Genomic DNA, 144,179 nt, shown 5'->3' with positions numbered 1-144,179 from the left:
GCAGACTAAGGACATAGATTACTGGAACCATGTCCTGTGGTCTTATGAGACCAAGATAAACTTATTTGGTTCAGCTGGTGTTAAGCATGTGTGGCAGTAACCAGGTGAGGTGTACAAGTGTTTCTTGCCTACAGTCAAGCATGGTGGTGGAAGTGTCATGGTCTGGGGCTGTATATGTGCTGCCAGCACTGGGGAGCTACAGTTCGAGGGATCATTGAATGCCAACATATACTGTGACATACTGAAGCAGAGCATGATTCCTGCCCTTCAGACACTGGGTCACAGGGCAGTATTCCAGCATGAGAACGACTCCAAACACATCTCCAAGACGACCACTGCCTTGCTAAAGAAGCTGAGGGTAAAGGTGATGGAATGGCCAAGCATGTCTCCAGACCTTAACCCTATTTAGCATCTGTGGGGCATCCTAAAATGGAAGGTGGAGGAGCTCAAGGTCTCTAACATCCACCAGCTCTGTGATGTCACCATGGAGGAATGGAAGAGGACTGTAGTGGCAACCTGTGAAGCTCTGGTGAACTCCATGCCAAAGAGGGTTAGGGCAGTGCTGGAAAATAATGATGGCCACACAAAATATTGACACTTTGGGCCCAATTTGGACATTTTCACTTAAGGGTATACTCACTTTTGTTGCCAGCAGTTTAGACATTAATGGCGATGTGTTGAGTTATTTTGAGGGGACAGAAAATGTACACTGTTATACAAGCTGTACACTCACTACTTTACATTGTAGGAAAGTATAATTTCTTCAAGGTTATCACATGAAAATATATAATAAAATATTTACAAAATTGTGAAGGGTGTACTCACTTTTATGAGATACTGTATTTATACATGTTGATAGGGATGGCCGAACGGTTGGCCCGGCGGCCGTTTCGTGGCGAATTTCGGCTGTTCGCGGTCCGCCCGATCGGTGGACTATTGGCGCCATTCGCCCGGCGGACTTCCGTGTTTTATGTGTAAAAGAACTTTGACCTATGATGACACATCCATCGTGGGCTACAGGACAGCCAATTGAGACATTACAGCACATGGACACTTGGACATTCCCCCTAACTTATAAATAGACCCGATCCGGCGGCCATTTTACATTCTTTCTTCTGTCACTATAGGGAGAGGTTGCTGTGTGGAGCAGGGAGAGATTGCAGTGACCCAAATCGCTAGCTATTTGGTACACAAAAGTTCTTTTCAGGACTGGTATAGGTGTTAGGTGTAGTTCGGGATATTGGTTTGCTGTGCTACTGATTGTTACAGCAGCCTAAGTGTCTTTTGTCAGTTTAGAGAAAGGGACAGGACGGTGTGTCTGCTGTAGGGACAGTCAGTTTAGTCATTAGCTGTTACTATCAGGTCCACAAAAGTACTATTCCAGTTATTGTTCCAGTAGCCTCTGTTTTGTCAGTTTATATAGGGGCAGGCAGGAAGCAGTGTGTGAGGCAGTGAGGGTCAGTTTAATCAGTAGCTGTTACTATATTAGGTCCACAAAGGTTCTTTTCAGGACTGGTATCAGTGGTATGGTAATAGGCTTGTACACGTATAATATTCTTTCTTCCAAATATAGAAAGAATATTATACTTGACTGCTGCCCTTCTGCTGCAGTCTGCTAATCATTCACAACCTACTTGTTCCACAAAGGTCCTTATAAGGACTGGTAAGGTATAGGGTACTACAGTACATAGGGTTGAGTGAGGTAAAGTCTGCTATTCTATAAGGACTGGTATAGGTCCACAATACATAGGGTTGAGGTGCACTACTGCTGACCGCTGCCCTATACCGCAGTAGTCCTTCATCAGTATAGGGACTGACGTACAGTCTGCTAATCAGTCACACACAACCTACTTGTTCCACAAAGGTCCTTATAAGGACTGGTAAGGTATAGGGTACTACAGTACATAGGGTTGAGTGAGGTACAGTCTGCTATTCTATAAGGACTGGTATAGGTCCACAATACATAGGGTTGAGGTGCACTACTGCTGACCGCTGCCCTATACTGCAGCAGTCCTTCATCGGTATAGGGACTGACGTACAGTCTGCTAATCAGTCACACACAACCTACTTGTTCCACAAAGGTCCTTATAAGGACTGGTAACTTGGTCTGTCTAGGGTGCTACAGTACATAGGGTTGAGTGAGGTACAGTCTGCCATTCTATAAGGACTGGTATAGGTCCACAATACATAGGGTTGAGGTGCACTACTGCTGACCGCTGCCCTATACTGCAGCAGTCCTTCATCGGTATAGGGACTGAGAGTTTTGTCACAGGGTCATTTAAAAAAATGACAGGCAGAGGAAGAGGCAGGCCCTTCCGCAGGGGTGGTAGGGGTAGGGCAGGAGCAACAGGCTTGAGCCAAAGTGGGAAGTTGCAGAAGGTGCGTTCAATTACTTTAAAGGACGCACCAGACTTGGTTGAGTGGCTCACTCAGCCTTACTCTTCTGCACCCTCCTCATCCTCTCGATCTGCACCCTCTTCTTCACTCTCTGCTATGTGCACCCCCAAAGACACTACCACCAACAACACCATCACCACCACATACCTTCCGCTTGAGTCACAGGAATTATTTTCCGATCCATATCAAGACATTTCTGATGCGCAGCCACTCTTGGTATTGGATCAGGAAGAGGAGGCAGCAACAACCGCTACTCAGCAGTCTGACGACAGTACCCAGATCAGCCCAAGGAGGAGGTTGGTCCCTGGTGTTGCTGCCTACTCCGAGATCTCTACTTATAGCGGTGGGGAAGGTGACATCGATGATGACGTGTCTAGTGATGTCACGTGGGTGCCCACAAGAGAGGAAGAGGAGGGGAGTTCAGAGGGAGATATGGACCAGCAGATAGGGAGGAGAAGCAGGAATAACTTACATTGCACAGGAGGGACAAAGCAGACTGCAAATGTATCAGGAGCGAGTCATCGACCATGTACGGTCACATCTGGCGCTCCCAGGACACCGGCACATGGCTCCGCAGTGTGGGCTTTTTTTAACGTGTCCGCTGTTGACAATAGTGTTGCCATCTGCAATTTTTGCAGTCAACGCATTAGTCGCGGTAATTCTCAGAGAAGGGCCCAACACTCACCTAGGGATGACTGCCTTAAGAATGCACATGAGCAGCCATCACCGATCCCAGTGGGAGCGACGGAACACACAAAGCCACACTCCAGGCTCTCACCGTCCAGCCTCGTCTTCTACTTCTCCTTCTCCTCTCTCCTCACAATTGTACTCCACTCCACCTTCCATCACGCCAAGCTCACGTTTTTCTGCAAAAAGGCAGGCTTCCATGGGCCTAATGTTCGAGCGTAAAAAAATGATGACGCCGGATAACCCTCTTGCCCAATGGTTGACAGCTGGCTTGTCAGAACTCATAGCCCGCCAACTACTGCCATATAAACTGGTGGACTCGGAGGCCTTTCGCAAATTTGTGGCCATTGGAACACCACAATGGAAGGTCCCAGGAAGGAAGTATTTCTCAGAGAAGGGCATCCCAGAGCTATATGGCCATGTTCAGCGGCAAGTGAATGTATCTCTGGCACACAGTGTCGGTGCCAAGATATATCTGACCACAGACACGTGGTCTGGCAAACACGGGCAGGGAAGGTATATCACTTTTACTGAAAGAAGATGAGCCTTCGCGCTACTACGTGAAAAATGCAACTAAAGTAGATATATATCTGAACAACTAGTAATAAATAAATATATAGAAATATAAAAAATATATATATAAAAATATATAATCACAAAGTGCACGTGCAAATATATAGTGCAAAAAAATGCAGCAAGACGAAATAGTGAACACAAAACTATCATAAAGGGTGATAAAGGAGAAAAAAGTCCTGCGCAAAATATGCCAAAACTATATATATATATAAATAGTCCAAAAATTGCTAAGTGCAAACCAACGTGTAAAAAAATCAATATAAGTATAAATAAAAAGTCCATATAATAATAAGCACCAATGATAAAATATGATGAAAAAACGCTGATGTAGATTCAAACAGTAAGGGCTCCCAGAACTCTCACCTTAAGACAGAATCCCCATGAAGAAGTCACGTGGTCTGATGTAACGCGTAGGGAGTGGCCGTAGGACGCACCGGAAGTAGAGTAGGACTGGCGGAAGACGCCACGCCACCATTTTTATCTTTCTTGCTGTGCTTTTTCATTTATAATGTGAGAGTCTCATGTTTTATTAATAAATTGATTCTAATACTTTTAAATACTACACTATTGGAGCCTCCTCTCTCTCTCCCTTCTCCCCCCCCCCTCTTGTTTTGAGCCATACACTACGGAATATATCCTCTGGATTAACAGTATAAGCATTCATGCTATTAATGGCCCTCTAGTGGCCGAATATAGAAATTTACATCTTTCATCTGGATTCTTTTTTTGTTTTCAAACGTTTTATTGAAAAGAAATCAACAGAATTACAATGTATAGGTATTGGGAATTTCCCATGCAGAACCATACAAAAGAAAAGCAGTATTACATATCCATAGTCCAATACAGCATATTAGAATAGTGATAAACTACCATAGTAAATGTAAGTATAGATAACCGATGGTGGAAGAGATATTCCAGCCATAATGCTCTGCATGGGACAGGGACATTCTCAAGGGCCTTAACTGTTGTGTTCGCCAAAATCAAATGTATAACCACGGCCAATGAGCATGAGGTACAGTAAAAGAAAGTATATATATATAGAAAGAAAGAAAAAAGAATTCAACTACAGGAAAGGCAGAAAACATAAAAAAAGAAGAGGGGGAAGGAGAGACTAGCGTGGTCAATGCGAAAGTCTAAATATGAACCATGGATTCCATTTGGCCTCGTACAGAGGCATCGTGTCATGAAGAGTGTGGTATATTTTCTCAGAATGCATTATAAGATCAACTCGAGACAAAACCTGTGTAAGTGGGAGTGAGGGGGACTTCCAGTTGAAAGCAATTGACCATAGCATGGCCAGGCAGAATCGAATGAATCAGGCCTCTTAATGGTCTGGGGACATCTGGTGGGGATTGGAACAACAGGGCATGACTCGCTTTTAAAGTGATATGGAAGCCTGCTACCTTATCAATAATATCAAAGAGAAGTCGCCATATAGGTAGTATCCGGACACAGTCCCAGAAGATGTGTTTATACGAGCCTGGAAGGGGGCAGCCCCTAAAGCAACTGTCTGGTGCCTGTGGGAAGATTTTATGTATCCTAAGGGGAGTATAATACCACCTGGTGATCACTTTTATAGCTGTTTCCCTAACTGATAGGGATTTTGTACATTGGCACATATTGCGCCAGTTCTTCACCCAGTCAATTGAATCATTCAGATCCCCAAGTTCCTGCTCCCAATTGAACCTATATTTCAAATCACTCCTATCAGTCACCTCTTCAAGGCCCCGGTAAAGCAAAGAGATCAACCCTTTCTGTCTAGGAGCTGTATAACAGATCTCTTCAAATGCAGTCGGGGGAGTTGAATAGGGGCCTGGGTAATGATGAAGAAAGAAATGTCTGAGTTGCAAAAAGTGAAGGAACTCAGTGTGGGGAATCTGAAATCTAGCTTGTAGGTCTTGAAATGTGGTGAAGTTTGAATCCACTATAAAGTCCTTAAGGGAGATAAGACCCAACTCTATCCAAATACAGAAAGCATTTAAGTGGTTGTGTGATGTCAGGAACCTGGAGTCCCCCAAAAAAGAGGCGCCACCAGGAGCCCGAGACACTAAACCATATACGTGCTTATATCTATGCCAAAGGAGCATACCGTCCGAGACAATCATATTCCCATAAGACTTAGTGTGGTTGGCCAAGGGAGGGATCCACATCATGCCAGGTAGAAACAAAGGCTTTACAGACTCTTGTTCGAATTGCACCCATGGGACCTTGGAATTCCTGATATTCCATTGAGCCTGTTGCGAGAATCTGCTGGCCACATAGTACAACCATATCTGCGGGACCCCCAATCCCCCTCTTTTAGAGGAGCGATATAGTATAGCTTTGGAAAATCGAGGGGGTTTATCTTGCCAAACGAATCTAAGGAGGGAGGCTTAAACGTCGTCAAGATAAGACTTTGATATTCTAATAGGGAGGGAACAGAAAACATATAAAAGCCTAGGGAGCACAACCATCTTTAGAGCCGTTATCCTACCCATGAAAGATATATGAAGCTTGGACTACATCTTCAGGGTCAATTTAAGTTTTTTGATAAGGGGCGGGTAATTGGACGTGAATAATTTCTTATAATGATCAGGGAGCGCTATACCCAAGTAGGATAGATGAGAGTCTGGCCAATGGAAGGGAAAGGACTGTTTAAGATGCGATAGATCCATCGGGGGGATACCTATAGGAAGGGCAGATGATTTAGCTAAATTAATGGTTAATCCCGAGATCTCAGCAAACTTTGAAAGGGAGGCAAATAAATTAGGAAGGGAGAGCAGGGGGTTCGTTAGGAACATGAGAACATCATCCGCGTACATACAAAATTTGTAAGACAAGGGGCCTTTGGTGTAACCAGAGATATCCGGGTTATTCAGGATAGCGATTGCTAGGGGTTCTAGGGCTAGGGCAAAAATTAATGGAGAAAGGGGGCAACCCTGTCTCGCCCCCCTACCTATACTGAAGAAATCCGAGCAACAGCCAGGGATTTTAATCCGGGTCATGGGATTCTTGTAAAGAGTGTGGAAGGAATGCAAAAATTCCCCACCAAAACCCATTTTTTGCAAAACTGTGGTAAGGTAGGGCCAGGCAACACTATCAAAAGCCTTTTGAATGTCAAGACTAAGTAAAAGTAGGCTACGGGAGTTAGAGTTGGCATCCTGGATGATATCCGTGGCCAGACGAATGTTGTCTGTTATCAGTTTATGGGGAATAAAACCGAAATGGAACGGGGAGATAAGGGAGGGAATAAAATTAGCCAATCTGTCTGCCAGGATCCTACTGAAAATTTTGAGGTCATTATTCATAACCGATATGGGCCTGTAATTTTGCAGGAGGGTATGATTTTTGTCGGGTTTAGGTATTAAAGACATGTTCGCCAGCAACATCTCTTCTGGAAAACTACCGCCCTACATCACCCAATTAAACAGGCAGGCAAGTCTGGGTGCTAAATGGGGTGCAAATTTTTTATAATAAACCGCTGCAAACCCATCTGGGCCAGGAGCCGAGCCTAATTTAAGAGATTTAATGACGTTCAGAACTTCGGTTGTGGAAATTGGCGAATTTAGTTGTTCAGACTGTGACTGAGTTAGGGTGGGAAGGGGTACCGTATCTAACCAAGAATCTCATCTGGATTCTTTTGATGGCTGGATATGAGGAATGAAATGGGAGACCCCCTGTGTTTTGTGATGAGCCTGTTTTCTCTGTCTTAAGGTGAGAGTTCTGGGAGCCCTTACTATTTGAATCTACATCACCGTTTCTTCATCATATTTTATCATTGGTGCTTATTATTATATGGACTTTTTATTTATACTTATATTGATTTTTTTACACGTTGGTTTGCACTTAGCAATTTTTGGACTATTTATATATATATATATATAGTTTTGGCATATTTTGCACAGGACTTTTTTCTCCTATATCACTTTTACTGCCCACTGGGAGAACCTTCTGACGGCCGTCAAGCATGTAACCCATGGCACCCGTGTAGATTTGGTTTTACCGCCACGGATTGCATGCAGGCCTGACTCTTCTTCTCCTCCTCCTCCTACTCCATCCTCCTCCCTCTCCTCCTCGGCTGACTCCTCCTTTTCCGCTGCTAGCGTCTCTTCCGCTGCGCCGCCCAAGCTCCCCAGAACCTATTCAACATGCCAGGTGAGACGTTGCCATGCCGTGCTGCGTCTGTTGTGCCTGGAAGCCAAGAGCCACACTGGCCCAGCACTCCTTTCAACTTTGCGTTCACAGGCAGATCAGTGGCTAACACCGCTCAATTTGACAGTTGGTAAAGTGGTGTGTGACAACGGTGCCAATCTGCTTAGCGCATTGAAACAGGGCAAAATCATGCACGTGCCATGCATGGCACACGTCTTAAACTTGGTCGTGCAGCGATTTGTTGTCAAATACCCTGGGGTCCAGGACATCTTGCGGCAGGCAAGGAAAATCTCGGCCCAATTCAGAAGATCTTACACGGCCATGGCTCGCCTTGCTGACATTCAGCGGCGACACAATCTGCTGGTCTTATTTGCGATTGCCCGACACGATGGAACTCAACCTTCTATATGCTTGATAGGCTGCTCCAGCAGAAACATGCAGTTAACGTCTACCTGTATGAACTCTGCGGCAAAACAGGTTCTGGGGAGCTGGTTTTTTTTTCACCGCGCCAGTGGCTGCTCATGCGCGACGCATGCAGACTTCTGCACCCATTTGAGGAGATCACCAAACTGGTCAGTCGCAGCCATGGCGCCATCAGTGACATGGTACCTTATGCCTTCTTTATGGAGCATGCATTGCGTCGTGTCATTGATCAAGCTGTGGAGGAGCAGGAGCGGGAAGACGAGGAAGTCGCAATGCTGGATGAATTCCCAGGGGGGGCTACTCTATCTGAGACAAGTCAACAACAGGAGTCTGAAGAGGAGTCAGAGGAGGATGGTGCCGGGGCGGATGAGGAGGAGCAAGAAGAGCATGCTTTAAACCTTTCTGGGACCCCTGTTGTTGTGCGTGGATGGGGAGAGGAGAATGAAGAGGACCACATTATCCTGGATGATGAGCAGGAGCCAGACCACCACACCACTTCCAGTTTAGTGCAAATGGGGGCCTTCATGCTCCAGTGTTTTAATAGGGACCCCCGTATAAAAAGCATAAGGGTCAAGGACCAGTACTGGGTGGCAACATACTTAGACCCCCGGTACAAACACAAAATGGCGGAAATGTTACCGCCGTCACAGAGGGCTGGCAGAATGGAGCACTTCCAGGCCTTGTTTCGAGAAATGCTGCATTCTGCCTTTGCGTGCGCTGGCAGAGAAGCAATTCCCACTCCCAGAGAAGGAGTTGCGGGTACCAATCCAACAGCGCCTGCAAGAAGAGGCTGGTTTGAAGATGTGTTGGTGACTTCAGATATGAGGTCATTCTTTCAGCCGACCCATCGACAGGTGTCATCCGGATCCAGCATCAAGGAACGCCTAGACCGTCAGGTGTCCGACTACATCGGGTTAACGGCCGATGTGGACGCTCTGAGGAGTGATGAACCCCTGGACTACTGGGTGGGCAGGCTTGACCTCTGGCCAGAGCTTGCCCAATTTGCAATCGAACTGTTGGCTTGCCCCTCATCCAGTGTCCTGTCCGAAAGGACGTTCAGCGCAGCAGGGGGGATCGTGACCGATAAGCGTACTCGCCTAGCTCACGGCAGTGTTAACTACCTCACATTTCTAAAAATGAATGAGGCATGGATCTCGGAGGAATTCAACACATGTGACCAGTAGACCATGTATATGTCTATAAACAATTTTTTTAATCGAGCACAGAGACCTTCTTTCTTCATTTGGCTCACTTCCTTGTCCAAAAAAAGCACACCGTACTATATGCCCGTACCCTCCTCTTTGAAGAGGTTGAGTGGTGTCATATTTCTACTGGGGCTCTTTATTATGAGGGGCTCCCACCATCCCTGTGCTGTGCTGACATCCTCCTGGGGCTGTACCTCTGCTGTGCATATTATGAGGGGCTCCCACCATCCCTGTGCTGTGCTGACTTCCTCCTGGGGCTGTACCTCTGCTGTGCTTAATTTGAGGTGCTCCCACCATCCCTGTGCTATGCTCATTATGAGGGGCTCCCACCATCCCTGTGCTGTGCTGACTTCCTCCTGGGGCTGCTTATTATGAGGGGCTCCCACCATCCCTGTGCTATGCTGACATCCTCCTGGGGCTGCTTATTATGAGGGGCTCCCACCATCCCTGTGCTATGCTCATTATGAGGGGTTCCCACCATCCCTGTGCTATGCTCATTATGAGGGGCTCCCACTATCCCTGTGCTATGCTGACTTCCTCCTGGGTCTGCTTACGGTGCAGGTTTCAGTGCTGTATATCACGGTGCTGATGTCAGTACTCTCTATCACGGTGCTGCTGTCAGTGCTGTATATAACGGTGCTGGTGTTAGTGCTTTATGTCACGCTGCTGATGTCAGTGCTCTCTATCACGGTGCTGTTGTCAGATGACTCTATCACGGTGCAGATGTCATTGCTGTATGTCACGCTGCTGATGTCAGTGTTCTCTATCACGGTGCTGCTGTCAGTGCTGTATATCACGGTGCTGGTGTTAGTGCTTTATGTCACGCTGCTGATGTCAGTGCTCTCTATCACGGTGCTGCTGTCAGTGCTGTATATCACGGTGCTGGTGTTAGTGCTTTATGTCACGCTGCTGATGTCAGTGCTCTCTATCACGGTGCTGCTGTCAGTGCTGTATATCACGGTGCTGGTGTTAGTGCTTTATGTCACGCTGCTGATGTCAGTGCTCTCTATCAAGGTGCTGTTGTCAGATGACTCTATCACGGTGCAGGTGTCATTGCTGTATGTCACGCTGCTGGTGATCATCTCCTGCACCCTCTTCTTTGCCTACCCCGGTCCTTGACCTTCCCTCTCCTCCATTGCCTTCATGCGCTCCACAGTCCTGAATTGTCACAACAATTTCCCATATAAAAAAAGAATGCTTGTAGTTGTCGATCCCAGATTCACCTCATACATGTGTTATGTCATTGGCCATGTGGTGGGATTATGTTTGCACAGCTATTAATTATTTTGTGGCTGCAAATTTGACCTGTAGGTTTGCAAAGTTCGCCCCCTATTGAAGTCACTGGGGCCCCCCCGCGAACGTTCCGGTTCACAAACTATCGGCCGTGTTCGCGGTCGGCGTTCGCAAAATGTCCCGTCGGAAGTTCATCCATCACTACATGTTAATATCACGTACCTTGAATCAGAGCCCAATGGTAGAAGGAGACCTCTCTTACAGCCCTGGCTCGGGGACTACTGGGGTTGCAACAGTGGTTGTGAGAGCTTAGAGAGGTAGGAGTGCCTGTAAGATCCGTAGTAGCTGGCACAGATGAGTAGAGATGATCCACCAGAAAGACTGGACTGTAGAAGCAGCTGGAGGCGGTGGTTACAGGTGTGGGTAAGTGACCCCTAGGTACTGGCAGGTACAGGATTAGCAGCAGCCTGGAGCAGAGTGAGATAAGCCAGATCAGCATTGGTAACAGATATGTAATACAGCAGGCAGATAGTAGTCAGCAGGCAGGCATAGGTTGGCAATGGGAGATTAACAGGCAAAGGTATAGCAGGGTCAAGGTAAGCCGGGTCAGGATAGGAAAAGGCAGCAGTAGTCAAAGGGAGCTGGGTCAGTATAATCACAGGCAGGTACAGGATCGGGGCTCAGGTAAAGCTGAAGATCAGACAGCACTTCACTAGAGCAGCTACTGTCCTTGTAAAGGGTGATTGGCGCCAAGAGTTAGTGTGTGCACGCGTGCCTGCAGCATGTTCCTGCATGCACGCACCGCTGCCTGGCCTGGCGGGCATTCATAGGAACATGTGTTGCGCATGTGCGAATACCTGAGATCTGCCTTGCTACAAGGTATCCCTAACATTGCCCCCTCGAAGGGGCAATGCTCAGCTGGCCCTTCTTTTCAGGATGAGCAAGAAAAAAGGCACAAACTAACCTCCCTGCATGGATATTGCATGCGGATTTCCAGGAATTATCTTCCAAGTCATACCACTTCCACTTAATCAAAAATTGTACCTGATTTCGCCTTCTCCTGCAATCTAGCATGGCCTCTACTTCTTATTCTTTGTTTCCATCAATCAAAATAGGTTCCAGTGGTCTAGGCCCTCTGTTAGGGAAAGGATCTGGTACCGCAGGTTTTAGTAGTGAAACATGGAACACAGGATGGATTTTAAATGAGTCAGGTATGGAAAATTCATACGATACCTTATTCAACTTTTCACCGGGAATAATACAATAAATTTGTGTTTTAACTTTTTGATGGACATTTTAACCTAAGATTGTTTGTAGAGAGCCACACCTGATCACCCGGTTGTAGATTCAGCTCCCCTCTTCTTTCCTTATCAAAGGCCATCTTGTTGTCAGCTTGTGCCTTGGCCATTGCCTCCTGCAAGATCTTATTGTTGAGTTGAAAAAATCCATGGTATCCTGGACTGCTGGAACTGTAGACTCTGAAATAAAATCAGGCAGAAATGACGAATGCAAACCATAATTGGCAAAGAAAGGGGAGTACCTTGTAGCTGAGTGATTGGCATTGTTGTAGGCAAATTCTGCTAACGGCAGTAATGATACCCAATCATCCTGAGCAAATGATGTGAAACATCGGATGTACTATTCAAGCATTTGATTGGTCCTTTCTGTTTGCCCATTATTTTGGGGATGGTATGCTGAGGACAAAGCCAACTCATTCTTCAAAACTTCACATAAAGCTTTGCAGAAACGTTAAGTGAATTTTACACCGCGATCAGATGTGATGTTTGCAGGGACTCCATGCAGCCTAACAATCTCTTTAATAAATACTCGGGCAGTCTCCATAGCAGAAGGGGTACTCTTTAAAGGCAAAAATGGGCCATCTTGGTTAACTGGTCTACTACTACAAAGATTTCCGTGCATCCCTCAGCAGGTGGAAGTTCCACTATAAAATCCATGGAGATCATCCTCCATGATTTATCAGGAATGGGTAAAGGCTTCAGCAGACCCCAGGACCTACTTCTTGCTGTCTTGTTCTGAATGCAAACAGAGCATAAGTTCACATATTTCTTGCAAAATACTTCCAAATCAGGCCACCAGAATGTACGCTGTACCAGCTCAAGAGTCTTATGGATGCCAAAATGACCTACCAGCGGATGAACATGCAGCATCTTCAAGACCCCCACTTGCACATTTTCTCGGAAACAAAATTGGCTCCCCCTCCAAAGCAAGCCATCTCTAGGTGTTAAGGTAATTCCAGGGGGGCTAAGAATGTTCATGGAAGCCTGTTTTATATGTGAAAGAAGATCCGTTTGTAATAGTAGAAAGTTCAGGCAGGATGGTATCTGGAACTGACAAATCCTTGGGGTCATCGTACATACGGGACATACGGATTTTATGATTTTTGATCCAGGACGGTATGTAATGTGAAAAGAAAAATGAGAGCCGTTTAGCAGATCTTAAATACTCCAGATTTTTGTGGTCAGTATATATTAGTATAGGATGGTTTGCACCTTCCAACAAGTATCTCCACTCCTCTGCTGCTGCATTGATGGCCATTAGTTCACGATCTCCTACGTCATAATTTTTCTCTGCTGAGGAAAGTTTCCCTGAAAAGAAAGCTACAGGGTGCATTAGGGCCTTGACCCCCTGACACTGAGAAACAACTGCCTCTACTGCCGTTTCAGATGCATCCACTTCAATAATGTAGGGTAAGGATGGGTCAGGATGACTGAGGATTGGACCTGAGTGAAAAGTCTCTTTACTGCTTCGAAAAGCATACTGTGCCTCAGGGTTTCAGTAGAATTGTAGGTTTTGTTTAGTCAGTTGCATTATGGGGGTGATTATGGCAGAGAACCCTTTAATCGCTTAAGCCCCAGACTATTTGGCTGGCCAAAGACCAGAGCGCTTTTTACGATTCGGCACTGCATTGCTTTAATTGACAATTGGGCGGTCGTGCGACGTGGCGCCCAAACAAAATTGACGTCCTTTTTTTCCCATAAATAGAGCTTTCTTTTGGTGGTATTTGATCACCTCTGTTACCTCCCTATTTTTTGTGCTATAAACAAAAATAGAGCAACAATTTCGAAAAAAACGCATTCTTTTTAACATTTTGCTATAATAAATATCCCCAAAAAATATATAAAAAATATTTTTTTCCTCAGTTTAGGCCGATCCATATTCTTCTACATATTTTTGGTAAAAAAAAATTGCGTATATTGATTGGTTTGTGGAAAAGTTATAGCGTCTACAAAATAGAGGATAGTTTTATGGCATTTTTATTAATAATTTTTTTTTATACTAGTAAGGGCGGTGATCATTGATTTTTATCATGACTGCAACATTATAATGGACACATCAGACAATTTTGACACATTTTTGGGACCATTGGCATTAATACAACGATCAGTGTGATTAAAATTGCATTGATTACTGTAAAAATGTCACTGGCAATGACATCATTTCAGAACCAGTTTTTACCAGACCTTATCTATACTGTGGTCATTGTGAAAAACAAGACCCTAAAATAAGGATATTCCTCTGTCAGTTATATTCAAGTTTCAGTCATGTTAACTCTTGCTCCTCCTTCACTTACCTCTCAGTTTTTCCCTCTCCAGTGGTGACCAGGGCAGGTTCCAGTTGCCACTTTTTCCAAGGCTACCAACTGCTGCTTTTGGGTCCCTTAATGCTCCATTCAGGCCATTGAATGTCCTATGTATGTGCACAGCAGCTACATCACCCTCGAGAACCTAGTCTCTGCAAGTCAAGACTGAGCCAGGATATACACTGCACAGAACATGTGCCTTTCAGTGTATATTGGAAAATAAGAACTGCAAGCTGCGTGGGGCAAAAGAGAACTCACTTGCCTCTTTTGGAAAAAAAAATCGCTTTTAGCAGTATTTCACAGCACGTCTTTAGCACAACTTTTAGTTTGCTTCTATGTAAATCTGACAACACAGGGTTTCTGTTATCAGCAGTTAGCAGGGGGTAGAAAATAATACAGCCTGGGAGCTCCTAGCATGACACCGGGCCACCATATTTCCCTGCAAAAGAGGGAATATATGCAAAATAAAAAAAACTGGCAAATAACCAAGTCTAATATCCAGGGCTGCAATAATATGATGATTTAAGACTGGACATTTGGAAGGTGACAAATAACTGTTCTTGAATTATTTATTGTACCTAAGCTTATACAGTACAGTAGGTATGTGTTACTTTTTTTATTTGTTTTTATAGAATTTGAATCTAAACTGTAACTGTACGTAACTAGTAACAGGGATACTTTGAAAAGTTCAGAGGGTTATTCTACTGTCTAAAAGAAATTCATTATGAAAGTGTAGCATGTTAGAAACATCATACATAAAATTGATGCAGTTAAGTAATTTGCAGTTTAAGAAACATAATGTATTGTACTGAAAACATTTATATGCAATTATTGGTTACCGGTAGCAAATATTTCCTCCCCAAGGGCTAAGTGAGATAAAGTGAGCTAAGACAGGGTGTAACGTGCACATTGGCCTTCATAAACTTCATATAGTTGAAAAAATGGCTCCAAACTTCTCTATTGTTACTAATGATGGAGCAGTTAATCTTAACAATTAAACCATTAAGTTTGTTTCTGTATTAGACTTGAGAGAGTGGCTAGTATGAAATTATTTTAAACTGTTAAGCCAGACAGTTAGGATATTTTTTTTTTCTGATTCTATTCGGCTGTTATATTACAGGACTATTGTTTCCAGTTATGTGTTTTTGTAACACACAGTAAAGTGCATGTTACTACAACACATGTTAAGGCACTGGCCTATTTGCATTGCACAGCATCTATGTATTTTGCCCTCCCGCAGAGTACAGATGTGAACAATCACTTCACTGTAAAACAAGGTATAGATGCGTTATAACACAGACTGCTCTTCATTGACAGCAATCTTAATGCAATTCATGTTATTGCATGCTAATACATGTACATTAATGCACCTCAGTTGTTTTATTCCAGCCTAAATATTTTAATAAGATCAGTACATGTTCAGCACATTTACATCTTCATGACTGATCAAACTATAACTGCACTTTGTCACAAAAACACAAAAACAAAAAATCCAAAAATGCTTCTTTTAAGTTCCTGGCTCACAGAGCCTGGCAAAAAAGGATTCATTCAGGAAGCCTATCACATTGACTACAACTACAGAAGTACCATGCAAAGCATAAATTACGGCCAAACAAAGACTAAATAATAATAATAATAAAAAAAAGTTGACATGTACAGTAAATTGCCTGTAGGGACATGGGGACCCCCAAAAACAGCATACACAATTTTATTTTATTTTTCTTAGGGTGAGTTTCCATAAAAAATTGCACTGGGGCTTCCTTTGTTATATTGCCATTGCTTTTGGACATCAACATAGTGAAATTGTAACTAGAGGATAGTCAACTTTGGTTAGGGAATATTCAAAAAGCACTTCCAGCTTAGTAAAACTTTCATCTTAGTGGAAGTAGTGATCAGCTTAGATCCACAACGATTCATTAAAAATTACAAACTCTACAGTTTGCTTATCCTATAATAGATTTTACTGCCACCTTTGGTCAACTTCTGTCTTGTTGTCGGATCTTTTGCATTGGTTCTGACAAAAGTCCTATGGTTTTCTGTACACACGATCTGACTTTGCTCCATCGGACTTTTGTTGCCAGAAAGTTTGTCCATTCGCACAGCCAACAAAAGTCTGATGAAAACTGAAAAAGTTTGTCCGATGGAGCGTACACACAGTCGGATGTTGCTCCAAAACAGCTAATTTGCATGTTTGTTGTCAAAAAGTCTGATCGTGTGTATGGGCCTTTAGTATGCCTATGCTGTGTGTAATAAGAGAAATAACTTGGTAAAAAAAAACACAACAAACAAAAAGTGTGACAAAAAAATTACAACTTCACCATGAATATTTATTTGCAACATTTTATAACAGAAAATGTAAAGTTTTTTTCAAACTGCTTACTTTTTTTTTTCATTTATATGGAAAATAACCCCAGTGGTTAAATAGCAACAAAAAACTGTCTCAAAAAACAGTATTGTATGACTGAATAATTGTCAAGTGTGTCAGGATTAAAATATCTGAAAATGGTCTGGGCAGGAAGGGAATGAAGGTGCCTAGTCTTGAGATGCTTAATAAGATAAGTGGCACAGGGGGGCGTGGCCTGAAGATGGCAGCATAGCTCGATAGCTCCCGCCGACGAGAGGAAAACTAACCCGTTAACAGAGGCTTAATTATCCTACGAGTCCCTCACAACATGGGCACCTCGTCCCGCAACTCGTCCACCTCAAGATCAAGGTCTCCAAGAGACGAGGCGAGCAGGATCTCGCAGAATATACCGGAGATGTTCCGCACTCAGCACGGCAATATGGCGGCTTCACAAGGTCAGTCACAGAGGACCGGCTCTATCTCAGACCCTTCCCCACAAGGCCCGCCATCTGAGGGCATAACACTCACCCCTCATCTACAGCCTAGCTTACATGACCTCCGCTCCGTAGCAGCGGACATTAAGGAAACGCTTACCTCAGCCCTAACAACTGCCATTTCAGACTTGCGGATAGATCTACAAGCAATGGCGGAAGAGTTCAAGACGTAGAGAAGATCACCGCTACGCATACAACTGTTATCAGAAAAGCCTGTCAGGTGATTGACATCCATACACTACAGCTCCGGGATCAAAACCGCCATCTGGAAGACCTCGACAATAGGGGGAGAAGGCACAACCTTCGCCTCCGAGGTCTTCCAGAATCCATAGAAGCTGAGCAACTTAACAAGGAAGTAACGAGCCTGTTTAACGCCATCTTAGAACAACCCCCGGAATCCCCTATCGGGATGGAGCGCATTCATCGTGCCCTACGCCCAAGACACAGAGAATCAGACCCACCTCGAGATGTGATCTGTTGTCTGATTGACTATAGGCAGAAAGAAGAAATTCTTCGCAGGGTGAGAGCATTAACCACCCCAGTGACCTACAAAGATGCAGTGATTAACATTTTCCCAGATCTATCAACCATTACTCTTCAAAGGAGGAGGGAACTCCGGCCCATTTTGGAAGTTTTACATGCGAAGGGGATTCCGTACCGTTGGAAGTTCCCCTTCGCTTTATCAGCCACAGCGGGAGGTAGAACTGCTATCCTACGGGTCCCTGAGGATATCAGATTTTTTTGCGAAACGATCGATATCCCCCTCACTGATGCACCAGATTGGTATGCAGAATACCGTCCGCAAGCAGCCAAAAGCGGATACGTCCATACCGAACGGATGGAGTTCCAGGAACAAAGATCAAGAAGACGACGCTCACCTTCGGATCCTAGGAACACAGACGTGAGAAACGACGCGACCTTACGAGAGAGCCCATCGAAGGCTCCACACTCCAGAAGAGCCCGAAGGGATCGCTGAATAGGAATCACTTCACCTTATTCCACATGCTGTTTTTGATCGCTTCTGTTCTAGCAACTTTACCTTACAAAGGTTTCCCTGTTTGTTGCCAAAAAGGAGAGTGCACACTACTACCCTGACCAGGACCTGAAACAATGGTTTAGTTTTGTGACATTTGATCTCACTGCCCCCTACTGTCCTCCCTCTTTCTATAGGCCAGCGTGACTAAAGCGAAGAGTCCAGAGGCTGACCTGCACCCCTTACACGCTTTTCTCACCCCACCAGGGAAGAGGGGGTGAAAGTTTTTGTGTGTTCAACATTCCCCCCCCCTTTTTTTTTTTTTTTTACTGGTCCGGTTGTGTAAGATAATATTATGCAGTCTTTTATCAAGACGTGGCGGAGAACGGGAGGTATTTGCGGTATCTCATTGCTACTAATATAATTGGCATTACGGTTGTATATTTTGTTGACTAACAGCTATCTGCTTCGTGCCATCCTTCACATTTAATTATCTCTTCTTCACCTTCCTACCCATATTTCTCCCGTCTCCTAAACGTCTTTCGAACTGAAAGGAAAATAGAGGTAAGGGAAGAGGGTTTGTTTTTTTTGGAGCATCGCATTTTTAAGCAGTATACGCATCCTAGAAGGCCTACTCTGTTATATATGCAGGTAAATGACAAACGGGGTGGTCTCCAATTAGGTCTCACTTCACAGACCTACTGGACATATTGGTCCTTAAAAGCAGTGTATATTCTCCTGCAAAGTTTATATGCAGTATATTTGTTTAGGTTTTGGTTTTAAACTTTATGTTCTGATCTAGTTAAATGGTTAACATGGCATGTGGTCTAGGACACGTACCATTCCTGTACACGTCACCCTCTGCTGCACATAGCGATCTAATAGTTGGTGCAAATCTTATTTGTAAGCTATAATTTACTTTCAGTCGCCTTATTCCTTGGGTATTTTACTTGCTTTCCTGACTACCCACATTTAAGGTTTTCAGATGTAAACCCTCCTCTTTTCCAAATGACCCTTCACACCCACACAGGGGCCTTTACTTATTTTCGTATTAACTGATACGCCTCTCAACAGTTGTCTTATTTGAAGACACTTGGTTTTCTCTCGCTCGGCGGGTTGAACCTGGATAAACACCTTCACCTCTCCAGCCGACTCGAGCTAGTCCCCCACACACAGTGGTTAAAAGTCAGCACACTCTACGGGATAACACCTTAATTGAGACCCATTGTTGGTTCCGGATACTAGTGCTTTAAACCAACCACCACCGGTGGACAGGATCAGCAAGCTGGTTCTTGCTTTTCTCCGGAGTTTTGATTAGCGTACGACCAATACGCTTTCTACTGAGTAAGTTATTCTTACGACCTTCTACCTTTCATCCAACCCAGTATTCAACTGTGTTTGGCAGAAAATCTTTTTTACGTTCAGTCCCGAGCGTATCTAAGATATATAGTGTAGTAAAGATCTACATTTATCAATTGACTGACCAAAACAGATAGTGTTTATTTCAATAAGGATTGTAACATTCCAATAAATTCATGATGACACGAACACACAAGACCAATACCCAAGACCTGACTAAAATTATCTCCTTAAATATTCAAGGGTTGAATATTCCCGAAAAAAGGTCCCAATTATTATTTTCTCTTCAACAGAATAAGGCCAAAATAGTATTTTTACAAGAAACGCACTTCAAGTCCTCCTCCACTCCAAAATTAACGAACAGATATTTTCACACTGCAATACACGCCACTAATTCGACCAGCAAATCGAAAGGGGTCTCTATCTTGTTCGTGAAGCACTGCTCCTTCCACATTGAGGACACCCTCCGCGATCCAGAGGCACGTTTCCTTTTTGTCAAAGGTACACTGTTGGGCAAGCGTGTTACACTGGCAAACATATACGCCCCTAATACTGGTCAAGCACCTTTTTTCGCATCGACCATGAATAAGCTATCAGATTTTCAGGAGGGGGTCCTCGTTGTGGGAGGGGATTTCAATGTGCCGCTTAACCCGATACAAGACTCTTCGAACAAAACCTCCTCCGTTCCACACAAAACCCTGCGCAATATTAAACTACGATTACAGGAACTAAATTTACATGACTCATGGCGGACCCTCAACCCACAAGAATTAGACTACACGTTTTTTTCTTTCCCACAAAAAAGACACTCCAGAATAGATTATTTATTCCTGTCGCAGAGAGATCTTCCTTGTCTGGTTGAAGCTTCCATTGACCCTAAATTCATTTCTGATCATCACCCAATATCCATGACTTTGATACTTTCAGATAATCCTCCTAACACCCCAATTTGGCGATTAGACCCTTCCCTTCTCACTGATCCCATTATCGCTGCTACAACAAAGGAACGTCTAGCGACTTATTTTGAAGAGAATGCCTCCCCTGACATCTCCCCCATGATGTTATGGGAGGCACATAAATGCACTATTCGGGGGGATTTCATAGCTGCTGCGGCTAAACGGAAAAAAGACAGATCTGCTCATCTTTTGTACCTCACAAACAAAATTAAAACCCTGGAAAAAGCGCATAAATTGTCCCAGGTAGAGAACTCTATTCCCGAACTTATTGAGGCCAGACAAGAGTTATTAAACTACATAACCACCCGAACTAAGAGAAACTACATACTCTCACGTAAAACCTTTTACGAATTCAGTAATAAATCTGGTAAGCTTTTAGCCAGAGCGCTCCGCAAACAAAGAGCTACCAACTCAATCCACCAATTGAAAGACAAAAAGGGGAACACAATCTCTTCTAATCACCAAATTGCTGAACAATTTGTTCACTTCTATAAGAACCTATACAACCTGAATGATACTCACCAATTACCAATGAACGCACAACGGACACAATTAATTAGAGAATTCTTACACCAATATGGCCCCACTCCTATAACTCCTGAAACAGCCAATGATCTTGAGGCCCCGATATCCTCACTTGAACTGAATATAGCCCTCAAACACCTAAAACCAGGCAAAAGCCCTGGCCCAGATGGGTTAACATCTGGGTACTATAAATCGTTTATTGACATCTTGAAACCACGCTTCCTAGCGGCATTTAATTCTTTTTCTACCGAAAATCCTCCACCACGAGATCTACTGACAGCGCACATCACGGTCATTCCCAAACCAAACAAAGACGAATCACTAGTTTTGAACTATAGACCCATTTCCCTACTGAATGTAGACCTCAAAATTTATGCTAAAATTTTAGCTAATCGTCTCTTGCCTCTCTTGCCGGGGCTGGTCTCACTGGACCAGGTGGGCTTTGTCCCGGGGAGGGAGGCAAGAGACAACACAATTAAAGCAATTAATATACATAATTGGCTATCCTCCTCCAAAACTCAAGGATTCCTCCTCTCCTTGGATGTGGAGAAGGCATTTGACAGAGTGGCTTGGGATTATATGCAAGAAACCTTACAGATTATAGGTCTACCTAACAAATTCATTTCCCATGTTATGGCACTATACACTTCGCTGAAAGCCCATGTTAGGGTGAATGGCCACCTGTCGGATGCCTTCTCCGTATCCAACGGGACTCGACAGGGTTGCCCGCTCTCGCCCATTCTATTTGTTCTCACGTTAGAGCCCTTACTCAATTGTATTAAGGCAAATATTGATATAAGAGGTGTGTCAATGGCAGGTACAGTCCAAAAGATAGCAGCCTTTGCTGATGACATCCTATTGTTCCTTACAGAACCACATATTACATTACCCAACCTCCTCAAAGATCTAGACTCATTTAAATGTCTCTCCAACTTGCAAATAAACTTTAATAAATCAGAAGCGCTTAATGTATCCCTTAGCGAAACAGCGGTGGAGCATTGCCAAAGAAATTTCCCATTTAAATGGAACAACTCAGCCATTACGTACCTAGGCATTAAGCTACCTTCCAACCTTAAGAACCTATACTCACACAACTACCTTCCCCTACTCCAGACCATTCAAAATGATCTTAAAAAATGGTCCACGGGCATCTTTTCATGGTTTGGCAGAGCCTCGATCGTCAAGATGAATATCTTACCCAGAATGCTTTACTTACTACAAACGATCCCCATTAGGCTCCCCGTGGCCTTTTTTAATTCATACAAATCGATCTGCATGCAATTCCTATGGAACGGAAAAAGGCCCAGACTAAGCCACGACAGACTAGCAATACCTAAAGCAAAAGGCGGTATAGGCTTCCCAGATATAAGGAAATATTATTGGGCTTGTCATCTATCCAGAATTGTAGATTGGAAAGTACATTTCGCTACGAAAGCTTGGGTACATCTGGAGAACACACTTGCACCTATTCCGACGAGACATCTACCCTGGTTGGACCAGAAACACATCCCCATGATCTCTAAACAGCACCCGTTAGTAGCACCTACCTTACATGTGTTTCGATCAGTGTGCCAAACACAACATATCTCGTCTCACCGCAGCCCACTAACACCTATCAGACATAATCCAGACTTCCCAATTGGTCAATCTGAGTCATTTCTCCGTTCCATATGGCCACACCCAGAGATACTAACCCGACACTTTTTCACCAATGGAAATCTTTTAACGCGCTCAAACATACCGTGTACAGACCCCAGACGACCTATCCCTCAATGGGTATATTTCCAAATTAGACATTTCCTAGTCTCCCACCAGCATCAACCAGACTTTGCTAGATCACTCACTCCTTTTGAATCTCTCTGCGACACGATAGAACCACAAAGACACCTCATATCCAAAATTTACACCCTCTTCTTCGCGGAATGTAATCCCAGATCTCTTAAATCCTCCAGCAGTTGGGAATCAGATCTGGACTTGCATTGGTCGGAAGAGGAGTGGGAAACCATATTCTCACATATACACAAGGGATCTGTCAATGTATCAGTTCAAGAAAACGGTTTCAAAATAGCTGCAAAATGGTATAAAACTCCATCTCAGTTACATACATTTTTCCCCCAAGTACCCTCTACATGCTGGAGATGTTCTCAGGAAGAGGGAACTCTCCTCCACATTTGGTGGTCATGTCCCCGTATTCAACCCTTCTGGACAGAGGTCCACCGTCTCACCTGTAAGATCACCACCCTCCCCATTGATTTTACGCCAGCACAACTACTTCTTCACCATACCTCGATTTCGAGATCGAAATATCAAAGATCACTGGCGCAACACCTCATTAATGCCGCGAGAATGTGCATCCCGGTCCTATGGAAATCCAGTACCCCACCCTCCATCTCAGATTTGGGCTTGTTGGCATCATTTCCGAAACTCATCGGAATACTCATCATTACTTTCCTAAGTCCTGGCATTTATATATTACCTTTTACCATTTTCTTAGGGCATGTACCTAAATCATTCACCCCTGTCTAGTAACATGTTTATTGATGTCCTTTCGTTGGAAAAATACTCAAGAATGTGAACATCTATTATCCTTGATATTGGGTTAATCTATTTTTCTCCTTTGGGTTTATATTCCTGTAGAGTCTTTTAAGGCTCTAAAGTTAGTCAAGTTGTTTCAAAGTATTGTACCATTATAGGGTAATTTTACACCTCATAGAACTGTCACGTTTAAATGACTTGTCGTGTACCCGATGTACTTTATTTCTGTTCATCATTTTGTAAACTAATCATACCTTTTTCAATAAACCTTTTTTGGGAAAAAAAAAAAAGATAAGTGGCACATATTTAGGTTGACATACATTTCTGATTAAACATACACAGAACAACTATAATAATATAATCTATTACAAATTAGCAATTACAATGTATTTTATCAAGTATGTTAGTATGGATTGGAAGCACTACTAACCCTTTGATTAAAAAAATTTCCTGAATGTGGATAAAACCCTCAACAAAATAATAATAAAATATGTCAGGAAAATAGAGAAGCAAGTAAAGGAAAGAGAGGGGAGGGGGAAATATAATAAAAAGGGATTGTAAAGGATAGTTTTTTTTTTTTTTATATAACAAACATGTCATACTTACCTCAACTGTGCAGCTCATTTTGCATAAAGTGACCCCGAAAATCCTCTCCTAAAAATAGCAGCGCTTTACCATCGACACCTCGGTGTGAAAGCAGCCTTATGGTTGAGAAAGAGGTACAAGCATTACAGAGTGATTGCCTATGAAGACTGATGCTAATAATGTATTGGTCAAGATTTATCTGTGTCTGAATATTTAAAAAGGATCCAAATGTCCAGGTGATGTTGAATTGTGTTGCATTATCTGTTGCAATGGATCTAGCCTCTTCCATACTGAAAATGTTATCCAGTCTTGAATAGAGGATATAGAGGTTGCCTTCCAGTTTATACAAACCATGGCTTTTGTTGCATTCAGTAAGTGAATGGTTAAAAGGTAACTCCACTTTCGTGGGGGGGGGGGGGGGGGGGAATAAAGAAAAAATAATATAGCACATATAATTGCGACACTAATCATATTGTATTTAAATGTTATTAAAAATGACCTTTCTTTTTCAGTCTGCAGCCACCTGGATTTTCTGAGAATGCATCGCAACATGGCTACCTGGAGTTGCTCTGTACACAGAATGTGTACTGACCACTCCCCAGAAACAAAATTTCCTGCTTGTGTGATTGGCTCACCAATTTTCCCAGAAGTCTGCCTAGGATACAAGTCAGATTTCAGGCATCCCCTGCAACAAAAATTTCATTTTTAGAGAGATACTTTCAATAGTTGCACATATAAAGGGACACAGGCCCAGCAGATTTCCTCATTAGGGCCCTGCAGCTGCACACTTGACAGTTATTTATGAAAACATTCCCATTAGACCCACTCGGTAAAGAGGCACAGACAAATACACATGGATTTCCTCAGAATAACAAAAGGTAAAAGGAGTTTGTAGAATTTTTAATGTATGTGAGTTCTGATGAAGCTATGATATGCCAAAGAACACTTGACTTTCCATAGAAACGTTTTGGAATAGTGTGTGTATTAAATTGAAGTCCAAAATAAAAATAGGTTTGTCTGACATTAGTCCAGATAGAGATGAACCCTCCTTTCATTTTCCATTGAAAATTAAATGAGAGAAAATCAGGTGAAAATTCTGGGCTTATTACTTTTTTTTTTTTTTTTTTGAAAAATGTTTTTTTGGTTTTACAAACAAAAATCACAAAACATAGCCGTATAGTTTTACAGATACATATTTCTGCACAATTAACAGCAAACAATAGAGTACTAGTAGACCTCTTGTATTGTGTTACTCAGACCTGAAAGGGTCCTAAAAATTCAAACGGCCTAAGTATACCAGCTAAACAATTCTACTTCGTAGCCCTTGGGTGATTACCTTCTATAGTGGGTGAGACGAATGGAGAGAAAAAATAGCACAGTTAAAGGTCCATGTTGTCAAGGAAGCTTAAAGTTAGCCGGATCCCCACGGGAAAGTAGTTTAAGTCTACCCAGAGATCCAGTTAGGTTGTGGTGAAGATACCATTCCGTGAAGCGAAACGGTTGCATGGCCATCTGAATGTCAGAGTGTGTCAGTGTGGCCTCCATATATTTACGCCACCTCGCAAAAAAGTGGTGGGTAGGTTTAGGATTCCTGGTAATGGTATCCAATCTCTCCAGGTAGAAGAGCGATTCGATAGCCTTTTGTAACATGGGTAGTGTAGGTGGTGTCTTGGAAATCCAGGATTGCATAATGGTCCTGCAAGCAACAAGAAGGGCCAGCTGAGCCCATTGAGAAACTGGGGTCCAGCTTTGACCTCCCGACGGTGGGGTTTGAGGAACATAGCCAAAAAGGCAAAGCACAATATCCTTCAGAATCTGTTGGTGAGATATCGAGCCAACGTATGTAGTTACTGCGTCCCAGTAGCTTTCAATGGCAGGACAGTCCCATAGTCGATGGAGTAGCGTGGGGTGAGGCACAGAGCACCATGGACATATTTTCAAGTTACCATTATTTTTATCTACGTACGCGGGGTAGTAGGCTCTGTGAAGTATCCTAAATTGCGCTTCGCGCCATGTTTCAGAAAGCGTGAGTTTCCTTATTCGCCTGTATCCATCCAATATTTTGTCAGGAATAGCTTCATCTCGTAGAAGGGTTGTCCATTTCTGGAATGGGGTGAGATGGTATTTGTCAGTTTGGTGTTGGATAAGATAAGAATAGAGGTTGGTTATCGAATATTCCCCCGAGTTCAATACGGTGTCTATGAAAGACTGCTGGAAAGGGTCCGTCTGTGGACCGCATTGGGAGCTCAAGTAGGCGATCAGCTGACCATAGTAAAAGAGATGGGTCGGTGAGAGTGAAAATTCTTGAGATAAGACTTCAAACGATTTAAATTTGCGAGAGTCAGATTGATAGAAAGCTTTTGTGCACGTAAGACCTTTTACTTTCCATTGCTCATAGATTGCGTGTAGAGTGGACGGTATAAACATGGGATTCCCTTGTATAGGAAGATGACTCGAGATGGTGACCGGTAAACCCAGTAGTTTGCGGGTTTCTCTCCAGGCAATGACAGTGTCTCTGACCAGCAAATTAGATTTAAGATGAGGTGGCAATGCGTGTAAATGGGAATGAAGAATTGCTGCCAGCGTGTATGGAGAAGCCATAGCTCCTTCTAGTCGTACATTGCAATATCTAGAGTTGCCTGAGATCCAGTCCAGACCCTGACGTAGTAGGCATGCAAGGTTATAAAAGCGAATGTTGGGCACCCCAGCACCGCCCTCGGTCTTGGGGAGGCATAATTTATGGAGAGCTATACGTGCTCTCTTACGAGACCACAGAAAGGCTGATAGTGCCTTGTATATTTCCTGGACATCTGCGTGAAGGGGTATGGTCTGCATGGGGTATAGTAGTCTAGCAAAGGATATCATTTTAAACAAATGGCATCTCCCGAAGAGCGATATAGGCAGGGCTGTCCATAGATCTAATTCCTGTACAATCTTCGAAATAAGGAGGGGGGTAATTCAACCCATACAATGAGGTCGGTTCTCGCCCTATGCGTATGCCTAGGTACGTGATGTGGTGTTTGGCTATGGTGAATGGGGACTGATGCGTCCATTTGTGGGACAGTCTGGGATTCAGGGATAATATCTCACTCTTGTCAAAATTAATTCGAAAACCTGAGCAGCTTTGAAAAGTGGCAAAGATGCCCTGTAACTTAGCAAAGTCGGAGATGGGGTCAGTGGTGAACAACAGGATATCGTCCGCAAATAGAGCGGATCGCAGCGTGTGTTGACCTATTGGTAGACCACTGATCCCACCCCGCAAATTAAGCAATCTAGATAGAGGTTCAATCGCTAGGTTAAATAATAGCGGCGACAGTGGGCACCCCTGCCTGGTACCCTTGGACAAAGGTATTGGATCAGATATGAAGTCAGGGGTGACCAGTCGAGATGTGGGGGACAAGTACATCTGTTGGATGAATTGCATAAACGGGCCTTGAAAACCAAACTGCTTCAGTACTCTGAACAGCCAAGGTAGACTAACGTTATCAAAAGCTTTTTCCGCATCTAGTGATATTAATGCTACGTCTTGGGTGGGATGGTTTTTGGCATAGTGTAGGGCCAGTAGGACTTTACCAATATTAAGGGTAGCTGAGCGCCCAGTCACAAAACCTGATTGGGCCGGGTGGAGTAGCGAGGGGAGAAATTTGGCTAGCCTAGCGGCAATTATTTTGGATAAAATTTTAGAGTCCATATTAATGAGAGAAATTGGGCGATACGATCCAGGCATAGTGGGATCTTTACCGTTTTTAGAAATAAGTTTTATGAAGGCATGTGAACCTGTGGGCAAATAAGGCCCACCCTGCCACATGCCTGCATAAACAAGTTGAAGGGTATCCGGTATGTACTCCACAGTAGATTTATAGAATTCCGCCGAGTAGCCATCCGGCCCTGGCACTTTGGCCGTGGACATGAACGAGATAGTTTGTTTAATCTCCTCCAGAGTAATGGGGGCATTAAGTAAAGTGAGGTGTTCGTCTTGCAGTGTCGGTAAATTGACAGTGGACAAAAAGGCGTCCGCCGAGCTCATGTCAGTTGGGTCAGCTTTGTACAGGTTCGTGTAATAATTGGTGATAATGTCATTGATCCTCTCTTTGGCTAAGGTCACCGAGCCGTCGACATCCCTCATGGAATGTATGCGAGTGGGTCTTCTGGGCCCTGCGCATAGTTTCGCCAGGAGTTTGCCCGATTTGTTTCCGTATCTGTGAAAATATAGTTTAGAGTAGGCCAGTTGGGCCAGCTCCTGCTGCTCAGCCCAGAGGTCAAACGCCCTTTTAGCTCGAGTCCAGCTTTGTATATTTTCTGGCGTATGGTTCAGAAGCAAACGCTCGTGGGCCGCACTAAGCGTTTTACTAGTAGCGTTATACTGATTCCTATTATGTTTTTTCAATTGTGTGGTGTATGATATTATCCTGCCTCTCATAAAGGCTTTTCCCGTTTCCCAAAACAAGTTAGGATCCGAGATATGTTCGCTATTGGTGGTAGTATAGTCAGTCCATGCAGTCCGAAGCATGTTCTGGAAGTCTGGGCTGTCAGCTAGGTAGGAGGGGTACCGCCATGTTTTCGGCGCATAAGGGGCTGCCGACAGCGATAAATGCACTACTACCAGACTATGGTCGGATATCCTGGCATCTATTATGTCCGAATCTATTATGGAGGGCGTTAGGGCGGGGGAGGCAAAAAAATAATCTATGCGCGAAAAGGATTGGTGCGGTGGAGAGAAAAAGGTGTATTCTTGGCTAGTCGGGTGTTGCAGTCGCCATATATCAGTGACATGTATGGAGGTTAGGGCTTGGGCTAATGGAGTGGGTTTGGGTGCAGTGGTGGTCAGAGGAGTTACACTACGAGTATCAGTCTTTGAACGGTCAGTTATGGTGGACATGACCGAGTTAAAGTCTCCCCCAACTAGATGTTTTGATTCAGGGAAGGCTAAAATCCACTGGATTACTTCCTGAAAGAAGGGCGTGCTCGGCGAGTTAGGGGCGTAAACATTGGTGATGGCCATGGGGGTTGAGTCTAGTAGTATCTGCACTGTCACCTTACGTCCCTCTGTGTCAGCTCTAATAGACACCATTTCATGCGGTAGGTTTTTATGTACTAATATGGCAACACAAGCCTTGCGTCCAGCTGCTGGCGAGCCATAAACCTTGCCAACCCATAGTTTACGTAGTCGTTGCAGGTCATCCGTCGTAAGGTGAGTCTCCTGCAGTAAAAATATGTCTGTTCGGAGGCGCTTTAAGTGTCTCAGTACAGCCATACGTTTACATGGAGATCGAAGCCCCTTGACATTCCATGAGACAACATTCACGTCGTGTCCACTAATTGGTAATGCCACAATAAAGTTAGCTGGGCAAGAATACTAGTGGTCAGTGCAGGGACAGCCTTGCTGTGCTCAAGTGTCCCCACGGGTATATGTCTCCACAAATAGGCCTCAGTCCCCAAGGGTACTACAGCTATATTAGGTACCTGTATCTGGTATACAATTACATAAACTACATAACTGAGCATATATATAAAACACAATGTGTGTAATAACATAACAGCATATATGGACTTTCCTTTTTTCCACATGAGTCACAACTTTCAGACTCGGCTACCAGCCCCGTCCCGCCCCTCCTCTGATGGCAGTGAAGGGGCCATAAGGGGAGACGTATCAAATTGGAGAAAAGAGATGAGAATAAAGAAGATAAAAAACTAAAACAAAAATAGTTATACTGGGCAGCGGGCAAAACCTAGTAACCCTGCAGGGGTACATGGGTGGATTCGACGGGGGATAAAAACAAAGGACCCCGACTCCAGTGAGGTTCTATAGGCCGGTGACTAAGACCCACCTGCATGGGGGAAATGGATAGGGTGGGTGAGCCGAGTTGAAAGCTGCAAACCCCAAGTAGGTAATACTCGAAACCATTTAGCAGAAAACCTCGTAGAAAAAATAAAATAAAAATAAAAAGGCAACCTGTAAAGAACATTGCAATTGCTTATAGAAGCAAAAGGAGGGCCGGTGTCATAGTGCTACGTTTAGGAGGCCGGGCCTCCTGCCATCAATTCTTCGGGCCCATATTTTGGGCCAGTGGTATCCAGAAGGACCGGAGAGAGAGAGAGGGAGATCTCAAACTAAAGAATATCCTCACCCCCTGGTCGTCCATAAGGCTTTGGAAAGGTAAATTTGTCAGCGGTGTCCTGAACAATCGTCCTTGGGCGTCACTCTGATGCGCTTGTGCGGAGGGTTAGTGGGACTGTGGTGAGGCTTAGAAGGCATAGCCGATTTGCCCGCGGAGTGTGAAGACGACACGTCGGTCACGGACGAATGTTCCATAGCAGAGCCCATGGATTCGACGTATCGTTCTGCTTCTCCCGGCGTGGTGAAGGTGAGCTGGTCCCCTTCGTTCGTTTGGAGGCGTAGCGTGGCCGGATAAGACAAGGAGAATTTGATACGGTTGTTGTATAGGGCGGTGCACACCGGGGAGAAGGCCTTGCGTCTGTTCATAACCTCCATTGAGTAGTCAGCGAAACGGAGCAATTTAGCCCCATCAATCATCAAAGAACGTGAGCTGCGAAACTTTTGCATGATTGCCGTCTTATCAGCATAGTTTAGATACTTGACAATGACATGCCGGGGCTTGGAGCGCGATTCGGACGGCTGTCCGATACGATGAGCCCGTTCGATCGTGCACGGCGTGCGGAGGCCCAGTTGTTCCGGGATCATTATGGCGCATAGCGCTGATAGCTGGGCTGAGGTAACCGATTCCGGGAGACCTATAATACGGAGATTGTTCCTCCTTGATCTATTCTCCAAATGGTCCAGTTTCTCCCAGATCTCTTTATGGGTGTTAAGGACCCTAGCTATCGTGGCAGACGTACCTGCAGATTCGTCTTCGAGAGCCAAAATACGGTCCTCTGTCTGTTGCAGTCTCTGTGCCTGGGCCCGTACTTCCAGGTGTAGTTGCTCCAGCCCTCTGTTGACTGCTGCGTCTACTGTAGCAGCGAGTGTGGGACCCAGCAAGAGCACAACCGCGTGTGCTATGCCCTCGGGCGACGCAGGGTCTGCCTGTATAGGCGCCGCTGGATTCGGTGGTTCCGGAGGTGGCGGGGCCTGGTCCTGAAGGTGTGGCATGGCCGCCATGTTGGCTGCGTGTGTCTCTCCCGCTGGAGGGAGGCCCGCCGAGGCCGCTTTAGCGTACGATCGCTCTATGAAGCGATCCATGATGGTTCACCCGTCTGCCGAGGTAATAAAGGTTCTCCCCGAGGCCTGTGCCGGTTATTTAGGCAAGATTTGCGAGGAGGGATGCGGGAGCTGAGGGCGATCACCTCCTCCTCATGTGGCGCCGGAACCGGAAGTCCCTGCTTATTACTTTTTACTCTCATGTTCATGTATCAGCAGTATATCAAAAGTCACATTATTTTCTTTTTGAATATGTGTTCTCCCCAGTACCTATACCAGACCCTTATTGCAAAAAAACAAGAATAAAAAGCACTGAGTCCCAAGCAAAATCCATGACATAGGCTTTTCTGAGCATGCAGCCTGACTGGACAGAAAAATTTGGTAATAAGTGTGTGTTCCCCCCCCAAACTATATCAGGTCTCAAACTTTAACATGAGGAGGATAACTCCCCGGGGGGGTCCCCTCTCTCAAAGCACCTTGTCTTCAAGTTGATAGACTTATCAGAATCTGGAAGCCCCCTTAAAAATAAGGGGCCTGTAACGTACCTGGTGCTGGAGACTAACAGGTAGGCTTCTCTTATACCTATGGCCCTGATAAACTCACTGAAGCACCAGAGCACAGAGTGTACACAAGTGCTTGACTGGTCTTCGACTATAGGATGCTGATGTAGGCTGTGCGTTGCTGAAGAGCAGGCTGTGCATCCCGGTATGGAAGTAAAACAGGCTGGAAACTGTACTGACAGGTAGACCAGAGCATGAGATTGGCACAGATCAGCAAACTCAGCAGGAAAGAAATCTGTAAGAAGGGTCAGGCAATCTGGGTCAGCAACTGATAGGCAGATCAAGTACAATGCACAAGCCAGAAGAATAGTCAGAGGTCAGGCCAGGTTCGGTAACATCAGGCAGATGTATAAGCAGAAGGAGCTGTCAGAGAAGAAATCCAAAGACAAGCCAGGGGTCAGTACAGGCAGCGTTCAGGCAGATTCAGGAACAGATCAAGTCGGTAACAGGAAGTCAACACAGGAACAAGTAGCAGATACTCAGGAAATGTAATAGACCATACTGCAAAGACCCAAGGCCACATGCACACCTGCAAATTGGCTATGGACCAAGTTTCTGCCATCCAGCGCCTGTGCACAGGAATGTTCAGTTTCTGACAGGGCCCATAATTATCTTCCCCATTGGGGAAATGAGTAAGGGGTACAGAGTAAGTAGTAAATAAACATGTAAATAATAAGTAAGCATGCCAAAATATTTGACAAAGCCATTTATTTTAAAAAAAAGAAAGAAAAAACATGTACCTTGGTGTAAATCTCTCATCAACATAACACACATGCAACAGTCATAATGCACAGTTGATGGACTCTTGATTACATTTCTTGATTGGCATTTTGTTGCCCTCATATTGAAAGGATTGCCTGCATATTTTCTGCTGATTTTCATGATTGCCCATGTGGCTATATATTGTCACAATCGCCTGTTTATTTCTACAAATTATAATGAATTCCTGTTTGTCTCCCACATATTGTATCAATTGCCTGTTTGTTGCATGTGTATTGTGACATTTGTCTTTTTGTTGTCCATATATTATTGGCCACATATTATCACCATTGCCTGTTTTTTTCTGTGTATTGTAACAATTGCCCATTTGTTTCCTGTGTCATAACAACTGCCTGTTCGATGCCTGTGTATTGTCACCATCGGTCATTCCTTGTTCATTTACTATCACTGTTGCCCATTTTGTGCTAAAATTGCTTGTTTGTTATCCATGTATTCTAAATGTTTGATTATTGCACTCCTTTGTTACCAATACTTGTTTGTTTGTGGCATATTTTAAAGACTGCCCATTTGTTGTCTGCATAATGTAATGATTTCCCATTTGTTCTCCGTATATTTTTAATGTTTGTTTATTGCTCAGGCCTTGTAATGACTGCCCTTTTGTAACAAGAATATTCTAACTTTAAAGTGTTAGTTGTCTATGCCTATATGTAATAGACACAAAGAGTGCTCCTACATCTTCCTTTAATTATATAATAAATAAATGCCCTGCTGGTCATAAAATAAACCAACAGTTCAACAAAGGGGATCCCAGGACAGGTACTCTGCTGTGTAGTAAACTCTCTGGCACCTGCTCTCACTCTGTTAGCAAATCCCTCTCCCTATGAAGTGTACACTTACCAGACCGCGGCAAGTGAAAAGCCTGGATGGATGGTCTCACCAATCCTCCTCATGGGCTGTTAGTAATGCTGCAGGATGATTGTGGGTTAGGTGCATCAGGACATCAGGGAATGATTGGCTCATCCCGCTGATCGTTCCGTCTGTATCATCCACTGCCTGATCATCCTCACACAGAGATCCCAAAGATGCAACTGTAAAGCAAAGAGTACTTAAAGTTTCTCCAGTGATGGACACTGAGGCCCAGTCATACAGTATCTCGCAAAAGTGAGTACATCCCTCAAATTTTTTATAAATATTTTATTATATCTTCTGATGTGACAGCACTGTAGAAATGACACTTTGCTACAATGTAAAGTAGTGAGTGTACAGCTTGTATAACAGTGTAAATTTGCTGTCCCCTCAAAATAACTCAACACACAGCCATAAATGTCTAAGCCGCTGGCAACAAATGTAAGTACACCCTTTAGTGAAAATTTCCAAATTGGGCCCAAAGTGTCAACATTTTGTGTGGCCACCATTATTTTCTAGCATTCCCTTTAACCTCTTGGGCATGGAATTCACCAGAGCTTCACAGGTTGGAGTCCTCTTCCACCGCTCATCCACGGAGATGAGGACATTACAGAGCTGGTAGATGTTAGAGATCTTGTGCTCCTCCAACTTTCATTTGAGGATGCCCCACAGATGCTCAATAGGGTTTAGGTCTGGAGACATGCTTGGTTAGTCCATCAGCTTTATCCTCAGCTTCTTTAGCAAGGCAGTGGTTGTCTTGGAGGTGTGTTTGGGATCGTTATCATGTTGGAATACTGCCCTGCAGGCCAGTCTCTGAAGGGATGAGATCATGCTCTGCTTCAGTATGTCACAGTATATGTTGGCATTTATGGTTCCCTTAATGAACTGTAGCTCCCCTGTGCGAGCAGCACTCATGCAGTGAGCACTTCCACTACCAAGCTTGACTGTAAGACACACTTGTCCATGTACTTCTCACCTGGCAGCTGCCACACACACTTGACAGACACCATCTGAACCAAATATGTTTATTTTGGTCTTATCAGACCACAGGACATGGTTCCAGTAATCCATGTCCTTCGTTTGCTTGTGTTCAGCAAACTGTTTGTGGGCTTTCTTGTGCATCATCAAAAGGTTTCCTTCTGGGACAACAGCCATGCAGACCAATTTGATGCAGTGTGTGGTGTATGATCTGAGCACTGACATGCTGACCCCTTCAACCTCTGCAGCAATGCTGGCAGCACTCGTATGTCTATTTCCCAAAGACAACCTCTGTATATGACACTGAGCACGTGCACTCAACTTCTTTTGTCAACCTTGGTGAGGCCTGTTCTGAGTGAAACTTGTCCTGTTAAACCGTTGTATGGTCTTGGCCATCGCGCTGCAGCTCAGTTTCATGGTCTTGGCAATCTTCATATAGCTTAGACCATCTTTAGCTAAAGCAACAATTCTTTTTTTTAGATTCTTTAGAGAGTTCTTTGCATGTTGAACTTCCAGTGACCAGTATGAGAGTGTGAGAGCGATAAACCCAAACTTAACACACCTACTCTCCATTCACACCTGAGACCTTGTAACACTAATGGGACATATGACATCGGGGAGGGAAAATGGATAATTGGGCACAATTTGGACATTTTCTCTTAGGGGTGTACTCACTTTTGTTGCCAGCAGTTTAGACATTAATTAGCGTGTGTTGAGTTATTTTGAGGGGACAGCTAATTTACACTGTTATAAAAGATGTACACTCACTACTTTACATTGTGGCAAAGTATAATTTCTTCAGTGTTGTCACATGAAAAGATATAGTTAAATATTTACAAAAAATGTGAGGGGTGTACTACCTTTTGTGAGATACTGTAACTGCAGGATCTCAGTAGAATGAAACTAGAAGAAGCAATTTAAAACTGCTGGGGCATATATTTCTTTAGATCCCCATTGGCAGTGTCCTACTATTTGGACACTGGATCCGCTGATGCTTTTAGTTCTGTTACGACTTGGTGATGCTGTCTTAACACTAGGGCTTGTATTGTTACCCTGACATGAACTGTGATAGTTGTTGTTGTCTGATTACTATGTGGCACCCCCAGATTTCTATTTTGTGAATTGTTTGAATTAAATTCCATGCTTTTTTAATTTGTCCCTTCCATTCTGGCCCCTCCTTCTGCCTCATTTTTTACCGAAAACCCATTTGCACATTGGGTCCTGTGTGTTTAGTCTTAACATGATTTCTCTGTGCTCCTAGCTTTCCACAGGAACACAGGGCTTGCAAAGCAATATGGGAAAGGTTTTTTAAAGATAGATTTTTTTTCAAGCTAATTTTGTATAAATATTGTAGCATGGTGCAATTAGAGGATCATTTTGGTGAAAGTTTGGCAAAGACAAAATCTGTACTTTTGCTGTTAGATAAATGTTTCTGAAATCATTCCGCTCATCAAGTTATGACATTGAAAGTCACTATTGTTAGTCTTATCTAACTATTTCTTTAACCACTTAACAACCGCCCATTGCCGATTAACGGCTTCAGGGCGGTTGTTTAACTCTGAGAGGCCGTTAATTACCGGCCTCCCAGAATTCTGCTCTCGCGCGCCCCCTGGGGCGCGCACACGAGATCATCCGTGACCGGATCACGGTAAACGGCCGCTCATCGAGGGGCGTGGCTTAGCGGCTGATGTAGGAGGACGTGCTTGCCTTGAGCTCCGCCGGCCATCCGTGCTTACATCCTTACAGTCTGATCTGAAAAGCTATCTTTGGAGCCCTTACCTCCTACCACGCTAGGAGAAGCATCCCGGACCACCGCGACATATCTCGGGACCCCCGCTGTGATGTCCAGACGCCATACCGGAGGGAAGGGGCTGACGGACCCCCAGGCCAAGATGGCACCGGCGCTCGGCGTGCAGCCAGAGACCAGTACAAGGAAGCGGCACAAAAGCTCCTCTATGGTGGTAAATCGTACAAAGATGCCCTGGCTGGCCAGCCCTCACCTCAAGCTACTCCTGGAAGTTATCCTGAGGCAGATGACACAGTCCCCTTGGAGGGTGATGATGGATTGTCTGCAGCATGGCGCACAGTGAGTACACCTAGAGACAGTGGTAGGCCTGATACACAGACCATCCCCTCTCCAGTACCAGAGGGAGAGCCTACGCTAAGGGACATATTTGCTGCTGTTACCTCCTGTAATCACTCTATTGCAGCCCTCTCAGAAGACATCAAAGGGGTTAAGGCTGAAATAACTTTTGTCCGCCATGACATGCAAAAGCTAAGGGAGAGGACAGCTGCCCTTGAAGGCAGGCTGAGCACAGTAGAAGATGATCTGGCCCCCATGCAAAGGGATCTGAAATATAATTGCCATCTTACCGAACAGCACGCTATGCGACTTGATGAGATGGAAAATCGCATGAGACGCAATAATATTCGCGCTCTGGGGATTCCGGAACGTGTTGAGTGTAAAAACCCGGTTGACTTTATTGAAAACTGGTTAATTGCCACCTTTGGTAAGGACTAGGGATGAGCTTCGTGTTCGAGTCGAACATTGGCTGTTCGTCCGTTCGGCGAAATCCGAACTCTTGGTCCGTTCGCGTCAAAATTCGTGTGGCGCGCACGGCCCACAATGCACTGCGATGGCGCAGTGCATTGCTGGCTCGTGATTGGCCAAGCATGCACTGTGACCCCGCATGCTTGGCCAATCGCATCGCCAGCAGCGAGGAGAGCCATGATTGGCCACAGGCATCCTGCCTGTGGCCAATCATAGCTCAGGCTGTGTAGTGCACGCCCCACACTATATAAGGCCGCCTTTGAGGCGGCCTCGTGTAGTGTGTTGGCGTCTGAAGCAGTGGGTGTTCTGTGTACCTTCAACACAGTTACACACCAATCGTTTTTGGCTGATTTCCTATCTTGCTCTTGTGTAGTGGTTATTGTCTGTGCCCTGACCGCAGTATACACCACTATATTCACCTCACCTATATAGCTAGTGGTCCATCTTTAATAATAGAGCTTGCAGTCAGTAGTGTCAGGAGATAGTGCGTGCTGTCTGCGTGCTCTGTACCCAGTACATACCGCTATAATCCACCTACATAGCTGTTCTCTATTTGGGCCCAATTGTCATCTGCAGGAGTTATTGGAAGTTGTGTGTGCTTCCAGCACAGCACAGTATACATCTGTATATACCCCTTTAACTCTGCTGTTTTCTGGTTATTGTCTGCGTGCCCTGACCGCAGTATACACCGTGATATTCACCTCACCTATATAGCTAGTGATCCATCTTTAATAATAGAGCTTGCAGTCAGTAGTGTCAGGAGATAGTGCGTGCTGTCTGCGTGCTCTGTACCCAGTACATACCGCTATAATCCACCTACATAGCTGTTCTCTATTTGGGCCCAATTGTCATCTGCAGGAGTTATTGGAAGTTGTGTGTGCTTCCAGCACAGCACAGTATACATCTGTATATACCCCTTTAACTCTGCTGTTTTCTGGTTATTGTCTGCGTGCCCTGACCGCAGTATACACCGTGATATTCACCTCATCTATATAGCTAGTGATCCATCTTTAATAATAGAGCTTGCAGTCAGTAGTGTCAGGAGATAGTGCGTGCTGTCTGCGTGCTCTGTACCCAGTACATACCGCTATAATCCACCTACATAGCTGTTCTCTATTTGGGCCCAATTGTCATCTGCAGGAGTTATTGGAAGTTGTGTGTGCTTCCAGCACAGCACAGTATACATCTGTATATACCCCTTTAACTCTGCTGTTTTCTGGTTATTGTCTGCGTGCCCTGACCGCAGTATACACCGTGATATTCACCTCACCTATATAGCTAGTGGTCCATCTTTAATAATAGAGCTTGCAGTCAGTAGTGTCAGGAGATAGTGCGTGCTGTCTGCGTGCTCTGTACCCAGTACATACCGTTATAATCCACCTACATAGCTGTTCTCTATTTGAGCCCAATTGCCATCTGCAGGAGTTATTGGAAGTTGTGTGTGCTTCCAGCACAGCACAGTATACATCTGTATATACCCGTTTATCTCTGCTGTTCTATAAAAAAGGCATCTGCAGGAGTTAGTGGGTGTTGTGTGCCTCCAGCACAATATAAACTACCCAACTACTGTTTTACCCAACTCCCTTCAGGCCATTACCATGTCTGGAAGGCCAGCAAGGAGAGGCAGACAGGCGCAAGCCGATAAAAGAGGGCAAGCAGGCTCTGTGTCTAGAGACAACAGTGCTGGTCGTGGACGCGGTGCATTGTCATCAGCACGTGGCCATGGGACATGCTTGTCCTTCTTTTCTGCAGCTGGACATGTTGAACCGCAACATGCCAACGACTTGGTAGAGTGGATGACCAAGCCCTCTTCATCCTCCTCATCCTCTCTCACCCAGTCTCAGGGTAGTAGCAAAGCAGCTGCCAACGCATCGTCTTCCCTCCTCTCAATGTCATCATCAGTGACTCCTTCCCTAGACCCACCACGTCCTCCTGAGGAGTCTCCTGAACTCTTTGAGCACAGTGTTGGGTACATGCTCCAGGAGGATGCCCAGTGTTTGGTGGGCTCTGATGATGACACTCAGCTAGAGGAAGGCAGCAGCGTGAGCGCAGAGAGAGGGGATGCTCAAGAAGGACAGCAATCTGGCAGTCATGTTCCACAAGCTGCAGCATACTGCCAGGTTTGCTACAGCGATGAAGAGGGAGGGGATGATGAGGGCACTGACTCCACGTGGGTGCCTGGAAGGAGGGAGGAGGAGGAGGAGGAGGAGGAGGCACATGTCCAACGAGGCAGGATGCCCTCCGGGGGCCAGCTTAGGGGCAGCACACCGACTGAATCACACCGCAGAGCTCCGCCTGCGCAGAGCGCTTCCTCTGCGCGTTATTCTAAAAGTTCTTTGGTGTGGGCCTTTTTTGAGACGAGTGCATCAGATCGCACCGCTGCTATTTGCAACATATGTCTCAAGCGTATCTCACGTGGCCAAAACATCAGCCGCTTGGGCACCACATGCTTGACCAGACATATGTTGACCTGCCATGCAGCTCGTTGGCAAGCATACCTCAAAGACCCACACCAAAGAACAAAGCGGACCTCTCCTTGCTCCTCATCAGCTGGCATCTCCAACCCCACTAGACCTTCAGTCCTCTCTGAAACCTGCTCTGAGAGGAATGAAGGTGTAGAATTAGGTGTGTCACAGCCAAGTGCTTCCGGGAACTCTGCTAGTGGTACATCCACATCCGATTATAGCAGGCAAATGTCCCTGCCCCAGCTGCTGGACCGGCGGAAGAAGTTTACTCCCAGCCATCCACATGCCCAGCGGTTGAATGCTAGCTTGGCTAAATTGCTAGCACTTCAACTGCTGCCTTTTCAGTTGGTAGACTCGGCCCCCTTCCATGAGTTTGTACAATGTGCGGTTCCTCAGTGGCAGGTCCCCAAACGCCACTTTTTCTCACGGAAGGCGATTCCGGCTCTCTACCGGCATGTGGAAGGCAATGTCCTTGCCTCGCTGGACAGGGCGGTCAGCGGTAAGGTGCATATTACAGCTGACTCATGGTCCAGCAGGCATGGACAGGGACGTTACCTGTCTTTCACGGCCCATTGGGTCACTCTTCTGGCTGCTGGGAAGGATGCAGGACAAGGTGCAGTAGTGTTGGAGGTTGTTCCGCCACCACGCCTCCAAAATGCTACTATTGGTTGTGACACACCTCTCTCCTCCACCCCCTCCTCTTCTTCTTCCTCCATGGCCTCTTCCAGCGCTCTGTCTTCAGAACCAGCGGTGCTCCGTAGGCGTTCCAGGGGCTACGCAAGTACACAGGCAAAACGATGCCATGCCGTGCTTGCGCTGGTTTGTTTGGGGGACAGGAGCCACACTGGGGCGGATGTTTTGTCAGCTCTGCATGGGCAGGCCGAGAGGTGGTTGATGCCACGCCAGCTTAAGCCAGGAATGGTGGTTTGCGACAATGGCACCAACCTCCTCTCCGCCCTCCGACAGGGACAATTGACCCATGTGCCCTGTGTAGCTCACGTCCTTAACCTGGTGGTGCAGCGGTTCTTGGGCAGGTACCCCGGCTTACATGATGTCCTGAAGCAGGCCAGGAAAGTCTGTGTGCATTTCCGCCAATCATTTAATGCCTGTGCTCGGCTGGCTGAGCTCCAAAAGGAGTTGAACCTGCCCAAGAACCGCCTTATATGTGACATGCCCACCAGATGGAACTCAACATTGGCCATGCTGCAGCGGCTGCACACGCAGCAGAGGGTCATCAATGAGTACCTGTGCGACTACGGCACCAGGACAGGGTCAGGGGAGCTTGGTTTTTTCTCACCACGCCAGTGGGGCATGATCAGGGATGCATGCACTGTCCTGTCACCATTTGAGGAGGCCACAAGGATGGTGAGCAGTGACAGTGCATGCATCAGTGACACTGTACCTCTTGTCCACCTCTTGGAGCATACGCTGCATGGAATAATGGACAGGGCACTTGAGGCAGAACAGAGGCAGGAAGAGGAGGACTTCCTTGCCTCTCAAGGCCCCCTTTATCCAGAGAGTGTTCCTGCTGTGCCACCCATCACACAGGAAGAGGGTGAGGAGGAGGAAGAGGAGGAGGAGGATGATTGTGTCAGCATGGTGGAGGCTGGCACTCAGCATCAGCAGCAGCAGTCTTATAGGGATGATTTACAGTCCCAAGAAACACGTGGACTTGTACGTGGCTGGGAGGAGGTAGCTGCGGATCATGTTGTCCTTAGTGACCCAGAGGACTCCGGACCGAATGCCTCAGCTAACCTACGCTGCATGGCCTCCCTGATCCTGCAAAGCCTGCGGAAGGATCCTCGTATTCTTCGGATCAAGGAGAGGGACCATTACTGGCTGGCCACTCTCCTTGATCCACGGTACAAGGGTAAGGTTGCCGACCTTATCTTGCCATCGCAGAGGGAGCAGAGGATGAGACATCTCCGGGAGGCCTTGCAGAAAGCTCTGTGCAACGCGTTCCCAGAGACTGGGAGGTCACAAACTCCTGGTCCTGGACAACGTGTTGCTGAGGCATCAGTCAGAAGGAGCGGTGGAGAAGGTGGCCGTCTGACTGATGCTTTCAGACAATTTTTTAGTCCGCAGCCCCAAGGTATGATTGGTTCCAGCACCCATCGCCAGCATCTAATTTACATGGTGCAGGAATACCTAGGGGCAAGGTCAGACTTGGACACCTTTCCCACTGAAAATCCTCTGGCTTACTGGGTCTTGAGGATGGATCACTGGCCAGAGCTTGCACAGTATGCAATTGAGCTACTGGCCTGTCCTGCATCCAGCGTTCTTTCGGAACGCACCTTCAGTGCTGCTGGTGGCTTTGTTACCGATCACAGGGTGCGCCTGTCCACCGAATCAGTTGATCGACCGACCTTCATCAAGATGAATCAGTCTTGGATCACCCACAGCTACCAAGCACCTGAAGCTGATGTAACCGAATAATTTTTTTTGAAATACCACATCCCTTCAAGACTGCCTATGCTGATGCTGAGTGACTGTCCTGTTATGTTGATTGTCTATCCTCTTCCTCCTCCGCTGATATGTTGGAAGAACATTTTTGGTTCTGGGTGATGCCAGCAGCCCAATTTTTCTGCCCCTGTTTAACAGGGTGCGTTTAATTACAATTTTTGATGCAATGCTTTGCAGCAGGGCTAATTCCTGCAATAAAACTAGAGTATATGGCAGAGGTTGGAGTGTGGTGGCACCAGCACCAGTGCCTAAGGCCCAATTTTTCTGCCCCTGTTTAACAGGGGCGTTTAAGTACAATTTTTGATGCAATGCTTTGCAGCAGGGCTAATTCCTGCAATAAAACTAGAGTATATGGCAGAGGTTGGAGTGTGGTGGCACCAGCACCAGTGCCTAAGGCCCAATTTTTCTGCCCCTGTTTAACAGGGGCGTTTAAGTACAATTTTTGATGCAATGCTTTGCAGCAGGGCTAATTCCTGCAATAAAACTAGAGTATATGGCAGAGGTTGGAGTGTGGTGGCACCAGCACCAGTGCCTAAGGCCCAATTTTTCTGCCCCTGTTTAACAGGGGCGTTTAAGTACAATTTTTGATGCAATGCTTTGCAGCAGGGCTAATTCCTGCAATAAAACTAGAGTATATGGCAGAGGTTGGAGTGTGGTGGCACCAGCACCAGTGCCTAAGGCCCAATTTTTCTGCCCCTGTTAAACAGGGGCGTTTAAGTACAATTTTTGATGCAATGCTTTGCAGCAGGGCTAATTCCTGCAATAAAACTAGAGTATATGGCAGAGGTTGCAGTGTGATGGCACCAGTGCCTAAGGCCCAATTTTTCTGCCCCTGTTTAACAGGGACATGTACAGTAATTACAATTCTTGATATAATATTTCACAGGAGGGCCCCTTCCTGTGCCCACCCAGAGTAACGGTGAGGACTTATAGTGTTGTGGCACCAGCACCACAACCACCAAAGGTCAATTTTTCTACCACTGTTCAACAATGGCATGTAATTACAATTCTTGATATAATCGTTCACAGCAGGGCGCTCCAGCGCCCACCAAGAGTCACTTTGAGGGCTTACAATGTTGTGGCAAAACCAACACCTTGTTCCGCCATTTCTGCAGAGCATATAGGGCAGGCCCCTACTTTCAAACATCCAATTTACAAACATCTCCTACTTGCAAACGGAAGGAGACAACAGCAAGTGAGATGAAAAAAGATGGACGACAAAACAAATTATATAGGGGTGATAACCCTATGTTTTCCAAAAAGCTTAAAAATAGTTTTTTTGACTGGAGCTACACTTTAAAAATTTACCAGTTGAAAATTACAAACAGATTCAACTTAACACAACAAACCTACACAGTCCCTGTCTTGTTTGCACCGCCTGTATACTGCTGTTCTGAGTATATAGGGCCTGGGGGCCACACGCATTTCCTTTTTTTAATATGGGTACGGGGTTCCCCTTAATATGCGTACAAGACCCAAATAGGCTGGTAATGGGCAGGGAGGGCTACCCATGCCATTTTTCTCAATGATTTTCAACCATATTGCAGGAACCAGATATAACATTAAAACCGCAAGCAGTTTTAAATGGTGTTATTTCCGTTTAATGTCATTTTGTGCAGGGACTGTTCTAAACACGGGAAACACGTGGCACTTCACAGGCATACTACAGACACCCCCCAGGCACCATATTTAAAGGAATATTTCACTTTTTTTTTCACTTTAATCGTCATTAAAATCAGTGCTCCCGCCAAAATGGCCATTTTTAAAAACATTTTAGGCATTGACCCATGTCCCCTGGGGCAGGAGCCAGGTCCCCAAACCCTTTTTAGGACAGTATCTTGCATATTAGCCGTTAAAATTAGCACTTTCCATTTCGAACGTTCGAGTCCCATAGACTTCAATGGGGTTCTAACGTTCGTAACGAACGTGGGGTCCGTTCGAAAGTTCTGGTGCGAACCGAACCGGGGGGTGTTCGGCTCATCCCTAGTAAGGACTCCTTATCACCGCTTTTTGCTGTGGAACGCGTCCACTTTTCCTCAGTACTGCTGCTCATGAAGGACTTTTTTCTCCCCCTTTTTGGGACATCTCAGGTGATGCGACTTATCAGTCGCTTGTTGTTGTTATATATGTGTTAAATGCATCTTTCCACCCTAGTTGCTTACGAATGTTATATGGTCACTCCTATCTACACTTATGTTTTGTATTCCTGATGGCAAAGGTTACATTTCTCTCTTGGAATGTCAGAGGGCTGGGCAGCCCGGTAAAAAGGCTGGCGGTGTTAAAACACCTCAAAGATATGAAGGCTGGAATTGTGTGTCTGCAGGAGACACATTTTGCTCCTGATGGTACGCATAGCCTTGGGCCTAGACTGTATACCCAGAAATTCCACTCTACATACTCTGCTTATGCAAGGGGAGTGAGTATCCTAATTAGACAACATACCCAATTCTCTTGCTCCCAACAGGTTATTGACCCAGGGGGAGGTACATCTTTTTGCTGTGTAAGATTGCTACTGTATATTGCATTATTGCCAACGTATATATCCCCCCTCCGTATTCAGCTGAGATCCTCAGGCGCCTCGCTGGGTTTATGGCACAGTTCCCTAGCATACCCCTACTGGCGATGGGCGATTTTAATAACTATGTCAATGGCATGTGGGATAAGATTCCAACGCCTCCTTTGGTTCCCTCCCGCCCTAATGGTGATACTCCCTTTGCTGCCCTATTAGCTGAACTTGGGTTGGTGGATGTCTGGCGGAGAGCCCACCCCCACACCCGATTGTACTCCTGTTGCTCTCCAGCGTTTGGGAGCTTGTCTAGAATAGACTTGGGACTGGGGAACTCCGCCCTTCTCCCCCTAATTAGTGACTCTGGGTATGGGGATAGACACATATCCGACCACTCCTCTTTGTGGATTGAGATGTCCCTATCTACTGACCTCGCACCCAGGAGTTGGAAGCTTAACCCCTTTTGGCTTACACTCTTTCCGCAACCTGACCCCATAGCGAGTGCCCTTAAACTCTTCCTGCAGGACAATTTAGACTCGGCCTCTATAGATGTAGTCTGGGATGCAGCTAAGGCCTTCCTTAGAGGGCAATTTATCACTACTATAAATGGTATAAAACAGAATACTAAAGTTTGGGAAATGGAGGTCGGTAGGGCACTCAGAGAGTCAGAGCAGGCCTATATTGCCAACCCCTCAGAGGACACAAAGAGAACTTGGTTGGGGGCGCAGTCTATGTCCAGACAGGTAGCTCTGCAACTGGCAGAAAATAAACGATTTTTCCTACAACAAACACACTTTGAGGAAGGGGAATCGACAGGTCATATGCTGGCTCTGCTGGCAAAGGCTCAGGGTTCTACACCTATGGTTCACTCGCTGTGCGATTCGCAGGGGGTGACCCACTCGGACGCCCCTGGGATCTTACAGATATTTCGGTCCTTTTATGAAGACGTGTACTCATCCAAAGTGCAGCCCGGTGACGGGAAGATTGTGAGCTTTCTGGACGGCTGTGATATCCCATGCTTGTCTGCGTCGGATGGGGAGCTGTTGAATGCCCCCATAACAGTGGATGAATTGGCCTCTGCACTGGAACATTCCCATAATAATAAAGCTCCAGGGGCGGATGGCCTCCCATCCGAGGTATACAAGCGTTACGCTGGTGTTCTACTGCCCACTCTCTTGAAAGTGTTTCACAACGCCCTAGAGACAGGGGTTCTGCCTGCTTCTATGAACGAAGCAATCATAATTGTACTCCTAAAACCGGGTAAGGTAGCGACATCACCGGACGCATACAGGCCCATCTCCTTGCTCACAACGGACGTTAAACTATTGGCTCGGGTCTTGGCAACGAGATTGTCCCTGGTAATACATAAACTGATCCATAGGGATCAATCAGGGTTTATTCCCACACGTTCGACTGCCCTAAATATTCACCGTTTATTTCTAAACCTACAGGTCCCTGTGGATAACCCCGGTAATCAGGCCGTCCTCTCACTGGACGCAGCTAAGGCCTTCAATAGTGTTGAATGGCCTTATCTGTGGAAAGTGATGGAAAGGATGGGGTTGGGCAGTACATTTATTAGCTGGGTCCAATTATTATATGCTAAGCCTACGGCTAGAATTAGAGCTAATGCGGAACTCTCCGAACCATTCTTGCTGTATAGAGGCACGAGACAGGGGTGCCCTTTGTCGCCCCTGCTCTTTGCCATGGCGCTCGAGCCACTGGCAGCAAGACTGAGGTCGGCTCTGGACATTGTTGGATTCTGCAGGCCCACTGGGACGGATGTGGTGTCACTATACGCGGATGACACACTTATTTACCTGGGGGACACACAGGGTTCCCTAACAGCAACTATGCACTTGATTAACCTATTTGGTACATTATCCGGTTTCACGATAAACTGGGACAAGTCTGTATTACTGCCCTTATCCCCTTTAATGGCACCTCTACCCCCATGCGCAAACATGATACAGACGGTTGCGTCCTTTAAATACCTGGGGGTACAGGTATCCCCCGAGGTGACGAACTACGCCAATCTGAACCTTCTACCATTATTACTTAAGTTCAGGGAGAAATGTAAAACTTGGTGTAAACTACCGCTATCGGTAGTGGGTAGGGTGAATCTCATCAAAATGGTATGGGCTCCGCAGTTGCTCTACGTTTGTCATAACTCGCCGACATGGATTCCGAAACGTTGGTTCGATAAAATTGACTCTCAGTTTAGGGAATTAATATGGTGTAGGAAGACGGCCAGGCTTAGTTTACTTACCCTGCAATATAAAAAGGACGAGGGGGGGGGTTGGCACTACCACATGCTAGATTGTATTTCTTGGCTTCGCAGCTTCAACACTTGGGTGGTTGGGGGTCGGATGATCCCCTGGACCCGATACGTAGGATACTTGATGACACTGTCGCCCCGGACACAGCATTGTCCAGGTTGGAAGCAGGCTTCCCTCATATGGACAGGAGTTCCCCAACTATTATATTACTGAATACCCTATGGTCCCATGTTAAACGACTGCTACGAATACGTGGCTTCCTTGGTCTCATCCCTATTTGGCGGAACGCTAACTATGGCGAGCTTTTTAAGCTCAAGGGATTTGGTAACTTGAGAAGGAGTGGCCTCCGGTACCTCTCGCAGCTGTATAGTGGCCGGGTGCTGAAGTCCTTCATGGAAATACAGGCTGAGTTTGGCATACCGCGTAGGGACTTTTTAAAATACTTACCATTACGACATGCGCTACAGGCGCAAGCCCGCAGTATGCAGCTTTGCCTGACGGATCATGCTGTAGTACATGGGATATTCATGCAGACTGACCGAAAGGGTATGATATCTAGGGGGTATGACATGCTTCTTGATGCAATGCAAGACCCGGCACATCTCCCATGTCGGCAGAAGTGGGAGGTGGACTTGGGGCCTATAGACGCGGAGACCTGGAACCTTTGTTTGTCCTCCGCTCCGTTGGTGTCGGTATCGGCCTCCCATAAACTCTCACATCTATATTTACTGCATAGGGTTTATAGGACGCCAGTTAAACTGCACAGCTGGGGTGTTAGGGGATCCCCCCTTTGCCCAAAATGCATGCGGGACCATGGGGATCTCCTGCATATGTTCTGGAGGTGCCCAAAACTAAAAAGGTATTGGGATGAGATCCTTGACACTATCTCTTCTGTATTCTCTGTTGGTATCCCGCGGTGTCCATTGGTCTGCCTGTTGGGGGCCCTAGACGAAGAATCGCTAACGCCTTCGGCTCATACTTATTCGGTTATTATATGTAGCCAGGAAATTAATAGCACGATTGTGGATAACACACAGGGTTCCCACCAGGCGGCAATGGACGGATCAAGTGAACCGGATGCTGATCAGGGAAAAAATAACATACCAACACAGAAACGCACCGCACAAATTTAATGCTATGTGGAAGGGATGGCTCGAGGTTCCGGGGCTAGCCCCCCACCAACTTATACAGGACAGACTTTTACAGGGCTGAATGTGGGTCCTGGGGCATGTGCATGGAGGTACATGGACCATCTTGATCTCTTCATGGGGCTAATTCTATATCTCTCCCTCACCCGGCATTTATGAGGGGTAAGAGGAGGGGCCAGCAGGACTGGGTAGAGGGATGCTGGACGTTGTGCATAACATTGTACTTATATAGCTGTCCCAAAATGCAATATGGTCTCAGAGAGAATGTCACTTTTGTTTATATTCTTGGTTTCTTTTTCTTATTTTTCAGTCTTAATGACATTTCCTATGTCTCAGCGGTCTACAAACCGGGTCAATTTGTACTTTGTATTTTCAGTATTCCTTTAGACGTAAAAACCAATACTGTTGTACGACTGTATTTTCTGTCTATGTTTGGTTTGTACCACATATGTTTTGCAATAAAAACTTATTTGATTAAAAAAAAAAACGGCCGCTCGTCGCAGCCGTTTACCACGTGATCGCTCCGTCATGTTATGACGCTGGTTCCTCCCTCCCCCTCTCTGTACCGATCGGTACAGCGGAGGGGAAAGAGATCGGTGTTAGCAGCGCTGTGGGCTGCATGTGCAGTGCCCACATCGCTGCTCACCGAATTTAACCCCTCAATTCCCTGCCAATACTCTGCAATACCCTGCAATACTCTGCAGTACCCTGCCATTACTCTGCAGTACCCCCCATTACTCTGCAGTACCCTGCCATTTCTCTGCAGTACCCCCCATTACTCTGCAGTACCCTGCCATTACTCTGCAGTACCCCCCAATGCTCTGCAGTACCCGCCATTACTCTGCAGTACCCGCCATTACTCTGCAGTACCCCCCCATTACTCTGCAGTATCCCGCCATTACTCTGCAGTACCCCCTAATACTCTGCAGTACCCTGCCATTACTCTGCAGTACCCCCCAATACTCTGCAGTACCCTGCCATTACTCTGCAGTACCCTGCCATTACTCTGCAGTACCCCCCATTACTCTGCAGTACCCTGCCATTACTCTGCAGTGCCCCCCAATACTCTGCAATACCCCCAATACTCTGCAATACCCCCCAATACTCTGCAATACCCTCCAATACCCCGCCAATACCCCGCCAATACTCTGCAATACCCTGCCATAAATTGCCATACCCAGCCATACTCGGAGATACCCAGCCATACTCGGTGATACCCTGCAATACCCAGCCATAGACGCCCCCCCACCCCTCACCGCCCTCCAGTGCTTCTACCAACTTGCCAGTACGATCAAAGCCAGAATCTTTTTTTTTTTTTTCAGGCTTCCCAGCCTAGAGGTGAGATGTGGGGTCATATTGACCGTCAGATTTCACTGTAAAGAGGACCTGTCACCCCATATTCCTATTACAAGGAATGTTTACATTCCTTGTAATAGGAATAAAAGTGATCAAAAATTTATTTTTGGGGAAAGAAATGTCAAACTAAAATAAATAAAGTAAAATGAACAATAAAAAAATAAAAATAAATTTAAAGCGCCCCTGTCCCCATGTGCTCGCATGCAGAAGCGAACGCATACGTAAGCCCTGCCCACATATGAAAACAGTGTTCAAACCACACATCTGAGGTATCGCCGTGAACGTTAGAGCGAGAGCAATAATTCTAGCCCTAGACCTCCTCTGCAACTCAAAACATGTAACCAGTAAAAAAAATTTAAAGCGTCGCCTATGGGGATTTTTTAAGTAGCGACGTTTGGCGCCATTCCACGGGCATGTGCAATTTTGAAGAGTGACATGTTCGATATCTATTTACTCAGCATAACTTCATCTTTCACTTTATGCAAAAATTGGGCTAACTTTACTTTTTTTTTTTTTCTTTAAGCACAAAACTGTTTTTTTCCCAAAAAAAACGCGTTCGAAAAATTGCTGTGCAAATACAGTGTGAGATAAAAATTTGAAACAACCACCATTGTATTCGCCAGGGTCTTTGCTAAAAAAAATATATAATGTTTTGGGGTTCTCTGTAATTTTCTAGCAAATAAATGATGATTTTTACATGTAGGAGAGAAATGTCAGAATTGTCCTGGGTGCTCCAGAACGCCTGATGGCGCTCCCTGCATTTTGGGCCTCTGTATGTGGCCACACTGTGTAAAAGTCTCACACATGTGGTACCGCCGTACTCGGGAGTAATAGCAGAATGTGTTTTGGGGTGTAATTTGTGGTATGCATATGCTGTGTGTGAGAAATAACCTGATAATATGACAATTTTGTGGAAAAAAAAAAAAGGAAAAAAAATCTTGATTTTGCAAAGAATTGTGGGAAAAAATTACAACTTCAAAAAACTCATCATGCCTCTTACTAAGTACATTGGAATGTCTTCTTTCCAAAAAGGGGTCATTTGGGGGGTATTTGTACTTTTCTGGCATGTTAGGGTCTCAAGAATTGAAATAGGCCGTCAGTCCTTCAGGTGTGATCAATTTTCAGATATTGGCACCATAGCTTGTGGACTCTATAACTTTCACAAAGACCAAATAATATCCACCAATTTGTACTTATTTTTACCAAAGATATGTAGTAGTATAAATTTGGGCGAAAATTTATGAAGAAAAAATTACTAATCTGCTAAATTTTATAACAGAAACGAAGAAAAATCAATTTTTTCGCAGAATTTTCGGTCTTTTTTCTTTTATAGCACAAAAAATAAAAAACTGAGAGGTGATTAAATACCACCAAAAGAAAGCTCTGTTTGTGTGAAAAAAGGACAAAAATTTCATATAGGTCCAGTGTTGCATGACTGAGTAATTGTCATTCAAAATGTGAGAGCACCAAAAGCAGAAAATTGGTCTGGTTATTAAGGGTGTTTAAGTGCCCAGTGGTCAAGAGGTTAAATGTCTGCAAGGGACTTTAAGAAATAAAAAAAATGTTATTTTCAATGTTTTAAAATCTGTATAGAGAAAATGGAATATAAAATACTTATTTAGAATGATATTAGTTACTTTTTGATATAAAAATAAAATGTATTGGGTTAAATAAATTTTAATGTATAGGAATTGGTATTTTACTTTTAGCCTTTTAGTCTAGTCCAACTTTCCAAAAATATCAAGCTATCAAAATCTGATAACAACTGATTATATTCAGTAATTCATTTTTTTAAATTAAGAAGGTTGCGTCTAAGCACATTTTTTCAAGAACCACAGTAGCAAACATTAGAACAGAATAACTATAAAAATAACCAAAATGCTTAAATAATTTAAAAACCTCTTCAGCGTGCACACCCCAAATTCAAACATTTTCTGGGATGATGTGCTTGTATAAAAGTTTGACAGCTCTTATAATTTTAAATTGCTTTGCACTGAGTGTGCCCAGAAACTTGATCACTTTTAAATTCAAGGACTTATAAAAATTTGAAGTACTTCAATAATTTTAAATTGCAAGGCTCACAGTGGAGACTGATTTAAAATTATATGATGGCTTAAATTTTTTTTAAAAGATCTTCAATTTAGAAGTAAATCAAGTGGTTTTATAATTTCAAACACCCTATGCTAATTGCACGTTTTATCTAATATTAAGGAAACAAATGTTTAATAGTGTTGTTAACAAATATATGCAATTAAAAAATATAGCTACAATAGTACAAAAAAACTTTAAGTTGTGGTATTTTTTTAAAGCAGAAATAATTTTGGTTTTATCAAAAAAAAATTTGGTCTGTATATTGGGTGTTTTATTCATAGAAAGGCAAATTGCATGCACATTGTGCTTAATGATGAGTGTGTTCGTGTGTGTATGTGTGCAAAATAAATAAAAAAACAGACAATGTCTCTTTAATAGTTTAAAAAAATATTATTGTCATTTAAAAGCTATAGTTTCAAGTTCTACATTTTAAAAGAGAAGTGTAGGAAACAAAAATAAGACACACACACACAAACACAGCTGTCCTCAACTAGCTGATCACATGACCACTGATTGCTCAGTTCTTTGGTGTTCTCTAAGCAGAGAACAGTGACTATCAGTTGCCGTTATGTACTCTGCCCCTCCAGTACTCACTGGAGCACTGAGCAGGACAGTGGGAGGGAACGGCTGGCTTGGGCTCACACACAGAATCATAAAGAAAATGACAAAGCTGAGGCTGTCAATCACCTGCTGTGTGCAGGGGGAGGGGGGCATCACCTAGCATTCTATTGTATTTACATACACTATAATGAGTGACTCATACAAATAGCAGAGGGTAGAGTGATCAGAGAGAAATTACATTCTGTGTTTAAACACTATAGAAAGAAATGCTTAGTTCACTTTTCAAGTCTGAGGTTTACAACCACTTTAAGATAAAAAAAATATATTTTTTCCAGAGAAAAAAGGATCCCACCAAGAACTTTTCTTACAGCTAATAAGAAGTGTCTGTCAGGAACCATGAAACAGACAGAGACAGAAGTACAATCTAATCACACTTGTTTATTAATAAAAATAAAAAGATAAATAGGAAAAAGCGTAGTCAAGCAAGCCAGAGTCCAGTAGCCAGATTGGGTAGTCAGCCAGTCCAAAGTTCATAAACCAGATTGGGCAATCAGTCAATCCAGACGTCAGGGATCCACGGAGAGCAACTGCAAGCAGGATGGAAGCCAGGGGGGATGTTAGCAAGCCAGTCTTGAAACAACAGCAGGAGATGGTTCCCAGTGATGTGACCAAACGTGAAGGCAAAGGGGAAATGAGCTGGAAGACTTTATATAGGCAGGCTAGACGAGCATCATCGGCAACAGCTGGTAACTGAAGAGAGAGAAGAGAGCTGGCAATTAGCCGACAGCTGAGCAGCCAGCCCAGAGGAGGAAGGGCTAAGCCAGCCCTGACAGTGTCCAGATTACCATGGAGTGATGTGAGCACACAAAGAAGAACCCTCACAAATCAAAGACTGGAATAAAGTAGGCTTGGAATCTGGGCTGAAACATTATCATGGAATTTGGTGAGGCTTTGGGGCATTTTATTTCTCTTTTAAGTAAAAGGGGTGGATTAGTTAAAGAGGGTAGTATGGACTAGATTTTTTTTCTCCCTACATGGAGAAAATGTGAAGCAATCTATAATCCAATGTAGTCATTTGTTCAATCATTATAACTTGGTCAATACTGTAGCTCTGAAGAAGGGGGTGCACCCCGAAAGGTGTTGGCTGTACCCCGTGTTCTGTGCATGTCCATGCACTGTGTCTATGGCCTTTTGTCAGTTGCATTTTGTGAGTGCCCACTTTTATATACAAATATCTTATTATTAAACTATCTTTGGTAATGCACTAGGCGTCCACGCCTTCCACTTCTATTTTTTTTTTGTTTTTGTTTTTTTTTTTACTATAGAAAGACATGCTCAGTTCACTTTTCAAGGCTGAGGTTTACAACCACTTTAAGCTAAAAAAAATTATATTTTTGTCAGAGAAAAAAGTATCATACCAAGAACTTTTCTTACAGCTAATAAGTGTCCAGATTACCATGGAGTGATGTGGGCACTGAAAGAAGAACCCTCCCAAACCAAAAACTGGAATAAAGTAGGCTCGGAATCTGGGCTGCAACATTATCATGGAATTAGATGAGACTTTGGGGCATTGTCATGTACCTGGTTGTATTTCAACTGGAATGTTCCTGGTCCAACAGCTGTAGTCTTACTGGTTGTGCCACAGAGGAACTCTGGAGTCATAGCTATGTTCTCTTAGTTTGATGCATTACCTTGGACTCACTAGCTCCACCTGCTGCCAGTTATGAACAATCTACAATCAAAGCAGCTCATAAATAGCAGCACTTCCTATCTCTCAGTGCCTGTTTGCTTGAACTAGCTTCCTGGATGTTTTGACTGCTTTTTTACTCTGAATACCGTATTTGAACTTCTGCCTGAATTCCTGACTACTCTCTAGCCTGCTGATTTTGTACTTCACCACCAGCTCGTGTATGACCTCTGCCTGCCTGACCAATCTCTGGATTTAAATTGTGTACCACTTTGCCTGATCTGTTGCCGTCCTGATCTGCCTAACTACGTTTTCGCCTGAATCCTCAGCACACAAGCTCCACTTCGGACGCTACCTATCACAGGGATCTTACAGGCAATTTGTTTCTCTTTTAATTAAAATGGGTGGATTAGTTAAAGGGGGTTGTATGGACTAGATTTTTTTCTCCCTACATGGAGAAAAGGTAGAGCAATCTATAATCCAATGTAGTCATTTGTTCAATCATTATAACTTGGTCAATACTGTAGATAATATGTGTAAACTGGAGTGCAATAAAGAGGACATTAAGGACAAAATCATTGTAATATTTGGTGCTGTGAGATATGATTTTTATTTTTATTAAAGAAGGAGAAAGAGTAATGTTAAGCACTGGAATGGGAAATTGTTTACCAAAACCGTTTTAGTGACTTGCATTCTCAAAGGTATGTATTACTTTTGCAGGAGATGGAAATACCCAGAGGAAAAAAAATGGTCAAATTGGGATTCAATTGAGGATTTCATTTGATATTTTAACTAGGGATTAACACCACCCCATAATAAATTCCTAGTCTCTTTAATTACTGACAATTTAGAAATCTTTGCTAATGGTACACACAATATAACCCAAATCTGACTACAAAGAAAACATGCAGGATATTTTTGCAGGAAATAAAATATTAACAAAATGTGTATATATTTTTGGATATAATGTCTTTAGAGGATTGCAAGGACGTACAAAAACATCTTTACAATAGGTGATAGAAAAGGAATAGTGACCTAGCGTCAATGAGGAAAAAAAATGATTTGTAAATATCCATAGAAATAAATGATTTGTAAATATCCATATCATTCTAGCATGCTAAAGCTCTAGTCAATTTTAGAATGTGAAATAGAACACGTGATCGTTCATTCAAAACATATCCATAGTAGAGCAATATACCACACAAAAGGAAGATTGTTTATTTAAAGATGGAGGGAGAGCTGGATTGCAGACATTTCTTTGAAGAGTTGCTTTATAGGAAGAAATTCAATATCTCTTATTATAAAGCATCTTTAAAAGAAGTTGGCAACAACTTTACTGTTATTAAATGCAACATTATATGTTATATTTAACATCACAGAAAAAAATCTTGCTGAAAATACACAAGAAATCCCCTTTAACTTGTATTGAAAATTCCATGGATGGTGTTCAAAATAAGATGTCAATAGCACTTATGCTACGGGGCTTGCATTTTTGCATTCTGCAATTGACCAAGTTAGACTTTTTTTTTTACCTTAGATTTGTACGCACAGATGTCTGAATGATTTATAGGTGAACAAAGCTTTTCATATATCAGTGGCATCACCAGACCTAAGTACTCGGGCAGTTGTGTCCCAGTTTAAAAGGCCACTACAGCTAGAGCATATGTTGAAACATAAGAGGATGCTATTAATAACACTCAAAAATATATGCTGTATGTACAAATTATTTTACCTTGAAGGAAAATTATGCTGTATATTCATCTATGTATAAATATTTGTTCTATAAAAGGAAGCCTATTGTCTTCTAAAATGAAACATTAAGATATGGTTGGAGCCCAAAAAATTCTAGTTACCCAAGACCTGGATAGGGTAAGTGCAGGGCTGATGGACGAACGGACGATTGACTAAGCGACAGGCGTAGTGGGGGTTTGACCACCCGATCGAGCAAAGGAGGGGTTTGACCGACCGATCGACCAACTGTGATAGGGGTCGGGTGGTTTGTTTGCCCCCCCAAAAAAAATTAGAGCACAAGCCGCTACTGAATTTATATACGATAATAATAGAAGCATCACTTCTGCTGCTTCTGATGAAGTTCTATTGCCCATCTGCAATCCTCCTTCTGAAGAACCTTTACTTTCCACATGTGTTCTATGCAAATCTGGGACAACAGCCAGTAAGACTGTAGAGCATTTATTCTTAATATAACCAATTACAGGCCCTTTTTCACTAATAGACGTAATTATGTGCTTATTGTGTCTGCTTTTCCTATCCTAGATCCATTACTGAAGTAATGGAAATACTCAGAAAGAAAATGATTTGGACACTTTGGGTTGAGTAACTGGATTATCAAAATGACTGGATCATTATAATATATAAACTGATATGTTCAAGATATACATGTTCTGTATGTGCTCAATTTTTAAAAAGACTATGATAACAAAACAGTGTGATTATTCATACCTGAATGATTTATTTAGAAATACAAATGCATTTAGTTTGTTTACTAATAGCAAATACATTGTACCAGTGTGCATATATCTATATCTATATATCTTTACATCTCTCTCTCTCTCTCTCTCTCTCTCTATATATATATATATATATATATATATATATATATATATATATATATATATGAGAGAGAGAGAGAGAGATTTAGTTTACATATAGTTACCAGGGAACCCCGGTATAGTTATAACAAAAGTAACAAGATTATGAGACGGAAATTTTTTTTGCCCTATGGCTCATTTATTTAAAGTTCTTTTAAGGTCAAATTTTTGTTCAAGTCAACTTGCTATGATCATCTGGTACAGTAGAAGTATGAAGAGGGGTATACAGTTGATAATTTATGTTCAGTAGTTATGTTGATCGGATTACAGCAGAGACGTGGATTTCCTGTGAAGTAAATTAAGGGGAGGTCGATGTAATGAATAAATAAGAAACAAGCATGACATATTCACTGAACCAGAACTCACAAATTAATAATAAAAAATGAAATTTGCCTTACAATAATACAACATTAAATATTAAAAACAAAAAAATGTGTATCTGTTTTTAAACTAATACTCATGGGGCCCCCTTTTTTAAATGTATAATATTAGCATGAAATTATGCATGACATAGCAGAACAATAAATTTACACAGAAGCATGTCAAAATTTTGCATTAGGATGCTTGATTGGTAAATTGACTTAAGGATGCCTATAAATCAAATCCTGTTTTGGGGGGGGGGGGGGGGGAAGTTACATTAGACATTCAAATCAGTGGCAGTGAAGAAGAAATGTGCTTACTTTGATGTTGTGTTAAATTATGTAAAAATGTTAAAGGTTAATCAAAGGGAAGATGGACGGATTAAAAATAGGGTTGAAGAGGTAAAGAAAAATCAGGCCTAAAAAAAAACAAAAAACCTTTAACATTTTTGCACTAGCTAGTAAGCTAGTATACCAAAATATTAAATATACAGTTAATCTAATCATGACTACTTTTTTACTGTACTATTTCATATCACCAACATGTTCAGCAATGCTTTTTTAGAACCCTCCACCTTAGGTAGGTAAGTGCTAGAGTAGCGGGTTTGTTTTGTACTGTCAGCGCAGTTAAATTTAGGCAGGCTTATGCTGTGAGCTAGGCCTGTTTGTTTTGATTTGGGGGTAGGGGAGTGGTTTAGTTTAGTAACATGTGACTGACATGTGCTCAGCTCTTGGGGCCTCCTCTGGTTTTCAGAAGGTCCTGGAAAAGAGGCAGGGCAGAGTGACATGGGGTGTATGTGGGCATCCTGACCAATCCCCAACTAGGATTGGCAGGGGGCTATATATACCCATGGTCAGCCTGCTGTGGGAGGAGTTATTATGTAAAAGAACTGAATGATGGGGTGTTAGACTGTCATGGTCTGAGGGACCCCCTTTCTGGGGGGGGGGGGATGAACTCAGGCCTGAAGATTGGGAGCTGGGAGGGAGCCTCTCTCTACACAGTCATTGGGAGGTGTCCTGGAACAGGAGCAGGAAAGAAGACAGTTGGGAGCACTGCCAGGCAAGTCATTCAGGAGGGATCCATGCCGGGGGTGGTGAGTGAGAAGCACAGTGTGAAGCTCTGGGAGAGACAGGCCAAGAGTTGGATGTGGAACCAGAGGGAGAGACTGCTGTGGTGTTTTGGAATCAAGTGGTTGCAGCCACGAGGGCTGGCAGGATTTTCATCAGACATGTTGGGATCAGTAGTTCACTAAGTGTCAGCACATTTATTCTTCTCTACTAAAATGGTTGCTACCACATAGGGGGCTGCAAACCACTGTCTGTAAAAGGCTATTTGGAAAACGTTAGGACTTATTCAGAGTGAGGCCTAGCCATCTGCTAATGGTGACAGATACCTAGATATGGACAAGTGAAGTGAAGCAAGTGATCTCAAGTAGTGTGCTGGAGGAGATGTTCAGAGGAAGAGACTGTCAAATCTAGACTTAACCAACATTGATTTCTTTAAGAGGTATTCATTATCTGCGCATCCCATGTCCCTTTTCCCAATCCAAGTTTAATCCCCTAATAAAAACAACAAAAACAAGCAAGAGACTGTTCATTGTCTGGGAAAGTGTTCCAAAATTGGTGTCTGACCAGCAGGGTGAAATGAGTGGATGTAAGTACACGCAGTGACCCCACGAGGGCACCGCTACACTTTTATATACTACATACTGCTTACAACAATCTCTGCTTTAAAGCTGAATTACAGGTGGATAGATAACCATAGAGATAAAGTACACACATGAGAACTGCTTAACTTGCCAATGGATTTGTAGTTATGTCAATCCAGTCTTGTGATTTACATAGCTCTGCTCCACAGCCCAGCCCTGTCTACCAGAAGAGGGCACCTGATCTTTCTTCACCGGAGCTTAATATTAACTTACATGGCCCCCCAACACCTCACAAACTGATTGTCTCATTGTGCTGATCCTCTCTTCCCATTTCTGAGTTCTGCTGTACAGACTATACAGTACATTTAAGAGGCTGATACAAAGTCAGATTCAAATACTTGCACAGCCTGCATTTAAAAGAAAACTGCTGGCAGTTCATAGTGCATTTTAGAGATGACGGTCTTTTCAAGCCCTAATATGGGCCTTCTAATGCATCTATAACGATTTTAATATCATACTGTACACTGCACAAGCCCTGAAAGAGCGATGCCTTTCACCTGAAATGCCTAGGCTGTATTTGATGCAATAAAAATTTTAGAAGGACCATTTAGTGATATGAACTTTTGTACTGGTGACTCCTCAATACCCTCCTCAGGATTGATATATTCTAGGGCATTTCTTCAGCAGGAACATGACACCTCTGGCACTGGCCCTGTGCTTTCTGCTCAATACTGTCACTTCTAAACACAAAAGCTTGGATTCTGTATTTAGAAGTGACAGTGATCAGGCTCAGCTGGTGTACTGTACAGAGGTGGTGCAAAAGGCACCAATAATGCTGGCCATCCAGGCATTACCCCACTGTGATTGTCAGCACTTGCAGCATCTCTCGCCACCACCTGTCCTGTCATGCTACAGCCATCAAGCATCGCTGGATCTGAGGTCTGTGTTTGGAGATGGGAGGGGAGATTTGAGGGACAGAAATAAAAGCATTTATGGGGGCATTTGTACAGGAAGGGGGATGAGGGCTGTGCTGGGAGAGGAAGAGGATTTGTAACAGGAGGGTTGATGAGGAACTTGTGCAAGATGGGGAAGCCAATCCTGTCAAGGATGAGGATTTGGAGGTGGAACCCTGCTCTGTATATAGCACCCTCGGAAACCCTTCACTTTGTACGTAGCACCCTCCTGAACTCTGCACTCTATGTAGCACCCTCCTAAACCCTACATGCTACGTAGCACAATCCTGAACCCTGAACTCTATATGTAGCACCCTACTGAACCCTGCACTCTATATGTAGCACCCTCCTGAACCTTGCACTCTGTATGTAGCACCCTCCTGAGCACTGCACTCTATAATTAGCACCCTCCTGAATCCTGAATACTGTACTTTATATATAGCCCCCTCCTGAACTCTATATGCTGTATGCAGCAAACCCCTGAACTCTGCACACTCTATGAAGAACACTCCTGGTATTTAATGCCCCTTTAAAAACCTCCCACACCTATTTACTGCAGCACACACTGGGGGAAGGAAGATTGTGAGGGAATTGAATGTGAGAGACTGCCAACATCCTTTAACCTCTTTAATACAGGACACCAATACACCTTGCTGCCCAGATCAATTTTCAGCTTTCAGCGCTGTCACACTTTGAATGACAATTGTGCAGTTATGCTACACTATACCCAAACTGAATTTTTATCATTTTGTTCCCACAAATAGAGCTTTCTTTGATCACCTCTGGGATTTTTTTTTTTTTCTAAACAAGTAAGTTTGTTTTGGTTTAAAACTTTGTAAATAAGTACGTTTCCTCTTTCACTGATGGGGCTGCTGCACTGATGGGCACCGATGAAGTGGCACTGATGAGGTGGCATTGATGGGCACTAATGATGATGGGCTGATGATGGGCACTAATATGCGGCACTGATGGGGCACTGATATGCATCACTGATGAGTACACATAGGTGGCACTGATGGGCACTGATAGGTGGTGTGGATGGGCATGGATGGGCACTAATAGGTGGCACTGATGTAGTATAATGTATGGTACTGATGGATGCCGATCAATGCCAAACAATAATGCCTGCCAATCAGTGATGCCCATTTTGGGCACTGATTGGCATCCATTGTGGGCATTGGTTGGCATCCTTGGTAGTCTAGGGTGGCATACCTGGTGGTGGGCATCCCTGGTGGTTTTAGTGGCATCCCTGGTGGTCCAGTGTGGGCATTCTCGGGGGGCCGTGCTGCTAATTGATCCCCCATCAGAGGAGCAGCCGATCTGCTCTCCTCCACTCGCGTCTGACAGGCATGAGTGAGGAAAAGCCAATCAACGGCTCTTACTGTTTACACTGTGATCAGCCATGATTGGACTCTGACGGAGACTCTTTACCTAGAACAATCACCGCGATGAGTGTCCCCGGGGGCGCGCAGCGGCTGAATATCCTGGTGACGTCATATGACATCCGGTAAGGATATTGAAACCACTTTGCTGCCGTCATTTTGCTATATGGCGGGCGGCAAGTGGTTAAATATGAAAAAAGAGAACATGCAACTGGCGCAATAGGAGCCACCCCCCATTGGAATTTTAAGGCAGAAATGGGAGTAATAAAGTATGTAGAAGGCAACCAAGTGCCACTTTTATTAAGTATAAAAGATACGCTTATACCTTCAAAAAACAATCACTTTAAAATATGCAGAATACATCAATTGAATGAAATATAGTACATTGTATATGTGCAATAGTACATGAAGACAAGTCATTTTATATAATAAACTGTACAATATTTTTAGGTTAAAAGGTACTTACATTCAGGGTTCATTGGAATAACATGAAAAGTAAAAAACAATGAAAAATGATCAGCATTGACTGGGAAAGCTCAAAAGGACAGATAGGTGGGCAACCATGCAGTCCAGAGCTGGCCAATGCTTCACACACACAAGAGACACCCTGATGTTTGAACCAGCAGGAAAATAATACTATCTGAAAAGCCATTGGGGGGTGGGGAAGGTAGGGGGCATAGTTGAGTTCCTGTACCTATTGTCCATGAAAGAAAAGCCCTGGGGAAGGGTATATGAATATAGAATTTGTCAAGGCAGATATTAATCTTCCAAGAATGGGAGGTGTAAAATGTGTTTCACCGGAAGAGATAAAGTTGTCCTATAATGTCACATCTCTTTTACAAACTGCACAGAGACTGTAAGAAAATATCTGAAATGAGATGAGACCCTTCACAGTTAAACAGAACTCAAGCCATTCCAAGTATGTTCCTTGTTGTACCTTTGTTTCCAAAGCTGCACCACTTACATAGTTACATAGTAGGCGAGGTTGAAAAAAGTCCAACCTATGTGTGTGATTTTATGTCAGTATTACATTGTATATCTCTGTATGTTGTGGGCGTTCAGGTGCTTATCTAATAGTTTTTTTAAATGATCGATGTTCCCCACTGACACCACTGCTTGTGGAAGAGAATTCCACATCCAAACCACTCTAAGCCCTTGTACACACGGTCGGAAATTCCAACGAAAAATGTCAGATCGGACCTTGTTGTCAGATAATCCGACTGTGTGTGGGCTCCATCTGACTTTTTCCGTCGGAATGTCCGACCAACAAAGTTTGAGAGCTGGATATAAAGTTTTCCGACAACATGATCCGATAGGACTTTGTCCGATTGTTTGTAGAGAATTCCGATCAGACAAAGTGCCACGCATGCTCAGATCAAATTACGAGACCAAAGCTATTGGCTACTAGCCGCAACGTAATCCCTTTGCAACGAACGAATGTCATCACGTTCCGAACGATCGTATTTTCCGACAACTTTGTCCGACCTTGTGTATACAACACCAGTTTCGGACAAAATCCGTCAGAAAAAATCCATCGGATTTAGTTGTCGGAATGTCCGACCGTGTGTACAGGGGTTTACAGTAAAGAACCTTCTATTCAGTTTAAGGTTAAACCTCTTTTCTTCTAATTTTAGTGAATGGCCGTGTGTTTTATAAAATTCCCTTTCACGGAAAAGCTGTATCCCTATTGTGGGGGCACCAGTACAGTATTTGTACATTTGAAATCTTCCCCCTCTCAAGCGTCTCCTCTCCAGAGAGAACAAGTTCAGTGCTTTTAACCTTTCCTCATAACTAAGGTCCTCCAGTCCCTTTATTCGTTTTGTTGCCCTTCTCTGGACTCTCTCCAGTTCCAGCACATCCTTCCTGAGGACTGGTGCCCAGAAATGTACAGCATACTCCAGGTGCAGCCGGACCAGAGTCTTGTATAGTGGGAGAATTATCATTTTATCTCTGGCGTTAATCCCCTTTTAAATGCGTGGCAATTTTCTTATTTCAAGTACAATAATAGCTTTTACAGATGGAAATATGGCCGTGCTATGGGATCTCCTTTATCTTCCATTGTAGCTGAAGTGTACATGCAATAGGTAGAGAAAAGTGCTCTCTCCCAGTGGAACAACACCAAGTCGTTGGCTCAGGTGTGTAGATGATACATGGATCAGGATTTGAACTTCAGAAATGCAACCTTTTAGTGAATACATATACTAAAAAGAAACACTTACACAGGAAAAGCTACAGAATAACAAAACCCCCCTTACTGAACTGCATGCTACATGTCAAGAAAGAGTAACCTGGACAATGAGGTCTACAGGAAACTTACCCACACAAACCATTATCTGCTTTTTGACACTCACACCTAAATGGAACACAAACTGTGATTATTAGAACTCTGGTTCAGTTGGCTGACTTGGTAGCAACAAACACAGACCTAAAGACAAAGAATGCCAACATTCTAGAACTGCTTTGTGGCTACCCATTTTGGACTTTCAATAAAACATCCACAAGGTCAGGAAAAATAGCAGAACCTTTGAACAGAGGGAACAAGCAGACCACACAGAGTAATATAGACATCCCATATGTAGCTGGAGCATCAGAAAAACTCCTTAGCAAACATTGCAATCTGTGATTTTTAAGTCCAGAAATACACTGACAGTAGCTTGCACCTTCAAAAAGACCCAACACCTAAACACAAGTTAAGTTACTTGACATATGTAAAGCAGTGTAGTGAGGAATGCAAAAACCTGTACATTGGGGAGACAAAACAACCTCATGACAAAAAAAAAGGTCCATCATGGGGGGCACATTTTGCAAAGAGAGAGAGGGCAACTGGTTCAAAAAAACGGGAAATGGGCCATCTACATGAACTGGAACACACAGGGAGCATCAATACCATTTGTCATCCACATACTGTATAATGCTATTTTAACATCTCTTCTCCAATGATGTAACAACAATTCATTGTTTCAGCCATGTAAATTGAGAGAATAACTTCCATGTAAACGTCCTGACACCAATGATGAGATTGTGTAACTGGAACAGGGTAATCACACAACCTTTCTATCTGCCATTCTGTTTATGGCCAACCAAAATCAACCTTGACAATTTCCATAGTGATTGAATTAAAGCGGAGTTCCAGCCTCTGACAAAAAAAATACTGTACCTGCTGACTTTTCATAGAAGGATATTGGCTCAGGTGCAGTCACCGCTGTTGCAACTAAGGGAAACCGGCAGTGAAGCCATCAGGCTGCGCAGCCAGTTTCCTACTGTGCATGTGCGAGTCTCGCTGCACCTTCCGAATGGCCCTTTATGTTCTGGGACACACACAGGTCCAAGAAAGGCAGCGGGGGGGGGGGGGACGGACGAGGAGGGGTCGATTATGACAGACCTTGCCGCGGTGGAGTAGGACAGAAGCCCTGAAGGAAAACAGAAAAAGAGGTACAAAAGAGCAAAAAATAAAAAATAAATATCAGAAAACAACGGGGTGGGGGATTGTGTTTAATTGATTAGGACTTAGCTTCAATTTAGCTTAGAACTCCACTTTGAGGTATGAATACAAACACTGGGGTATTTTACTGACACTCTTTAGAACTGAAGAAATGGTGACATAATGTCTTCAACATTACAGAATAGGTCCAGTTGAATGTGATGACCTACTACTAGCTATACTAGGACCTGAAAAATGAGAACCTTCGCAGATCAGTAGTGGTTTTATTCACAAATCTTTACCAACTGGGAATCTGCTTTACTCTAGGTCAGGTCTCAAACTTGGTGGAGCAATTTTCTCATCTCTAACAAACAGTAAAAGTCAGAAAAAAATTGACAGGACCAGAAGGATACAGCAAGGTTAGGAATTATGAAATAAGGCAAAGGAAGGTAATAAATATAATTGAAAAAGGGAAGAATTCACCTAAAATATGTCATAGAGACAGAATGTGAGCATAACTTCTTGTATAGCTGCATGGTTTATATACTGTATCTTTCACAATTAGGACAATGTCCCATTGCTAGCTTTTTAATGTATAGTAACACAAGGGCCTTTTTTTTAAAGGATAAGTTAACCTTTGGGAACATGTTAGAAGTTCCACCTATTTTAAGCTGTTTGTCTGCCTGTGCATCTTCAGCCAGGAGACTTTAGCACCGGCGATGTCTGCACACCACACTTCATCTGCCCCCCCCCCCCTCCTCCAGTAAATTGCTACGTCAAGGAATTCTGCTTCTTCCACATCCCCTAGTCTCAGCCATGTTGCCTGTCCCTGTGCTCTGCTGGTTAAATGTGCCACGAGGCTGGGGGTGAAAAATGTCGCCCAAGACAAGCGCTTTCTTTGCCTTGTGGCAGATACACCGCTGCCAACACGGCTGCATCATTTATTCACAGAATTCTGTGAATTAATGAACTACAAGTACCAACATACTTTGCGGATATCGGCTTGTACTTCTCAATGAACTTCTTGTCACTGTATCTGCTTGCCCATATGGGATGTACGGGCACACAGATACACTGACAGGTTCGCAGAAGACTTGCATGGCACCAGTGATCTTCTGATCGCTAGAGCAGTGCTTTACAGCCCCCCACCCACACACACACACACAAAAAGTGCATTTATTTTTTAAAGTGGAATTATCCTTTAATGCCATAAAAACTGTCTTAGCATAATGTGTTTTTTATACTATTGAGAAAAATTGTATATTAACAAGTGAGAATGCTCAGAAATGTGACATGGCCAGGGTAAATGCTAGTTAATCACTACCGAAAGCATTCAATATAATAAAATCAATAAGTGTTCAATAGAATATAACTCAATTATGAGACGCAGAAAGAAAAGCGTTCATCTGACCTTGTGCTTAGAGGCATTTTTTTCTACTATGTATCTCACTGCAGCTAAAGCAAGTCTGACTGACGATGCATTCTCAAATACTTCAAAATCATTGCAGTGACCACGAGTGTTATTATTTAATTAATCCATTACTGAATTATTCTATCATTGCTATTCTGCTCTACATCAATACTTTGTTTCATAAATGTTATTCATTTTAATTTTCTCCCTGCCCTTTCCTTGGGTTAGCTAGATAGCTACACTGAATCTGTTTGGTTATTAATTAAGGAGACTTTGATGGGATTAACAAAATTGTTTAATTTGTATGGCATTAGTGCTTTTTGAAGTGGTGTTTGAAAGTAGCCTAATCACCAATTTGTCTTCATAAGCTGCTGTTTCTAAGAATACCATAAAAGTTCTGATAGAAGTTAGTTGCGTTGATTATTTTTTCACCTTGACGCCTGATCTTTATTCTACAGTCTGTGTAATAAAGCCTATTTTAATGGATCTAAAGGACCCATGGGTGAGATGTATTTACTTAACAAAAGGTTGAGCTTGGTATCATGGATTAAATTTGACTGATTTCTGGTTGCATACTTCTACCTGCAATAAACATAAAATATAGGTACCAAATATGAGCCTCCAACAGTAAAATATTGTTTTTATTTTTTAACCCTTTAATGACCTTGATATGTTGTATTTAGGGGCTTAAGCTCATTTAAAACGATTTGATTTGTGTTAAATTGTGGCTAAATTATTGTATTTCACATTTGTTATGCTTTACTGCCATTATGGTAATAGATTGTTTATGATAATAGATTGTTTCAATATGTAGCTATAATTTATTGTTAACCCCTTCATGATGAGGGTAAAATAAATCCTGAACACAGTTTTACAGCTTTGCTTTTTTCTTTTTTTTTCAGGACTCACTGGACTTTAATTTGGTGTTGAATGGTATTATATATCTCCCGATTTTTATTTATTTTTTTTAAATCAAAGGAAAACTGTCTCAAAATAGTAAAAAATATCACTTTTTTTTAAATATGTAGCGTATATTTTTTGCTATCATTGTGATCTACCACCAAAGAACAACCCAAAATATGTTTTCTTGCTGCTGACTATCACAGAGATACCACATATAAGTATATTATTTGTTGTTTGTACCCATAGTACAGCCCAGAAACAAAAGCGTACATTTCGCTTTTTTTTATCCTTCCCAAGACTTGCTGACACTGACACTAAACACGTCTGATACTGATTTAAAAAATGTTTTTTAATCCTACCTAAATGACACTGATACCTTTGACAGTGTCCTTGACCTTTGACCCAGACCTTAATCTTAACCCCGACACTGATTTAGATCAAACCCTGATCCACCTATTTTTTTTTTTTTTTGACTCGCATTTGTTTGTGTTTACATTTTTCACCTCTGGCAGGAGAAAAAAATATAACGCACTGTATATTTCTGTACATTCAAAACGAAAAAAAAAACAACACAGGGCACAGTCACTGATCACTCTGATATCTAATCAAAGGCTATCTCAGCAATCAGATAATCTGGAATTGGGCTTTCTGGTTCCTGATTGTTAGTACGGGACTCGGGGCTCTCGGTGAGTCTGCTCCCAGAACACATTTGTGATTTCATCAATACTTTAAAATGCTTTTGTTTTAACTTTAACATGATTATTTTAATAAATGTTTGTTGTCATGTTCATATATAGCAGATATAGCAAATATTTAAAGTGGAGGGCCACTCTAAACATTTGGAAAAAAAAAATTTCACTCACCAGAAACCCCTGTTGCTAGGCAGTCTTCCTAATCTGCCTCTTCCTATTCTATGGCACAGTTTCTTCAATTCCTCCTCCTCGGCGAGTGGCCCTGTTGTCTTCTGGGATATGTCTGTCCTCGGGTTGGCCGACGTCGTGGGCTCGCTGGACAGGTAAGTGTCCTTGCAACACCTAAGCAAGAGGCACCACTAACCACACTGGCATGAATACCAAGGAACTCTCCAAACAAGTAAGGGACACTGTTGTTGAGAAGTACAAGTCAGGGTTAGGTTATAAAAAAAATCCAAATCATTGATGATCCTTAGGAACACCATCAAATCTATCATAACCAAATGGAAAGAACATAGTACAACAGCAAACCTGCCAAGAGACAGCCCCACACCAAAACTCATGGACCGGGCAAGGAAGGCATTATTCAGAGAGGCAGCACAGAGACCTAAGGTAACCCTGGAGGAGCTGCAGAGTTCCACAGCAGAGACTGGAGTATCTGTACATAGGACGACAATAAGCCGTACGCTCCATATAGTTGGGCTTTATGACAGAGTGGCCAGAAGAAAGGCATTATTTTCAGCAAAAAACAAAATGGCACATTTTATGTTTGCAAAAAGGCTTCTGGGAGACTACCAAAATGTGTGGAGGAAGGTGCTCTGGTCTGATGAGACTAAAATTTAACTTTTTGGCCATCAGAGAAAACGCTATGTCTGGCGCAAACCCAACACATCACATCACCCAAAGAACACAGTGAAACATGGTGGTGACAGCATCATGCTGTGGGGATGTTTTTCTGCAGTCGGGACTGGGAAACTGGTCAGAGTTGAGGAAAAGATGGATGGTGCTAAATACAGGGATATTCTTGAGCAAAACCTGTATCACTCTGTGTGTGATTTGAGGCTAGGATGGAGGTTCACCTTCCAGCAGGACAATGACCCCAAACACACCGCTAAAGCAACGCTTGCGTGGTTTAAGAGGAAACATGTAAATGTGTTGGAATGGCCTAGTCAAAGCCCAGACCTCAATTCAATAGAAAATCTGTGGTCAGACTTAAAGATTGCTGTTCACAAGTGCAAACCATCCAACTTGAAGGAGCTGGAGCAGTTTTGCAAGGAGGAATGTGCAAAAATCCTAATGGTAAGATGTGGCAAGCTCATAGAGACTTATCCAAAGTGACTTGGAGCTGTGATAGCTGCAAAAGGTGGCTCTACAAAGTATTGGCTTTAGGGGGTGAATAGTTATGCACATTGACTTTTTCTGTTATTTTGTCCTATTTGTTGCTTGCTTCACAATAAAAAAAATCTTCAAAGTTGTGGGCACATTCTGTAAATTAAATGATGCAAATTCTTAAACAATCCGTGCCAATTCCAGATTGTCCAGATTGTGAGGCAACAAAACACGAAAAATGCCAAGGGGGTGAATACTTTTGCAAGGCACTGTAAATAAATAAATAAATATATATATATATATATATATATATATATATATATATATATATATATATAGTATCTCACAAAAGTGAGTACACCATTCACCATATCATTGTAAATAAATTGCACTTTACTATAGTGTAAACTAGTGAGTGTACAGCTTGTATAACAGTGTAAATTTGCTGTCCCCTTAGAATAACTCAAACAGTCATAAATGTCTAAACTGCTGGCAACAAAAATGAGTACACCCCAAGTGAAAATGTCCAAATTGGGCCCAAAGTGTCAATATTTTGTGTGGCCACCATTATTTTCCAGTACTGCCCTAACCCTCTTGGGCATCACCAAGTTCACCAGAGCTTCACAGGTTGTCACTGGAGTCCTCTTCCACTCCCGCATGAAGACATCACAGAGCTTGTGGATGTTGGAGACATTGCGCTCCTCCACCTTCCATTTGAGGATGCCCCACAGATGCTCAATATGGTTTAGGTCTGGAGGCATGCTTGGCCAGTCCATCACTTTTACCCTCAGCTTCTTTAGCAAGACAGTGGTCGTCTTGGAGGTGTGTTTGGGGTTGTTATCAGGTTGGAATACTGGCCTACAGCCAAGTCTCCAAAGGGAGGGGATCATGCTCTGCTTCAGTATGTCACAGTATATGTAGTAATGTTGGCATTGATGGTTCCCTCAATGAACTGTAACTCTCCAGTTCTGGCAGGATTCATGCAGCCCCAGACCATGACACTCCCACCTCCATGCTTGACTGAAGGCAAGACACACTTGTCTTTGTACTCTTTACCTGGTTACAGACATACGCTTTACACCATCTGAACCAAATAAGTTTATCATGGTCTCATCAGCCCACAGGACATGGTTCCAGTAATCGATGCCCGTAATCTGCTTGTCTTCAGCAAACTGTTTGCAGGCTTTCTTGTGCATCAGCTTTAGAAGAGGCTTTCTTCTAGGATGACAGCCATGCAGACCAATTTGATGCAGTGTGTGGCATCTGTTTTGAGCACTGACAGACTGACCTCCACCCCTTTAACCTCTGCAGCAATGCTGGCAGCACTCATACATCTATTTCCCAAAGACAACCTCTGAATATGATGCTGAGCATGTGCACTCAACTTTGATCAACCATGGTGAGGCTTGTTTTGAGTGGAACCTGGCCTGTTAAACTGCTGTATGGTATTGGTCACTGGGCTGCAGCTCAATTTCAGGGTCTTAGAAATCTTCTTATAGTCTGTGCCAACTTTATGTAGAGCAACAATTCTTTTTTTATGATCCTCAAAGAATTCTTTGCCATGAGGTGCCATGTTGAACTTCCAGTAACCAGTATGAAAGAACGAGAGCAATAACATAAAATTTAACACATTTGCTCCCCAGTCACACCTGAGACTTTGCAACACTAAAGAGTCACATGACATCGGGGAGGGAAAATTGGGCTCAATTTCAACATTTTCACTTAGTGATGTACTCACTTTTGTTGCCAGTGTTTAGACATTAACCACTTCCCAACCACCTCACGCCGATATACGTTGGCAGAAGGGCACATACAGGCAAAACCTATTTTATATTATACCTGTATGTTGCCCTTTAACCACTTCACCCCTGGACCAATTGTCAGCCTAAGGACCAGAGGTCTTTTTACAATTTCGCACTGCACTGCTTTAACTGGTAATTGCGCGGTCATTTAATGTTGTACCCAAACGAAATTTGCGTCCTTTTCTTCCCAAAATAGACCTTTCTTTTGATGGTATTTGATTGCCTCTGCGATTTTTATTTTTTGCGATATAAATGGAAAAAGACCGAAAATTTCGAGAGAAAAAAATATTTTCTACTTTTTGTTATAAGAAAAATCGAATAAACTCAATTTTAGTCATACCTTTAGGACAAAATTTATTCAGCCACATGTCTTTAGTAAAAAAAAAATGTCAATAAGCGTATATTTATTGGTTTGCGCAAAAGTTATAGCGTCTACAAACTAGAGTACATTTTCTGGAATTTACACAGCTTTTAATTTATGACTGCCTATCTCATTTCTTGAGGTGCTAAAATGGCAGGGCAGTACAACCCCCCCCCCAAATGACCCCATTTTGTAAAGTAGACACCCCAAGGAAATTGCTGAGGGGCATGTTGAGCCCATTAAATATTTTTTTTATTGTCCCAAGTGATTGAATAATGAAAAAAAAAAAAAAAGTTTACAAAAAGTTGTCACTCAATGATATATTGCTCACATATGCCATAGTTATATGTGGAATTGCACCCCAAAATATATTCTGCTGCTTCTCCTGAGTATGGGAATACCACATATGTTGGACTTTTTGGGAGTCTAGCCGCGTACGGCACCCCGAAAACCAATCACTGCCTTCAGGATTTCTAAGGGTGCAAATTTTTGATTTCACTCCTCACTACCTATCACAGTTTTGAAGTACATAAAATGCCAAAATAACACAAAATGACCCCATTTTGGAAAGTAGACACCCTAAGCTATTTACTGAGAGGCATGTTGAGTCCATGAAATATTTTATATTTTGCCACAAGTTGCAGGAATATTAACATTTTTGAAATTACACCCCAAAATAAATTCTGCTGCTTCTCTCAAGTACGGGGATACCACATGTGGGGGACTTTTTGGGAGCCTAGCCACGTACGGGACCCCGAAATCCAAGCACTGCCTTCCGGATTTAAATATAAAACGCTACCAAAAAAAACTGATAGCGATCGCAGGGATCAGGCCTGACTCTGTGAACACTGCAGTTATGTGTTTAGTGTTTTGTAAGTGACAGTGATCGATCGATACTGCACTTGGGTGGGCAGGGCGGAGGGGCAAAACGCAGGTGCTAGCAGGTATCTGTGCTGATCCCGCTAACAATGCGTTTTTTTGGAACCCTAAACTGCTGGGGATGCTAGTATAGATCTGATCAGATCAGATATTGATCTGTTCAGATACTATACCACTACGGGAGGTTTATGCTTTGCGCGTGGGTGTTAGCGGTACTGGCACTAACCTAGCGCTGCCTGGGCCGACGCAGACCCTGACCCTAAAACCTAATTGATATCACCGGCCGGGTGATCAGGGGGTTAAACCTTTATTGGATAATAAATGGTGGGTGCCCTGATGCTATAAAAAGCAAACTAACTAACCAGAGTCACCCGTAACACTTATACGGTGATCACTGGTGAAAGGGTTAACTAGGGGCAATCAGGGGGTTCACATTTTTATTAGGTAGTATATGGGGGTCCCTGGCACTATATAAAAACCTGACGGGGAACCTAAATAACTAACTGGCTAACCAGTGTCACCAGTGACACTTATACGGTGATCGCTGGTGAAAGGGTTAACTAGGGGCAATCAGGGGGTTAAAACCATTATTTGGTAGTATATGGGGGTACCTAGCGCTATAAAAACCTGGCGGTGTACCTAAAAAAATAACTAGCTACCTAGTGACACTAGTGACACTAATGCAGCGATCAGAAAAACTATCGCTTAGTGACACTGGCAAAAGGGTATGAAAGGGTTAACTAGGGGAAATCAGTGGGTTAAAACCATTATTGAGTAGTATATCGGGGTACCTAGCGCTATAAAAATCTGGCGGTGAACCTAAAAAAATAACTTGCTACCCAACGGCATCAGTGACACTAATGCAGCGATCAGAAAAACGATCGCTTAGTGATACTGGCAAAAGGGGGTGAAAGGGTTAACTAGGGGCAATCAGGGGGTTAAAACCATTATTGGGTAGTATATCGGGATACCTAGCGCTATAAAAACCTGGCGGTAAACCTAAAAAAATAACTAGCTACTTAGCGGCACCAGTGACACTAATGCAGTGATCAGAAAAACGATCGCTTAGTGACACTGGCAAAAGGGGGTGAAAGGGTTAACTCTAGGGGCAATCAGGGGGTTAAACCTTTATGGGGGGGTAGGGGGCTACCCTGGACCTAACAATAACTGCCCTGACAGTTTTTACTGTCACAACTGACACTAAATGCAGTGATCAGAAAATAACTGATCACTGCAACCAGTGACACTGTGACTGGGAGGGGGAGGGGGGGCAGATGGGGGGGGCAATCAGGGGGGTGATCGGGGGGGGGGTTTGTGTGCCTATGTGTGCCTACATGTCAGTGTAGTGTTGGTGCACACTTACTCTTAGTGTTCTCCTCGTAGTCCGGTCAAAAAGACCGCCCCAAGAAGAATGACATCACTTCCTCCCTGCCTGTGTTTACTATACAGAGGCGGGGGAAGCTTCTCATTCACCAGGAGCAATCGAGAGAGGATGGCCAGAAACCAACGGCCATCCCCTCATCCCGGATCACTCCTGCAGCGAAACGGACCGTCGCACCCGCTGGAAGGCGAGCACGTACATGTACGTGCTTGTGCCTGTTGGTGCCATTAAACCAACGTGCATTGCCATGCAGCAGTCCTTAAGTGGTTAAGAGGCGGCGGGGGGCACGCATGCATGCCACTGATTGTCCACTCTCGTGCCCACGGGAAGCTCCGTGAGTCCGGTCGTGGGTCCCGCGGACTTGATTGCGGTGGGGATTCCCGCGATCGCCTCACAGAGAGGAAGAATGGGGAGATGCTGATGTAAACAGAATCTCCCCGTTCTGCCTAGCAACAAGTGACACTGATCTCTGCTCCCTGTGATTGGAGCAAAGATCAGTGATCTGTAAAACACAGCCATGCCCCCCACAGTTAGCAACACACCCCTAGGACACACTTAACCCCTACACTGCCACCTAGTGGTTAACCCTTTCACTGCCAGTGTCATTTACACAGGAATCAGTGCATTTGTATAGCAATGATTGCTGTATAAATGACAATGGTCCCAAAAATGTGTCAACAATGTCCAATGTGTCCGCCATATTGTCGCAATCATGACAAAAATTGTTGATCGCCACCATTTAGAAAAAGTAATAAAATATTAATAAAAATGCCATAAAACTATCCCCTATTTTGTAAACGCTATAACTTTTGTGCAAACCAATCAATAACCGCTTATTGCGATTTTTTTACCAAAAATATGTAGAAGAATACGTATCGGCCTAAATTGAGGAAAAAATGCTTTTTTATATATTTTTGGGGGATATTTATTATAGGAAAAAGTAAAAAAAGTTTTTTTTTTCAAAATTGTTGCTCTTTTTTTGTTTATAGCGCAAAAAATAAAAACCATAGGGGTGATCAAATACCACCAAAAATGTGTGAGAAAAAAAGGACGTCAATTTTTGTTTGGGAGCCACGTCGCACAACCACGCAATTGTCAGTTAAAGCGATGCAGTGCTGAATCGCAAAAAGTGCTCTGGTCAGGAAGGGGGTAAATTGTTACGGGGCTGAAGTTGTTAATGGCTGTGTGTTGAGTTATTCTAAGGGGACAGAAAATGTACACTGCTATACAAGCTGTACACTCACTACTTTACATTGTAGCAAAGTGTCATTTCTTCAGCGTTGTCACATAAAAAGATATAATAAAATATTTAAATATTTACAAAAATGTAAGGGGTGTACTCACTTTTGTGAGATACAGTTTTATATATATACATATATATATATATATATATATATATATATATATATACATATATATATATATATATATATATATATATATATATATATATATATATATATATATATATATATCTTTCCTCCCTCTCATTGTCAAAAAAATGATATTAGATGGTCTGCATGACACTTGCGTTTACTGTGCATCAAGCAACAAATGATAAGTGAATGAATGCAGTGTTATTTAAATTTTTAGTGATTGCAAACCTAGGAAAAAGTTGGCGTCATGGCGATGTGTGTCCTCGACAACCCAACTTAATCTCATCCTAGTGTTAAACTAACAATTTTATGCAAACTCATTTTTCCCCTGCATTCATCACAATGCAGCATTGAATGGTGAATAACATCCTCCTAGGGTAAAATGCATACGTTTTACTTTGAGCATTATAAGATTTTGCCTATTATATTTTGAGGTAAATATATTGGGATCTGCAAATTATGTAAACATGTTGTGGACAATTACAAAAAAAATAAGATTTCTCTACTTTTTTCTATTTATTCTGAAGAAAACCAAGGAAATATAAATATATGTATTTGAATTTCCACCAAATAAAAGCCCAAGTGTCCCAATGTATAATACGATAGGGAAGGCCACAAATATTAAAAAGTATAAAGTGAAGGGCTGAGGAATTTAAGGAGACAAAGGTCTTGAGGTTCAAGGGGTTACCATTATCAATTATTCTATCTATGATTGAAAAAAACCTTTTGATTTGATTGATTTCATTGTCATTTAGTTTTGACACTGATACATGCACGTTTAATTATCTTAAATCTGACGCTTCCCCCTTCTGCAGCAATGTTGTGCAATGTTGTGCATTACCTAAAATGTTGATAAATCAGACTTTACACTATCTGGCCCTACACACTAAAAAAATGTCTCTGTAATTTGCCTCACAGGGACACGATCATGTATAATACCCATTTGGGTGTCCAGCTTGGCGCTCAGCATTGCTCTGTAAGGTGTCTGCAGCAGTATTGGGAGTGTACGGGATGGGCAGCGTTAAGTATCATTCCACTACCCAAGTCCTTCCTTCTCTACCTGAACTGGTGCAAAAACCCCAAGTGCCAGAAAACCTATTACACATTACGTATTGTGCAAAGCAGTAAACTCTTAACCTACAGTACATACTCATGGATGGTTTGGCCTGTGTGAATCAGATCAAACAGTATTCCTGCTTTCCTTATCAACATCCCTGAACACATATGGCCTTAAACATCAGTATTGCCTTTTGAAGTGTCTAGCCACTGTGTATTTCAGCCTGCCATTTTGACATGCTGCTAGCAGAACGCTGCACCTGTGCCTCCCTGGTGCCCAAAAATGCAAGGATTTGATGCACATAGACCAAATCAACCATGTTCATAAGGCCTTATTTGCCCACAGTAAATATTTTCCCACTCTAATTTGTTTCCCCCTATTGCCTGGGCACCCCACACTATTTTCCTCACTGCTGCTGGATTCCCTCCTCTCCTCTTCCCCTGGGAAATTTCAGAATGGAGAGTAGGGGAATAGGCTAGTAAATACGTCATTTACCATCCCCTTCCTTTTCAAAATGAACACATTGAACACTCATTCACTGTTCATTCATAACTGAATAACACCTATGTATACAAGGCATGATGGGAATTGTAGTTTCTGAACAACTGGAGGGCCGTAATTTGAAGACCCCTGTGCTAGACCATTATTATGCCTCCAGAATTGGGAGTGTGGCATCTACCCAACTTCTCTCTGCTGGTGGACACAAGAACCTACATCTATATAGTATAATATAATCATATATAGGTATATATTTGGGCAGCACAGTGGTGTAGTGGTTAGCACTGTCACCTAGCAGCAAAAAGGGTAGCTGGTTTTAATGGAGTGATGCCTGGAGTTTGCATGTTCTCTCTGTGCCTGCGTGGGTTTCCTCCAGGTACATGCTGGTAGGTAAATCAGATCCTGCCTAAATTGGTCCTAATATGTATGTATGAATGTGTGCTAGGGACCCACACAAACACCACCCCAGGATAAAAAAAAAAAAAAATTCTTAATTTGCAAATAAGAATCATCCCTTCCTCAGAGAACAGTGAGCAGGGCATGGTGGTGGCAAGAAATTATCAGCAGTACAAGCAACTTCCTGTAGGGGCGCAATGTTATTCCTGTGTGCTGACCACTACTTCCGAGAACCAGATATGCACCACGGGTACATACCTCTGCGCACACAGCAGTTGTGCATCTCACATACACAGCGGTGGCGCATCTAGCTGCAGGAACCCAATTTTTGGGGAAATTAATAGTAAAGCAGATGCAGATTTCCAGGACTGGACTAACAAATGTTTCTAGTGAAAGGCAACTTGTGTTTCTATTAACCACTTGAGATCCGCGCTATAGCCAAATGACGGCTACAGCGCGGATCTCCTTTTCCGGGACGACGTCAATAGACATAGTCCCGTGTACGAGCGGCCTGCGCGCCCCCTGAGGGGCGCGCGCGGCGCGCTCTGTGATCGGCGAGTCCATGAGACTCGCCTGATCACCGATCTGTGTAAGGGGTCGATCCTGACCCCTTATCACGTGATCAGCTGTCCCATCAGTCCCGATCATGGCCAGCCCTGCTAGCGCCCACCTGCCCCCTGCCAGTGCCCACCTGCCCCCTGCAGTGCCACACTTATTAAAAGTAAGTGCCCCCCGTCAGTGCCACCCAGCAGTGCCCATAGTGCCACCCAGCAGTGCCCACAGTGCCACCCAGCAGTGCCCACAGTGCCACCCAGCAGTGCCACCCAGCAGTGCCCACAATCTGCCTCAAAGGTGCTGCACCCCAGTGCCACATATCCGTGCCCATCAGTGTCATCTACCAGTGCCCAGCAGTGCCCAGCAGTGCCACCTATCAGAGCCACCTATCAGTGCCACCTATCAGTGCCCATCAGTCCCATCTATCAGTGGTACCTATCAGTGCCCATCCGTGCCACCCATCCGTGCCACCATCCGTGCCACCCATCCGTGCCATCTTATCTGTGCCAATCTTTGCCCATCAGTGCCGCCTTATCTGTGCCCATCGGTACCGCCTTATCTGTGCCTATTAGTGCCGCCTTAACTATGCCTATCAGTGCCCACCAGTGCAGCCTATCAGTGCCCACCAATGCAGCCTATCAGTGCCCACCAATGCAGCCCATAAGTACCCACCAGTGCAGCCTCACAGTGCCGCCTAATCAGCGCACTTCAATGAAGGAGAAAAATGACCCGTTTGCAAAATTTTATAACAAACTATTAAAACATGATTTTATTTTATTTTTTTTGCATCTTTTTTTGTTTGTTTAGCAAAAAATAAAACTCAGAGCTGTAACTAAATACCACCAAAAGAAAGCTCTATTTGTGGGAAAAAAAATGATAAAAATTTCATTTGGGTACTGTATGCCCGCGCAATTGTCATTCAAAGTGCATCAGCGCTGAAAGCTGAAAATTGGTCTGGGACTGAGGGGGGTTTAAGTGCCCAGTAAGCAAGTGGTTAAACAACGTCTAAATGGGCCATTGAAATGCATTACAGTTGTTTGAACTTAGGAATCTGTCTTTGCAAAGTTAAACTAAATGAAATCCTTTCTTATGTTTGCTTGGGGATAGAGTGCAGAGGGATTAGAAGTCTTGCCAGTTTTTGGGGATGTCTGCACCTCTGATAGTGGCACAATTTGGGAGGTGGTTTCACCCTTTCTCCTTCAAATTTATTCACTTCCTGTCACATAGCCAAACAGGAAGTGAGGGTAAAACCCTACCAATGTCTTTCCTTGGGGACCCACAGGTCAATCTAAATAGCTTCCCCATTAGGCAGATTGCTGTCTAGCATTTTGCTCTGTACACCCCAAATTATTAGGTATCTTGGACTTTGGGGTTTATTTACTAAATCCACTGCACTGCACTGCAAGTGCACTTGGAAGTGCAGTTGCTGGAGATCTGAGGGGGACAAGCAAGCCAAATAAAAATACAGCATCTTTGCTTCTACATGATTGGATGAAAAAATCACCAGTGCGTTCCCTCAGATTTAGTGAGTAAACTTGTATTGCAAAGCAGAATTTCCTTTAATAAACCCCAATGTACCTAATAATTCGGGGTGTGCACAACAAAGTGCTAGAGTGCAATTTGCCTAATGGGGAAACTAGCTAGATTGACCTGTGTGTCCCCAAGGAAAGACATTGCTAGGGTTTTACCCTCACTTCCTGTTTGTCTGTGACAGGAAGTGAAGCCAATTTTCAGAAACGGGACACAAAGCCCAACCTAAAAAAAGCAGGGATTCTAACACTCACTTGGTTTCCCTCAAATGCCCACAATTAGAATAGGATTGTCTGGAGCTACATTTGAGCTTAGTGCTTCTCAACCCTGTCCTCAAGTACCCCCAACAGGCAATGTTTGCAGATTTTCCTTCACCTTGCTTTGGACAGCTATTTTAGGTAAAATAAATTCCCAAAACATGTCCTGTCGGGGGTACTTGAGGACTGAGGTGGAAAACCACTGCTCTAAAATGAAAAATTGCATACCTACCTTTCTGTAATTTTCCTTTCCTGGTGACTGCATGAAGGCACCAGGAAAGTAGCTTTTAGACAAATCACACCTTTTTTATTTTGCCATGCCAATCAGCCTAATTAAGCTGCAGATGGGAAATCTGTTGCATGAAAATTGAACAAAACACATAACATAAAAATTTGCTACAAATTTTATTGGTCAACAAAACAGGACTAACAATTTTGCGGTGGAAATTAACAGGAGTTAAAAGGACTGCGCCCATAAACACACACCTATTAAGGATTTAAACAATAATTAGGCCCCTTTCACACTGGGGTGATTTTCAGGCGCTACGGCGCTAAAAATAGCGCCTGTGTAGCGGCTGAAAAAAACGGCCCCTTTCACTTCAGTGTGAAAGTCGGAGGGCTTTCACACTGGAGCGGTCCTGCTAGCCGCATCTTTGCGCATCTTTGCGGAGCGCTGAATACACCGCTCCTAAACCGCTCCTACCCATTGAAATCAATGGGGCAGCGCAGCTATACCAAAGCTTTGCGGGCGATTTTAACCCTTTTTCGGCTGCTAGCGGGGGTTAAAACTGCCCCAATAGCGGCTGCAGACCACCGCTAAAATGACGTAAAGCACCGCTAAAATCACCGACGCCCGCACCGCCCCAGTGTGGAAGGGGCCTTAGTCACAACATCTTGAGGAAGATTTTTCAAAATAATTCAGCACAGACAATTAAATCAAAGTGAAACAACCTACACGACATACATTGACAACATCAAAAAAAATTCAGGAGAAAATTCCCCCCCCCCACCCAAAAAATACAATAAACCAAAGTAAAAAAAACTTGCTCTAAAACATGTCTGTTTTGCAAAGACATAACAAACAAGTAGAAGGGGGTGGGGGTAAGCATGACTCCCATGGAGGCACCATCCCTAGTAGAAACAAAGTTTGAAAAGGCATGGAGTGGAACTTTGCATGTGCCTTGGTGGAGTGTGAATAATGATTTATAACTCAATATTTAAAAAAAAAAGATATATAAATACTTAATATTTATTTAAAACATTACAATCTGAATGGAGATACAATTTATGGTTAGATTGACCCAGGTTGTGCAAATCCTGGTATAGAAACTCGAGGATGTTTCCTACGCGTTTCACGGGAACCTCGCTTCGTCGGGACCTTTTAGAACAGCACAAACAGCATGTAAGTATTAAAGATTAAAGATACAACATTGCGAAATTAATGATATCATAAAATTATATTAGATAAAATGTTAATGATGAAGTCTACATTTCTCTCTCCCCATCTTCACTCACATTCCTTATTTTCACCACCATATTCTACCTTACCATATCATATCATTTTACATATAGAGGGGTCCGCCTTTATATATTTAGGTCCACTTTTGAAGTTCCCCTTTAAAAGCAAAAGCTAGCCCAAGGAAATAATATGCATTAGAGGGGGAAGGTTACATTCTCATTTAGGAGGAGCTAGAGGAGCAAGAGTCATTTTTACATAATTTTAACAAGGCGCATGTCACTTGTTGGCAATGTAACCTGCTAACATGATCTCTGTGCAAATCTCCTTAAAAAAAACATAAAGGTGAACCAGCGTTAAAAAATAAAAATAAATCAAGTTTAGAGGTGCATTTGTATTGCTTGACATTTACTAAGATTTTGGTTGCACAGTGAACAGACGCATTTGAACGAGTGCAAGAGCCACTTGCGCATGCACAGTGCTTACATCTATCTCACGCAGTTCTAAACGTACTTGCAGGCACAGCAGGCTTTCTCTGAAAAAGTTACTTTCTCATTCTATTTTGGGCATATTTGTTACTTGGGCAGTTGCTACTAAACTTCTTCACATCACCCCATGATATTGGCACCTCCATCTTCTGTTAATATTGAGTTGAAGATGCCGTGCTCCATGTCCATATTGGCGCACAGATTACATTCTCCCGTGCGCTGAGAATGCTATAGTAAATGGCGGATTTGCGTTGTGCCTCGCTGTGCGTCTCTACTGATGGCGCACGGCTTTCGTAAATCAGCTCCTATGTGTATACTTAACATATGTTTAGATTATGATTTGGAAGTAGAATGTTATTTCATGTTGGATATGGATCAGACATCATTTATTCATTCATAACATGTTGCCAAGATGCAATTGTGCGAACGTCACAAAAAATAAATAAATATATATATATATATATATATATATATATATATATATATATATATATATATATATATAACATTTAATATTGGTCTGACAATATTACATGCTTATTTTTAAAATATGTTTTCCAAATAGTTGAAAACTGACATAGTTTTGTCCAAAGTTTTATGTGCTATTCTATAATACAGATGCATTTTCATTTTTATTAAGATTTACACAATATAAATTGACAAACAGAATTTACAATGTGTTGTACTCACCAGAGAAAAATTCATACACTCTCTTACATATTTATTTGGCTATGAACAACAATAGACATTCAGTACTGTTTATTGCTTTACCAGGAAACTGCAAATTGTGACTTCTATGAAATGTTCTTCATTTAATGCTATGATAGGACTCACGTTTTTTTATTTTTTTAATGCTGATCATCAATTTTGCATCTTACTGGATTTTATTGAGGAAAAGAAGTACATCGTCAGTGAGTATAGTGCATTCATCACCATTTATATAAGAATATACATAATGATTTGTTTATATAATGAGATAACTAATATTTACATCTGGCAGATTTTTGCAATCACTCTCACAATCCTACTAGTTGTTTTTTCATAATTTTTAAAATTATTAATAATATGCTGATTCTGCTCCATCCTCTAAAGCACATGGACCCTGTTTGATTCTGATGACAATATTTATGTCTTTCCACAATGGTCAGGCACTTTAAATCTGTAAGCTAAACCCATACACCCACTCAGCAGTTTGGTTCTGGCTAGCAGAGTGGCAGTGGGTCTTCCTGAAGCTAGACAGCCTCTATGTGTGACATCACTGTTCTTATAAAGAGTATTATAGTTCCTTCTGACATCACAGGGGGCGTAGATTTTCAACCAAACTTCACATTACAACAATAAAGGCATGATTCCTAATGGATCCTTCTGTGTAATTAGGGGTCGCATGCTCATCTCGTTTTGATCAAAGGCTCCACGTATTAGGGAAAGCCCAGGGCTACTACTTGTTCAATAGTTTTCCAAGTAAGTATTCATTTTGCCAAATAACAGGTGAAACCAAATTTCTACTTTACTACATTCCAAGTATTTCAACTGTTTAACCACTTGCTGCCTAGTATATGTATATAAATGTCCTGGACAGCAAGTGAATAAACCAGGATCATGGCTGCACCTGCCATAATCCTGGTATCATTTTCTACAGTGAGCAATTGGCTTTCCTTTTATAGTGCTGCAGTGTATTCCCCCACACTGCTGTAAGCAGTCAGGTTGGCTGCCTACAGAGGAGGTTGAGGAACATCCATTCCCCAATCTCCTCTGTGATGAATGAAGCTAGAAGCAATAAGACTTTTGCCACTTTCAGTTTTAGTGCTGTTTCCACAGATATTACAGGAAACTTAAACTTAATTGGGAGATTGCACACCCTGAGTTGAGCGGCCATTACCTTGGTGTGGAGAGCACCTGAGTGTAATCACTGCTGTAGATCGCTACGTATATTCACAGTCACCTATCAAGTAACGTTTATTATTGTCGTATTAATGGCACTGAAAACTGATCCTGGGTGGTCAGAGTATCACACACTTATATGCACTTGAGCACTTTATGGATCACCCTTGTATCAATATTTATATTTTATGAAATGTGTGTATATTCATGCTGTATGATGTTGAAAGCTGAATGACAACTTTAGTGGCTTATATAATATTATTATTATATTCTTGGATTTGATTTATAGGCACATCACTTTAATTAACAATTTCGTTTTTTAGGTTTTTGCTGCAGGTTCAGCAGATCATTAAGAGGATAGTGCAGCACATGATTTATTTATTTATCTGTAATTCTCCCACGTTAGTATGGGATGTGATTAGTACTACCAGCTGTCATTATACTATTATAAGATAGGGCAACTTTGATTTGGCAGCTCGCAAGACCTTTACTATATTTTTTTGTCATACAATATTGCTGCACTGATATTTTATGACCTTGAGGAACCATCATTAGTGCACTATAAAATGTTATACTTACGTGAACTATATTAACTTCTTTTGGCTATCCTTGCTGTATGTCTGCGGGCAACTATGCAAGCTACACTGTGGACCTTATGCAGACACAAGAAAGCCAGTGACTGAGATGTTTTATATTTTAATATATATATATATATATATATATATATATATATATAGCCATGTGATGAGGCAATCATTATATGTTTCATGCCATGAAGTTCAAAGTGGTGATTGTTTACCCCTTCCACTGCCACCAAACACCATATATCAGCAGCAGGGAGTTTTACACACTCCTAGCTGTCAGGTGGAAACAATCTGGCAACTATACAACTGCCTGATTCATTCCATGGACCCCCCTTAGTGCGCCCTCCACTCAATCACCTTGTCTTGTTTGCAGGGCTCCACTGTCCAACCTGCAGTCCCTCCCAGGATGTTTGCTGGTCTCTCCCAGCTAGAATGAAAATGGAAGAGATGTGCATTATTTCACTTCCAGGTTCAACTTTCATTTTTTGCGGCTTAGGAAGAAGCTAAAGGGATCTTGATCTACGCTCCTGATGTCATAGTAAAATGCTACCACATAGGGGATATTTGGTTTCAACTGTGAAAAAAATAAAATAAAGTGAAAAAAGGGTAAAAAAATTAAAGTTACGGCCAAGCACTTAACCAAAATATTATGAGCCCCCCTGGTCCTCATGTACGCTCATAAACAAATGTAAACATATGGGTCAAGGATGCCTATGTATAAAAATATTGATTACGCTACAAATGTTAGATATCTCTGTTCACACAGGAGCAATAGTTATAAGACCAATATTCATGGCTAACTTTAAACCGATTACTTGTATGGGCTTCTAAGCATTGCCTGTGGAAATTTTGGGGTACAGAATTTCTTTCATCAGCATGCGCAATTTTAAGGCTTGACATGTTTGGTTTCTATTTACTCAGTGCAACTGCATATTTTAGTTTATCAACAATCAGGTATATTATTGTGTTTGTGTACTCTAAAATTAAAATATCTCTGTTCACACAGGAGCAATAGTTATAAGACCAATATTCATGGCTAACCTTAAACCGATTACCTGTATGGGCTTCTAAGCATTGCCTGTGGAAATTTTGGGGTACAGAATTTCTTTCACCAGCATGCGCAATTTTAAGGCTTGACATGTTTGGTTTCTATTTACTCAGTGCAACTGCATCTTTTATAGTTTATCAACAATCAGGTATATTATTGTGTTTGTGTACTCTAAAATTAACTTACGGTTACTTTTTACAGAAATGTTGCTTTTGATAAACTGTTGCACTAACATTGTGGGGTTTTAACTAAACATAAGGCCTAAAAATGATTTTTTAAACATGTGAATAAAAAAACACAAAGACAGCTCTGGCAGCAAATGAGTAAATTGTGCCCAGTTTACCAGACAGAGATATTTTATGAGGAATTATATGAATCTAGAGAGTGCAAATCCTGTGCAACTCTAAATAGAATCCAATCAGCTTCTGTTTTTTTTTTTGTTTTGTCAAAGTTTATTGAACAAACTGAGGTTAGAAGATGATTGGCTACCATGCACAGCTGCACCAGATTTTGCACTCTCCAGCTTTAGTAAATCAACCCCATAGTGTCTTTCTGTTAGGCTGGGTTCACACTGGTATGCCACAACAGTCGTACGACTATGGATCCAACTTTGCCCTGTGACTTGAATTCCATCATCCATCCGACTCCAATGAACAGGGATCCGACTTTGATCCCGACAATGCCAGCCACTTTGTGTCTGGTATGAATCTTTAGGGGAAACTCCACGCCAAATGAAAAAAAAAGGCATGGGTTCTCTCTCCAAGAGCATACCATGCCCTTTGGTCTGGCATTGAAACCCCATGCCGAAAAAATGGTGTAGGGTCCCCTGAAAATCCAGACCCTTATCCAAGCATGCAGACCAGCAGGTCAGGAAAGGGGGTGGGGATGAGTGAGCACCCCCTCCTGAACCATACCAGGCCACATGCCCTCAACATGGGGGTTGGTGCTTTGGGGCGCCCACCCCAAAGAACCTTCCCCGCCTGTTGATGAGGACAAGGGCCTCTCCCCCCACAACCCTGGACATTGGTTGTCAGTGTCTGCAGGCAGGGGGCTTATCGGAATATGGAAGCCCCCTTTAACAAAGCCCCCCCACCCTATGTGAATGACTATGGGGTACATTGTACCCCTACCCATTCACCTAAAAAAAATATCAAATATAAAACACAGTACACAGCTTTTTAAAGTGATTTATTAAGGCAGCTCTGGCATCTCGCTGATGTCTTCTGCCTCTGCTGGTTCCTTTCCCCTCTCCGGTTCTCCTTCGATCTCCGCTGATGTTTTCTAGCCCTCTCTAGTTCTTCTCCCTTTGTTCGCTGTCTTCTGCATCTGTCCTTCTTCTGATGTTGCCTCAACGCTCTCTCCCGGTTTAATGTCAGATTCGCTATGTGCTATGACTTATAAAGACATGGGGCAGGGTCATATGGTGATGTCAAAGCACCCACCTCCCCACATCAAGGGCATGTGGCCTGGTATGGTTCAGGAGGGGGGGGGGGGCGCACACTCATCCTCTCCCTTTTCCTAACCTGCCAGGCTGCAAGCTCGAATAATGGTCTGGTATGGATTTTTGGGGACAAAAAACAGCGTGGGGGTTTTCCTTAAAATCCATACTGGATCGAGGGCCTGCTATGCTCTTGGAGGGGTAACCCCATGACATTTTTTTTTAATTTAGCGTGGTGTTCCCCTTCAAGATCTTCAGAGCACAAGTGGCATGCCAAAGTTGGATCAGTTAAGGCGACGATCCGACTTTGATCCGACTTCAGTGATATTCAATGAACTGAAGTAGGATCAAAGTTGGAGTGCAGGGAGCATTTTCAAAGTCTGACTAACTTGTTTCGGACCAGTTAAGATGTCTCTCATAGGGAAACATTGATTTGCATACGTCATGCGACATGAGCTCCCAAAGTCGGAGCGTTTCTCATACCAGTGTGAACCCAGCCTAAAATAGGACTCAATCCCTATTGAGTTGATATAGATGCCACATCACCAATAATGAAATTGCTTACACTGCATATAGTGGTTCTACTGATTATTTTTGGGTATTAGTTGGAATGTGAACTTTGGAATGCAGATTCAATTTGTTTTGAGGAAGGGTCTGTTGAAATGTTTTATGATGTTTTTTTTAGATCAATGTTGTATTATTACAGTTAAACATAATTCTTATTGTATTAATAATAAAAGTAGTAGTAGTAGTAGCAGCAGTAGTAGTAATATTTTCCACAAAAGAAGCATAGACCACAAAAGCAATTTTTTTTATTATTCAACATTTACCATATAGTACAGCAGTTTACAAGGATACCATTTTTTTATGTACATTTTTTATTTAAATCAAGTCTAGCATACAAAGGGAGTAACATAGCAAATACAATAAAGAAATCCAATGCTCCTTACATTTATTCTTCTTTGCAATGTGCTTATTTCAATCCAAATCCTTTTTTTATTTTCATCATGCAAATGTAGGCTTTATTATCTCTACTACATAAAATGAAAAAAAAAAATGACGTGAGCCTGTCTGAGCAGATCGCAGACAGAAAGGAATTGGTGCTTAGGGACAGCAGTGACATTAGTAGCACATGCTTTTTCCCTCTATGGCTCACAGTCTCTCAGTGACCGGCTATTCCTCTCATTCTAGCTGTAATGGCCTGCACCTCTCGTCATTTACATAATACTCCTCCGACACCTTTACTTTAGTCATCAATCACTGTACTTTCTCTCAGTCTATCTTTTGTCTGAGCATGTCTCTCCTTTATCAGGCCATGCACAAAAGATTAATTTCACAGTTTTTCTTCTTCCTTTCTTTCTCAGCAAGATACAAAGCTCAAGAAATGACAGAAGCAAGATAATGAAAACAACAATGCAAGCATTTTTTTTTTGCTCTTGCTGGTTGGATCAGTAGATACTTTTTGACCTCATTCTGTGCTGTTCTTCTTTAAAAAAAATAAGCTTGTCTGCATTATTCAGAGTTGAAATTATTTAAGAGTTTAACTGAAGTGAAGCTCTATCATACTAAATACTACTTTTGTGTGGAGAGCGAAACAAAGGCATATTAGGGTACAGGTATTTAGGGTATTAGTTAATAATTCTCATCTGGGGAACATAAGAAGGGGACATACAATAAAATACAAGGGTTGATGTTTTACAGTTTTAATTAAAAGACCCAATGTATAGTCCTTTAAGCAATTAGTTTTACATTACATTGCAGGATAAACTGAAAAATGTACATTTAAAATGATTCAAGGGGCACAAACTACTTGCTTGAAGCAAACCTTTCATTGAAATGCAAGAAAGGTAAAATTATACATTTACCATATACCCTGGCTTCCACCCATCGTTCCAAAGAAACAGTGAGGTGACAAGCATTCTGGCAAGATCCTGGTACAACTGAGGGTGATAAATCTTGTAGGAAAATGCTAAAGCATAGTGCAGGAACATTGTCTTGCAAGATTTGGGATCCTCAGTGTTCCAAGGATCGTGTCAGATGTCCCAAATGTACAGTAAGTATTTTTACATTTTTCTTGTAATGTGTAATGTGTTTTTTTTTTTTTGTACATGGGAGTTGGTGTCCTTTAAAATGATCAGGTCTTTCATTTTTATGCAAAGTCAGCATTGCTCTATATTCCAGTAATTTATGGTATCCTAATTTTTTGAATGGCATAACATTTGTGTTTTCACAGCATTTATTCAGGTAACTGTGTCAAGACGTACAGTACTTACTTGACACTTAAGCATTAGGTTGCACTTTAGAGATTACATAAACACAATTTTTATTAGTCATTTCGAAGGAGTTTGTAGTTCAATGTCCCTACAGCAGTATTCATATTCTGGGAGAATGCTGGAGAATCCAAAGCAAAACTTATACACATACAAATGGCATCCAAAAAGTGTGAAAATGTTTAAGGTTGTGAAAAAATATGGTAAAATGTAGGGGAAAAAAAAACACTTTAACTCAATATTTGGTGTGAGCACCCTTTACCTGTATTACAGCCACAATTCTCTTATGCCGCGTACACATGATGAGACTATCCAGCGGACAATCTGCAGGACTTTGCAGCGGAGGTCCGCTGGACTTTCCAAATGAGCAGACTTGCCCACACACGCCCACACACGACCGGACTTTTCCTGCGGACAATCTGCCGGACTTTTGGCGGAGGTCTGCCAGACTTTTCAAATGAACGGACTTGCCCATAAACGGAGTAAAGTCCGTTCATTTTGAACGTGACTCCAGGTAGACGGGACTAGCGAAGGAAGTCAATGTCGCTGCCTCCATCGGTGAGATTGACACCTCTTGAGCCCCGACCCCTGGTATGGATTTAAAGGGGAACCCCTATGCTGAATAAATGGTGTGAGTGTTCCCCCAAAGTCCATACCAGACCCTTATCCGAGCATGCAGCCTGGCCGGTCAGGAAAGGGGGTGGGGACGAGCAAGCGCCCCCCCTCCTGAACTGTACCAGGCCACGTGCCCTCAACATGGGGGGTGCTTTGGGAAGGGGGGCCCCCCTCACCCCAAAGCACCTTGTTCCCATGTTGATGAGGACAAGGGCCACTTCCTGACAACCCTGGTCATTGGTTCTCAGGGTCTGCGAGCGGGGGCTTATCGGAATCCAGGAGCCCCCTTTAATAAGGGGGCCCCATATCCTGGCCCCCCACCCTATGTGAATGAGTATGGGGTACGATGTACCCCTACCCATTCACCTGGGGGAAAAAGTGTAAATAAAAAACACACAACACAGGTTTTAAAAGTAGTTTATTAGTCAGCTCCGGGGGTCTTCTTCCATCTTCGGGGATCTTCTCGCCAGGCTCCTCCGCTATCGTCTGCTCTTTTGCTAGCGGAGGAGCCTGGCTTTCTTCTTCATAGCCGATGCCGTCCGGGGGTCTTCTTCCGACTTCGGAGTCTTCTTCCGACTTTGGGGGTCTTATCCCGCACTTCGCTTCATCTGCCGGGCCTCCGCTATATTCTTCCAGCTCTTTTACTAGCATTGGCCCGATCTAGTTGCCGCCTTCTTCTCTTCTTCCGATGTTGACACAACGCTCTCTCTGGCCGTAATGCCAGGGGCACGTTGCATGGCGACTTATATAGACATAAGAGGCGGGGTCACTGGGTGCAGTCACATGGTGACCCCACCCCTTATGATGTCCCAGTCCCGGGGGATAGTCCGAGCGTGTGTAAGCGGCATTACGTATACTTTCATGCAATGTTTTACTTTTACTACCGATAATTCTTAATGATTTCAGCATGTTTGGAGTAATTGATGTGGCAGAATGAGCTCAGGTGCCTTCTTAATGGTACAGCATGGTGGACCAGAACCTTCCTGTAATTATCAGAAATAAGGTTTCTATCACGTTTGACAAAATAAACAACTGTAACTGCAGAAATGTAGCCACAAGCACAAGGAGCCCCCACTATGATTTACTGTTTATCTGTAGACATTCAATTCATGTAAATCCATCATCAATCACAATGCCTGCCACCCGCCAACTCCCCAAGAAACCCTGATGACACAGTGAACATGGCTATACACATCAACTATATAAGAGAATGGGCAGGGATAGTGGTGACATCATTGACCAAATATGGCCATAGCCATATTTGGTCAATGTAATTTTCCATATTTAGCCAGTGGCCAAATTTAGACAGTGATGGCCACATGATGTCAGTGATTCCTAGGGATACTGAAGGTGCAAATACCCGTGGCTTCCTTAACAGCCAGTGACAACAGAAAGCTGAAAGCAGAATGCATATATAAAAGCTTCAATATATGATACTCTGCTCCCGGTGAACAGGGGGCTGATAGGTCTAAAGTTTGGGCATTCATCCAAATGCATGAACAGCCAAAGATTGGTCTGAACCTAGGTTTAGACCGAGCCGCCGGTTCATCCCTAGAATGGCTCATATTTTCCTAAACATTTTGAAAATCACTTTATAGGTCTGTCATGATCCAGTCAAGGCAGATTTAATTCAGAATATACTTTACATATATACATTACATTTTACCATTATAGTACAGAAGAAAGTCTACATATTTAATTACTATACCTTTACAGTGGGGTAATATTAACTCACCAGACCAGTTCATGTGTCTGCATCACAAATTGCAACGTAGGGGTAAAGTCATAACCCCGTCTCTAAAACAAAATGCATTGGCCAGCCTTTTTCACCCAATTGGACAGGCTCCACTGTGAACTCTAAAGTGAAAAGTTGAGATCCACAATGAAATATTGATCATATCTAAATGGTCCCATCTATGTTGGGGGGAGTTGGGTATGACCTGAGCTTTTTCTCATCAAATTTGTTTATTATTCTTTAAATATAACAAAGATTGACAAATTGAGTACATACAAGGATGGTGATATAATATTCAAATAGCACTAAAGCTAAACATATCAATTGACGAACAGGATAAGTATATAACAATGTAAAAATGTGATGAGTTCGAAAATTCTATCAGAAGGAAAAAAGTAAGCTAGTGACTATTGGTTCATTTTACAAGACCAGTAAGTACATAAAAGTACCACACAATATTAACCACTTGCCGACCGCCGCACGACGATATACGTCGGCAGAATGGCACGGGCAGGCATATTGGCGTATATATAAGTCCATGCCTGCCCGCGGGTGGGGGGCCCGATCGGGCCCCCCCCCGGTGCCTGCGGCGGTCGGCATTCGTTCGGGAGAGATCAGGGATGAGGGGACGGCCATTCATTCATGGCCACCCCCTCGCGATCGCTCTCGACGAATGGAAATCCCCCGTGACATCACTTCCTCTCCTGTAATGTAAACACAGGAGAGGAAGTGATGTATTCTCTCCTCCGTGTCGGTATTTTCCGTTCCGACACGGAGGAGAGCGGATCGGTGAGTTGCACCAACACTCTACACACACAGTAGAACATGCCAGGCACACTCACACCCCCCCTTTACCCCCCGATCACCCCCCCAATTACCCCTGCCCCCCAGTCACAGTGACACCAATGTCATTTTTTTTTTTTTTTTTTTTTTTTTTGCATTGGTGTCATTTGTGACTGTAATAACTGTTAGGGCAGTTAGAGTTAGCCCCCTTTAGTTCTAATGTACCCCCCTAACCCCCCCAATAAAGGTTTAACCCCGTGATCACCCCCCGTCGCCAGTGTCACTAAGGCTGGGTTCACATTGCAGCGGTTTATGAGAACGAATGTGATTCGCACCGCACTGCAGTGCAAATCACATCCGATCTCTGTGCGATTCGAGTTCAGCCATTCGCCGCACCCGCCGCACCCGCCACACCCGCCGCACCCGCCGCAAATTCGCACGGGACCCTTTTTTTGGCCCGCAGCAGAATCGGATCGCATGGGTGTTCACACCATGCGATCCGAGTTTGCAGATCGCACTGCGATATGCGAACTGATCTGGGGGTGTCAGTAACATTTCACTGACACTCCCAGCAGTTCGCATAGGGCAGTGTGAACTGCCGCCGGGAGGCATGCGATGCGGGAACCCGCCGCGGATTCGCGGCGTTTCCGCATCGCTCCAGTGTGAACCCAGCCTAATAAGCGATCATTTTTCTGATCGCCGTATTAGTGTCACAGGTGACGCTAGTTAGGCAGGTAGGTATTTAGGTTCGCCGCAGCTTTTTATAGCGCCAGGGACCCCCATATACTACCGCATAAAGCCCCCTGATTGCCCCCTAGTTAACCCTTTCACCAGTGATCACCATATAACTGTTACAGGTGACGCTGGTTGGTTAGTTATTTTTTTATAGTTTCAGGGCACCCGCCATTTATTACCTAATAAAGGTTTAACCCCCTGATCACCCGGCGGGTGTCATTTGTGACTAATAACTGTTAGGGCAGTTAGGGTTAGCCCCCTTTAGTTCTAAGGTACCCCCCTAACCCCCCCAATAAAGGTTTAACCCCGTGATCACCCCCCGTCGCCAGTGTCACTAAGGCTGGGTTCAGATTGCAGCGGTTTGAGAACGGATGTGATTCGCACCGCACTGCAGTGCAAATCACATCCGATCTCTGTGCGATTCGAGTTCAGCCATTCGCCGCACCCGCCACACCCGCCGCACCCGCCGCAAATTCGCACGGGACCCTTTTTTTGGCCCGCAGCAGAATCGGATCGCATGGGTGTTCACACCATGCGATCCGAGTTTTCAGATCGCACTGCGATATGCGAACTGATCTGGGGGTGTCAGTAACATTTCACTGACACTCCCAGCAGTTCGCATAGGGCAGTGTGAACTGCCGCCGGGAGGCATGCGATGCGGGAACCCGCCGCGCATTCGTGGCGTTCCCGCATCGCTCCAGTGTGAACCCAGCCTAATAAGCGATCGTTTTTCTGATCGCTGTATTAGTGTCACAGGTGACGCTAGTTAGGCAAGTAGGTATTTAGGTTCGCCGCAGCTTTTTATAGCGCCAGGGACCCCCATATACTACCGCATAAAGCCCCCTGATTGCCCCCTAGTTAACCCTTTCACCAGTGATCACCATATAACTGTTACAGGTGACGCTGGTTGGTTAGTTATTTTTTTATAGTTTCAGGGCACCCGCCATTTATTACCTAGTCTCACTAGTGTACCCCTAAATTTAGGGGTGTCTACTTTCCAAAATGGGGTCATTTGGGGGGGGTTTGTGCCATCTTGGCATTTTATGGCCTTCAAAACTGTAACGCCCTTAGAAAGCCTGAAGGCGGTGCTTGGTTTTCGGGGCCCCGTACGCGGCTAGGCTCCCAAAAAGTCCCACATATGTGGTATCCCCGTACTCAGGAGAAGCAGCAGAATTTATTTTGGGGTGTCATTTCACATATGCCCATGGCATGCGTGAGCAATATATCATTTAGTGACAACTTTGTGAAAAAAAAAAAAAAAAAAAAAAAGTTTGTAATTTTCCCGCAACTTGTGGCAAAATATAAAATATTCCATGGACTCAACATGCCTCTCAGCAAATAGCTTGGGGTGTCTACTTTCTAAAATGGGGTCATTTGTGGGGGTTTTGTGCCATCTTGGCATTTTATGGCCTTCAAAACTGTAATAGGTAGTGAGGAGTGAAGTCAAATATTTACGCCCTTAGAAAGCCTGAAGGCGGTGCTTGGTTTTCGGGGCCCCGTACGCGGCTAGGCTCCCAAAAAGTCCCACATATGTGGTATCCCCGTACTCAGGAGAAGCAGCAGAATTTATTTTGGGGTGTCATTTCACATATGCCCATGGCATGTGTGAGCAATATATCATTTAGTGACAACTTTGTGAAAAAAAAAAAAAAAAAAAAAAAGTTTGTAATTTTCCCGCAACTTGTGGCAAAATATAAAATATTCCATGAACTCAACATGCCTCTCAGCAAATAGCTTGGGGTGTCTACTTTCTAAAATGGGGTCATTTGTAGGGGTTTTGTGCCATCTTGGCATTTTATGGCCTTCAAAACTGTAATAGGTAGTGAGAAGTGAACTCAAAAATTTACGCCCTTAGAAAGCCTGAAGGCGGTGCTTGGTTTTCGGGGCCCCGTACGCGGCTAGGCTCCCAAAAAGTCCCACATATGTGGTATCCCCGTACTCAGGAGAAGCAGCAGAATTTATTTTGGGGTGTCATTTCACATACGCCCATAGCATGTGTGAGCAATATATCATTTAGTGACAACTTTGTGTAAAAAAAAAAAAAAAATTTTTTTTTTGTCATTATTCAATCGCTTGAGGCAAAAAAATAAAATATTCAATGGGCTCAACATGCCTCTTATCAATTTCCTTAGGGGGTCTACTTTCCAAAATGGGGTCATTTGGGGGGGTTTTGTACTGCCCTGCCATTTTAGCACCTCAAGAAATGAGATAGGCAGTCGTAAACTAAAAGCTGCGTAAATTCCAGAAAACGTACCTTAGTTTGTAGATGTGACAACTTTTGCGCAAACCAATAAATATACAATTATTGACTTTTTTTTTACCAAAGACATGTGGCTGAATACATTTTGGCCTAAATGTATGACTAAAATTGAGTTTATTGGATTTTTCTAATAACAAAAAGTAGAAAATATCATTTTTTTTCAAAATTTGCGGTCTTTTTACGTTTATATCGCAAAAAATAAAAATCGCAGAGGCAATCAAATACCATCAAAAGAAAGCTCTATTTGTGGGAAGAAAAGGACGCAAATTTTGTTTGGGTACAACATTGCATGACCGCGCAATTACCAGTTAAAGCAGCGCAGTGCCAAAGTGTAAAAAGACCTCTGGTCATTTACCAGCAAAATGGTCCGGTCTTAAAGTGGTTAAAAGAAAGGTAGAAAACAAAAAATAACAGTAGATAGAGAGAAGAAGGTAGAAAATTTTCTTTAACAAAAGAGGAAATTGAAGGCCAAGAGAAATTTTGAATCTGTCCCAGATGGATAAAGAATGTTTTATGATAAGATTGTGATAAGTACGATCAGTTGGTCTTAACCATGACATGTTAGATACTGAAATAGGGTCACACTCAATAGACTCAATTGTTACTAGGGATGGGCCGAGCACCCTCTGGTTCGATTCGCACCAGAACATACCGAACAGGCAAAAAATTTGGCAGAACACACAAACACCGTTAAAGTCTATGGGACACGAACATGAATAATCAAAAGTGTTAATTTTAAAGGCTTATATGCAAGTTATTGTCATAAAAAGTGTTTGGGGACCTGGGTCCTTCCCCCAGGGGACATGTTGTATCAATGCAATTTTTTTTGTAAAAAACAGCTGTTTGTTTGGGAGCAGTGATTTTTTTTAATGCTTAAAGTGAAACAATAAAAGTGAAATTTTCCTTTCAATTTCATACCTGGGGGGTGTCTATAGTATGCCTGTAAAGTGGCACATGTTTCCCGTGTTTAACCACTTGCCTACCAGGCCAATTCTGAAATTCTCTCCTACATGTAAAAATCATAATTTTGTTGCTAGAAAATTACATAGAACCCCCAAACATTATATATGTTTTTTTAGCAAAGACCCTAGAGAATACAATGGCGGTCATTGCAAAAAAACAGTTTTGTGCTTTAAAAAAAATAAAAACAGTAAAGTTAGCCCAATGTTTTTGCATAATGTGAAAGATGAAGTTACGCCGAGTAAATAGATACTTAACATTTCACGCTTCAAAATTGCACACGCTCATGGAATGACGCCAAACTTTGCTACTTAAAAATCCCCTTGGGTAATGCTTTAAAAAATTTTACTGGTTACATGTTTTGAGGTACAGAGGAGGTATAGGACCAAAATGATTGCTCTTGCTCTAACATTCCCAGTGATACCTCATATGTGTGGTTTGAACACCGTTTTCATATGTGGGCGGGACTTATGTATGCGTTTGCTTCTGCGTGCGAGCTCACGGGGACAGGGGCGCATTAAAAAAAATATTGTTAATTTTACTTTATTTATTTTAGCTTGACACTTTTTTCCCCCCATAAATTTTTTGATCACTTTTATTTCTATTACAAGGAATGTAAACATCCCTTGTAATAGGAATATGGCATGACAGATGCTCTTTACAGTGAGATATGGGGTCAATAAGACCCCCAATCTCACCACTAGGCTGAGAAGCCTAAAACAAAAAAAAAGATCCCCACTTCCCTGCCAAAACAGCGCCATTTTTTTAAATACAGAGGCCGGGGATGACCTCATTACATCGTGCCCGGCCTCCGAACGATCATAAAGACTCCTGCGTCCATCTGTATCTCTATTCTGAACATCCGGGTCTGGCGGATCGTATCGGTGAGTTGGTAGAAGCACAGGAGGGCAGCGGGAGGGGCTGACATCCCCTCTCGCCTCCTGTAAGAATGATCAAGCGGCGGAATACCCGCTATGATTATTCTTATGGTGTACAGATTCGCTGGCTCTAAAAGACGATATTTGATTGATGCCTGTAGCTACAGGCGTCATTCAGATACCCCCCCTCAAAGCCGAGGACCTCATTTGGCGTACGGCGGGCAGGAAGTGGGCAGGAAGCAGTCCCTGCACAAAATTACATTTCTAAAGGAAAAAAGTAATTTAAAAGTACTTGCAGCTGCAATACAGATAAAAGTCATTGAAAAAAACGGCATGGGATCCCACCAGTCCATTACCAGGCCCAAAAGTCTAGTATGGATATTAAGGGGAACTCCACTCCAAAATAAAAAAAATGTGTGGGGGTCCCCCCTAAAATCCATACCGCTTATCCGAGCATGCAACCTGGCAGGCCACAGGAAAAGAGGGGGGACAAGAGAGCGCCCCCTACTAAATTGTACCAGGCCATATGCCCTCAACATGGGGAGAGGCCAGCCCCCTGACGCCATGGGGAGGTCCCCATGCATCAGAGGGGGGCAGGGTCACACGGGAACGGCACCATGTTGCCCTACCCTCAGTTATGTAAGAACTGTCAAAGCGAAGACGCATCATGGAGGCTGGTCGGTCGCGGCTTTTTTTTTGTTTTTTCCGGTCCGTTAGCAGAGCAAGAGAAGAAGATGAATGGACTTTGTGGGACATTTTTATTCTTTTATTTTTTAATAAAGGACTTGTGTCAAGCTATGTCTTGTCTTTTTTACCATTTTGACACATTTTTTTGAAATGGTAGGGTTACATTTTACCATTTCACACAGGAGGGGATCTGGGGGTCCCACTGGGCAAGGGTTGTGGGGATGAGGCCATTCTTCCCATCAACATGGGGACAAGGTGCTTTGGGGGCATGTGGCCTGGTACAGTCCAGGAGGAGGGCACTCTCTCATCCCCCCTCTTTTCCTGCAGCCTGCCAGGTTGCGTGCTTGGATAAGGGTCTGGTATGAATTTTGAGGGGGACCCCTACGCAATTTTTTTAAAATTTTGGCACGGGGTTTTCCTTAATATCCACACCAGACCATAAGGGCCTGGTATGGAATTTGGGGGGACCCCAAACTATTTTCTTTTTCATGTTGATTCAGGGTTCTGTTTAATATTCATACCAGACCCATAGGGCCTGGTAATGGACTGGGGGGATTTCAATGGCTTTTCCCGGGAGCGACAATTCATTATAGCCGCGACTTTACAGGCATACTATAAACACCCCCTAGATACAAAATTGAAATGAATATTTCACTTTTATTGTTTCATTTTAAGCATCATTAAAATCACTACTCCTTTTTTTTTTGCATTGATACATGTCTCCTGGGGCAGGTCCCAGGTCCCCAAACACTTTTTATGGCAATAACTTTCATATAAACCTTTAAAATGAACACTTTGGATTTTTCATGTTAATGTCCCATAGACTTTAACGGTGTTTCGGTGGCTTTTGAATTTGCCCCGAACACCGCGTATTGTTCAGTGTCCTGCTGAACATCCAAACAACCAAAGTTCGGCCCGAACTTATGTTTGACCGAACCATTCGCCCACCCTAATTGTTACCCATAAAGGAATTTCTTTTATTGCATGGTATTTTGGTAAATGTGCAAGGTGTGCAGCATGATAGTAAGCAGAAATATTTTGGAGACATAAACCTCTTCAGCATTCTGGCAGACAGAGAGTGGATTTAGAGGTTTAAGGTTTAATTTTACCCCAGATAAAGAAGTTAATTCTGCGCTGTGTAAGTTGTAAAAAATGAGATGGAACTGGGATGGGCAAGACTCTACAAAGATATAAAAACTTAGGCAATTTAGCCATCCTAATCACATTAATTTTGCCTATCCAGGAAAGAGGGATAGAGGACCATTGTGATATTAATTCAGTAACCTGTTTTAGTATTGTAGGGAAGTTATCTGAGTATAAGTCAGTGATCTTAGAAGTGAGTTGTATTCCTAGGTAAGGAAGTCTATGAGGTGTCCAAGAGAGGGGAAGTGAATCTTTAGCAAGCTGAACGTCTAAAGGAGGCAAAGAAATGTTGAGTGCAGCAGAGTTTTGATAGTTAACTGTTAAGCCCAAAAAGTCTGAAAAATGGTTTAGAACAGAGAGTAGATTAGGTGCTGTGATATGCGGAGATGACATGAAGAGTAAAGCCTCATAAACACGATTAGACTTTGTACAAACTTTCCTGTGGATTTTTGTACAAAGGGCGTCAGCCGTGATTTTGTATTGCATACACGCAGCAAGACTTTTTAAGACAACTTTCACCAAATCACATTTTTTTTGCTCTTTATCCTCACCTTTGGTCAACTTCTGTATTGTTGTCTGATGTTTTGCATTGGTTCTGAGCATGCATGTTTGTACTTTGTACAAAAGTCCTATGGTTTTCCGTATACACGATCAGACTTTGCTCCATCTGAGTTTTATTGCAGGAAAGTCAGTTCGCACAGCCAACAAAAGTCTGATGAAAAGCGAAAAAGTTTGTCCGATGGAGCGTACACGCGGTCGCATGTTGCCATAAAACAGCTAATTTGCATGTTTGTTGTCAAAAAGTCTGATCGTGTGTATGGGCCTTAAGATCTCATCTGCAAAAAGACATACTTTATGATGACATCCAGCCAATTTAATACCTCTTATGTTTGGATCAGATCTAATTGAATGAGCCAAGGGTTCAACAGGGAGTGAAAATAGGAGGGGGGAGAGAGGACATCCTTGATGGGTGCCTTTTCCAATAAGGAAAGGGTCTGATTTGAAACCAGCATATTTGATAAATGCATTCAGCTTGTCATATAAGGATGAAATCCACTTCAAAAATGTGGTCCAAACCCCCATTTTTGAAGAATATATTGTAAGTATGGCCATGAGACAGTGTCAAATGTTTTTCTTATATCAAGAGATAAAAAAGACGCAGGTAGACATCTGGATTTAGCAACATGGGCAAGTAAAGAAGCTCTGCAAATATTATGACTTGCTTGGGGATAAACCCAACTTGATCTTGATGAACAAGTTTGCCTATTACTTGATTCAAGAGGGTCACAAGTATTTTAGCTAAAAATTTTATGTCAATATTAATAAGCAAAATAGGATGGTAATTTGTCCCAGAGATTGAATCAGACTTAGATTTGGGAAGCATGCTTTATCCCTGACCTGTCTGGTGTGTTCCTTGGCCTTTGTGATGCTGTTTGTTCACTAAGGTTCTCTAAAAAAAACTCTGAGGGCTTCACAGAATAGCTGTATTTATACAGAGAATAAATTACACATAGGTGGATTCTATTTACTAATTAGTTGACTTCTGAAGGCAATTGGTTCCACTTGATTTTGGTTAGGGGTATCAAAGTAACGGGGCTGAATACAAATGCATGCTACACTTTTCAGATATTTATTTGTAAAAAGTTTTTAAAACCATTTATCATTTTCCTTTCACTTCACAATTATGTGCCACTTTGTGTTGGTCTATCACATAAAATCCCAATAAAATAAATTTAAATTTTTGGTTATAACATGACAAAATGTGGAAAATTTCAAGGGGTATGAATTATTTTTCAAGGCACTGTAAATATCCTTGTAACCCAGTATAGCAGCAGGAGAGTGTGTAAGCAGCTTGATTAGGTCATAATGTAAGAGAGGGACAAGGCAATTTTATCATGGAATAACAATTAGAGTGTGTGTTTTCAGAAATAACAGCTACACTAATTGCATATACATTTGGAGAGTATATAAGCAACTTAATTAGGTCACAATATAAAATGAAGAGACAAGTCAGTAAGCAATTGACATTAGAGTGTTTAATTTCAGAGAGACAACAGCCATAAATATTTTTGAATACCCGAGCACTGGAGAAGGCCACACACTTAGAGCCATAGTGCATGATTTATTCTGCAGCACATATTAGACATTTTGTAGCTGAAGCCCAGCTACAGAAAAATTGAGTGACACCTTTACAGTACCAGAGCACTAGAATATGTCAGTAAAGGCTTTAATAGCTAGTAATAACAGGCAGGCAGATGTTCCAGGTGCTGGTAGTGATGTCAGGCCTACACCTGTGGAAGGTATTTGTAATAGTGTCAGTCAATGTGACAGGAACTAGTAATGATCGAAGTCCAACAGAGGTGGCAGAAGTTGGTAATGGTGACAGGTCTAGCAAAGGTGGCAGGAGCTAGTAATGGTGGAAAGCACCTTTATATGGTGACTGCGTTGCAAGAAAACTTTAGCTGGTAGCATCAGCTTCAGGGGTTTTGAAATGATTGCTGCTTTATGAATGGTTAAATTATATGAAACTAAGCCAGTGATAAGAAACAGTGATAAGGGAAAGATTAAACAATTATTCTCTTCATATATGCTCCAAAATACTGTAAGCCCTTCAAATCCTTCCCATATCTCATGAGGCCACTGATGCTGTAGAAAATGCAGATGGATTTTTATATATATATATATATATATATATATATATATATATATATATATATATATAGAAGACATTCCTTATTAAAGCTGAACAACATTATTTTTTCAAATTGATAGATTGCCCTCCTCTCCTATATAAACAATATACACTCTCCATACTCCAGCCCTGTTCCCAAATTCCAGATTTGACCTTTACAGGGTGGAATGACACTTTGCAATTCTAGCCATTTCCTGTGGTTCCAGCCTGCATGCAGGCTAGGCTCACAGGGAGGTAAGCCTGTGTTGGGGGTGGATGATGGGTGGAAGGGGTATGTTTGGAGTTCTGCTTTAACGATCAGTTAAAAAAAATGATCAGTAACAAAATTTCAGAAAGATTTTTGAAAAATTGGTCTTTATGGTTCCTCAGACTTCTAAAGGTGGATTTCACTGTTTCAGCACAGGAGATGTTGTAGATCTGTCACAGAGGATCTTGCTCTTGCCACAGAATGAGCGTGTGTACTTGGCTTGTTGTTTGATTTTATTTACTTGATCTTTTTCCTTCAGAAAGAGCCACAATGGGTCCCATTTCTACAAAATGTCATCCTTCTTGATAAATTTAACCATCTTTCTCTGGGACATGAGTGGGAATGAGCAGATGAAGATTCTTATGGACTGATAAATAGGGAAGAGCTGGAAGCTGAAAAACAAGGAGGAGAGTTATCTTTTTGCTGCCAACCTGTATCATTGAGGTAATGCTCCCTCCAAGCAGGTATGTGGAAAAGGGCACAGGCTTTAGAGCTCTGTGGAGTGGCCCTGACGATAGCAGTGGCCCATACCAATGGGACAGTGCCATCTGGTCGAATATAACAGCTGCATGTCCTCTGCAATCTGCCTCTGCCCTTGAACAATATCCCTCCTAATGTCTGTTCCATCTCTCCCTCACTTTCCCTATCTATAATATCTGACACCTACATTCTACTATCTTGTCATTCCTACCCTCCTCATTGCTATAGCCCACTTAGCTATAAGATGCAGCTGCAAGAAGGTCACAGGGATTTTTTTCTCCGAGAATGGGTGCAGGAACTCAATCTTTCTGAGTCATCCTTTGTCTCTGCCCCCTACCCACATCTGAACACTGTCCAAAAAGTAACATTTTTGGTGCTAAGTAATTTGTATGGAATTTTTTAATGATAACAAGAAAAACAGTAAAATTGATCTCTTGCAGCCAGCAACAATAAACTCCTTCCTCAACAGTAGATCCCTCCTAGCAACAACTGACCCCCCCCCCCCCCCCCCAGTAACATAAGACTTACCTCCAGCAATAGTAGTTCCCCCACCAGCATTAGAAGACCTCCCCAGCAACAAGAGACACATTAATATGTTGTCCACCTCACTGCAATTCACAGTAATGCAGCACAATACAGAAGCTATCTACTCTAACACACACTGACAAAAGGCTGCTGGTAACCATGTCAAGGGGCTGACACTTAAGAAGCCCCCTATTATTGTTCCTTCTTAGACACCTGACCACAGTTAACAGGCCACAAAGTGCATTATTGGTAATTGGTCGCTGACCACCGTGCTTGACCACAGCAGACAATGATTTTAAACTCCAAGAAGACAAGAGGGTGTTGGCATGCAGCGAGGGAGGGAGCAGTCATAGGGAATTGACTCGTTCTGAAGTAGTCAAATTTGCTACCAAGTTCAGAGACACATTACAAGGCAAAAAGCTAAGTAAACATTTGGGATATTAAATTTCTCTGGGCTTTTATGTGCATTTTTAAGTTGGTGACAAGGTCTCTTTAAGAATCACTCTCTATTGTAAGCTGACAAATATACTGGATGCAGCTATAGCAGATCAGCGTAAGTGATGAGAAGAGATTTGCAAAATTGTTTTTATTAAAAATTACACACATCCTTAGAACAAATGACAAGAGAAACCATCTTACGCTAATGTACTAGTTCACTGTTTTTTTGTTTTGTTTTTTGCATCCATTTAAATTGTAACTGCCTTGCAATATACTTTTTATCATTTGGGTAAGTGTTTATCAGTAATAGTTGCAATTTCCTTGTATGAATTCATCCGTTTCCTTTTTTCCTCTGTGATATTCATAAACATTCTATATTATTTGTATATATTTACATCTATAATCTATCTATCTATCTATCTCTATCTATCTATCTATCTATCTATCTATCTATCTATCTATCTATCATCTATCTATCTATCTATCTATCGATCTATCTATCTATCTATCTATCTATCTATCTATCTATCTATCTATCTATCTATCTATCTATCTATCTATCTATCTATCTATCTATCTATCTATCTATCTATCTATCTATCTATCTATCTATCTATCTACCTATCTACCTATCTATCTATCTATCTATCTATCTATCTATCTATCTATCTATCTATCTATCTATCTATCTATCTATCTATCTATCTATCTATCTATCTATCTATCTGTCTGCCTGTCTGTCTATCTATCTATCTATCAAAATATATATATACGTGGCTTTGTATAGAGAGAATGCTCCTTCCTTTTTTTTCTATTCTGATCTCCCTTTTCTCCTTAAAGGCAATAGATGTCAGGAGGGGGTGGGTAGTCATATGCAAAACATGGGCTCTAAAACCAAAGTAGCCTGCAAAATTAGGTGTCAGCATGCAAAGCTTATTGATGTATGAATGCGGAAAATGAAAGCCAGCAGTAGACAGACGGGGCTAAAGGTGAGGCAGCCACAGTGAGAGCAGCTGTACATCTACGTCAAGGTGTTGCTATGTGAGTCTATTTTTTTTTCTAGAGGGCCACAATCTAACAAGCGATGCCTGCCCATAAAATGATGAAACAATGCAGCGTAGGCAAACACAGACTGAATGCCAAATAAATTGCCTGGCTTCTCCAACAGAAAAAAAAGCCTGTATGTTCATTAATAAATTCATATTCTGAATCTCCAATAAAAGCAGAAAATGAAGTGTAAACCGGAGTTACTTAGTGACACCCAGCTCATTGCTTTTTATTGTTGCTTGCAGCTACGATTCCTTCCCAGCGCCCTGCTAGAATTTATTACTGTCTGTCTTTGTGGCAAGTTGGAGAAGTGCACCTTTTGAAGAAAATTGACCAGCACTTCATGAATATGATGAAAAATGTCAATAAAACTACAAAGACAAAACTCTTGACATTAGGATGCACATGGCGGAAAAGCAAGAATCAAAGGATCTCAGGACTATTGTTTTCTAGAAATTATTATTGGGTCTTACACACAGATATTGCCAGATGTTTGCTTATTTGATATGTGTCTTAAAGAGGAACTATACGGCATTTTTAGCAAGCATGTCATTTGAATAATTACTGCAATGTTTACCTAATCACCTTAATACTACATTATTGTAAAAAAATAAAAAGACAGGTTGGTGGAGTTTGGCGGAAGCATGCATGAGTTACCAGTGCACACTTTAAATGTCTGTGATCAAGCTGTCATTAGACAGCTCAGATCACAGGCAAAATTCACAGAACCAATCAGAGTGGCTCTGCCTTATGACCAATGTTATAGCCAATCACACCGATCACAAATCTAAGCACTGCCTGTGTTTAGAAACATTCAACCCTCCCCTTCCTCTCATAACGGAGGATTAAATGACTTGATCATAAAGAGGTAGATAGTAGCAGATTTAAGGTAGAGGGTTTGTTTGATTTGATTGCAGAATAATGTTTTAACCCTTTCACCTCCACCCCTTCCCTTCCTTTGAGTGTGAGCTATACAGCTCATCTCCATCCTGTCTCTGCATGTGCCCCGTAAATTAACAAGTTCACCTCCCTTATCCTGAACATTAATTTGCTCTAGTGTTCTGTACCCTTGTCACCTCTTCCTTCCTCTGCATGTGACCTGTGACCTTTGACATGTTTTATAACCTTATTTTTATTTTATTTTTCAAAATGTTAAAAAGAAAAAAAAAACTGTGCCTATTTATCACCATACCAAATCTCTATTGTCTTCTACAAAAGGATTACTCAGTCAAGTGCAAGTAAAATAAGCAAAAACTGCATTTTTGAAAACAATATATGTACTTGCACGCTGCTATTCTCAAAAAAAATAGATATTTGTGTCTTAATAATATTTGGATCGCTCACACCAAACACCCTCTCATAAAATGTGTATATACTGTGCAACAAAACCAAAAATTGGACCGCTCTCCTCTATAACGATTCACTAGTGATTCTATCGCTTTAAATCATAAACATTAACTGAAAACTAAAAACATATAGTAAAATGGGGTGACATTAAAAATAAAACATGTAAGAATATGAAGCATGTGTAGGAAAGAAAAAACTAAAGTCAATTTGTTATATTGCAAAAACATCAACTGCTCCTAAATCTTTTATGGAGTTCATCCAAAAAACAAACAATTCTAAAGTCTTTGTTGTGTAACCACCACAACAAGACCTGTGGCATAACGTGTAGGGGAGGGACCAGCTGACATCACGGTGTGTTGGGAAACACGAGGATTCACGGTAAACAAACCTGGTAATACAGTACTGCTTTTGGATTTGGATATATGGTTTTAAAAGTTTGGTGCACTCATAGCACCCTGAAAATGTGAGTGTATCGGAATTAGCTTTAAAATAAAAGGATTGAATGTTTTTAAAAGATTGAGCACTATGTATAGTTTCTTTTCATGGTGGTTTGATTGAGAGGAGGTAAAATGGAGGAGAGGAAATAAGAGCCTGGAGGTGTTTATACCATTGGAACATCAATATCCCCAGTGGTGGGAAGAAGGCACATAGTGACCAATTATTGGCCATATCCCCCCAGGTGAGGTAATATCTGGTAGAAGTCACAACTGCATAGTGTTGATGAGCTACCCAAAGTAGTGGTTATTTGTGGAGGATCTTTACAACTAAACCATACTTTGCTAATGGTTACACAACAAGTACTTTAGAATTAATTTTTTAACTCCATAAAAATGGATTTGCATTTTTTCTTTTGTACACATTCTTTATACTCTTACATGCATTATATTTAACCACTTCAATACTGGGCATTTTCGCCCCTTCCTGCCCAGGACAATTTTCAGCTTTCAGCACTGTTGCACTTTGAATGACAATTGCATGTTCATACCACACTGTACCCAAACTAAATATTTTTATTTTTCTTCCCACGAATAAAGCTTTCTTTTGGTGGTATTTTATCACCTCTGCGGTTTTTATTTTTTTGCTAAACAAACAAAATACCAACATTTCTGAAAAAACGTTTTTCTTAATTTCTGTTATAAAACGTTGTTTTCTCCTTCACTGACGGGCATTGATGAGGTGCCACTGATAAGGTGGCACTGATGGGCACTGATGAGGAGGCACTAATATGTAGAATTGATGGGCACTGATAGGTGGCATTGATATGCAGCACTGATGGGCACTGATAGGCGGCACTGATAGGTGGCACTTATGGGCACTGATATGTGGCACTGATGGGCAGTGATAGGGGATACTGATGGGCATTGACAGGCGGCACTGATGGGCACTGATGGGCACTGATGGGCGGCACTGATTGGCCACGACAGCTGTCACTGATGGACACTGATTGATTGAACTGATGGGCAGCACTGATGATGAGGTACTGACAGGTGTTACTGATGAGCACTGATTGACACTGGGGTGGGCACTGACTGCCAGCTGATGGGCATGGATTTGCAGCTGTGGTGGGCACCTCTCATGGAGGCCAGAATGATAATGAATGTGCTGATTATCAGTGCAGACCCCCCTCTGACAGGGAGAGCCGCCGATCGGCTCTCCCTGTCAGCGCAAACTGAGCAAAGCAGTTTACCAGCACTTCCTGGTAGACGCTGCGATTAGCTGTGATTGGTCACAGCTAATCACGTGGTAAGGAGCCTCTGTCAAAGGCTCCTTACCATGATCAGAAATGAGGTATGTCAGACTGACACACCAAGCCACCGATCGCCGCAGTGTTCACCCCCGTGGAGGCGCACACCGGCAAGTTAGCATGAAAGACGACATATGAAGGATAACAGAACCACCGCCCAGCCGTCATTCTGCTGTAGGCCAGGTGGGAAGTTGGTAATGTCACAACATTTCACTATATATTTTTCATTTTGGTTAATGTTTATGATTTAAAGAGACAGTATCACTAGTAAATCATTATATAGGAGTGCAGCACCATTTTTGCTTTCACATGGATACTGGGAGGAAGCAGAGCAGACCTCATTCACAAAGCTCTGAGGCATATTTACTTGCAAAGTAAGCTGCCTATTTGCCTTTAGTAAATCAACCCCAATGCATAGCATTGAGAAGAAGAGCATGTGAATAACAAGTTTGACTACACATGTATAATTACATAATATACACAAGAACAAGATTTTGCATCACATAACATATACTGATTAAAGCATTTAGATCAAACAGATCTGATGTGTATGTTAGAAGTCAATGAAAATATTATTCTTTCATTTTAAACAGGACCTATTTTTAGATACATTATAGATATACGCAGGGCCGAAACTAATGGGAGGGCAGAGGAAACACATGCCCCAGGAGTGGCACTGGTACCAATCCTCCTGAATCCCCACCTCTACCTCCTGCTAGAGGAATAGCGCTAAACCCCCCCACTTCTCTGGTCCCCCACAGCGCTCGCCTCCTCTCCCTAGTTAGCTGTGCAGCATGCGGACGGGCAGGATAAAGACATTATCCTTCGCACTGAGAAGCTCATCATACGTTCCAGAAAGACAGGCAACCACGCACAGTTATAACATAACCCTCCTCGGCACTCATTCTCCAGCTTTTCGTTCCTCCACTTTCCATCCTGTCTGCTGCCGTGGATAATCTAGATGGAGAGCGTGGGAAGGAAAGAGCAGGAGAATGAGTGCCAAGGAAGGTTATGTTAAAACTGTGTGTGGCTGCCTGTCTTCATCATATTATCACCTTCTCAGTGCAGAGGACCATGTCTTTATCCAGTCCGTCCGCTTTCGCATACTGCCCAGCTAGCCAGGGAGAGGAGGTGAGCACTGCGGGGGGGCATAGAAGGGGAGGTAGAGGAGAAGGGGGGACAGAGGAGCATGTGGGAGAGGAAAGCAGCATGTGTAGGACTAGAGGAGCATGGGGGGCCAAAGGATGCGAGGGGGGACAGAGGAGCTGGGGGGCCAAAGGAGCATGTGGACTCCACATGGTTGACCATAAAAGTTGAGTGCACATGCTCAGCATCATATCCAGAGGTAGTCTTAGGGAAATAAATGTATGAGTGCTGCCAGCATTACTGCAGAGGTTGAAGGGGTGGGGGTCAGCCAGACAGTGCTCAGACCATATGTTGCACACTGCATCAAATTGGTCTGCATGGCACGCTGCATCAAATTGGTCTGCATGGCTGTCATCCCAGAAGGAAGCCTCTTCTAAAGAGTTCAGATGGTGTCAAGTGTGTGTGGCAGCAACCAGGTGAGGAGTACAAAGACAAGTGTGTCTTGCCTACAGTCAAGCATGATGGTGAGAGTGTCATGGTCTGGGGCTTCAGGAGTGCTGCCGGCACTGGGGAGCAACAATTCCTTGAGGGAACCATGAATGCCAACATGTACTGTGACATACTGAAGCAGAGCATGACCCCATTTCGGGGGCTGGGCCGCAGAGCAGTAGTCCAACATGATAGCGACCCCAAACACACCTCCAAGATGACCACTTTCTTGCTAAAGAAGCTGAAGGTAATGGTGATGGACTGGCCAAGCATGTCTCCAAACCTAAACCCTATTGGGCATCATCCTCAAACGGATGGTGGAGGAGGAGCGCAAGGTCTCTAACATTCACCAGCTCCATGATGTCGTCATGAAGGAGTGGAAGAGGACTCCAGTGGCAACCTGTGAAGCTCTGGTGAACTCCATGCCCAAGAGAGTTAAGGCAGTGCTGGAAAATAATAGTGGACACACAAAATATTAATACTTTGGACATTATCACTTAGGGGTGTACTCACTTTTGTTGCCAGCGTTGAGTTATTGAGCATGTTGAGTTATTTTTAGGGGACAGCAAATTTACACTGTTACACAAGCTGTACACTCGCTACTTTACATTGTAACTTGCTGTCATTTGTGTTGTCACATGAAAATATATAATAAAATAATTACAAAAATGTAAGGGGTGTACTCACTTTTGTGAGATACTGTATATTTATATACAATATATATATATATATATATATATATATATATATATATATATATATATATATATATATATATGTATGTATCTGTGTGTGTGTGTTTTTGCCTCTTGAAGTCATTGTACAGCAGCACTCAGACTGGAAGAGCAGGGAGCAGCACAAGGAGCCAATCAGTTGTGCTGCCATGCTCAAATGCTAATAAGAAGGTGGATGATAAAAGAGTGACAGGGACATCAGTGTGCTGCTTCTTCTTTTATTATCCAGTCACAAGCTAGAAAGAGATTTGTAAGTGTTACTCAAGCTGTACACTCACTACCTTACATTGTAGCTAAGTGTAATTTCTGCAGTGTTGTCACATGAAAAGAAATAATACAAAACAATTACAAAACTGTTAGGGGTGTACTCACTTTTGTGAGATACTGTATGTATATATATACATATATATATATATATATATATATATATATATATATATATATATATATATATATATATATATATATATCTTAAATTACACTTTGCAGAGATGCAAACAAATTCAGATTTGAAGCACCTCTTGTTTTCCTTTTCCCTCTCAGGTTGCTGCTTACATATGGATAGGTGTGCTTGGAGAGTCTCAGGTTTGCCATTATGGGGTTGAGCTACTCTACTGCTTATTTGCAAGATTAATTCCATAAATTAGCCCGCTAAAGCAAGTCTGTTAAATACGAGACAAATGACAGAGTTATAGAACAGATTGAGAATGTTTTATACTGTAGGTTCCCTATACTTTTTTTCACAGTCATGCTGCTATTTTCAATCATTGGTTTTGACACCTTTTACTTAAATCTCCAACACTTTTACAGAAAGGTGCTCTTGACACTGCTCTGTGCCTGGACACTCCTGATAATTATTCAACAAACATAAGTAAATCTTTAAAAACAAACTTTGCTGGTAGTTCATTTGTTCCACTTCCGAATAAAGGTTTCTGGGGTTCAGATTACCAATATGAGCATTTTTAGTTTTTTCATGTTTTCCAATTACATGTTTAAATAGAATCTCATATCCCATGGATGATAACAGCATGGCACACAAAGTATGAGCTGGCGTTTTCACTGCATGAATTTACCAGAGCAGAGAGTACCTACCTGTACCCACTGGAGGCAGATACTTGTATAACTGTTGTAACTTCCCTACTTTTTTGTTGTTTTTGTTCTTCCTTATTAAGTTGAGGGGTGAAAAAGCACTGAAACTCATGGCACTGTTTATATTGCTATAATATAATAATAATTATATAATAATAATAATATAATTTTTCGAAAGTGTGTTTGTCTTATTTAACCATTTTTACACTTTCTTTGTGAAATGGTAGGGGTACTTTTGTACCCCCTTACCATTTCAAACAGGGGGGGCGGGATCTGGGGGTCCCCTTGTTAAAGGGGGCTTCCAGATTCTGATAAGCCCCCCGCCCGCAGACCCTCAAACCACCGGCCAGGGTTGTGAGGATGAGGCCCTTGTCCTCATCAACATGGGGACAAGGTGCTTTGAGGGGTCACAGACCCCCAAAGCATCCTCCCAATGTTGAGGGTATGTGGCCTGGTACGGTTCAGGAGGGAGGGGGGGCCGCTCTCTTGTCCCCCCCTCTTTTCCTGTGCCCTGCTAGGTTGCGTGCTCGGATAAAGGGTCTGGTATGGATTTTTAGGGGGACCCCACATCAATTTATTTTTTAAATTTGGTGCGGGGTTCCCCTTAATATCCATATCAGACCTGAAGGGTCTGGTATGGATATTTAGGGGGACCCCCACGTCAATTTTTTTTTAAATTTGACACGGGGTTCCCCTTAATATCCATGTCAGACCTGAAGGGCCTGGTAATTGAATTTAGGGGAACCCCCACGCTTTTTTTTTTTTTTTTAATCAATGAATGAATGAATTGTCGGCTAATACAGAGAACACTCATTGAGTGTTCTCTGTATTACGGGGAGCCGACAATTTAGCCGCAAGTGATTTTAAAAGACTTTTTTTCCTGCACAAATGACACTTTGTGCAGGGACAGTTCTAAGCACCAGAAACATGCGCCCTTTCACAGGCATACTATAGATACCCCCCAGCTATGAAATTTAAAGGAATATTACACTTTTATTGTTTCACTTCAATCATTATTAAAATCACTGCTTCTGAAAAAAGCGCAGTTTTTAAAACTTTTTTTTGCATTGATCCATGTCCCCTGGGGCAGGACCCAGGCCCCCAAACACTTTTTAGGACAGTAACCTGCATATTACCCTTTAAAATGAGCACTTTAGATTGTGAACGTTCGAGTCCCATAGACTTTAATAGGGTTCTAAAGTTCACGCAAAGTTTAGGTCTGTTCGCAGGTTCTGGTACGAACCAAACAGGGGGTGTTCGGCTCATCCCTACTGAAGAGTTCTTTCTTTGTGGTGGGAATCCGACCAGAATAAGAATAGGGTCTTTATTTGGTAGGAACTTAGTCACTCTGTCTATGAACTGGAGGATTGAAGACCAGTAAGCATCAATCTGTGAACATAGCCAGAGGCGGTGTAGTAGAGACGGCTTATGGAGTGAACACCATGGGCAAGTAGGTCCCGTGGTGGAATGGTGATTTGTTGAGATTGGGTAGTAGACCCTACGCATCAGCTTGAACTAAGATTCCCTCCAGGATTCACATGGGGTGATTGTTTTGGTTATTTTGTAGCCCGTTAGGATGTAATCTATGTCTACTTGAGATGGAAAGTCTATTAACCAGGAAGACATAGTGGTGTTGTGCATGGATTTTGTGATTTTCCCATTTAGGGGGCGATATATATCTGATATAGAGTGACGATTTTCTGCGATTAGCTTATCCATGAAAGAGGGTTGGAATCTTATGATTTTCTTTGGGCAAGTTTTGCTGCATAATATGTAGAAAGTGATGGGAAGCCAATGAGTTGGAATGGTTTGAGGGTATTATTTGCACCATGGTAGAGGGAATAGGCACTGGTTAACCCTTTGTCTCTCCATTTGGTGAATGGTTCATATTGGAGTCCAAGTAGGAACATGGGGTTGCCTTGAATGGGGAGGAACTTGGATACATAGGGTGACAAACCCACTTTTTTCCTCACCTCCCTCCAGACTATTATCGTATCTCTGAAAAGCTAATTTTGTTTGATAAGCCTTGGAATTTTCTGCAACGAGCTATGCAGGAGAGCAGCTAAGTTTAATGGACGAACCATGTCCGATTCTAGATCATGGTTGGAGTATTTAAATGATTATAAGATCCAGTCCATTCCTGTTCTCAGTAAACATGCTAGATTATACACTCTAATGTTTGGGAGATTGATTCCGCCCTCACACTTTGGGAGGAATAGTTTGGTCAAGTATTCTTGGTTTACCCTTTTTCCATAAGAAGTTTGTAATTGCCTTGTTTAGCATCTGTATATCTTTGTGTTTTAATAGCAAAGGTAATTTTTGTAGGGGGTATAAGAGGCAGGCAAAGCTAACCGTTTTGAATAGCGCACATCTCCCAAAGAGTGATAGTGGCAGGTTGGACCAAGCTTCCAGTTCACCCACAATTTTTGAGATCAGGGGAGGATAGTTAAGATAGTATAGAGAGGAAGGTTCCTTGCCAATTTTAATGCTTAAATAGTTAATGTGTTCTCATTAATGTGGAAGGGGGGAGAAGGCAACCAAGACCATAGAGACCTTGGACTAAGAGGTAGAATTTCACTCTTAGCAAAGTTTATTTGCAGGCCAGAACATTTGCGAAACGAATCGAATTTTGTTTGGATGGCAGGAATATCTGTTTGGGGAGAGGTAGTAAAAATCAGTATATCGTCTGCAAAAAGAGCGACCCGCATGCCGCTGTGCCGAATGGGTTTCTGTGAATGGAGGATGAGATGTTGAGGTATTGGGACAAGGCTTCAATGGCCAGATTGAAAAGCAAGAGGGAGAGGGGGTATCCCTGTCTCGTGCCCTTGTGCAGTTGTATGAGGTTTGATTGTAAGCCTGCTGCTATTACTGTGGCTGACGGAGCAGAATATAGGTTATGAATAAAGTGGTAAAAGGGACCTGCAACTCCTAATTTTTGCATCACTAAGGATAATCATTGAAAACTTACGTCATCAAAAGCCTTTTCGGCATCTATGGTGATTATTGCTACATCTGCCATTAGGTGTTTTTCATATTCTAGGGATGTGAAAACTTGTCTCAGATTTGAGGAGGCTGACTTGCCCTTGGTGAATCCTGATTGTGCATGATGGATAAGGGATGGCATAATATTTGCCAATCTGGAGGCCAATATCTTGGAAAGGATTTTAGAATCTATGTTTAGTAGAGAAATGGGGCGGTAGGATCCTGGGTCCTTTGGATCCTTTCCTGTCTTGGCAATGAGTTTAATGTTAGCTTGATGTCCCGTCGGGAGGTAAGGTCCTCCATCCCAGATTGAATTGTAGACCGTTAGTGAAGAAAGGGCAATTTCATCTCATAGTATTTTATAAAAATTGGGCGTGTACCCATCCGGGCCTGGGGCTTTGCCATTCGTCAGGCCCCTGATGGCAACAATAATTTCCTCTGCAGTGATCGGAGAGTTTAACTCTTTTAAATGGTCCAGGTTGATCAGTGGAAGGGGAGTTGAGTATAGCCATTTGGATGCTGCAGTAGGGTCTATTGAATCTTTGGCATAAAGGTTGGCGTAAAATTTTTCTAGTGTTTTATTAATGTCCTTGGGAGATGTGGAGAGTGTACCGTCAGGATTGTGCAATGCAGTAATATGCATGAGAAGGTATGTTCCCTTGGTGAGTCTGGCCAGAAGTTTTTCTGCATTATTACCATATTTATGATATTGTAATTGGACATGAGACATTTTCATGTGCTCTAAATTATCTGCCCAGGTATCAAAAAGATCCTTGGCTTCCAACCAGGCTTTGTAGTTTTCATCGGTTTCTCAATCAATAAGATGAGCTTGGGGGATTCAAATTCTGTTGCTGGCTTCCAGATGTTGTTTTTAGGTGTTTTTATTATAGGCTGATGCAAAAGAAATAATCTTTCCTTGCATGAAAGATTTGCCTGCCTCCCAGAACAAGTTAGGGTTATCTTTGTGATATTTATTGTTGTACGCATAGTCTAACCATGCCTCGGTTAGCATTTTTTTGAAGCTATCATTTTGATTCAAATGCCCCAGGAATCTCCATTGTCTATAGTCTGGGTGGGTCCGTAAGTTGTCTATGTTAACCGAAATAGGGGAGTGATTTGAAATGACCGTGTCGTGTATGCATGATTCTATGACATTTTGTAGCATGGAGTGAGTACAGAGGAAGTAGTCAAGTCTGACAAAGTGATGAACTGGAGAGAAAAAGGTGAATTCTTGATCTACGGGGTGGTGTAACCTCCATATATCTATCAAACAGAGGGCATGAACCATGTGATAGAGGTGGGTGTTCTGGTCAAGTAGGATTGGTCATGGAGGGGTCTGGATCTATCTTCATTGTTGCTAATAGTCAAATTAAAATCCCCTCCTATGAGGTGCAGGATACTGCACTCATTCCCTAGTGTAGATGTTAGGTTAGTGAAATAGGATTGGTCTGGAGAGTTTGGGGCATATACATTGCTTATCCTTACTTCGCTTGTCGGAAATTTGAGGTGAATTTACACTAACCTGCCTTGTCTTTGTCAATAGAAACTAAATCATAAGTTAGGTTTTTGTACAGTAATATAGTTGTGCCAGCCTTATGGCCCTTGGAGGCTGAGCCTACTACCTTCCCTATCCAAAGCTTTCACATGCGGAAGAAGTCGCTTTCCACCAGGTGAGATTCCGGAAGCAAAGCTATGCCCAATTTCAATCTTTTTAGGTGCCTGAGGATCTTTATTCATTTTGTCGGGGAGCGTAGCCCCTTAACATCCAAGATGTTATTCAAATAGAATGCATCTATCAGGTAGGAGGGGTAAAGTGTATGAGGTTGTATGTGTAATTTACCTGTTGAGAGCGGTCCTGGGTTGCAATAGGATTATTCGATACGGGTTTTCATTTGTGTAATTGGAGGAACTATCCCCTCTGAAGAGAGAAGGGCATGTAAGGGGAAAAGGGAGAAAAGAGAAAGAAAAGGTTAACAATAAGAAACAAAACATTTTGCGACTTTACTTTTTTCCGTATACAATTTCACCACCGGATGAACCACTAGCCTGCAGAGCAACAAGATATATGTGTAAATCCGGGCACTGCTCCTCAGATGCAGTGGAAATTCACCAATTCTATGCCAATGTGATGTCTTATTGGGAAAATCCTGCGATGAAATTGCATCTAACTTCGTCTAGGGGATAGAGAATCATGGTAGAGACTGTTAACAGAACGATACAACCATAACTGAGAACTGAGCAAACTTAGGAGAAAGGATCATATGTATCCCTAAGTCCACCTAAAAGAATCTACTGCCATGAGGCTAGCAATAGCGTTATCTGGAGACTTTTGAAGTCTGTTTCAGAGACCATAGGTTCCTGTGAGGTGAAAGCTCCTAAATTATGTGCCCACACTCCGCCAGGCATACAATGACTGCCATTAGTTGTATTCAGCGATAATCTGGTGGGTCAAGAAGGGAGGAAGGCTTCAGACGTTTAGGGGGGTCTTTCCTGGGGCTCCTTTGCTCCCTTAACCCATGTTTCACCTTATCCGCGTAGGTGTCAGGTGCGGCTTGTCTAGTTGGGAGTGTCCATAAAAATGTGTTTGCCTTTTCCAGAGATTGGGAGGTGAGTCGTTCCCCATCCGGGGCTTGGAAGCGAAGAATTGCGGGGTACGCCAATGTGAAGCAGGTGATCCTTTTGTAAAGCTCTGCGCAAATTGGCTGGAACTCTGATACCTCTGCCAAGTAGTCCACAAAAATTAGAAGCTTGTGGCCCTCTATCACCAGGGAACATGTTTTGCGGAAGCACTGCAATATGTCCGTGCGTTTGGCATAATTAAGATATTTTGCTATTACAGGCCTCGGGTGCTTGCGATCGTCTGCCAGGTCTCCAATCCAGTGAACCCTTTCCACTGTACATCGGCGGTGAATGCTGAGGGCCTCTGGAAGGGCAGAGGTTCAGAGGTCCAGAATGGAACTCTGCTTGTGGGATTCAGGGAGACCAATTATCCTCAGATTGTTTCTCCCGGAACAATTCTCCAGATCCTCCATTCAATCGTGCAGATGTTACTGATCCTGTATGAATCTTTCCATTGCAGCACTGTTATATTGATCATCCTCCACTGATGATATGTGCTGTTCAGCTTTTGCTAGCCTCTGGGAGTGTTCTCACATCTCTTTCCTCAGCTGCTGCATGCCCTCAGCCAACACTCTGTCTACAGCAGCTGTGATGGTGGGAGAACGTGATGGCTTGAGCTATTTTGTCATGAGAGCTGTTTGTCTCCTGGTTCTTTGTCACTCCAGTTTTCATAGCCTAGTGTGGTGTCTCCTTATCACTGAGGCTGTCGTGTATGTGTGGCTTCTGAGTACACTGTGAGGGAGAAGAGGCTTGTGATACATCGGCCATCTTAGGCAGTCCTGTATCCCCTGAGGGAGAGGGAGAAGTATCTCTCGAGCTGGTTACGGAGCTCAATTGCGACTGGGTGAGGTACCGTTCCATTCATGGCTGTGCGGGGGAGGTGGGTGAGCGTTTTTCCAGCCAAATGGGAGCAGTTCTGGAGTTTTATATGCAGAATCATTTGCGGGCTGAGTAGAGCCTCCAGTCTCCCTGTCCCTCACATACGGCAGTCTTTTTTGTGCTTTTTTAATCACTTTTATTTTAAACAATTGCTTTGCTTATATGTACGGTAAATTAAATCACATTTGGTGACACCCTGTTGCCTTTTATCCCAGTTATCTTAGATATACAAGCATGCCGTTTCTGGAGGTACCTGTGTGGTAGGTTGTTCCAAGCATCCTAGAGAACTTGTCACAGTTATAGCACAGGTTTTGTCTGTCTTACATTCTTCTATCTCTACAATAAATCTTACAATGTCTTGATGAAATTGAGATCAAGCTCTGTTGGGACCATACTATCTGATACGTTGCTTGCTCTTCTTTTTATTGCAGAGAGTTCTGTATGATTCTTCAATTTTTTCTTTTTGTTTCATGGAGGCAACAACTGATTGGATTGGAGTACAGAGGGTACAGGGAACAGAGAGGCGCAACATGCATAAGATATTGTCATCTTTTGCCTGTCCTTAGAAATTGAATTGCCTGTTGGCAAATTATCACAGAATCCCCAAAATTCCCCTAGACTGTATGCAGGAAACAGCTGAAAAAAAATACACATTCTCTAATACAGCTGTTGCTATCACTCACAATTTACAGGTTTATGAGAAACCTTGCTCCTGGCACCTCTATCTACACTGCTCTCACTAGAGGTTACAGGTTAGCTAAACCAGGCAATATAACTAGTGCAGACACTCACCAATAGTCCCTTCAAATATTTGCATCCTTTAGGACAATAAAAACTAGCGTATTTGTTTTCTATTTAATATCACTAGGTGGGCAGACAGTTACAAAAAGTTACAAAAAACAGAAATTTAAAAGTGAGACACAAACAGTTTTAAAAATGGTAGGAATAAGCAACTTACAGAAAAGTATTTTTGCTGCTTTTGGGGTTGGATAAAAAGCTCATGTCGTGGAGCCGCATGCCAGCTTACAGCTCTGATCCTGAAGGGATGTTTTTGCTGTATTATACTGTGTCCAGGCTCAGCCTCACCCGGTAAATATTGTTACTCGGTCTGCTACTAACCCTCCTCACTTAATGTAATGGTTCTTGGGAGTTCTCACCTGAAAATGAAGCCAAAAAACAAAAAAGAAGTGCTGCTTCAGGCTGCAGTCAGAATGGCACTAGCTGCATCCCCTCCCCCTGGTACCTCCCACTCAATAAAATCCTCTCAGCGCTCTAAAGTATCCGTGGCAACACAGGGGGAATATGACTCAGATTCATCTATACAAACTTCAAAAATTTAATCTTTTACAGACACTACTCATTCCTCTGTCCTGAGGCAATTAGAAAAAATGCTTCACAAAGCTCTTAAACAGACCTTAAACAGACCTCAGATCATATAACAAACAGTCTGACTAGGAAAATCAGAGAACTGGGCCAACGCACTGCAAATCTTGAACTGCAGGTTGATGAACTTGAAAATTACACACAGGCTTATGCAGTTGAATTTGAAAATCTCAAAGAGGAAAATGTAGTCCTTCAATCTTATTTAGAAGATTCCGAAAATAGGGCCCGATGTTCCAATATCTGTATACTTGAAATATCTTAATCTGTCACTGAATTGCTAGCCACTAGGGATGAGCTTTGAGTTTGAGTCGAACTCATGTTCGACTAGAACATTGCCTGTTCACCTGTTTCGGCGAACAGTGAACAATTTGGGGTGGTTCGCGGCAAATTCGAAAGCCGCGGAACACCCTTTACAAGTCTATGGGAGAAATCTAAAGTGATAATTTTAAAGGCTAATATGCAAGTTACTGTCCTAAAAAGTGTTTGGAGACCTGGGTCCTGCCCCAAGGGACATGTATCAATGCAAAAAAAAGTTTTAAAAATGACAGTTTTTTCGGGAGCAGTGATTTTAATAATGCTTAAAGTGAAACAATAAAAGTGTATTATTCCTTACACTGTGTCATTTCTGCAGGAAAATAAGTCATTTAAAATCACTTGTGGCTATAATGAATTGTCGGCTCCCGTAATACAGAGAACACTCATTGAAAGTCATTGATAAAAAAAAAAAAGTGTGAGGTTCCCCCAAATTCAATTACCAGGCCCGTGTCAAATGTAAAAAAAAAAATTACGTGGGGTTCCCCCTAAAAATCCATACCAGACCCTTTATCCGAGCACGCAACCTGGCAGGCCACAGGAAAAGAGGGGGGACGAGAGAGCACCCCCATTCTGAACCGTACCAGCCCACATGCTCTCAACATTGGGAGGGTGCTTTGGGGTCCCCCCCAAAGCACCATGTCCCCATGTAGATGAGGACAAGGGCCTCATCCCCACAACCCTGGCCGGTGGTGGTGGGGGTCGGTGGGCGGGGGGCTTATCAGAATCTGGAAGCCCCCTTTAACAAGGGTACCCCCAGATCTTGGACCCCCTGTTTGAAATGACAAGGGGGTACAAAAGTACCCCTACCATTTCACAAAGAAAGTGTAAAAGAATGTTAAAAAGACAAAGACACTTTTGAAAAAGTCCTTTATTAAAAATAAAAAAAAATAAAAAAAGATGCGGTGCTAATCCACTCTTGCTATCCAGAGATGGATGATCATCTCTCTGGGGTCCAGTCATGGCTTATCTGATCCAGCGACGGGTGATCTCTCCGTCCAGCGCAGCGCAGTCCATCCATCCTTCCTCTGTCTCCACTGGCGGAGACACTGTGGGATCCCGGCAGCCTAACATTTCTTATATGAGGAGGGCGGGGCCACCCATCACATGACCCCACCCCCTCTGACACTAGTGGGGAAGCCTGGCTTCCCCAATGACATATGGGTGACACCGCCCCCCTCTGATGTAACGCAGGTTTCCGTTACATCAGAGGGGGGCAGGGTTATATGGCTAGAGAAATAGAGTCACTGATTTTCCAGAGACATACCTATCATAGTTTTGCTAATTTATTTAAACTCACCATCTCTAAGCATCGGGATTTGAAGCTACTTCTTCAAGTTTTACAGCAACAGTAAATCACCTATCAATGGGGCTTTCCATTTTTAAGTCACTTTGCTTGCCAAAGATCTAAATATGTCTGCCGTTCTACTGAAGAACTCCAATCTTCAATACAAAACATCCAGCTTCTAGAATGCCCTCTGAACCAAATATGTACAAAATCAAATGGTTACCCGTTCCTTGAAAAAATCAGCTGGTACTGCAGGGAATAACAGAATCATTTTTCTTCTCCTATGCCAACTCCTGAGGACCCTATGGACTCATTTTTTTCTTTTTGTTTGACTCAATGTGAGGCATTTTAATATCTTTAAAGAACAAAGAAGATAGCAGCGCCATCTATGTGCAGAGTGATAAAAACATTTTGATATAGGACAGACAATTTTAAGATTGTAGAGATTACAGCACATGTGAAATATTATAGGAAGTTCATCCACTTGTGGGGGAAGGTGGTCGGCTCGCAGGTGGAAAGCAGCTGATGTTCCCAGCTATGCTGGTTGCTCCCAACGCTTTCTGGTTCCCAGATTCGGCTCAGGGGCGGCTGAACACCTCACTTCCGGATGGTGAGAGAGTGGGGAGGAGCGTGCGTTTGGAGCATGCATGCTCTTTCATCAGGCAATAGTTGTGGCCATGTTTGGAGAGGTTTTTATAGTCCATTCAGCCAGGGGATGTTGATATGGTGCCATGGCAACTGCTCATTGGAAGGGCTTCTGATTACAGAATGGGCACGGGTGTGTCAGGCTGGATTGGACTGATCAAGCTCATGTGAACGAAGATGAACTTTTTTTACATAGCAATGGAGATAATGCAAGGGTAGAAAAGAAGGGGGGTTTGATAAAATACTTTTTTTATATATATATAACAAGAAATAATTTAAAATTCTATGAGGCCCATGGTAACTCTGGAGGAGCTGCAGAGATCCACAGCAAAAATGGCCAAAAGAAGTCCCATTTTCAGTTTGCGAGAAGCCATGTGGGGACACAGAAATCATGTGGAAGGAGGAGCTCTTCTCAGATGAGACCAAAAGTGATGTTTTTGGCCTAAAAGCAAAATCTATGTGTGGCGGCAAAAATTAACACTGCACATTACCCTGAACACACCCTCCCCACCGTGAAACATTGTGGTGGCAGGATCATGTTGTGGGGATGCTTTTCTTCAGCAGGGACAGGGAAGCTGGTCCGAGTTGATGGGAAGATGGATAGAGCCAAATACAGGGCAATTTTAAAAGAAAACCTGTTAGAGTCTGCAAAAGACTTGAGACTGGGGCGGTTGTTCACCTTCCAGCAGGACACCGACCTCTAAACATACAGCCAGAGCTACAATGGAATGGTTTAGATCAAAGCATATTCATGTGTTAGAATGGCCTAGTCAAAGTCCAGACCCAAATTCAATTGAGAGTCTGTGGCAAGACTTGAATATTGCTGTTCACAGATGATCTCCATCCAATCTGACAGAGCTTGAGCTATTTTGCAAAGAGGAATGGGGGCAAAATGTTACTCTCTAGATGTGCAAAGCTGGTAGAGACACCCCCAAAAGACTTGCAGCTGTAATTGCAGCAAAAGGTGGTTCTACAAAGTATTGACTCAGGGGAGCTGAATACAAATGCATGCCACACTCTTCACATATTTATTTGTAAAAAAATGTTCAAAAATATTTATAATTTTTCTTCCACTTCACAATTTTGTGTTAGTCCTTCACATAAAATCCCAATGAAATACATTTGCATTTTTGGTTGTAACATGACCAAATGTGGAAAATTTCAAGGGTTATAAATACTTTTTCAAGGCACTGTTTGTTGACCATTCACCAGAGCATGGTTTGCCTTTGGACGCACTAAAGTGATATCATTTCATTTAAAAATAATTTTGTTGATTATATTTTGTGGGAAATACATTGGCATATGCAGACTTTGCAGAAACTATGGGAAAATATATTTTCATCATTGCAAAGTTTTTATTTTCTTATTTAATCAAAATAAAAAATTAAAAAATAAAGAAAATAAAAATAGATGTATCCAAATGGACTACCAAATTGAGCCGTATACTTTCCAAAAAAACAACATATAATACATTATGGAAAGTCTAAAAGATATAAAACGCAGAACCAAGAGATCACAAAAACAAAAAAAATGCTCTGGGACTCAAATATTGGACAATTATAGTATAGAGTTGATTGCACTGCAGATGCCTCTGTGGCCTTATGGTGGCAGGGTTCAGAAGGTTTTTATTTTTTTAATGAAGCCTTAAACATGCACGTGAACACTGTGCCATGGCTGACATATGGATCACATGTTTGGAAATTACTATGATTGGTTCCCAATCATCGGTGGGTACTTGAGCTGTCAGTGACAGCTTGGATTGAAAGTTAGCAGCCAAGCAAAGCATTGGTTCCTGAAAGTGCAAGAGAAGGATTTAAAAAATATATTCCTAACATGAGACATCATGCTTGAGGACGTTTATTTACAGACTGTAGAAGGAAAGGTGTTAATATGCTCTACTGAATATGGTGGGGGACCAAAGATCATTCATGCCTAGATGTCCAGCTAATTTTTAGCACCCACAATGTAAGTCAATTCATTTGACAAGCTAATTAAATGGGGTCAGTTTGTATATCAGTTTTATGAATTACCAAAAATGTCAGTGTCAAAACTTTTAGTTGATGAAAAAATTAATATGGAATGAGAGGAATTGCTCAAGCCATGAGGCGAGGCAGATCAGAGCTATTCAAAAAATGTATGGAATTCAGCTTTTCAAAATATTCTGTTTGTTATAATGTGTAAAATTCGTGTATTTTTTTGCAAATTGTGAATTAACTGTAGCTTTTACATGATTTGATTTCTGCTATACTATGCATTGACTTGTACATATTTGCAATCCTTCCTATCTGTATTCCTATTTGTATTTGGCAATAATGTAGTTGTAATGTAATAATGTAGTTGTAATTGGGAGATTGTTATTTCATGGTAAGGCAGAGTTAAATACACTTAAAGGCTTTGTCATTCTTCAACCTGGTGAAGGTCTGTGCCCCCAAAATGGTGCATGTCCATCTGTATACTCAAATCTCTAAAAACTTATAGTATGTAAAACTAGTATAGTGTAATAGGCTGCATAGAATACTTAAATAAATATCAAACACATAAATGTCTGTTTAAGGTGCATGCATTTGTGTAGTTGTGATTTTGTTGACATCTTGAAAGATGTCTTTCACATAGTTCCTTTGATGTATTATTTTGTTTATGGCTCACTAATTCTTAAAAAAGTGAATTGTGCTCAGGATACATTAATAAATGCCACTCAATGGAACTAGCAGTTGGCACTCATTGATAGAACCCACTAATATACAGTTATTTCACCATTAAGTGAAATGCAGTGAAGCAAACTTGCTTTTGAAGATAAGTAAATCTGCATGGGTTTGGTTTGCTAACAATTTAGCAAATCTTGTTGGCAAAACTATATCTGTAGTTCCGTTTAGAGAGAGAGAGATTGGTGCAGTGTATACAAACTTTACCCACTAAGCATTATGCTCTGCATAATGCCATCCCCTCTGCCATATGTTTCTGAAGGCTCTCCCTGCCCTCCTCTGTTCATCTGGACCCATTTACCTGAATCCAGCAGCTGAAGGATCATTTCAGCCCATGTAATCATGTGACAGGTGCTAAAAAGAGAAAGAAAACAATGATGTGACAAGGCTAAGCAAGCCAAATTGTAAAAAAAACAGGGATTTCCAGTAGGTGGAAAGTAATTTTGTAGGCAAAGGAACCCTTATTTTGTTCAATTAATCTGCACATGATTTCTGCTAACAATACTTTACTTATCACTTCACAGCCTAGTAATTTCTTACTAAAACAGAGAGTTCTTTTGCAGGATTATATTCTCTACCTTGCTAGTATAGAATTATTTTCCATGAAACTATGACAAATAATCATGATTTGCCAGAAAACTGTCAAGTTACTTAAAGTTACTTAATGCTCAGTATAGGAACAGAACCCCTCTCTCTAGCTAGCAAGGCAGAGTGTTGTAGTACAGACTATGCAGAGTATAGGTCATATACTGAAAGAATTGGATACAATAATAATAAAGGCACAGAATCTAATTGTAATTCATATTTAACAGTGACACTTCCCAGTATGTATTTTTGCTCATTGTAGGGTCGTGGTGTCATATGCAACAAAAAGTTATATTAACAACTTTAGACTAATGGTGGACACCCAACATTTAATGTTACCTTCAGTCTAAAACATATCCCATTAAGAAAGTTTAAAAGTTCAGCACATAAATGTTGGATATGTAACTGGCATGTCACTAGGTTACTCTTTTTAGTGATACTTAAATGACACAGGATACGTGTCTTATCCTTTTTATGGGTCTCTTGCAGTGTCAGAAACTCTTGAATTCTATGTCTAAATTACCTGTACAGATTTATGTTATGCAATACATAAATCATTGCATCAAATGTATAAAATAGGAAGACGCCACAAAAACATGAAAAGAAAACAGATAAAACAGCAAATCTGAAATGTAAACATGCAAAGTGTGTAGTGATTGATCTAGAAAACTATTTGATCTGTGTGTGCCTCTTGGAAATAAGTATCTTGTAGACTAGTGAATTAATTTTGTAACCTCTTCACCCTATCTAGTGAATACGGAGCTGCTCAGCCTTAATCCAAAAAGTGTAATATGACTCCAATATTAAGAGATATCTTTTAGTTAATGGTCAAATCAAACCAAAAGCACTAGCTGAGTATTATTTAGTAACCAACAGGATTAATAACTTGCTTATACACTATAACAGTCAGAGATTCTAATGACCAGATTTCCATGTTATTATTTATCCTCCCCATCATCCATAACACTCCTCTTTTTTATGTTGAATCCATTGGGAAAGCTTTGCAATTACCAGTTCAACAGAGAATTATTGTGTAAATATCTTTCCTCGAGACTTCTTAGGAGATGATTCAACATGTAAGCAACCACTGAAGACTGAGACCCAAAGTTCGGCTGAGGTTGGCTTTTGGTGAGCAATGCATATGTACCAAAATGTACTGCATGGGTCAACTAAACCTACCACTAACTTTACAATTAGCTGCTTCGAGCAAAAAACACCCGCAATGGGATGTATTGTCCAGAATTTGAACATGATCCATAGTATATGGTATATGTACCCCTATGGGTATTACTGAAAGCACCTACATAAATTTAGGGGTTGTGTTCAAAGAAATGTACACACTTTAGAGAGTATTTGATTAAAACAGACACACAACAAGGGTCATTGGTAAATACTCTGACCCTTATGAGCACATTACACAGTAATGCTGAGGTGATAAATAGCTGCTCTGAGTGGTTACTAATCCTATGATCACCATTTTTGAAATATTGTTTCCATTGAGAGAGTTTTTGAATTTTGTGTTACAAAAACAAAAAAATGCCGTAGAAATAAAGCATAGTTAATGGAACATACAGTCAAAACACAAAAACATACATGTGTTATGATTAATCTATATACTACATGATAGGCAAAGCATAGGTCCATCAAAATTCTCATTAAAAAAAAACAGTGTTGACAAGAACAAAACTGAAAATCCTTAACACTACTATATATCGAACTAGACAGACATTTATCTATCCATCCAGTCATGCTAAAAACAGCAGCTCCATCTATGAATCAGATCAAGCAAGTATTAAAGTATTATGCAAACAGGTTTTAAAATCCAAAGAAAATAACCTTAGCATTGAAGAAGCAAATGCATTGTCAAATTCATGTGAGCTAACCCAGGCACGAATAATCATGGGTCCCAAATATTATTAAACTTTAGGGGGGGTACCTCTACATTGATAAATTGAGCGTTCTTTAGGGAGGATGTTATTAACCTGTATTTGCCACTTCCAAAAACCCAAGATTACAAACCAAAAGGGTATAGGATTGGAACACTTGGAATAGTATATCAATTGTCTCCACCCCAGCCTGCCAGTGTATAGTCAACTTAGGTCAATGCCAGAGCATGTGGATCGGGTCTACTGGAGCTCCCTAACATCTAGGGCAATTTGGAGTGTTTCTCCTAGGCCATTAAAAAAAAAATTCTGGGTATGGCATGTTCTTTGTATTAAAAATAAGTGTAAAAGTGTAAAAATAACAAATGTTGTGGGTGAATGGGAAACCAGTTGGATCTGTTCCAGAATGCAGTTCCAAACTTCCTCCATTAGAGTACCCACATCCCCTTCCCAACCATATCTACTCAGTATAAGAAAGGTAGAAGTGTGGCTAGCAAGGAGTTGAGAGCAGGATAGCAGTAGCCAGTGTATCCACCATTGAAATGGAAACACGGGTAAGAGAACTAGTCTTGGCTTTGGCTTGCAAAGCATGGCATTACTGCAAATATTGCAAATATTACTGCAAATATTGATAAAGCTTTTGGGTGGGGAGCATGTAGTCAGTTTGCAGGTTTTTTAAGGTTTGTAAATTCCTTTGAACATATAACTGGTATATGTAGTGAATACCAGCGTGAAATCACTGACCAAACTCCTGTAGTCTTCTTAATTCTTGTAGTTTAGTGTTATTCCAAAATGGAGTGTAACAAGACATTATTGTAGCACATCATTTTTCTAATTTCCAACCACACTTTGTGCAGTAGAATTTATCAGCTTCTAATTGAACTATGAGGTGACATTTAGATGATCTGGTTAACTGAAGAGATTGAATATTGTCTTTCCGGTTGTGGAATCCCAATCCTGCCATATGTTGAAGCTGGATGGCTAAGAAATATAGCTAAGAGTTTAGGGACCATTGCTCTCCCTCTGTCCTTTTGGAACTAAAGTACAGACAACTTAATTGGTTGTTTGTCTTTCTAAATTATGGTTCTAAAAAAAATAATCAATTTTCTTGAACCAATATTGCAGGATCCAAATAGGGGCATTATGAAATATGTATAAAAGTTGAGGGGCCAAGATAATTTTTATGAGGTTTGTTCTGCCTACTATTGAAGGGGGGGGGCTTATTCCAACATTTGGTTTCCTTCTTAAGTTACTATGATATGGAAGTCAGATTGCATTTCAGAATTTCTGAATAAGGATGCCCAGGTCGCACAGGGGGGCAGAGTCAGCTGCTGGCAATCCATTTGAAGCAGCATCAACTTATCTCAGCCTGAGAAGGAACCAAATCAATAATCAGGGACATCAAGGAAGTGTGGAGTGTAACCACATCTTCCAGGTAAAGCAATGTGTTGTCTGCATTTATCAATATTTTATCCTCTAAGGGTCCTCTCTTAAAACCAATTATGGAGCTTAATTGGGTAATTGACGCCGTGAGGGGCTCCACTACTGCAGCAAATAAAATGGGCGAGAGTGGGCACCCATGTTGCCTGTACTGGTGAAGCAGAAAGGTATCAGATATGGTTCCATTTACCTGAAAACAGATCCTGGGGCAGAGTATAAAAGCTGTATCCAACAAATAAATCTACTGCTCAGGCCAAAGAGTTGTAGGACCTTCCACATGTAGCCCCACTCCACAATATCAAATGACTTGGTGTCCAAAGACAGAACAACCTTGTGTCCTATGTTGTCCATGGGTTATTGTAAATTTAAAAAAAGGCCTGCAAATATTCAAAGCTGTGGATCTGGTGAGAATAAAGCCTGATAGGTCAGTGTGTACTAGCGGAGATATTACCTTCCCCAACCTATTATCTAATACCCTTCTTAAGATCTTAATATCTAAGGTAAGCAGGGATATGGGTCGGTACGAGTCTGGAAAAACAGGGTTATTACCTGGTGTCTGCAATAATATACTGGTAGTGTTCATAGATGTCAGAAACGTATTCAAGGAAAAAGTTAATTGTAAAGCATCAATAATTCTGGAAGTAAGATCTGACCATATTGTTTGTAACACTCTGAGGAAAGGCCATCCATACCGGGTGCCAAAAGGTTTCTCCTAATCCATCACTGCCGTAGTGAGCTCCTCTAACATCAGGGGAGCATTACATTTAGCTCTAGCAGAGGATGATAGCCTAGGAAACTATACCAGAGGCCAAAAAAAAGCAGCATATCTAGGCTCCTCCTTTGAGGAGTGTAATTCTCTATAAAATGTTTTAAATATGTCCACAATTTCCATGGAATCATTAGTAATGGAACCATAATTAGTTTGAAGGGCACCTTCATATGGAGTGTTTTGAGAGATGGCTATCACTGCAAGCATATGACTTGAGTTTTCCCCCTCTTCAAAATAGACACACAGTGAGCTGACAACCTACTTTCTGCTCTGGACAGGGCAGTTTTGAGATATAGCAATTAGGAGTCTTTCCAGTGGTTAAAATGGGCAGGAGAAGAGTTAGCTAGATACTGTCACTCCGCTTTTTGAGTTGCATTGATTAAGAAAAGCTCCTAGTCTCAAGTTGAAAGTTTAATAGAGCTGATTTGCTTGATAAGAAGCCCTCTAAGGTATGCTTTCATGATGTTCCACACTACAAGGACACCAAGTGCACTCCTCAGTAACCAAGACGGTGTTGTTAATTTTCATAGCATATCACAGGCAACACCCCCATGGCTAACAGAGGGCAGAATTAGAAATAGGGTTGAAAAACTTAACATAAATAAGTCTCCATGACCGGATGGCTTGCACCAGAGGGCCCCTTAAGGAACTCAGTCAGGTGATAGCTAGACCATTGTTCCTAATTTTTGTGGACAGTTTAGTGACTGGAATGGTACCAGTTGATTAGAGAAAAGTCAACATGGCACCAATATTCAAAAAAAGCCAATTATATCCAGGGGATCTACAGACCAGTTAGCCTAACATCGATAGACTGCAAGCTATTGGAGGGAATGATAAGGGACTATATACAAGATTTTAGCAAGGAAATCTGTATCATTAGCAGTAACCAGCATGGATTCATGAAAAATCGTTCTTGCCACACCAATCTATTAACCTTCTACGAAGAAGTGAGCTGCCAACTAGATAAATGAAGTCCTGCAGATGTGGTGTATCTGGATTTTGCAAAGGCATTTGATGCAGTTCCCCACAAACGTTTACTCTACAAACTGAGGTCTGTCAGCATAGACCATAGGGTGAGTATCTGGACTGAAAACTGGCTACAGGGGCAAGTCCAATGGGTGGTGATAAATGATGAGTGCTCAGAATGGTCCAGTGTGGGAAGTGGGGTACCCCAGGGTTCTGTCCCGTCACCAATACTTTTAAATGTATTTCTAAACGATTTGGAGGACAGGATTAAAAGCTTAATCTCAGTATTTGTGGACGATACAAAGTTGAGCAGGGCAATAATGTCTACTCAGGATGTGGCTAGCCTACAAGAAGACCTAAACAAATTAATGGGGTGGGCCTCTACATGGCAAATTTTATTTTGTGAAAAAGGCACTTGCAAGAACATAAGTATAATAACAAACAGACTCCAGCAGGGTAGGCCTGCTGCCATAGTGCAAGTAAAATCACAAGTAGACAGTGTTGTAAACAAGATAATGACGAATAGGAACAGACATCATACCCCTTCAAGGCGAAGGGCCAAGTGAGAAACCGAAGGGTAGTGCCCCGTGAGAAGCCCGCCAATAACATCTATCCGGGGGAGCAGCCAGGAGACACCCCCCCCGACACCCCTAAGAGGGAACTTGCTGTGTCAGGGTAGGGGTGCAATCTCCCGGATCCCCCCCCCCCCCACAGGGAGGTAGTACTAGATGGGCAACTCACAGGGAGCTCCCCAAAACAAAAACAATCTGTCTGTATGGTAAACCTGTCATCTATTGCTCTGTTGATGTAATCATAAGAACAGATGATCGAAAGGGACAGAAAAGAGAAGAAAGGAAGAAGAGATTAGGACAGAGGGGCAAGGGGGTAGGCTACTTCCGAAAAAGGGTTTAAGGTGTGGGGCTAGGTTGTCAACCGCTCAGTTAGGAAGAGTGAATTCTAAGGTTTAGGTCTTGTCGAAAAGCCTGGGGGCACTCCCGGCAGTAAGGATATTCCCATGTAATGGGCCCAAGGATCCCACACCTTTCTAAATGTAGGCGTGGTATCCAACAGGATGCCCGATAGTTTTCTTGGGACATAATCCAGGATATCTTCCTCTTCACTGTGAGGAGGGAGGGCCTGGGTTGTTTCCAAGCGGAGGCAACTGCAATTTTGGCACGTAAGAGGATAAAGTGGGTTAGTTTCTGAGTGTTTACAGGTAACGAAGGAACAGGGGCATTGAGCAACGCAACCTCAGGATTGCCTGTTACCCTGTGAATCAAGATAAATATTTTAGACCAGAATGAACGCAGCCTAGGGCATTCCCACCAGATGTGGATCATGGAGCCACGGAGTTGACACCCTCTAAAACATAGGGGGTTTGCCGTGGGATACATTTTGGCCAACTTGGCAGGAGTGAGATACCACCTGGTTATCAATTTAATGCTAGCTTCCATAAGTGATATGTTTTGGATCCCCAAAAGGATCTGGCTAGGGCCGTCTGCCAGGTTTCAAGACTGCCAGAGGTCTGGAGGTCATTCTCCCATGCTGTCATGTATGGGGATTTGCCCGTTGGGGCAGTGAGAGCTGAGTAGATTACTGATATGCCGCCCCTCTGCTCCCCGATCCTACCGCACCAGGTTTCATATTCAGTAAAGGGGGGAGGAAGGGGCTTGTTCTTCCAAAGCGAGTGTAAAAAAAGAGATATTTGCTGGAAGCGGAATCTCTCTGATTCAGGTAGCTCTAAGTGTTCAATACAATAGGCAAGGGAGACTGGACCCTTTGAGGTGAAATAATGTCCTATCCGGTATAGTCCCTTGTCCAACCACCATTTGAAGGCGACAATATTAAGGCCAGGGGGAAAATCATGATTGCGAAAGATGTGAGCAAGGGGCCTTAGTGTGGAAACCAGGGAAGGCTCCCTGCGTAGGCCGTCCCATAGGGCGCAGGAGTGAGAAAGGGTGGGAGACAGGATGGGTGGCCTAGCTTTTGATGGGCACCACAAAAGACAGTCTAGCGTGAATGAGGGTACGGAACAGCGCTCAATGGACATCCAGTCTGGTTTCTCGTATTTGGAGTAGATCATGGATAGTTGGGCCAGGCGGGCTGCAAGGTAATATTTGTGGAGATTAGGGAGACCCAACCCACCCCTGCGCCTGTGAAGGAACAGCGTGTTTTGCAGGAGGCGATACCCCTTGTTACCCCATATGTATTTCAATATCTTGCTTTGCAGCGAACGAAGATGGTCCTTCCGGACAGGTATGGGGAGAGCTCGGAAATAATATAAGATTTTGGGGAGAAGGGTCATTTTTATGGAATTAATCCAGCCAAGCCAAGATAATTCATGTTTAGACCATGAACAGAGGTCAGCTTCCAAATGTCTGTATAGTTTAGGATCATTTTGATTGTACAGCATCTCAGTCCTAGGCGTAAGGGAGATACCCAAGTATTTGATGGCATTGTCACTCCATTGGAACGGGAAGGATTGTTTGAGTGAGTTGACTTGATGGGTGGAGAGAGATATATTAAGCGCCACAGACTGAGGCCGCGTACACACGCGGGGACTGTTCGCTCAACTTTGTCCGTCAAACAGTTTCAGCGGACAGTCCGCTCAAAATTAGCATTGACGGACTTGGCCACACACGACGAACGAACAGTCCGCTGAAACCGTGCGCGATGACGTGAACGGCACGTACGACGGGACTAGAAAACGACGTCCTATACACTGCAATGCAAACTTCGGCGTGTAAATCCTTTCTGAGCATGCGCGGAACTTAGTTTGACGAACAAGCCTACACACGAGGGGACTGTTCGCTGAAACAAAGTTTCAGCGGACAGTTTTTCGGAATTTCCGAAAAACTTTGTTCAGCAGACTGTCCGCTGAAACTGTCCGCTGAAAGCCCACACACGAGCGGACTGTCCGCCGAAACACTGTTCAGCGGATAAAGTTGAGCGAACAGTCCCCGCGTGTGTACGCGGCCTTAGAGTAGTTAACTTGTAAACCTGAGATCTTGGCAAAATCGTCTAGAACTCGGGACAAATTGGGCAAGGTGGTGTGGGGGGAGGTAAGGAATAACAATATGTCGTCAGAAAAGAGTCCACATTTGTGTGTTTGGATGCCACACTGGACTCATCTGATGTCCGTACTGTGACGGACTGCTATTGCTAGCGTTTCAATAGCTATTGCGAAAATTAGGGGTGAAAGGGGGCATCCTTGCCTGGTCCCTCTAGTGATGGGAATGGGAGTGGAGTGGTAGCCCTGAAGTCTAATTTGGGCCCTCGGATGAGAGTATAAGGCCTGTAGTAAGCCAAGGAAGCGAGCCCCACAACCCCACCTTTCAAAGAGCTGGAAGATGTACTGCCAGGAGACCGAGTCAAAGGCCTTCTGGATATCTAAGGAAAGGAGGAAGCCGGATTGTTTGGGTCCCCCCTCCCAATTGGACTGCAATATGGAGATAATGTTGACCGCCCTCCGTATTTGGTCTGGTCCCTGCCTGCCAGGGATAAATCCGACTTGGTCCTTGTGGACGTAGCGCCCGATAAAGGAAGCCAGCCTATTGGCCATTACTTTCGTGAGAATTTTGAGATCATTGTTAATGAGAGATATCGGTCTGTAATTACTGACATCCTCCAAGTTCTTATCAGGTTTGGGTATAACCGTGATGTACGCCGTATTTAGGTGGGGATCTAGGGGGCTTCCATTAGCTTTGTGATTGCCGAGATTGGCTAGGTGGGGGGGCAAGCGTGTTAGCAAAGGCTTTATAATAGGGGATCAAGAGTCCGTCAGGACCTGGGGCTGAGCTTTTTTTGAGGTCCTTTAGGATTTCCTCTGTCTGAATGGGGGATTCCATTATTTGTTTGTGGGTATCCGATAAGACGGGAATGGGAAGTCCCTCCAGAAACTGTGGAAGAAGGTTTGTGTTGGGAGATGGAGGGCTACTGTAAAGAGAGGTGTAAAAGTCCCGAAAGGCATTCAGAACTGTGATCGGGTTAGAGGTGGGCGGGTGACCCGCACATCTGATTCTAGGGAGGGTGCTTAACTTGGTTCTAGGGGAGAGTCTATTGGCTAGTAGTGTGCCTATTTTGTCAGCCTGTGTATAAAACTTGTGGCCGGACCACCTAACAGATTTTTCAGCTTTCGTGGTTAGGATTAGATTGAGTTCTAGTCGAGTCTTGTCAAGCAAGGCGGTGGGGACTCGGAGAGGGTCCCGTTTGTGCAGAGCTCTGAGATTATAGTATTCCTTTTCTAGCTTAAGGATATCTGATTGCCGTTCACGTTTGATTTGAGTTCCTAGCTGTATGAGTTTTCCCTGATAAATGCTTTGTGCGCCGCCCACAGGGTTTCGGGGGAGACGTCAGGTGTCGCATTGACAGAAAAATATTCCTGTAGTGCTTTGTCAAGTTCCACTAATCTTGTTGGCTCAGACAGAAGAGATTTGTTTAACCTCCAGTGTCTGGGGTGTCTCCCACTCGATCCCCCGAGGACCGTCACAATTACCAGGGAATGGTCCGAGACCACCGTGTCAGTGATGGACGCTTTAACGACCCGGGGCAGGAGCGAAGAGGGAACAAGAATGTGGTCAATCCTTGCATAGGACTGGTGTGGTGCTGAAAAGTGAGTGTAGTCTCTCTTTGAGGGGTTTAATTCCCGCCAAGTGTCGGACAAGCCATATGCGTGGAGCAATTTGGCAATCCGCAGGCTTGCTTTAGTGGGCCGGGTCAATCGGGAGTGTAAGGTAGAGGATTTGTCGAGGCCTTGATCGAAGGCGACGTTAGAATCCCCTCCGACAATAACTGTCCCTTCTAAATGAGGTGCAAGGGTGCGCAGCAGGGACTCAAAAAATTTGACTTGGCCTGTGTTCGGGGCATAGTAGGAGACCAGGGAGTAAAGGTGGTCCCCCACAGTGCCCTTTAGAAGTAAAAATCTTCCCTCTGGGTCCGCCATCTCAAAGCTTTTGTTAAATGTACACGTTTTGGCTATCAGTATGGCTACCCCCTTGGTTTTAGATTCTGCGTTGGTGAGGAAGAACTGAGGGAAGTGGGCGCAAAGGAACTTGGGACTATACTGGAGAGGAAGGTGCGTTTCCTGAAGTAGGACCATATCCAGTTTCAGGGACTTATAGTAGTCAAGAACTTTTCTGCGTTTAATGGGGAAATTGAGGCCCTGAATGTTGTGAGAGGCTATCTTGAGCCTAACATCCTGTTGATCAGTCATGGAGCAGAGGGGGAACCCAGCATCTAAAGACGGCCCCACTTACCCAGTCAGTGGCGAAGTTCCCGGCAGCGGAAGTGGGATCAACGGCCTGTGATGTTCTCAAGGAGTGTAGTGCAGACTGGGTGTGCCAAGACATACCTGAAAAATAAGACAGTGTCAAGCAAACAGTACATATGAGTAGCTTATTATCTAAGGGGAAGACAGGAAGGGATAGAGCAAGGAAAGAGAGCGTTCCTGGAAAAGGAAAGAGGAGATCAGGGCAGGAGACACCCCCCGAAATCCTAAGAAAGGTCAATGATAACAACTGACCCATAGGTCAGATGTCCCAACCCTCAGGCACCCGAGAGAGACCGAGGGTGGGGGAGTTGCGCAAGTGGTCCCTCGCAAAACCAGGGACCCCTAATCAGGTAACATCCCGATCTGTTAACTTAAAATCAACCAAAAATAAAAATTAAACAATAGGAAACAACTTGAGGCACGGCCAAACATTGCGTGTAGGGGACGCGGGGACAGGCCAGTAAAAATGAAACAAAATCCATGAAGTGAGTCTCCGTATCTGGGGCGGTTGCTGGAGTCTGCAGCCCTCTGTAGTGGTTGTTCAGCGATCTGCAGGGCTCAACAAGAGGGGGCGCGGGACATGAGTGGAGTCGTGGACAGACCAGAAGGAGGTATGGAAGACTGCTAAGCGTCCAGGGATATTAAGAGTAAGGGGAGATGGGGACCACGTAGGTCCGAGGAAGGAACAGGGCAACAATGGTGGAGAACCAATCTCCCAATGGTTGGAGAAAAGTCCTCTGGCCCAATCCAGGACCTCGGACGGTCAGTCACACAATGTAGAGTGGAAATTGAGGCCTGGACGTGTCTCAGGTGGCTGCATTGTCCTTGACCTTCTTGGCTCTTCCGGAGGTCCACAGCGGTGATTGTGGGCTGTTGGGTGTGGGCCGTTTGTGTGAGCCTTGCCCAGAATTAGAAATGTCCATGTCAGTCAGCTTCTTGAGAAATAATTTTCAGCCTGGTGAGGAGCTTCTCCCCCTCAGGAAATGTTGAGAAAGCGTATGTTTTCCCTTTGTCAGTGAACAGGACAGCGAATGGGAAAGCCCATTTGTATTTTATGTCTCTTTGCGTCAGTGCAAGCAAGAGGGGTTTCAGTGCTCTTCGTCTCTGTATGGTGGAGGGGGAGAGGTCCGCGAAGATCTGAACCTGGTGACCCTGACAAGTGACGTGTTGCAGGGATCTGGCTCTCTTCATAACTTCTTCTTTCACCGAAAAATGGTGGGGCTTGGCAATCACATCACGTGGAGTGCCGTCCTTCCTAGGGGGGCCAAGGGTTCTGTGGACCCTGTCAAGTTCCAGTTTTAGAGCTGGGATGTCAGGGATAAGCTGTGTGATTAGGTCTTGGACTGCTTTGGAAACATCAATTATCGATTCTGGAAGCCCGCGGATTCTGATGTTGTATCTGCGTGACCTATTTTCAAGGTCATCTATGCGGGCCACGGCCAGGTCCAGTTGCTCCAGCACGGAGTAAATGTGCCTGGAGTTTTGGTTGGATCTAGCAATAGTGTCCTCCATTTTGTGTTCGATCGTTTCAATCCGGGAGCCCAGGTTAATAAAGTCAGCTTTCAATTCCCCTGTGATTTTCAGGGCAGTTTGGGAGAGTCCCCTTTCCAGCAGTTCAGAGAACTTACAGAACAGGGCATCCATGTGGGATACTGGGTCTGCAGGAGCAGCCTCATGGGAGGCCCTGGCTGCCTGGGATGCCATGTGTGTCCCTGAGGGGGATGGGGAAAATTCCTGGAGGGTGCATTCCAGCAGGGAAACCGTGGAAGCCGGGGACGGCGTGGTATCCTTGAGAGGGCCCCTGAGATTACTAGGGGTGACATGGAGAGGTGGAAAGTATGTTTCTGACCTGTAGTCTGCCAAGCCTGTGGAGCGGTGTTCCTGGGATAGGAGCTGTGCTGCGGTGGCCATCTTGGATTTCTCCCTCACATCCAGCGATGCGAACAGCGGACCCAAACTTCATTTTGCCGGTCCCCGATCATTCGGCGGTGTGCCCCAACTCTCAGGGAAGCTGTCCTTGCTGCTCGGTAAGCGGAAGGGTGGCCATGCCATGCGGTAGGGGTCCCGTTGTTCTGCGAGGCAGCGGGGCTCTAGATGATCGCGGCCATCTTGGAAGCCTCGCGCATGCGCACTCCGGCAAATGAGGTTTAATGCATAAAAATGTAAAGTAATGCATTTGGGTGCCAAAAATGTTAATTTCCAATTTACTTGCTAGGGTGAAAACCCAGGGCTGTCTTTTCACATGGGCACACTGGGTAGTTGCCCAGGGGCCCCACCTGCCCAGGGACCCCAGCCAGGGCCAGACTGGCCTACCAGGATACCGGGAAATTTCCCGGTAGGCTGTCTTCCCTGGGGCCGCTTTGAGTTGTAGCTGCGGTTCTCCACTCTTTCCCTTTCTCCTCTCCTTCTGTGTATCACGGAGCTGGCTGGGTCTGTGTTTGGCGGCCTCACTGTACCAAGGTCCTGCCCCCCTGCACTGGCTCGTGTAATAGTAGATTGAATCAGTGTTTCCGCCTATCACACAAGCCGGTCTGGGGGGGCAGGACCTTGTTACAGCGCAGCAGCCGAACACAGACCCAGCCAGCTCCGTGATACACAGGAGGAGATGCCCGCTGTGTGTGTGTTACCAGGCAAAGGGGAGTCTGTATTAATTGGCACAGTGATGCTGCATTCATGGGCACAGTGAGGGTGCAATTTCGGGCAAGGTGAGACTGCATTCATGGGCACAGTGAGGGTGCAATGGTGGGCACAGTGAAGCTGTAATGGTGGGCACAGTGAGGCTGCATTCATGGGCACAGTGAGCCTGAAATGGTGGGCACAGTGAGGCTGCATTCACAGGCACAGTGAGGCTGCAATGGTGGCCACAGTGAGGCGGCATTCATGGGCATAGTGTGACTGCAATTGATGGACACAGTGAGGCTGCATTCACGGGCACAGTAAAGCTGCATTTGATGGGCAATGGTGCATGATTGTGTAGGCAGGGCCCCAGTGCACTTTATTGCCTGGGGCCCTATAATGCTCTTAAGATGGCACTGGGAAAACCTCTGGGAGAATCTAGTATGGAAAAGGACCTAGGGGTCCTGGTTGATGACAGACTCAGCAATGGATTACAATGCCAAGCTGCTGCAAGCAAAGTCAACAGAATGTTGTCATTCATTAAGAAGTGGAGTCACTCCAGAGATAAAACGATCATTTTCCCACTCTACAAGACTCTGGCCTGGAGTATGCTGTACAGTCCTGGTAACAAGTCCTCAGGAGGGATGTGCTGGAACTGGAGAGAGTCCAGAGAAGGGCAACAAAGCTAATTAAGGGACTAGCTATGGGGAAAGACTACGAGCACTGAACTTGTTCTCTCTGGAGAGGAGAAGCTTAAGAAGGGATATGGTACCAATGTACAAATACCGTACTAGTGACCCTAGCTAAGGGAACAAACTGTTCAGCGAAAGGGAATTTAAAAAAACTCGTGGCCATTCACTAAAATTAGAAGAGAAGTGGTTTAACCTTAAACTACATAGAGAGTTCTTTACTTTCAGAGTGGTAAGAATGTGGAATTTTCTTCCACAAGCAGTGGTTTCAGCAAGGAGCATTGACAATTTCAAAAAAACTATTAGATGGGTATCTTAATGAACATACAGTTGTATACATTGTACTATTAACATAAGCACACACACACAGTGGTTGAACTGGATGGACTTGTGTCTTTTTTCAGCCTCACCTACTATTTAACTATGTAACTTCCTCACTGTATGATGGGGGATGTAAACATTACACAGAAGACATGGTTTAAAACTCAGCATACAAAACAGAAATATTAATATGCCCATGGGGTCATTTAGGGTATGGCTACAGGAAAAGTTAACCTTTCAAGAGAAAAAAAATATTAGTACCTCATCGTAATTGGAGAACTCCTAGTGGTATTGTGTGAGGCAGGATCTACTACATCGTAGATAAGCTGTATCATTAGTTAAATGTGTTTTCTATAGGCAGACCACAGAAGAGGCACAGTGGGAAAGAGTAGTAAAATTAGCCCAGTTCTTAATGGGATCCTTATCCCCCCTACATTGCATGATAGGAGAACTAAATCATCAGCCATTGACATAGAGGAGTAAATAACAGACACCAAGGGTATTCAAGGCTGGAACACAAGCCCAACCAAAACAGAGCAAACATAGGTAAGGATATTCATCGAAATGACTATGGGCCAAGAGAGAGTAAAAATGCTAGAAGGGTCTCAGAAAGACCAGAGGCTCCCCCAGAGCAAGCTAAGGTGGCAAACAATACTGATTCTTAAGCTGTACAAGAAGTGTGAAAGATTTATGTGATGAAGGATACAAGAGAGTTCTATGTCTACCAAACTTCCAACAAACAGAATGCTGCCCAAAACAGAGAGAGCAGCATACAAACCATAAAACCAAGAAAAAAGAACAAAGTAAAAAAACATCAATTCCTGCAGAAAAAAACATGGGGGAAGTATTTGTGTCGAGGCAAGTATGTAGGGAAAATGTGACATGCATCCCCAGAAGTCTTGCCAGTAAAGTTATTCAACAGCATGGGCATAACTTAACACCACCCTAATTTCTGTCCAGCCAGGAGGTTGTGGCCTTAGGAAATTAAAAAAAATGTGTCACAGCTTGGCTGGATATAACATGGTGCAGGTAATTAGAAGCCAACAAAGGCTTTGCTTAACTTCAGAAAAATGCTCGCTTTGTTTTTGAACCTTAACCCAGAAATTGGGATAAAAATTAATTCTAGAGCCATTAATCTTAATTTTGCCATTGGTGTGAAACAGCCTCAGAGAGTTGCCTGGAGGTAAGGGCCTGGGGGGTATTCAATGTGCTCATTCCACTGAAAGAGGGGAGTGAAATTTTGTTTTCTGAAGGTGTCCAACAACCGGGATTCTATGTAAGTCATAGTATCTTTCCCTTCGATATGTTCTAGAAGGCCTAGTATTCTAACATTATTGCGACAAAGCTAATTCTCAATTTCTTCCAGCCTGTTGCTGTGGCTGGCAATCAGATCAAAAGAGTAATAGCCTTCAAATATTTATGTAGGGGCGCAATGTTGTCTTCTATGGATCTAACCCTCCCTTCCATGGCTGCTGTGCATTCCCGCACTTTTTGCAGATCATGTCTCATGATGGTGACACCCTCTCTGAGATGTTGAAACTGAAAGGAGAGGTTTGCTAAGGTGGTGCTGCAATTTTGGACAGCCAGGAAGACAGCCCACAATGTGGGCTCAGTGTCCAGGCTGGGCTGAGTGCTTAGGGCATCATGCCCCAGTCTCCAGCATTACTGCCCATCTGCTTGTCCTGCTCCCCAAGCTCTCACACTCCCATCCCTCACCTTCTGTAGCTGTGGTAGAGGACTCATCCTGGGTGGCCTCTGCATTATCCTTCAATGCTTTGCTTGGAGAGGGGAGGTGTTCTGTTGCCGGAGTCTGAGCAAACTGCTCCAATCTGCTGGCTACATCCCTGCCTTTGTCCTTTTAGGTGTCGGGGGGAGCAGTCCGGCGCCATCTTGGCTCTGCTTGTCTAGAGTTGCTTGCTCTTCTTTGTTCTGATTAGCAGGGTAACTCATGAAGTTATGCTGTTGAGCGCAGAATAGGGCAGGGTCTGAAAGGCCCGCTTGGTAACCTCCAATAGCTGGGGAAAAGGTCTGGTACATGCCCCCCACCATTTTTAACCAATTATGGTGATCACTATAGAGCACTATATTAATCCAGAAAGTTAAGTAATTTGTTTATAGGTTAGTATTTACAGGGGCAGAATAATTATTTTATTAGTGTTAAGTCAATTATTTGGTATTTTTTTTAATCAGTGTGTTCCAGCCATTGAACTGGGAAAGTCTGCAAATCTAAAATATACAAACTTGTTCATCGACCTTACAGACCCGACATATGTATCAAAAGCCTACGCATATTTGGTGTCCCTGCACTTAGGATTAATAGGAGAAAATAATTTGAAAAAATATATATAAAAACAAAGTATAAAAAAAACTCATTACCCACCTCAATACTGCAAAGTTTCACCCCCTTCCTGCCCAGGTTGTTTTTCAGAAGAAAGAAATGGGTATAACGTGTCTTTTGAAGCAGGAAGATATTTCTAACACATAAAATAGGCATACTTAGAGTTACACTACAAAATACATTCTGCTACTCCTACTACTTCTGCTACTCCTTTTTACAGCCTATTAACACAGTGGGGACCAAAATTCAATGAGCACCACCATGCTTTCTAGGGGCATAAATTACGCATTTCATTTCCTGACAAACTATCACATTTTTTGGAGGCCTTGGAGCACCAGGACAGTTGAAATACTCATAAACTGACAACATTTTTGGAAAGCAAATACCTCAAGGTATTTTCTAGGAAGCATGGATAGTTTTTTGAAGATTTTTTTTTACCACACATTTAAAAAAAATGTGGAATGAAAGTATTTTTTTTTACACAAAGTTATCCATTTAATAAGATATTTCCCACATACAACAAAGGCATGCTTAGAATTACAACCCAAAACACATTCTGCTATTCCTGAGCATGGTGACACCCTATGTGTGAGCCTTTTTCAATGTTTGGTCTGATTATATACCAGACATTGTATCTTGTGTATCACACAAATCAACCAATTGCATTAAAACCAATGTACTGTAATGGGCACCTCTATATGAGTGGCCAGGGCATATAGCTTAGTGTAGCTTTATCTATAGCAGTCCTTGTTCTTATAAGCCAAGAAAGCCTAGCCTACTGATATGTAGCTGCCCGCATGAATGACATGTTCACTGGCCAGGAGTGCAGTTGTCCACAGGGGATGGCTGGGACTGGTCTCTTGCAGAAACATAGTTAGTCAGATGTGTAGATGGATCAGTTCAGGTGCAGACAGAGACATAATCAGCAAACAGGAAAATGATCAGTCCAGGTGACAGGCAATGTGGTTGATAAATAGACCAGGGCTAGTACATGTGGCAGGCAGAGGCAACACTGCACTGGTGTGGCAGTGGTCAGGAACACTGTTTCTGACTGCACTGGTCTGGGGACAGTGTGACCTATGTAATGGTGACCAGGAACACTGTTGATAGCTTACACTGGTCTGGTGAAACTGGGGATTAGTGTGGCAGCAATCAGGAACACTTCTGCTGACTTATGCTAATCTAATGACACAGAGGCTGATGTGGCGACAATCAGAGACACCATGGCTGGCTTACACTGGTGTAGTAGTGATAAAGACAACAGTTACTGACATACACTGGTCTACTGACACTGGGGCTGGTCTGGTGGTGGTCAGGAAAACTGTCGCTTGATGCACTGGTCTGGTGTGGTGGCAATCAGTTACACTGATTAAAGCTATACTGGTCTAGCGATGCTGTGGCTGGTGTGGTGGTGATTGTAGAACCGTGACTGGCTGCACTATTAGGGCTCATTCACATGTGATGTTGGGGGGGGGGTGGCAAAATCTTGCAGCCAAGCAATGGCTTTAACACCACTTAATGGCTACCCCTTTAGCTGCAGAGGCAGCGTCTGGGAGTGTAGACATGCCGTGGCTGTGAGCTATGCCTCACAGCTGTGTAGGAATTAAACACCCTGTACAACTGCCAATTGTGACCCATTCAAGTGAATGTAGCTGCTTGTGCAAGGTCCAAGGGGTTAAAGCAGGTGTGAGGAGGCAATACAATACCTCTTCACTGCATGTCAAATACTCTCTGAAGAGCAATCTGAACAAGCATGGCTCTTCAGTGGGCATTGCACATGTGAACAAGTCCTTATGGTGACACTTTAACTGCTGTGGTAGTGATCAGGGACACTATGACTGCTGTGGCAGGGTTAGGGACACTGTAACTGGTGTAGCAGTGATTAGGGACACTGTAATTGGTGTGGTGGGGATTAGAGATAATATGACTGGTGTGATGGTGTGACTTTGTGAGTGGGTGGTGGTTAGGGACACTGACTAGTGACAGTATGTAAACATACTGTGACAAAGTCTATGGAGACAAAAACATACATTTACGGGGTTGGAGTACATAGTGGTGATGTCAGCATGCCCTCCAGGGTGCAGGACGATAATTTTAGGATGCCTGATGTATTCATTTTACTTGTGAGTAGAATACTGTTCTTTTAATACATTTCTTATGCTTGGAAATGAGCGATAGTGTTCCTTTTTTATGCACATACCTGGTTAATGAATGGTGACAACTTACTGGCTGCATTATTGGTGTGATCTTTTGGATGACACATCTAACATACGGGTCATGTAAAGGGAGTGGTACCTGCATAAATGATAGTGTTTTATTCCTGCGCTACCACTGGTGATCTATCAAATGTCAGGGGCTGCTGCTACTACCGGAATGGATCACACCGTATCCACTTAATATGAAACTTAAGATATGTTGGTATTGTGCTTCCCCTATATTAAATAACCCTCCGAGGGTGATAAGTATAATGCCTAGTTACATAAATCAATAGTGTAATATAAAAATATATATATATATAAATGTCTACTGAATAATATCAAAAAGTGCAAAGTGCTTAAGTACCTGCATACCCACAGTGGGTGGGGGATGTGTGCCTGACTAATGTGGAGCTAGACCTCATTTCTGGTCTTCTCATCTGGTAAGGGTCCATTCATTATTATATATGGTGGAGCACAGACAAGGGGTCACTTGGAGCACTTTTGGACTGTAATTAAGCAAGTGTGAAATACCTGTGTAGCCACCAGTATTTGGAAAATTAAAGAATGCCTGTTGCTTTATTCTATAAATGTAAAGAGCAAGTTCACTTAAAGATATTGTGATCAAATAATTTAGTAAGGTGGGGTTGCTGGTACCTACAAATTAGTAAACTGGGACTGGAAGTTTCATATAGCATATTTAAAAAGATATGTCAAGATTTTACTTAAAATATCGGCAGGCCTAAAAAGCTTCTTGAATGTCTGCATAGTTTATGTGTATCTTTAAAGATTTCATGTGCTCTTTTTAAAAAGCCAATTCTTATTTTGGTATATTGGTGCTTTAAACCTTGAATTCTATTTTAAATCCGCTTGTACCGAGTATGTTAAAATCCATTTGGCATTCCATAGGTTACTGCAGTAGTTCATGGACAAAACTTAATTTGAAATGGCTCAACTCTAAGGAGGTAAAAGAAAAATCTTAAAAGAGAACCTTTGACAGCCTTTCCATGCAGTTAGCATTTTGTGTCTGCTCAAATGCCTCACTAGAAGTGATAAATGAGTATTTTTTGATATGTACTTTTTTCCTGACAGCTACAGTTCTGGCCAGAGGGCCATAGCAGTCTTTAAGCTTTTGCACAAAATGAGTTAAACATACTGCATTGGATATTCTTAAAGAACAGAAGCCTTGGAAATAAGTGCAGAAATGAGTTATCATGGTATGCTCCTGGGTACACAACTTGCAAAGCAGATGTCAGTCTAGCAAAGTATGATATTGAACATGCCTACTTTAAATCCTGGCGGATGAAATATGAAGCCCTGTTCGTGGTATTTAATACCACTTTATGAGGTGCCATCTTATAAAGACAATGACTGCTTTATGTGGAATGTATATGACAAATTTTCCACAAAAAAAGTTATATTTTTAATTATTGTTTTATAAATCTGTACTCTGTGTAAAATATTTCTGTATTTTTAAACTAACCCCCCTCTGCAACAGGTAATATAGAAATTGATATATTTTGAAAAGGCTAATTTTAAAAGAACCATGTCTTTGCCTGTTTGGAAATAATATGTTCTGAACAAATAACATTGGTATATGAGACAGTAGAGGTCCATTTTGAAAAAGATTACAACTAACTTCCCTGGCTCCTTTTTACAGTTTTACAGTATAGACATTGGTTAGGGCCCCTTTCACAATGCAGGCCAAGTGCTTTTATGCATGTTTCATATCTATATTTACAGACTGCATTTGCTGCGCAAATTTAAAGTGTTACTTAATCAGTGTGTATATGCAATATACTGTAATATATATATATATATATATATATATATATATATATATATATATATATATATATATATATATATGTCACTGACTCTCGATGGAGCGGCTGGTTTTAATGGGCTTACCGTTACCTTCTTCACCTCGATTTGCATTTAGGGGTTTCCCGTGGTAGATGGCCCAGAAACTTTAGAGACTGATGACAGATCCGCTTAAAGGGATTTTTATTTGCAAAAACATACAGTAGTTAACAACAGTCTCTCAGTATAGGATCAGAGGGTTAGGTGAAAAGTCCAGGTACTCTTATTGTCAGAGTCAGAATAAAGAACTTTATTACTTTGAATAAATCCAGAGAATAGCCATTCACAGCTGGATGTTCACTCTAGTTGGATAGTCCTTCTCTCACAAGGCCTAGCAGCCAACAGGGTGCTTGAATCAAGAACAAGTCTCTGCCACAGACTTTGTTATAGAACATGAATAGGAAAATGGAAAAACTTGTAGAACACTTGAGATTGGATTCATTTAGATCCTTCAGCTTTTCCAGGCTCTTGCTAAGAAGCCAACTCTTGCATGGCCTTCTTCTGAAGAGTCCTCCCCTGGATAACTATGAAGTTGCTGGGCCTCTCCACAACTTGAGACAGCGCCGGACCACCTCCGAATACTTTCCTTATTTTCTTCGCCTCGAACTAGCCAGTCCCGAAATGTAAAGTCGGGTGGATCCACACCCCAGGCCATAGGCGTCCTGAGGGCTGGTCAGGAGGGCCAGGACCATGGAGTCAGAACATACTTCTAGCCTGGTCAACCATGTGACATCCGCATCTTAAGTACCCTCTCCCAGGAAGCACAGCAAGAGTGACACTCCCACTGGGCTGACCCCGAGAGAAAGTAACCTTAAAGCACCCAACCAGACTGTGTTTCCATGCCTGCCAGAAGAGACAGCGCCCCCTATGGCCAGGCCGAACACCCTATAGTCCAGTCAGACTGATGCTGAGGTCAAAATTTGGAATAATTATACCCAAACCAAACTGCAGTTTAGGTGTAATGTTAAATTTTAAAAAAAATAGCGCGTGCTCTTCAGGTGCCGGCACTACACATATATATATGTGTGTGTGTGTGTGTTTTTTGCCTCTTGACGTCATTGTACAACAGCCCTAAGACTGAAAGAGCAGAAAGCAGCACAAGTAGCTAATCAGTTGTGCTGCCATGCTCAAATGCTAACAAGAAGGTGAATGATAAAAGAGTGACAGGGACATCGGTCTGCTGCTTCTTCTTTTATTATCCAGTCACAGACTAGGAAGAGATAAGACTTTTTAGTGTTATTCAGCTGTAGAGGAGAAAATCAGATCTCCTGGCTTGCCAGACAAGTGTGGGCTGTATGGTAGAGC

The sequence above is a fragment of the Lithobates pipiens genome, unplaced genomic scaffold (assembly GCF_037356315.1).
Source record: "Lithobates pipiens isolate NorthernLeopardFrog02 unplaced genomic scaffold, aLitPip1_a1.2 Scaffold_18, whole genome shotgun sequence".
NCBI lineage: Eukaryota > Metazoa > Chordata > Amphibia > Anura > Ranidae > Lithobates > Lithobates pipiens.
The sequence above is the reverse complement of the archived record's forward strand: the minus strand, read 5'-3'. Positions refer to the sequence as shown.